Below are 144,179 nucleotides of genomic sequence, written 5' to 3'. Positions count from 1 at the left end.
AGAACAAAGTCAAATAAACTTGGGGCCACTACACACTTCTCTTGTCTGCTGTCACTCTTCTCACTGATGTCCACATATAACCACATTGGCCTACTGCTGGGAACACCTATTGTCCGGGGTGCGATTGCTTCCCAGTGCAGTACAGAAATCCATGTTATCACTCAGCAGAGAATGTACTTTGCCCATAACAAGTATTTAAGAACTAGCAAAAGGAAGTACTTTTTCACACAACACGTAATTACATTTTGGAACTCATTGCCACAGGATGTTGTTAAGGCCAAAAGCATAAATGGAGTCAAAGAAGAGACCAGACAAATTCATGGAGAAGGGGTCCACCAGTGGCTATTAAAATATGACGGTCCAGATGCTGCCTCTAGCTCAGGAAATCCCTAAGCCACTGATTGCCAAAAGCCAAGGAGAGAGGAATGGACATATAACAGCAAGATAAGGCTCAGTACTGGTGTGTCATTCTTTTGTCTGGATACTTAAAAAAAAAAAAAAAGAAAGAAAGAAATCAGTGTTATATGGCATACTGTCAGTCCTACCCACAAACTTTTGATCTCAAGGTAACCAAAAGTTAGCCCAATTTGGCAAAGAACTCATGAAGTTGGTGGAAATAGGAAGATCAACAGAAGACAGGTTTTTTTAATGCCTCAAAGTTGCAGCATCATCTCAGCTTTTATTAAATATCTACCCAAGACACAAGTATGTAGGAGATCTGACTGCATTGAAACTCTGTTCACAGAGCTATGTGCTATTATAATTTATAAATTTTGAATAACCCATTAAAGTAATTGCAATTGAGTGAAAACTGTAGTGAAGCATATAATGGATATCTACACTCAATGTAGATTTAAGGTCACATTAAAAAACCTAAATAATCCAAAACTCAGAGTCAATCCAGCTGCTGAAATGCAATCAATACATGCCATGAAATAAATAAAGGAGAAAAACTACCCTTAAAACCAATAAGAAACAAAGTTGTTTACATTTGATAGTCAAAATGTACATTTTGCATTACCGTTCATTTCTAGTCACGTGCCATAAAGTCACATCTGCACCAAATGTTCTACTCCCTCTCTTTGAACTCCTTTGAAATGTTTCCTTGGTCTTTTTAAAAGAGTGTAAAAATGGACTCAGACAACTAATTCAAGATCTGTTTTGTTTCTTGCCAAGATTTCCTTCCAGATTATTAAGAGGGCCTCAAAATTTAGCTAAACAAAATAATAGTGTTGGAAAAAAAATTAGTGATTCATTTGAAAAAAACATGTTTCTTGGCAAAAAAGAAAGGAAACTAATAGGAGACAAAGGCAATAACTGAAGTACTTCCTTATAGAAATAAGCATGCATATATGTCAACACTGATTTCTTATAGTCAGCACACATGATATGAAATTGTATTAACTCTTTGTGTGTTGTACCATATATATGGCAGACCACTACAGACAAAACCATTTGAAAAAGCCAATGCTGGTTCATGACTTAACCTTTTATCCAGCAAAAAATCTTCATGGCATTCCTCAGAGAGCTAGAGAGTCTATAAAGGATAGAAATAAAAATCTGTCTTGTTAGAAGTTATTGCCCATTGGGGAAACTCTAAACCTGAACACAAAGCATCAGTATAGAAAGACTACAATGCTTGGCCTGGAAACAAGCATGCCTATGGGATTGCTTTTTGGATTGAATCTGACTTCAGTACATTTATTTCTGAATCTGAAAATTTCTGGCCAGTAATAGTCCAAAACCACAATTTCATCTTTTAATATTACATCAAAAGTGTTTTGTATACCGCCCAACTTACAGTACCTTATAAATGGAAATAAATCAATGAGAAAGCCCTGAAGACCAAACTTATTACAAACGGCTCAACCCTGAAACGTTTGCTTGTAGTCTCACTGACTTAAACAAGGCAGTTCATATGTTTAAGTGCGAAGGCTCAGAACACCCTGGGGAAAATGAAGAGTGGATAATTGTTTCTAACATATCATTTACATGTTATGGGCTATTCTCAACTGACCACAGGGAAGTCTGCACTAATTCATGGCTTCAGACACAGAGAGGTGAGGAGTCTGGATACTAATGTGATATTCAGGGAATATGGAATGCTAAGACTTGCTTGAGATAATAAATTATTATTTTTTTAACAAAGTAATGAAAACTACATCTGCAATTGTCTACGTCAGACAACCAATTTGTCAATACAAAGGAAACTTTTTTCAGTGGAAATGCAATACTGAAACTATTTTAGGAAAATAACCATTCCAGTGCCTGGAGGGCTCAGTGATCGTATCACTACATGTGCAGAGGGCAGACAGCTGCAGTCTTGTGCCAGTACCAGCTCGCTCGCACTTCTACACTGACAAGCTTACATCCCTGTCTGACTCAGTTAGAAAGAAATATTTGAATAAACCTTATGTCTATTCACTCCTTAATATTCAGCAATGGCAGTACTTAGGGGAAACCACACATATGTCACCAAGATGAATATCTGCTAAAATAGTCCTGTATAATTTTACATTGATTTCAAAAGAATTTCTACTTAAAGTAAAAGCCCATCAATTTCCAGTTCTCCAACAATCATATCATTGCCTGATGTAAGCCCATTGGAGTCTACTGGAGTCTTTCCAACTGCTTTAATATGTCTGGGGATGAAATATATCAACTGAAGTGACTAGGTAGTAACACTAGGGCAGATTGCCTAGGACTCCAGATGAGCTTCCAGTCAGTTTCCCACAGCTATTCTCCCCAAAGAGCTCTCTGGTTAGGAAATCGCAACAGCTATACTCCACTGACTTTGGATACAGCAATAAGGCTGTAACTACTGTGTGTATACTGTGAGTTGAAGGCTTCCTTTTGATAAGTGCTTGAAGGATAGCAGCTTAGTTATTTTTCAGGGGCTTATGTTAAGTGTGCAGAGGAAGACATGGCAATAAAATATATAAGTCAAAAAGTAAACAAGTTTTATGTAATTCTGTTTCTCAAATAAGACATCTCTCTAAAATAAAGAAAAAGATTCTCATTCTTTTCACTAATACAAATGGTTCAATTCATTTGTCCTCACATAGGCATCTGGTGCCATCTGGGATATGCAGAAGTCATTGCGTAGTCTTGGAAGCAGAGGAGTATTGTTCCTCTTGGCATAAATAATGCATTTAAGATAATCAAATTCTGAATTACAAAGAACAAATGTCGGAGTAATGTTTAAGTAAGTAGCATTATCATAAATAGGTAATCTAATCATAAGTACCATTAATTTAATACTGACCTTCCTGAGACACATGCCGGAGAAAAACTGAAGGTACCAGCCACCTGTACCTTCCAGCGTATTAGTGCTGAACCTGAAAGATAATTTCAACAGAGGTGATTTTGTAAACTATGTTTTACAGTATAGACAACTTCTCTCATTGCTGGACTTACCTGGCCAAGTATTAAATTTTACCCAACTAGTCTCTGTGTTCACATAAAACAGCAGATCAGATAATGCCTTCAACAATTACAATACAATTTAATTTCACCCTCAGGAAATCTTCAGTTAATTACTGAGGACCCAGTTGAGGCAAAGTCATCTGAAGTACAGTTTGGGTATGAATATGTGAATAACAAGGGAAAGTCATCTCCACCAATAGCGAAGAAATATAAATTATGAAATTTTTCAGCCTGATGGGACTCCATACAAATATTCAAGCCTATATATACCCCTGCATGCATATGTAAATCTCTTTCAAAATTTGTCCTAAGATTAAATGCCATTGAATTTTAGGCTTCTAAATGTTTATGTCCCTCTTGTAAGGAAATAGTTATTTTCAATTACCATAACAGTTCATTTCAACTGTGCTTGCATTCTTTTTTTTTGTTTTCATCCCAAAGATTGACTTTAAATAAATATTATAGAATATTCATTGAAAACATTTATTAATTACAATCCCAAATACTCAAAATCCAATTATATATTTTCAGAGAAACAGACCTGTTATCCTCTCAATTTAAACTGAGGCAGCTTAGTATCACACAATGTAATCATTCTTGCAAAAGCCGCTGATCAACATTAATTTTACAAAATTACTAAATAAGTATTGTATCTACATCTGAGAAAACAATTTTTCACAGGCAACTTAAAAAGCAAACTGAGAGATAAAATTTGCATTTTAAAAAAATTATTGAGGAATTTCCATTGTCTTAAGTCTGTTTCTGAATTGAACTGTGCTAAGTCAAAGAAGCCTGATCTTGCAAACTGACTTAAACTGGCAAAGAAGGACTAAATTATCACTTAGCGCCTATACTACCTTCATGATCCTTTATGCGTTCTTTGGACCAGCTGATGTCTTCCCTCTAGACTAGCAGCATCCTTTAGTGTGTGCTGGCACCAGCTCCACAGATCCTTGTGCCTGCTCACATCAAGCCCTTCCATCTCACTTAAGCTAGGCATGTCATGGACTTTTACACAGACTACATTTTAGACTTCTGGGGTCTATTTGTTATTTCAGGAACTGTTTTCAGGCTGAGCTGAAAACCTCCAGTGAGAAGTCATTCAGCAACATACCCACAGGTGACAATATTGTGAACTTCTGCAATTGCACACCCTCCCTCAGATGTAGGCCTTCAGTTAAATTGTCTTTTGCTGGTCTGACCTCTCTAAGTGAGAAACATTTTAACATGCAAGAGGTAAACTATTCCAAATGTTGTGTGTGAGAGAACTACATGTTCCACTCCAAAATAGATCTCAGATGTTTTCTAACATGTGTGCTATATTATTTCTAGATAATGTAGGAGGATCGTGGAGAGATTCATACTGACAGGGTAGGTGTACAATACATATGTTTGCCCCTATAGGCACAGAACAATTTAAGATCACAGTGTGATCTTATTAGAACATCATCTCAGTTTGCCAGAAAACTATTATATTGCAATGGATCCCTGAACCTTGTTAATTTTACCATGTAGAATGGAAGAAAATTACTCATCTCACTCTTTGCTTCACGGAAATACGCAAAGCCAGCTAGTACTCTTAGTTAAGCTAAGCATTTTTTCTTTTTTGTTTTTCCATAAGCATATGCATTCATCAGCTTCAGATTCCAGTTACATAGATCCATTCAAATAGGATATAAAACTAGAAATAAAACTCATACAAATCCACCAACTTCTGGCTGAATCAAAGTAAGTTTTATATAAATATTGTCCCAAACTATAAATTATTCTAAGTTTTGAACCAAGTCCAGTTTCCAGAGTACTTAAGACTTGGCCCCAACTCGATGGAACATGACCAAGAATCACCAAAAGATTGGCAAAACCTAGGGAACCTGGCCTGAGAATATAACAAAAGCCAAAGCGCAGAGAGGTTCACATTGACAAGGTGTCAGTACATTTTAATGTCACCAAGACAGTGACTGCTCCCCCACATACTTGCTTTCTTTAACAGATTGCAACTTGTACACACCTGAAAAACATTAATGGAAAAGGATCACTGAATCTTATCATAAAATATAATGTTTAATCAAAACAGGGTAAAAGTATTCATGTGATAAAAATAGGGTTTGTTGCAGCTATGACTATTTTGGTTACGAATGAAAGTGCCATGTTTGGAAATACGAGAAAACACAGCACATCTGGGATCTGAGTTACTTCTCTGTGCACAGCACTTTTAATGGAAGTTCTGGTTCCATCAGTTCCCACAACTCCTTCTGCATGCACCTCTGAGTGACCGCAATGCCCAAAGCAGCTGCCTGCTGCAAATCCAATGACTCAGATGTCTTTGCGGTGTGACACAAAGCTGCCGGATGTAGAAAACTCATTTTCTGTAGGTGTGAATTTTGTTAATCAGGTACTTGCATTACTAACCCATTAATATCTAAGCAGGTCATGAAGACATAGTGTAGCTTTAATAGTGACTGGGTCAGATGATGTCTAGAATACCTAGCAATTAAATGGCACTTTTTAATTCTTAGATTAGAAAAAAATCATAGATAGGTACACTGATTTTAGACTGAAGAGGGGAAAGTAAAGGTGACAGAGTAATTCCAGATTGGAAATTTAACCTGAATCTCTGAATTTAATGTCATGTGCTAGTCACCCATCATGGTTATGGATATGTTGAGAAAAGTATATATATTAGCAGAGACTCACTTTAACATAGCCCAGTAGTCAGAAGGACTGGCTGGTCAGAAGTCCCACTAATTTGGAAAAGGAATTGAGTCACAGTCATTTTAGTGTGAATTATTACCATAAAGAGCATTATTACCTTCACTGTTCCATCATTATATATCCTTGCACATCTTTGAAGAAAGATATGAAGTCATTTTAATGCAAGAAGAGATGACATAGTCTCTTCAGTTTGGACAGAGATAGCAAAAGGGAGATGTGCCAGAGGTCCAACAAACCATGAAATATGTGGAGAAATTGAATAGTGCACTATTCACTGTTTTCCTAGAAAAATAATCAGGGAGTACTCAATTTATTTACTAGACAGCAAGTTTAAAACAAACAAAAGAAGTAATTTTTCACACATAATTAAATCTCATGCAAAATTAAATTGTGGAACTCATTATCACAGGATGTTGTGGAGGTCAAAAGTCCAAAAGGTCTAAAAGGCATTAAAAATTTCTCATGGAGAATAGATCTGTCAGAGGCCACATAGCATGATACTCCAGATGAGACCCACAGTTCAGGAAATGCTTACAACCACTGATGGCCATAAATGAAGAGCTCATTCCAGGGAAGCGAGCAGGTTAAGCATAGTCTATTTCTATAAATTTATATTAAGTTACTGGTCACTGCAAGGCACAAAATAACAGGAATGATGGACACATGATCTGATTCAGTATGGCATTACTTATGTTCTTTTCTGCTTGTTATTTATATGAAAGAAAATACTGAGTGATTGCCATTTTGACTTGGTAGAATATTAAAAATAAATCCAATTGGATAAAAGGCAATATGAGGTGCACAATGATGATCTGGTGCTCCCTGGAACACCATGACTAGAAGAGTGAAGAGTTCCAGTTTTCTTCTTCGTTACAGTTTTCCTATTGGTTTTCCTCAGAAGCAGCACATTTTAAATGACCTATGTATTTCTCTGCCTAATACCACATAATCAGCTTCCAAAAGTATTGTATGCATTTTTCAGTCTAGTAGTAAGGATGTGACAAGTTATCTATATCATTATGGATTGCATCATCCAAATAATTTTCTTTAAAAGCAAGTTTTCCTCAAAGATCCTGATGACACTTATGAAATACTGATGCATGTTGGAGAGTGCCAAAAAACTGAAGAAACAGACTTTGTTGCATATTACCATTATTCCAGGGAGTGTTTCAACTGCAAAGCAGTATATTTATAATTACATGTTTAAAAAGGACAGTATACGTGAACTTAGAGCACATCATGTTGAAGTCCAGCCCAAGGCTATAATAATGTATCTTAGTAAGCAAAGTTCCAGGTTTTCTTACCATGTTTACAGAAAGAAGTGCTGTATTTTAACATTAAGCAGAAAAGTTAGTTTCCATAGGCAATGGCCATAGCAACAAGTAACAAGATGCATTTTGGTAGCCAACACATGTGGTACTTCTATTAGCTCGGAGTTTTCAAACAAGAATCCCCAAAGATCGGCTGCGCACAGGAGCTGCTTAATTTTGTGTCAGCTACATGTACTTTTTTCCAACTCAGCAAACTGCAAATACTTTGGCTAGAAATTAGACGGTTCCTGGCAATTTTAAGTGCTTGGAAGAACATATGCTAAGTAACTTTCTAGTTTGTTTTGCCTTCAATGTATTTGAACAATTAAAGAAAAAAAAAAAAAAGAGGAATAATAGCAAATATTAGAATACATTACAAAATTATTTTCAGTGTAATAGCTAATAACCAATTCTGATGAGTAAGGTTATTTACAAGTTGTGAGTACTTCTATGACTCTAATGGTGTTCTGAGATCACCTTTTGATTTCAATAGACTTACAACATTGTCTTGCTCCTTCATGGTTATTTTGGAATAGTCTATGATGGAACTAGACTATGATGCAAATTCTTGCAAATTAGGTAGGATTCACTTTGGTTAATAATTAGAGGTATCAAAAGCAAATCAAAGCTTTCTGCTGCCATGTCACCAGGAAATAATTTTACTATTAGGATACCGGTTATTGCTTTGGACAACAATAGCTATTAGTTTCAGAAGTAGATCTGAGTATCCACTATATTTTCATTTGATGTCCTGATCTGACAACAGCAAAGCTAAAGTAGAAGGGAACTAACTACAGAATTCAGTGCAACCAAAAGCATAACTAGATCAACCAGTATCAAACATGAGCATGCTCCAAATAAGTTTGTACAAGGCCACAAAATATAGATGTTTGTAGCAGATCACATACCCCAAGGCTGTTTTGATGCACATTTTGTACAGGAATGCACAGCATGCATGGAACCATTCTAATTTATTTATTACTTGCCCAGAGCTAGGCTCAGTCTAGCCTTTCCTATTTTCCTCTTCTCTCCATTCTCTCAAGAATACCACACCTAGAAACTTCGATTTGTGTAAAAGAACTGTGCCCTCCAACAATGCAAAAGGTCAATAAAGGGAAGCTTTCCCAGTCTATCATCTCCATTACTTCTGCTTTGATTGGTGCAGTGGTGATGAGTGGTTTTATAACAATAACTCAGCTTTTCTGTTCCTACCCTTGTCAGTTGCTCCTGGGCATCTTTTTTGCTTTGGTTTCTGGTCCCTTCTACATCATGCTTTTAACATACCCAGTATTGCAGCCTCTTCATTAAATGACAGGAATCTATAAAGCATCTATAAAAATATACTTTTTGGGTACAGAAGATTAATAGGAAAGAATAGCTTCTGCCATCACATGAAATAGGAAGCATTGTCCACAACTAAAGGGCCCTAATAAAAATGCTGATCTTATGGATCAGCAACTTGATCTAGCTTCAAAGGTGGATTTAACATCAAACCTGGCCCTTCTTTGAGCAGAGACCAGATGACCTCCAGAGGTCCTTTCTAGTGTAAATTATTCTATGTTTCTCTATCCTGCAAAGAGATCCTGGCTACTAACATTCACCAAAAATCCCAAAGGAGAGATCCATTTATAATAACCACTTATTTGTATGCATTTCCATAATCACTATCTTGTAGGAACATACTCTAGAATCCAATAAGCATTCCCCTCTCTGTAATCACCTAAAGAAAACCATAGAAAAAAGGAAAGTGAAGAGGTAGCTGCAGAGGAGTTTCCTGTCACAGTTACAGAACAGGAAAATGAAGATCACAGTAATATGCAAGGACAAAAATGATGCATCCTCTATGTTTCATTGCAGACATCCCCTTGGCAGATCTTCCACTGCTTCTGTGAAAGCTGTGTGCAAACAGGAGTTCCAACAAACATAAGCATGTACTGATCAGGATTTTTTAAAGAGTGGGTCTTACATCTACTGAAAGTAGGTAGGAAAATAACATAAAAAATCCATTACAAGAGTTGCTGTTAGTAGACCCTCTCAAGAACAGCAGAAAAGCTTGAGAAGGAAGTAGGCAGACTGAAACATGAGAAATACATATTTGTCTGAAGCAGAAGGATATCTGGAAGCATGAAGGCTCTAGGTTATCTAGGGAATCTGAAGCAACTCTGCCAGGAGAGAATGTGGCTGCTCCTGGGGCAGAAAATGCTGCTTGCTTACCCCCAAAAGTCAAGGCCAATAACCGGTTGTTATCTTGCTAACTGGCAAGGAATCTACCCTACAGATTTAAAAAAGAATAAATAAATGCCCTAAGGACTCTGCTTCTTCTTTGTAGTAGTGCTTATACATTTCAAAGAGCAGTGCTTCTGGGACTCAGCACTGAGGAAGCTGGAAGAATGGATCTGCTGACTTGTGAAGTATCAGAAAGTGCCACTGCAAAGGGCCCCAAATCCACTACAGAAAAGCTGCCAGGCCTCATCTGAATCACAGAATACTCCACCACATTACTAACCCACATATGTACTGATGGTTCCTCTGGGACTAAAAGTGGTCAGATCAGAAATTACTAGAGCCAAAGGTTCAGATTATATTCTCCTCAATTCTTTTATAAGTATGAAAAAGCTAGACAACAACTGACCTCTTTGGATAATATGATGTATACACACACTTTCAGGGACAAAAGGACAAAATAAAAGCAGTTAGCAGAGGGGAGATATATATACTTTGGCTTCCTTCTCTGTGCTGCAGATAGACTGCTGCATAGAGATGGGACACCCAAAAAGAAAGGAAAGAAACTTTTTAGATATAGTCATCTGAAACTCTTGAAGAAATTCCAGTTGTTAAGGATTATTGATTAAGGTGGCATGAGAATCAGAAAAAACATAAAAGGTCACTTGTCAACTTGCTGAATACCTTACATGACTTCATCCTAAAGCAAAGAGTGCTAGCAAAATCTGGAAGCCTTCATATAATCAAAATTATGACCCAGTTGGAATAACAGATATTTACTGGATATAGCTTTCACGAAGATTTTACTTGTTCAGAACTAAAATATGGTAGGAAGGTCATTTAGGTGTTACCTGGAAATCATGGCTTGATACATATTCATGTAGGATTTAGGGTAGAGGGAAACAGTGACCACACTGCTGGTAAGGACAACAGTGGTTGTCCATAGATACCTAAAACAGTAACAAGAATCACAGAATCACAGAATCGTCTAGATTGGAAAAGACCTTGAAGATCATCCAGTCCAACCATTAACCTACCATTGACAGTTCCCAACTACACCATATCCCTCAGCGCTATGTCGATCCTACTCTTGAACACCTCCAGGGATGGGGACTCCACCACTGCCCTGGGCAGCCCATTCCAATGCCTAACAACCCGTTCTGTAAAGAAATGCTTCTTAATATCCAGTCTAAACCTTCCCTGGCACAACTTGAGGCCATTACCTCTTGTTCTGTCGCTTATTACTTGGTTAAAGAGACTCATCCCCAGCTCTCTGCAACCTCCTTTCAGGTAGCTGTAGAGGGCAATGAGGTCTCCCCTCAGCCTCCTCTTCTCCAGACTAAACAACCCCAGTTCCCTCAGCCGCTCCTCGTACGACATGTGCTCCAGACCCTTCACCAGCTTCGTTGCCCTTCTCTGGACACGCTCGAGTAATTCAATGTCCTTTTTGTAGTGAGGGGCCCAAAACTGAACACAGTAATCGAGGTGCGGCCTCACTAGTGCCGAGTACAGGGGCAAGATAACTTCCCTGTCCCTGCTGGCCACGCTATTTCTGATGCAAGCCAGGGTGCCATTGGCCTTCTTGGCCACCTGGGCACACTGCTGGCTCATGTTCAGAAAGTGGACAAAAGCTTTTGTGGGGGCAACCAGTATAAATAACCAGAGCAGAAAAGCTGGTCCTCTTGGGAGCTCTAAATTAGAAAGGGGAAATTAACACTTCTATACTAGTAAACTAATGACTTATTAACTTTCCCAGGCAAATGAGTTAGTGACTTCCCCAGACAGCAAGGTCAACCAGTATGGAGTTGGCTGTGTCTAATGTGATCAGCTCTCTTGGTGTCTAAAACATGGTGCCTACATGCACACGGCTTAGTGAGAAGGTCTCTGGAGTGTTTTCACTTCTGAACTGTACCTGGCAATTATCTGGGAGAAGATCAGTCATCATGCCACAGAGTTTTCCAACAATTCACTGACACAGAAACATTCACTGGCATTGCTTCACTTTCTAGTACAGATTCAGCCAGAGTGAAGGATTCATCTTGCCAGTTTTTAATATACCTCCAATGTAGATGCTACTCCCAACATAGTAATCCTTAGTATTCAGTAAAGAAAACCAGGCACTTTTAGAAAGGATGTAATCTAGCCTAATTTGGACATTTACTTTAAAATGAGAAAAAATCACAGCCTATTCCACTCTCCTGACTGTGGACTACAAGTTCAGATATAAATGTCTGCAATGTTTATGTCTACATATGGTCACATGAATTTCACACAGAGGAGAAGCAATCAAAGTGTAATGAGCAATTCTTGGATACAAAAGAGAATGACTGTTCTCTTATATTGGATTCCTAAAACAGGCAGAAGTGAGTCAGGATGAGAAGCTAGAAAACAATTCTTAGGGTGTCCATGAAATTATCAAGTTATCACTCATTGTATCAATTTCAGACTATTCCAATTTAGCAATGCCATTGAATTGCAGTCATGTTTTCTCTGACGTCTGTCAGTTGACTGTCTTCTGCAAACATCTTGTTTTTCTCCAGTGCCAAGTACAGAGCACACATAAAAATTTAGAAGAGCACCAGCTGTTTTAGAAGGGGAGGCTGGTTTCACCTCACTGATATGTCACCTTAAGAGTCAGCTACCAGAAACACTTTTTTGTTTGACTATAGCTCTCTGTACAGTTTTGTATCCACCTCACAGCCAACTATACTTCCTAATTTGTTCACGACAGTCCCATGGGGGGCAGACCAAAAGCCTACAAAAGACAAGTCGTATCATAAATGCTGTTTCCCTATTTCCATTAGACTACTTGCTCTTACAAGGAAGGATATTAATTTTCTTTGAGAAGACATTTTATTGACAAGCAATGATTTGCATTTTTATCAATTTACTATTTTCTCAACAAATAGGCCCCACTGAAAACTACTTTTCCTTCTATGTTAAATGTAATTTCTTTGCCTTTTGCCAGTTCTCAAGGATTCCCTAGCCTTCCATGAGTTTCCCAAGCACACAATGATTCAGAAATTGATTCATGTTTTTCCCTAAGTAAACTCCATAGTCTTGTATCATCCTATATTAATTTATCTAAATATTCACTAATGACCTTTCTCCTTTCCTGTCCCATATTCTTAACATTAATGATAATAAGAATTGTAATAAAACATTTTGGTTTAGCCAAATTTTCTACTAATCTAAGTTTTCCTTTTTGTCTCTTGATAATTTTAAGTCTATTTAAATCTTCATCTTTCTGATTCTACACCTGCACACTTATGCCTCACACATGCCCCATTTCAGAGCACAGAAATATGTCTGTTCCTGCTTTCAGTGGGATTTGTTTAGTTTTCCAGTCATTGAAGAATACTTTATATTTCTTGTATTCTACTATATTTCCCCTTTTCCTCTACATCAGAATATTATTAGGCGTATCTTCAAAGCACAGAGAAAACTTCTTATATTTAGAGATAAAATTGACATGTCTTAAATATATCATTTAAGCTATTTTATGCTGTACATTGAAATTCAGAAGAAATATGAAGGGTTTATTGTTCAAATATGTTCTCTGAGACACTCTCAATGCATTTGACTTGGATGATAACATTAATACTTTATAGTACATGTGGACTGTGTAACACAGAAGTCTCAAAGTACTCCATGGAGAAAATCTTGTTTACTATTGTCATGCTTTCAACAAGTTTGTATAACTTAAAGCATGGCTTTGGGAGGAAATAGAAAAAATATGAACTTTCAAGCAAAACAAGATATGACTACACGACTGCCAAAATCTAGGCAGAAAATCCATAAAGAAGTAACTATGGAGTTTCCTGAGTAATTAAGAGGACAAAAATCAAAATGCAGCTACAGAAAAACGTAACAAGCACAGTGTACACTCAGCATCTTTGTAGAATGGAAAAATCCCTCTCCCTTTCCCCCAGATCTCCTTCTACTTTAACTTTACTGAGGAGAACAATTAAACAGGAGGACTCACTAAAAAAAAAAAAAAAAAAAAAAAAATGACTAAAGAGGTTTGCAGGCATGATAGAGACATTTTAAACAGCAAGTTAGGAACTTAGCAAAAGAAAGAAAAAAGTATAAACAAATAGCAGAAAAGGAGAAAATAAAAATAATTAAAGTAAGAAAGCAGTTTAAATAACTAAATCAACATCTAACCAGAGGAAAATATTTAAATTGTAAATGTAAAACCAGAGCAAGGCAAACAAAAATCATCAATAGCAGATAAGGATGATCATTGGAATGTAGTATGTCTGATTTTTCAAAGCTTGTCAGTAAAATTCCTTGCTAAACTGAAGAAGAGAAACTATCATGCACTAAGAGAAAAAGTCTTCTAGGAAATTTGAAATTAGTTAAGACAGAAAGCTAGGCAGAAATAAACAAGCACTGAAATGGGAAGAATCTGCTCTCGGGTCTTTTTTCCTGCTCCACATTTTCAGAAGTTATGTGGAAAATGGAATAAATAATGAGTTCACAAATATTGCCAAGTTCACAGATGACACAGATGTACTCAGGATCATCAAATCTAAAACTGGCTGAATAGAGCAATAAAAAGTTTTCACTAGAAAGAGTTACCAGGCAATTAAATTGCCTGAAGATGAAAGTCATTATCCAGAAAGTGAAAAACTGTATGCAGGGGGGAAAAAACTCCTAAGGACAGATACAGAAATGTGCGTCTGAATTTCTTATTACTTCTCAAAGACCTCATAGTTATTTTGAATATATTTGTGAAAACATTAACTCAAAGCTCAGCCACAGTCAAAAGTCAAATATGATTTGGAATTACTAAAATAAACGAAGAAAACAGATTGAAAAACAGTAAACATAATATAGAAAATGTAAAACACTGCATCATGCCATGACATCATGCCTTTCAGGATATCATACAACTAGGAAAAGCTCAGGGAAGGAGGCAATGAGAATGACATGAAAAGACTCCTGTACAAAAGACCATTAAGTAAATTAGAACCTGAAAAAGAGATGAGGAAGGATGTAGTAGTGATCTACAAAATCATAAAGAGTATGGAAAAGTTGAGCAGTTTAACTCACAGATTGTAGAAAAGATAAGTTCAATGAGGAATCCATATCCTGTTTGGAGAAAATTTGGAAGCTAGATGAGGGAATGAAACAGCTGAGTGAGAAATCAGACACAAGTAAAACACTCTTTGCAGTTTACATCACAGAAATTATATGTTTCATTGTCATACATCTCTCGTTTCGCCAAAAAAAGAAGAAAAGAAAAAGAGGGGAAGAAAATAACCCTCTCCAACTACTAAACCCAACTGTTTTTCATTTCATGTAGATTCTGTCTCATAATTACATTATAAGTAATAATTAAGTATTTATCTATGTAATTTCTCAGCTAGGTTTTTGTGCTATGTTATTTAACAAAAATAAGGCTTTGGGCCTTCTGACTGCCTTTTTTAAATATCTCCCATTTATATACACCTATGCATTTTATTTGTTTGATTATAATGGATTTATCTGCCTTGTTGGCTTTTCCCTGCGACCCCCCCTTTTCCTTGATATCTTTTTTCTACAAAAGCTTTGTTTGATTTTTCAGGAATGAAAAAACATACCAGGTTGTGAACCAAAGGAAACATAACAATTTAATAGCCCTTCAGGATGAAATCGTAGGAGGAATTTTATAGGAGGACAATTATAAACCTCAGGGTGGAGGTTTTTGTCTTTTATGTGTATAACAATTTAGTTTATTTGGGCCCAGGACCAGGACTGCAGCTGGCCCAACCCACAAAACAACTAATTGAATGTTTCAGTCGAAACCTACAATCCTGAAATCACCCTTCCCCAGCCACTGCCTGGTGCAGAGACCAGACCAGCCTCAGCGCTGCCACACCTTCTCTTTTGAAGTTGATCTGGTGCCCGAATTCAAGTCCTATCTTCACCATACATGCATGGGCATACCAAGAAGAAGGTTTTGGTAAAAAAAGCCTTGCTGGCCCCACAGCAGGTTCTGTGCCTGGCCCAGCTACCTCCAAACATCTCAGGTGCACCTGGGGGGTTACCATGCTCTCAGAGTTCCCCACTCTGCCTCAGGAGTGGGGCAGAAACTCCCCCCCCCCTTGACTGCATGTGTTGTCAGTTCAAATTCTGGTCATCTGGGAGGGAGCATGAAAGTAGCGGACTCAGCCCAAAGGGCTCGGCAGGCTCCAGGATGCAGGGCAGTAGTGGCAGAGGACACACCAGGAGCCCTCTGACACCAGCAAAGCAGAGAAACTTGGCACATGGCTTATTTCTCATCCAGGCAGGATTCCTGGGCTAGGTTGTCCTGTGCAGAAATCCTGCCTTGACTCTCAGTCCAGGATCGCCACTGCAGCCAGGTCTGCCACTCACAATCTCCTTCAAAGTGCGGCAGCCCATCTACAAGAGGTCTGCAGCAGCATCCAGCATAGCCCAGGTGCTGGGGGAAACATCCAGAAAACAGAAAGAAGTTTCAACCCTCTTGGCTTGAAGACACTCAAGGTCCCAGCCAAAACACCAGCTTAAAGACTATGCCAGAGCACTGTCACTCCTTGTCTAGCTCATGCTACTCTGTAACCATTTGCACCAGGGTGGGAGCCCAACACCGTGGTGTGACTTTTAAGACATTTAACTGCAAGTACTGCAATCAGGTCTCTTTCAAAACCTGTTTCTGTAGGCAACGGGCATTCAAACATGTGTAAACTTCTCTGGGAGCAGGAGTAGGATATCCACTTTCCCACACACAACTTCTGGGTAGGTGCCCTGTAGCCTGAGGTGTACAGTAGTTCTCTTCCTCCAGTTCCTTGAAGCTCAATCAAACCCTTCAGTCTCGAGCAGGAATCAAATGCTCTCACCTATATTTTGGATGAGTGCTTTCAAAACTAGCCCACTTTATAGGAAAGGGAAATTACAATCATGTTGATATATATCAAGAGAAAATCTTCATGTGCCTACCTTCAGATGTGGCTAATGGGATAGATGCTTTGCTTCCCTCCTCAGCACTGAGAGAGATGCCTCCAGGGCAGAATCCAAGGCTGATCCCTTCCTAAACCTTTCCCTCTCAGCTCACTCTCAACAGCTATTTACTAGTTCAGGAAATCCAGGTACCTCACCAAGGGCTCTGAAGCCAGCTCTAGAGGCCACTGGCTATACTGGATCTGGCTCAATTCCCTTCCACCCCTAAAACCCCTTCATGTCAGCTCCCTGCGTGGTTATACACACTCGCAGAGTGGTGTGGTGAGTGAGTCCAGAGAATCTGGATTCTATGATTTGGATGCGATCTTGTGTTAAATGAGCTTTCAAACGAGAAAGATATTGCAGAGAGAACTTGGTCATGTATATTAGCACAGAATATATACTTTTTAGAGCTGAATAAACACTGCTGAACTGCTCAGAAATGCTTGCACTTTAATGAGCTGAATCTGTTTTCTCTTCTGAATGAAATCAACACTTAGATAAAGTACAAACACAGGATACTGTCTGACTTCTGTGCAGGACTGAACTTCAATCATCTTAAACAGTTTGAGAGGTTAATTTCAGTACAAAGTACATAATTTGCTGAATATTCACAAAGAGGTGAACTTTTAATAGAGTTGAAGCTGAGCTACTCATTCACTACCTTAAGCACAGTAAAGAGGAGACAGAGGTGAAGTCCACCTCATCAAATATCATTTTCAGGCAATGTGTACAAGTGCTCCTCATGGTACCAAAGTCTCTTGAATTATATTTTGTCTGAATGTATTTTTAAACAGAATATCATGGTTTAGATCATGAAGGAATTTCCCCCACAATCAGATAGATCATGACCACTTCTGGGAGAAGGGGAAGGAACTCGTTTCTCTCTATTGCATGGAAAATTGCTCACTAAGCTATTCCTAGCTTTCTCTAGGAATGTCATCAAACAACTTTGCAGCTCCTTCAGACATCTAAATCGCTGACACTTTTTCTTATCCATACCAATTTTTTTGCTATGAATATTGTCCTGCAACATTAAGCCTAAGGCAGAGTGAGAAAGTAAAAAAGATGGCATTAAAAGATAGTACTGATAGCTGCATTGGGATGTTTTCCTTTGTTTTAGAAATGTTGTAGGAACGCAAATTCACTCCTTTAGTTTCAAGTAACTTGTCAAAGGCAGATGTCAATAATCTATGAACAAAATTCTTCACAAAGCGTCAAAACCTACTGTTTCTGACCTTTTTGATTCTTAGTTCTATCATACAGGGTGTTTTCTTTAAAAATTAGTACATAAATATGGCAAGAAGTAAAAGGTGGTTAAAGGTTGAGTCATTCCTAAAATTATTTGCCTCTTTTGTATTCTTTCATTTCAATACTTATTTCAGAAACCTTGTCTGAAGCCCACTGAAGCCTGATGAATTTGTAGCTTTCTTCAACACTGAAATCCTGTTACTGAGCACCATGTTCACTAGGAGTATGACAGTGACTGCTCTTTCCTCAGAAAAGATTGAATAACTTTGTCCTAGTTGTTTCAAAGCAAAATTTGAAAAAAATAAATTAAAAAAAAAAAACCACAGTAAAAGTTTACATTAACACTTAATATACAAATATATGAGATCAGCTCCTCATATTCTAGGTCACAACTATTATCTCTGTAAAAGATGGAAGCATTTGAAAATGATTTTTTCAATTCTAGAATTATTTAGTTTTCTGTTACCGATCTGAGTGATCTCTATATTGACCAGAAGTTCATGGGTTTATGTTTGTTGGTTGTTTAGGGCTTTTTTTTTTTTTCCTTTAGAAAAGGACCTGGGACTTAGCTACGCTATCTAAATTGATATTTTGAAAGAAAAATATATTTTCATGCAAAATGTGATGTTTCAGTTATATCTGTAACTAAATATTTTCATGTAAGAAAGGCCTATATATGGATAGAATATAATTTATTAGTGAAGACCACATGATAATTTTATCCCAGCACAGAAGTTTGGAAGTTTGACAAAGCTGTTATTAAACACTGCTTCCTACGTACAACTCTTGGCAATATTTTTCCACTATTTAGAAGGCCACAAATAAGTAAAACACTTACACGTCTAGTTTGAAGCCCACAACTACTTCCAGGTCTAATAGCCCCAAGGACTTTACTCAACTACTTGCATGTACATATGTGGTTCACCAATTCAGTGATCTGATGGATGAGCAATAACAAAAATAAGGAAATGAAGTAATTTCTGAGGGCTCACATATCTGATAGCTCAGTGACAGACCTTGTTCCAGCCTCTCACACAGCTGCACACTGGCCAATATCCAGGTATCTGCAAGCCAACAATATACCACATACATATAGACATTGTATGCCAGCAAGTGAATTGAACCTCAGGTGGATCCTGGACTATATGGCTTTCTGAAGCTAAATAGATGTGAAAGACCTCCTGGAGGTCAAGCTGGTGCACCCCACACACACAAGAATTGCAAAACAAGTTAAGACTGACAAAGAAGACAGATCAGCTGACCCCACTTTTAACACAGATGTAAAGGTAGAGAAATCCTTCATTTGGCTTAGAATTTCTCCCACAGTCTTAAGGCAAATGACTCCAGAAAGACCCTGAAGAACTGGGGCAGGGGGCAAGTGGAGAAAATGTCCCCTTGTTATTATACATACAAGGAAAATGAGCAGATGAGGTTGTCTGAAATCAATGTGCCGAAGTGCACAAGCATGTGTCTTTCTTCTGATGATCCAGCATGGAAAATGAGATTGCTGACCATCAGGGATATTCTGGAACACCTCCCATAACCATAAAGGAATTCCCATTAGTATACTTGCTATAAAAATGAATTTCCATTTGTCAACAACCAGTGCACAGGGCTCTCAGGGCACTTTAACAGATGACAATTTGTTTAAACATTTGTTTTAAGCATTTAGATAGAGGAACATTTTGTTATGTATATATATGTTTCTGCAGAATCCAAATATTTTTACTGGAAACTGAAATTTCACTTCTTCCAAACACAGTATTTCTCTACTTGGCATATGGGTACAACAGATGGAGTAAATATGAGAAATTGCGACAACACTGAGAAAAGGTTCTTTTCAATTTTGAAGAGCTTGGAACTGATGTTAAGATCTTCCTGCTTTACTTCCTTGAAGTCAATGGTACGTAATACCATTAATGCATACACTGCATAATTATGCAAGGAATAAATGTTCGTATTATCTTCACTGATGTATAACAGAGCACTCTCCAGACATAGTAAAAGTTTCTCCTTCCCAGGCATTTCAATATTAGAATTAACTACTGAGATTGACCTATAGAGTTCTTTAACCTGGGATCTCCACTCAGGTGATCCATCATTCCCATGGTAATAATCTCTCTTTTTGAGTAGCTTGATATAGTGACTTTTTAATTTGAGGACAAGAAAAGAAACAACCACCCCACTATCTCTCAGATAACCCACAGTATCTGAAAGGCATCTGCATTATCAGAAATGACAGCATTTTAGGACCTAATTCCTAAAGATTTGTTTAAAAGCAGTAGAACTTAGGTATAGAATTGCATGGGAAAATTTTTAATTTCACAGAGATGTAATATTTCAAAAACAAATTGTTTCATTTTCAGGTTGAAGTTAAGAGTTTACAAATTGAAAGCACCAGCCTTTGCCTACTGCAGCCTCATCAGTACTCCAGGAACTGGCACGGAGAAGCAGAGAAGACCTTGCATCAACTGAATATCATCATCAATTTCAACAACCCACATGGGAACTCAGTTCCCACACAGCTGAGAGTGGCTGGGTCTCTCTCTTTCTCTCTCTCTCTCTCTCACACACACAGAGGAACAATACCATTCTTCAACTGCTGAAGACCTTTCCATTCAGTTTCCATTTTGACAAGAGAGTTTATTTGAACAAACAAAGAAAAACCTTTCATTTGAAAATATTTGCCTACCTCTGCTCAGGAGTTTACTTTGGTACAGCTCAGTTAACAAATATTAGTAGAAGAAATGAAACAAAATGTACAAGTTCTGGAGAAAACCAGTAGAAGTATTTGTATACATAACCACAGGATTTACTCAAAGAGCTCAGGACTTACTCAAAGAGCTACGAGGAATTAGTAGGATCATGACATACACTCCTGGGTTTGTTCCAGGCATTTGTGGATCCACAAGCAGTGTTCATCACAAGAACAGTTATACATGAGGTGCTGGCAGCTGCCATAGGCTCTTCTGCCTAACAGAGGCAAAGCTATTGTCATTCTCCACTTGCTTTCCATTGCAGTTCACCTGTGGTCAGATTATAGCCACCTGCTTGTACAGTGACATTGTCCTTTGATGTAAGTATTTCTTTTTCCTCCCTACTGTTTACCTCATCTTATCTATAGAGGGCAACTACAGCTCTTTGCGCCATCTGTTTTGTTACACTAGATAGGCAAGCCAAAGTCTTTAGATTTGAAGTGATAAACACACTGTTGGATGTTGTATATATTGCAATCCATTAAATTGCACCTAGTTCTATCTCTAACCAGCTCTAACTTGCTTAATAAAAGAAACACCCAGCCTCAAATGTTAAGTAGTAAAGGAGGGGATACACAGTAAGGGTTTTGAGTTGTGTTTGCTCTATGCACAATGTAGGAAACTGAGTTCAAACAGGCAAGAAGTTTATTCCTGAGAGTAACTATTTTTACTATCCAATTCTTCCAGCTCTGGTAACAGCTGCAAAGTAGAAAAGAACTCCCAGAAAGGTGAAGATTTCCCCTGTTGATATCTCAAAGCTCCTTCCCACCACACAGCTAAAGATCCCCTACAACACTGGATATATGAGTCCTTCTGCTAGCAGATCTGTTCAGCATCCGCCACCTCGTCCAAGCAGTCCTCTCCTTCTCACACGACTCAGCAAGCAGATGAGTCACAGGGAGAACGATCACATAGTGGTAATGGTAACGCAACTCTCAACAGCCAGGCTACAGCCTGTGCATCTTCCAGTAACTCACTTTATACCTCAGGACCCAAGGAAATACTTGGCTTTTGTACCTCCTATCTACAGGACCATTGTAAGCACAGCAGAAGAGACTGAGGTAGAAGGAAGATGTGGATGAAGACACACAGACAGTGTGACACAAGGAAGGCAGAAATATAATTTTAAAAAAAAAAAAGAAAATGAAAGTGAGATTAAAAAAAAAGTAATTTGCAGATAGAGGAAAAAACCAGAAGAAATATCTATCACATGAAAGAAATGAAAGAATATATTGTAGGATCTTGTGAATGGACAAGTTACACGTATGCCAAAGTAGATAGGCCATGGGTGTGACCTGGGGGAGGAGAGCAGAAAGAAAGAGAGAGAAAGCCAATAAAAATAATGAAACTTCTATGGATTACGCTTTGCAGGAGATCACCACACAGATATCATCTAGCCTTTAAATTGTAAAATACAAAAAAATCCCAACCCAAAATTCAGACTGTATCTCCATTTTCTTAGACTTCACACTGTAACAGTATTAACTGGATTAAATTTATCATTTCAGTAGAATTTGCCTCTCTCATTTTAACATTGTCCCTACTGACTTCTACTCTGCTTAAAAGCTATGAGTTAATCTCTGAAAGAGATGATCTAGGTAGCAGTTCTCTTTTATCACATCAATGCTTCTTCTCTAATCATATTCCTATGCCACATGTAACTAGGACAGGAGACGAGAAGTCTTTAGTTATTTTTTTCCAGTTGACTTTGGTCAGCAGGACATACATTTCTACACCAGGTATTTTGCTCCTGGCTAGATGGCTGCACAGCACTCCCACATATACAGAGCCTACTGTTCCAGCTACACATATATCTATAAAATACATATATATATACAGAGGCAGAAAGATAGTCACCATTTATTGGCTGTTATCCATTTTTCAGTTGGTCTACAAGGTCAACTAGTTTGCTAACAATTCAGGTGAAAACTAACTCTTCCACAAAGAGAACACTTGTTGAGGGCAAACCTGTCATAAGCCAAATATGCATCAAAACTCTCCACATATAGCCTTGTCACAGAGCCATTCTTTGTTGTCAAAAACGTTTAACATCACAAAATGCTTAGTTGATACCTATTTTCCAGTTTACTGCTTTCTCCTTTTTTCCATTATGGCTGGGAACTTAGTTCAGCTACATTACCTTCAGCAGCAACAGCCCTCAGACTGTTGGAAAGTAAGGGCTCCAGCTCATGACAGACAGGAGCTGGACTCTCACCCCTAGGAGTCACCAGAACATTCACAGACATCACACTTCCTTAACAAGCATAGCTCCAAGTTACTTCTTGTCAGCTGATCACCAAGTATACATTAAATATTGGCTCATTTACTCTTCATCCAGCTTTTAATAAATTATGCTACAGTGGTAAGGGTTATGCTATCAACTTTTCAACCAGTAAAACTTATCATAATGGTTCACTAGTGAGTTACTATTGAAGTATTATTCCAAGGTTTCTCAAGCTTTTGGCAGTATGCATGTAATGCAAAGGCATCCTTAAGGCAATGACGTAATTGTGAGGAAATATGATATTAATCTACTTCTATGTCAAGCTTTATAAAATTTACTTTCTCATGGCAGATCCTGCCTGAGTTTATCCACCAAGCAAGTGAGTTTTCCTATTTATTACTGACTACCTGTTAAAGGAGCATTGATAGTAACATTTAATAGCTATTTAATTTGTCCGTTGGTACTTTGTGGGTATTGCCAGTAGCTGTCTGTGTATCAGCTCAGAGGTGTATACATATATCAATCAGCCTGTTGGTATATGGCAGGCACCTCCAACAAACACTAGTGTACACAAAAGGTTGGATTTATAATTTAGCAGCGATCTATTTACAGTGAATACTGTAAATGAATACTGAACTCTGTGTTTCTGCTAGCTTGAGTAGGAATGAACTACCCTTGAGAAAGCTGCTGGCTGCTGTAACAGATGCTCTGGTGCAGGGGCAAAAAAGAAAGTAGAGGGGATTTTATGAATGTCAGTTCAGCCCCTTCCTCGTGAAAGCAAACTAACTCAGTTCCCCGGCCCAGATGGCTTTGGATATTCAGTACAAGATTTATGTGACCAGAACACGCAAAGCCAGATTCTTTTTCTTCAGTTCTAGGTTTGGGGTTTTCTTCTAAGCAGCATTGTAAAAGGACTTACTGTGTGTACAAAAAATCTCTTTAAACTTTCATAACACAAACACTGTTAAGTACTAGTATTTGCTTGCCAATTTCCAGAGCAGAAGTTAGATAATATCAGGGTGGGACAGTTGTTATGATCTCTTGGATTCTCATCCAGAACTTTGGTCCCAGCTGCCAGAGATTCCTGGTGCTCAGCACTGACACATTCATCTTGAACTTTCACCTCTGGGAGGTCTGTCACTTCATATCAGGGGGGGGTGTTACACCCACAGTGTACTGTCTTGTAATTTTTTTTGAGGACAAGGAGAAGCACAATTCATTCAAAACATATTATATTAGAATGAAGAAATAAAGTGAATGACCTTTTCCTTCTCATTCATTTGCTATCCAGGCCACCGTACTGTTTAAGCCAGTTTTTCCTTCAGGCTCTCTCTTGTCTACATTAAAGCATTCACTCCCACATCAATAAGAGCTTCACATACCTTGAAGAATCATGCCCCAGTTAGAAGAGAGCTTTTTTTTTTTTTTTTCTTTCATCTCTCAGGTAACATATTTTTCAACAGCTCAAGAAAGTTATTTCTTTGAAACACTGTTTCTAGGCATTATTGCCTTTTTTACATTATATTTAACATGTGATTAATATGTGTCACAGAGATACCATGAATTTTTTTCATGCGTTAAAAAAGGAAAAACTGAAAATAACAAATGGAACACTCTCTGGAGTTTAAGGGGTTCCAACATGAGAAAGATACTTTTTGCAGACAATATGGACATATGATGATGTAACAGTCACATGGCTAAATCTTCTGATGAATTCTCACCTACCTTTTCCTTAAGTGGAATAATACTATGTACTTTTATCAGTGACAAGAGGAAACTTGTCAAAAAGTGTCAGAAAATACATACAGAGCACTTAAATAGTTCTTTAAGCCTATGGCAGACAACCAAGGAGTCTCCAACCTGCCAATATACCTTCTGGAGAGCTAGCCAAGTGGCCAGACACCACTTCTGGAAAAACATCTAACGGTTGCATCTTTTGCCAAGAAAGGAAAGAATAACACAGAATAATACAATATATTGAAACATCACCAGAATATTTCTTTGTTACCAAAAAGCACTTTATGCAAATATAGTAAATACTGGGAGGGGGAAGATGTTTGTAAAGAAAAAACAGGAATCACATAGCAATGATTTCCCCATTGTAAAAATGGTCTTAGATTCTCTAGCATATATAGATGATGTCCTCTATGAGGAAATCTTACTTATGCAAGAAGAAAATAACCCACAAATATTTTTTATATTAATTCAAGTTTTAAACATTTCAGTAGCATCCCAGAAGACAATAGTTCTTAAAATGTTTTTCTGTCTCTGCTGAATATGCATTAGTAAGACGTATTTTGATTCATCAGCTATGTTTTCCACCTACAGGAAAATATTACAGTCTCTTTTCACAGGGATTTGATTCAATCTGTGTGAACTATAATGACAGATCCCGACAGCGTTGCACTGCCAGGACAATCAGATGCACTGATAAGGAATTTCACTTTAATGCACCTTGAGTTTTCTGACAAATGAGATTCTCTAGTTCTGAAAGATGCAGAGCTAACAATTCTCAGCTCCTCTCTAAGAGGCCAACAAACCTTGAAATATACTGGCTACACCTGAAGCTGACAATGACATCTTGGCTCTGAACCAGTAGCAGGACTGTGATAGTTCAGTTCTTACATGAAGACTAGATTTTATTCTTTTAGTTTTTCATTTTTCATTGGAAGACTATGATATCTTTCAGTTAAACAAATGAAGAACTGGAAACTATATATACACACACATACTGTATATACACATAAATATATATTCACAAAATAAATCTGCACATGTGGAAACCATCTGTGACATCTGGTCTTTTACTAAATTCTATATGTATATATAGAGACATCACTCCATATGTATTTACTACAAACTTCCCTAAGAAGATCATGATTCTCGGAGGTGCAAATTGATGAGCTCCATATACCACTAAGCCTTCATTAAGAAATTCAGTTCCTTCAGTAATACTTTGCAATTCTGCATCTTTACGTCCAACTACCTGCCTCAGTATCTAACAGGCAATAGTAATCAATGACCATAGTAAAGTGATAAATTTTAAATCCATTTTACACAGAGATCTTGTTAGTTGAAACTGCATTCAAAATTTAGCGTAGTGAATGGTGGTTCCTCTACTGACACCAACAGGCACTAGACCAACCAGGAAGTATATTTTTTTAACGCAAGGTCACACAGCAAGGTGCTACTAAAAAAAGTCCAGAAATTCTTTTTGCATCTTACCCTCTGCTTAAGAATTAGCCCAAGATCCAGTTTTAAAGACTATCATCAGGAGAGTAAGTAAATGTCAGTTAACAGAGTTTCTCGTAACTGTTTCCAGGCAATATCTGGTAGTTAGACGGTGACATGTTTCACAGTGGGTTTTTTTATTCACAGCTTCTGATTGCAGATCAACACCCGCAATAACCTCATATAGTTTGCATGAATAGTAAATGAGAACATCTTTCCTGAGGATCATTAAAATGATAATACTCAAGTTTATACCATTTGTTTAACTTCTTACTTTAGAAATAGTTGAAGATCTGGGAAAAGTACTCATCTTCTCGGTTAAGTACTCATATTCTTGGTTATCCAATCAAAATATGATCTTGAACACACCTACATTTACTGTATAATCTCACTGTATCACATGAAGTCAGAAAATTAAATTATTGTGAATTCAGCTAAATTCTGGCTTGACAAAATCTTGTAAGGAGCAATAATCTAAATCACAGGTTCCTAGGCTACAACATATGCATTTCAGTGGGATGAAAGACACTTGCTAATAGTTTCTGGTTATTTAATCATATAAAACTAGGTTTTCAAAGTGTTTCTTTATTTAAATAAGCTACATTATTATTAGCTTTCAAAGAGGCACCTGCACAGGTGAGATGGTGAGCACTTCCTCTGGAAAATAACAATTTGTCAAATCGATTTTTGTAGAATTATGACAGGTTCACAGACTAATTCAGAGCAAAATACCAAAGATATAGCAGTACTGAAGCTCAAAGCATCCAAACAGCTCAGCAGTTAAGGCAATCAAATAGATTCAGCTTCAAATCTCTTCCTTTTGTGGATCAAGGGTCTGAAGTTTGTTTTACATTCAGTGAAGTCTCTTAATTATTTAGTTTTCAGTCTTTCTTGCTATATTATTACACAAAGTGGAATAGATTCAACATGAGATTTTGCTTTAAAGCTGTAACAAAGACATGCACTAGATGAGATTGTATTCTTTGAGCTAGGCCAGACTGAGCCACCTTAGATACCAGAAGGAGTAGAGGAAAATTAAAGTCTCTCTTTTATTTGCATAGACAAAAAAAAATAAAATAAAGACAAATGTTTCTTAGCTGCCTCCCAAGATGAGAACCAGAAGACCAACCACCTCAAGTGTACGTATACCAAGGCAGCCTGGGGAACAAACAGGAGGAACTGGAGTTCCGTGCCCAGTCAGGAAGTTATTATATCATAGGAATAACTGAAACATGGTGGGACAACTCACATGACTGGAGGATCACAATGGATGGCTATAGGCTCTTTCGTAAAGACAGGCATGGAAGAACAGGAGGAGGAGTTGTGCTCTATGTTAAAGAGAACCTGAATGTATAGAAGTCAGCTATGTCAATTGTGGAAGCCCTGTCAAATGCTCTTGGGTCAAGATCGGAGAGATCATCTCCAAGGGGGACCTTACAGAGGGCGTCTGCTACTGACCTCCAAACCAAGACGATAAGGCCAATGAAGAAGTATTTGGGTCACTTAAGCAAGCTTCGGGTCAACAGAATCTGGTTCTTATGGGTGACTTCAACTACCCAGACATTTGTTGGAAGAACAATACAGCAGCTCACATGTCATCCATCAAGTTCCTGGAATGCGTGGAGGACCACTTCCTCATACAAATATCAGATGTGCCAACCAGGAATGAGGCACTGCTGGACTTGCTACTTGCAGACCAAGAAAACCTGATTTGTAGTATCTCACTTGGTGACAGCCTTGGCTGCAGCGATCACAGTATCATGGAGTTAGGGATCCTGCTGAGCACACTGAAGGTTAGTACTAAGATAAAGCTTTTAGATTTTAGAAGAGCAAACTTCAGCTTGGTCAGAGCTCAGTTGGGAGGGATTCCGTGGGAAGCTTCCATGGAAGATAAAGGAGCTAGCAAGTGCTGGGAGTTTTTCTAGAATGCTTTCCTAGAAGCACAGAAACAGTTCATCCCCTTTAAAGGTGGCTTAACTGCAAGCTTCTGAGTCTGCTCAAATCCAAAAGAGAAGCATATCAGAGATGGAAAAATGGACAAATACCTGTTAAGAACTACAAGGGCATTGCCAGGGCACGCGGAGATGAAATTACAAAAGTAAAAGCTCAGCTTGAATAGAAACTGGCCAGAGGTGTCAAAAAACTACAGGAAAAGGTTCTTCAGGTACGTAAACAACAAGCAGAAATAAAAGGAACTGGCCTGCTGTTAAACAGGAGAGGTGAATTAGTCACCAACAATGCTGAAAAGGCAGAGGTTCTCGACTTTTTCTTTACCTGTCTTTATCACCACTTTTGGGCCCCAGGCCTTGGGAACAAAAATCCAGGTCAATGCAAACACAGATCCCCTGTCAGTGAAGGAAGAATTGGTATGCGAACTGTTACAGGATCTTGACTCCTACAAATCAATGGGCCCTGACATTATTCACCCGAGGGTGTTCAGAGAGCTGGCTGACATCATTGTGAGGGCACTCTCCATAATCTTTGAGAAGTTGTGGAGATCAGGGACATCCCAGAAGACTGGAAGAAGGTTAATGTCACTGCCATCTACCAGAAGGACTTAAAGGAGGATCCAGGAAATTATAGGCCCATCAGTCTTACTTCAGTCCCTGGAAAAGACATGGAACAAATCCTCCTGGGGGTTATCACAAGTCAAATGAAGCATGTGATTGGGAAAAGCCAGCACAGATTCACCAAGGTCAAATAGAGGGAAAAGATCTGGGTAATACTAGTTCATCAGAGAAGACCTACGTGACACTTGTATAATATCTAAGAATTAAGAAAAATGAGAAGCTGTACAGAGCTACATACTTTGATTAAGTATCAACATCACTGAGGTATGACTGAGGTTCCTTACCTAGAATTATGGACATATTTCTAGAATGACACATTCCCCCTCAAAAAAGCGAAGCAGAGAATTACAAGGATGAACAGGGAGTGGAAAGCCTTTCAAACAGGTGGAAAATAAAAGGTTTGCTTGCCTAACCTACCAGACAAAAGGCTGTCAGGGAACATCAGTTTTCTAAAAGATGCCAAAAGAAAGGAAATAACTCAAGGTAAAGACATTATCGTAAGAATGAAGGTATATAAAATGGCCAATAGATGCAGACTGAAAATTACATATAGATGCTCAGTCATTCAGAAACAACCCTCCAATAGGACTAATGGGGTGACAAAACCACCACTACTTTTAAAATTGAAGCTTGATATATGTGTGAATTTGATCATAACCTAAATCATAACCTAAGTTACCAGACTGGCTAATAAATCAAGACTTTTTTCCTGTCAAATGCACTACATTAAAATTTTTATTCCTCTTGATAAAATTGAAATGTTTGGATATAGGATGAAATGTTTGGCCTAAATGAATGCAAAAAAAAAGTGAAAGATTAAAAAATTTCCAACTTTTCCACCATGTTTCTGATGTGGAAGAAGTATGTATGTTATTTTAAATTATAATGAAAACACGTACTGTGATTTTCTACAAGTAAGGAATTCTGGTTTTCTGTTTGTATTTGCTGCAGTCAGAGTGCTTTCTGACTTGCTCTTTTTTTTTTGGTTTGCTTCCTCCCAGGCTCATCAGTCACACCACCATACATCTTATTTGAAAAGGTGTCTTAAATGTGGATTTAAATTAGCATGCAGTGTGGACAGCTCGGAAAGTTTCTACAAACATGATGGGATCCTTATTCCTTCCCAACCTAGCAACATGTTTCACTTACAGGTCTCAAAAAATAAACAGTGTGAGACTGAATGCAACAAAATAAGAAGTTTCTAGATTCTTTCTTCCACAAATTCAATCAATGCTTGTTCACATGAGCAAAGCCCTACAGCATGTACCGAGGAACACATTTGGGGAGAAAACTTCACACAGAGCTTTATTTCTCAGGTCCATACCAGTATCTTTCAAGAATCATTCGGAGGTTTTCAGACTAGGTTTTATGAGATGCTAATAACTGCACTCTGCTAACCAAGGCTGTGGTTTGGCTAAGCTACCCACTGCAAGCCCCCTTCTGCAGGCCGCAGCTCTGGGCAGGCAGCAGCCCCTGGGCACAGTGCAGCTGGCTGCACTGGCACTCCCTGCCCCGCAGGCAGCAGGAGCCCAACAGAAAGGTGCTGATCCCAGGCATGGTGCTTTCTCCAGAGGAAATGAAAGGATACTGGGGAAAAAGAGCACAGCTGCAAGGTGGAACTATCCCTCCATATATTACAGGCATCGCTCTTTTCTGCGACATAGGCAACTCTTGCAATCGCTTATCAAATCACCACCAGTTCTTTACAAAATTTTATTTTACCTTGAATGTCAAGCATATTACCAAACTCTGATAGTAGGACAACAGAAAAAAACCACATTAGAAGAAGCCACTTATAAAGCATTGGTTAAGTTCAATACAAGACTCTGCCTTAATTTAAGAAACAGATTTTAAATTCTCAGGAACTGAGCCTTTGCTCTTTATGTAAAAGCAAGCAGTACACCTCATTAGCAAAGCATACAATGAAAATTACACATAGCTTGCTTAAAATGCAAAAGGAAACAGCATAACAAACATTGCAGCTAGTCAGCCAGCAGTTAGACCTTTCTCCTTGTAAACCTGCTTCTTCAATTTGGCAAATGCAGTCCTTGAGGAGAAACAGCAAAGGGTATATAACTTAATTATGCAGAACTGTTACACTGGGGTTGTGCAAACATTTTAATTTTTATTTTTGTCAAATCATAGCTACAAGCAAGCTATACCAGTTTTTCACTCTTTTTTTATTTTTTAATGCTGTTTTCATATAAGTTGAATCACCCACATGGAACCTTTTGACTTTTTGTTGCCGACATACCATCTTCAGTAAAACCTTGGCCTTTCTTGAGCCAGGAGTTCTACCCTTGTATTTCACCTTAATTTTTAGCAAAGAGTTGCATGGCAAATTAGGTGATATTACTTCCATAATAAGTCCAGATATTTCTTTTCATTTATAAAAATCTGATATATGCTTTTGCTCACAGAACACTTGGAGCTATGACATATGAAATGTACACAAGCCAATGAGATTCACACACATATGAAGTCAAAGCCAGACACATTCTTTCAAAATCAAATACTGTATATGTCGGCTGCACGTGAAAACTTTCACAGTAATTTATACCTGACCAATACCATTTAAGGCCTAATCCTGCTCCCACTGGCATCTCCAGCAATTTTGCAAAGGAATTCAGTGGTAACAGGAGTATGTTAGGACACTTAAATACTAAATATCAAATATTATTATTAATTGTTTTCCTGTTAAAACTGATGATTTCTTTAAAAACACTTGAGATTCAATCAATGCAAGTTATACAAAAATTGTTGGAGTTTCTTTTCTAAAGGAATGTATAACCTTTGGGTTTATAATGCCAGAGGTACTTTTGTTCCTGCTTATGGGATTATTGCTGGTCGCCTTCCTGAGACTTGAAAGACCATAAAAGACAAGCACCATACCTATTTCTCTAAATTATTGTATCACAAATTAATAATTTGGTCCCTTTCTAAATGGATCTCTCCCCACAATTACACTAAAACATAGTGATGGGTCACAAATTCCAGGGGGTCCAACTGGTCCTGGCATTCCTGGAGTGCCACGATCTCCATCTTTACCGGGCTGCCCACGCTCTCCAGGACGTCCTTCCTTACTCATACCTGGCGGACCTTCAGGACCTTAACGATACACATGCAATGAACAAATACATTACAGAGTATTTTTATTAAAATGAAAACAAGAGCAAGTATCGATCCCTGCTCTTTGGTGAGTACACAGATAACGAAAACTTCATTTTCAGAAAAAGACACTTCTTGTCACAAACTGCTTGTATGTTTATACAAACAATATGATACCTTATTAAGATTTTTTTTTTTAAAGCAGGTGGAAAACACTTTAAATAGAAATAGCTTTTAAACGGAAATATAAAAATCCACTTTAGAACACTGTTATACTTTATCATATAATCTGGAACCACCACGGCATGAATCAGAGTCCTATTTCTATTCATTTCTCTGGTTTTGGATCAGGACCTAATATCTCTTCCAAATGCTCAACTTTGCATTTTGCATGAATACACTGCTGTTAGGAAGAACGTTTTCCTTCACTAAGCAATGTCACATGATTATATCAGGGCTCAGTTTTCAGATAGTGGCTGACTTCAGAAGCCATCTATCAAGAAACAGCAGTCTCAGGAACCAATCTCTGCAAGACCTGTCTTATATTAAATAATGTATTATATGACAATTTAAAAGGCATGCAAGAGACAGACATTAGCCATAAAACATATATGGTACTTAAGATGTGTAAAAACTATTGAAGTTTTGCAAATTATATCAAAATTTTTTCTGAATTACTTTTTTTTAAAAAGTTATTAGCATGTACTGAATCTGCACAGCTGAACCATCCCTCACCTGGAGGTCCTGGGGGGCCTTGGATCCCAGGAACCCCAATTCCTTGATTGCCTTTTGCGCCATTTTTTCCTGGCAGTCCTGTGAAATAGCAAACACATGTATATCTTTGCATACTAAGAATATTTTCATCCAATGAATTAGGAAGTCAGCATTTGATAATACTTATTGCATAAAAAATGCAATAGTTCAAAATCAAATAATGGCATGTAAAATAAGCATTTCCTTGTAACCCACACAGTATGACTGGTTTTTAAATTATCATAATTTCTACTGAATTAAGAGCTGATGTAGCACCTGTTAAGCAGACAGACACTATGAGTTGAGGGAATGGATAATGGGCAATTTAGAAATTTGCCATCATTGCCTTTCCATTGGCAAAGTTTTTAAGAAGTTATATGAAGGAAGTGTAAGGAATTCACCACAGCCTCTGTGGAATACAGAATACATAGACGATCTTCCACAACATATGGCAGAATTAAATCTCCACCAAAGAAATACTGAGAGGGGCAAAATATGTGCTCTCTTACACTAGTACAACCCAATAACTTCAGTTTCTTCATAGAAACATATACCTATTTTTCCAACTCTTTATGGAAGAGCCAGAACTGTTAAGTGTCAGCTCCAGAGGAAAACTGGACATTCTCCTGTTGCAGATGAAATTATAAAAGCACTACAGACAAATCATTACTACATCCAAAATTAATCTGATGTGCTAGGTGACAGTTAGTAAGTTACAAAGAATGTAAATATTTACCAACCATTTGTCTTGGCTACCCTTGGCACATTACTAGTTAGGTCTATTTCATACAGCTTTCCTGATTATTTTATTTTTATGCTATAGGAAACAGAGGCACTGGCTGGGACCAGTTACAAAATTATGGACTTCACCCTGTCTCTTGGTCTAGTTCCAGACTATGTATTCATACTTTAAGTTAAAGTCTGCAAATACATCACAGAAATTAGCTGGAATGCTAGGACAGATGAGTTACCTGAAAGCCTAAACCCTAGCTTGCCTAAAAAGAAACCAGAATGTTTAAGAAAAGCATAAAGAAGTAAAAATCCTTATGAAATAAAAAGAAAAAAAGGAGAAATCTCTGGGAAATCAGAGGGAGAATAAAGGTTGTCGCATGCCACAAATCAGCCTATAAGGTAGCAGATAGTAAATAGCCAGTGAATAAATACTGTTCTTTAAAATAGCAGAAACAGAAGTTTGGAAGAAACCAGAAAACATGGAAATACATCGAAATCCATGTCTAAGCATATTTGATCTAAAAAAAAAAAAATCCAAATGCAGTTAAAAACATTGACTTGAGACTAACAACTCTCTAAAAAGGTCAGAACAAAGCTTGACTATAGTAGAACTGAACACTAGCTATCTTGTTGTGTTCTTGTACTTTCTCTTCTTCTGACATGCGTTATTCATAAGCAGTGAAACATTCACATTGCACAGTGTCCTCAGTTACACTTTGTGATACCAACCCAGCTACTCCCTTACTCCACCCAGTGCTAACTCCATTCAAAACTGGAAGCAGAAAACGAAGTCATAAAGGCCATTAGCACTGTGACACATGCACACCATACCTCTTGTCCCACGAGCTCCAGGGCGACCCGGGATGCCCGTCAGCCCTGGAATGCCATCATTTCCCGGTAAACCAGGAAACCCTCTCGGGCCTTCAGGGCCTCTTGGACCTGGTGGTCCTGGAAGTCCTGGAGAAGCGCTTTGGGATTGACAGTGGTTACAGTTTTGTAGCCTTCCACTCTGGAGGATGGCAGGCAACTGGGCTGGGAGAATTCAAACAAAGAATTGCTTAGAGTGTTGTAACAATAAAATATAAAAGTATTGCCCCCTAGCCACTAATACAAAACCAGTTTCCTCTCTTTAGAGAATATGATACCTTTAGGAAACAAGATGGTAAAGTATGGAAAGTATATTTACATACCTGTAGGAAAACAAGTGATAAATCAGCAATATCTATTTTGCTTTCAAGAAAGCCTATTTATCAGGAAACTTCTTAGCACTTTAAACAAGGAAAAGACAGTAAACAGGCTTTCAAACTTACTTCTCAGTACATCTGAACACACCTCTCGAATAAATTCTTCTGAAAATTCTCGTGCCTAAATTGAACAGAGTACGGTTAAAAAAACCGAGAACGTCCATTTGTTCGCAGTTTTTAAGGCACCCAAAATGACAAGTTTGAGGTCCTATACATACAGGTTTTCCATCTGATCCAGGTGGTCCTGGGGGTCCTCTATCTCCCGGCTGACCTCTGAGACCAGGAGGTCCAACCAAACCCTGGATACCAGATTCTCCTTTTTGTCCACTGATGCCTCGAATGCCTGGATCTCCTTTCTCACCTTTCTGGAATGAAAACCCACAAAAAGCCAACTGTATCTTCACAGACCATTTGGAAGCTAGGTAGCACCAAGCAAACATGTTCTGAGAAAATCTTCATTGATGTTCTTCATAAAATGAATAAAAGTTGTCACTGAAAATTAACTTGACACTGAGATCTATTTTACTAAAATATACTGAAGTTTTCAGATTCTTTAGTATCTGTTTCAGATACAATTATTTATCAAATATGACTAGAAACAAATTACCTTTTTTTTTAAAAAAACTTTAAGGACCCGTTTTACTTACTAATTAATATAAAATAAAATAGTCTTCCTTATTAACATACGGAAGGAAAGGCTTTATTCACTTTTTCATTAGAACTAGATAATTTGTTACAGTACATTAAAATCTTTAGAACGCTGGAAAAATTAGAAGTGAAATTCTGGCATCACTGAAGTTCTTGGCAAGCTTACTATAAAAATCAAGAGTTTTATCCTACGTCTGTAGTGTATAAGACAAAGGAAAAAAATAGTTAAATTTCAGTTAGGGTTTTTTTGGGGTTTTTTTTCTGACATCACTTATTCTCCATATGATTGATAACAACTGTAGTCCATTTGCTTCATTGGAAAAGGTTAAAATAATACTGGAAAATATGTGGATATGTCTTCATCAAAGCAATGGTTCTTCTATGTATGGAATTACCTACTGTAACAGTTCACATGGAACTCTTTCCCTATGATGGAGCCAACAAAACATCAGTGCAACATAATTTGGTACGTGCTCAAGATTAAAGTTAGTATACTATATTTGCTCCCTGATGAGTTTTTTCCTTCCATTTTTGCACAGCTTTTGCATACTGTTATCAGTTGCTTCAAAATTTTCTTTTGCCCTTTCCAACCATTTTAGATGGAATTATGGAAACAAGGCAGTAGGATTACTATTTATGACAAAACTTATTGGAGCACATAAGGCAAGTTTAAGCAGCATTCAGGCATACAGTCCTCATAGACTTACACTGAATTTTAAATTATGGTATTTATATTGTTTTGTATCATTCTATATAGTACTTATCAAATTTTTTTACATCAGAAAACTTCAAAGCTTTCTGGCTTGGTCTAAATTAGTAACAATGCCCAGAGTTCTCCACATGAATTATTACAGGGTAGCAAGCTTCAAATTCAGTACTGGATTAATAGTTTTATGCAGAGAGCTAGTCACTAAATAAGGCAGATAGTCTTTCATCTTAAAAAAACAGAGAAATGAGACAAAATGTGAGAGATGTCAGCCAAGTGCCTAAGAGTCCTGCTGGAAAGATGGTCTACCAGTAAGATGCCATACATGAACTGAACAGCAGTCCATACCTTATTCCCACTACAAAAATTATACACTAAATCAGAACTGACTTTTTCTAAGGTTGTAATTGTATTTTATTTTCTTGATACTGTCAACTTGAATGCTGTAGTCATAGAGAATTGATACTCTTAGCTACACCATATAGATTTGTACTTGTTCATTTCTATTACATAATTACAAATGTTTTTTTAATTTAACAGAGTCAGCAAGCTCAGAGATAAACATATGGAGCATATGTTGCTGCCTGTGGCTATACTAGAAGCTATATGTGCAGGAATCTGAAAATTATGCTGTTCTTGTAGCTAGAAGTTACTTAATTTTGATTACTTTTATAGCTATGGACTATGTTTACATAAAAGACATCTGACTTGCAAGTTGATTTATTTTAAAGGAGCTAGAAAGCATTAAGAACCAGTGAAATATTGGGAAAATGGCATCTATTATAGGCAAACATTACAGGCAAGAAGCCAGTACAAAACCACCAGGACAAAACATTGGAAGCATCAGCACAACTGCCTGCAGAACTTGCCAAAAAGCAAATGAAACTGCTGAGGGAACATTTTCTGCAGTATATCTTGGTCTTGTAATGCTCAGCCACATCCCATGTGTGGCCTTGTTTGTTGACCCTTGCTATTGGCAAAGAAAATTAAAAAAAAAAAAAAAAAAAAAAGGAAAAGAGCTCAATAAGCACTAAGAATTCCAGACTGCAGAAACTTTTTATAGAGGAGTCGGAGTCTAACAAAAAGCAACATATTTTATAAAAATAGAAAATAAACTCATTTTATAGGTCTGATAAGTAATAACAACTACATCATTATATCTTAGTGTATAGTAAGAATATTTTTTAAAGGATTTTTCAGAAGAAATGTATTATTACCATGATTTACAATATTTAAAGAGGCTAGTTCAATAGTATACAAGGAATCTTTTACCAATTTTAGCAGTGATTTAGCAAAACACCTATAAGCCAAACTGTAATTTAAAGTATTTTATGGAACCACATCAGCATATAGGGCAATTTATATGTTTAAATGCATAAAATTATTTAATTATCAGAATTGAGCTTCCAGTTAATATGTCCAGTTACTGATATGCAACAATGCTTTAAGGAAAAAGGGTTGAACAAAGATATCTCTAACTAAAGGTGAAGGAGAATTATATCAATGGGACAGTGTGTACCCTGATTTCACCAAATATTGGAATAAATAAAACATAACTAACAAAGTTGGTCTTTTAAATATCCATTTTTAAACAACATGCAATACAAAGATTAAAAGGTCTGGCCATAAATATATCTCTACATTAGCCAAACACAAGGACAAAAAAAAAAATTGCTGGGACTTCTAAAAATATTCTGGAGAGCAACAAATGCAGTTTCTGACAGACCAAGAGAAGTCTGAGCAGGCTTCCCCTTACGCCCCTCAAGTTTCAGGCTGAGCTGAATTAGTTCTGTATAAGCTTACTAGTAGAGAGAAAGAATTCTGCCCTGCATTTTCTGATTCAGTCTCAAAGACAGAATTCTCTAAAAAAAAACCCTTTGTAAAGGCTTCGCCATATTCCTTTTCATTAGCTTTGAAAAAAAGAAATCTCACTAGTGAAGGTTAAAACAGACAAGACAAATAGTTTAGCTGTGGAAGTCTTTACCACAGACTTTTATAGAAGCTGAAAATACAGTATATCAGCACAGTTTAATAGGAATTAGGCAAATTCAAGATTGATATTAAATTCAATGGTCTTGATCTCTAGCTTAAATGCCCCTGATTTGTTGACTGCCAAAAAGAGTGAAGGTATACAAGGTGAAGGAACTTTGTGTATGGTGCCCCTTATTTTTGTATCCTGCCCTGCTGTTATTTGCTGCTGCTGAATAATATGGATCATTTTGATCAAGTATTCTGTATTCTTTTATGAACACTTTTTTTTCTTTAATAATTTGCTTTCTTCAACTAGCTCCTACACAGTTTTGTTTGTTTGTTTGTTTAATTCTCTTAATGTATATACCTGGCTTCAATTATTTTTTTAATCTTTCATTTCATTAAATATATATTCCACTATGTCTCTTTTTAACTAATACTTCTTTCTGTCTCTGATATTTCTCAACTCATTTCTCTTCTGTTACTTATAGAGATGTGAGTATGGAAGTAAGACTGTAAACATGCATTTTACAGATCACACAACTTGCAGAAACAAATGGAATAATTTTGTAATACTATATTTGTAATTACAAAATACTTACCTCTCCTTGTTCTCCACTCAATCCTTCTACTCCCTTTAGGAATTAATATGAAAAAAAAAAGAATTAAAAAAGCAAGATGAGCCAAATTACTTGGAAAGAAAAAAAACTTTGTGTTCTAATAGAAGGAAACTCCTGATTCTACCTGTTTAACACCGTCTTACTAGACAGAAATCAAGTTCAGAGTCTTTGAAATATAAACTCAGTTTGTAAGCAAGCCAGACTTTGCATGCTGGCAAAAGGTTTTGGTGTCATTTCTGCCAAGTAGTTCAAGGGTGTTATTGATCATTAAATTCCGTGACAATGTGGCAGTTCAATGCAGGCTTTTTCACTTTTCTCATATACTCCTATGAACAAAGGAATCTGTATTGTAACTTTGAGAAGTCCTGGAGGCTTCACAAACCTTGGAAGGACTTAACACTGTCTACCAGAAGTATTTGAGTGACTGATTTTTTGGTTGCTGACCAAACTAGATAAGCATGGGAAACAACTTTAGATCAAGCCTTTATTATTTTTTCAGCCTTCTCCTAAAAAAAAAAAAAAAAAAAAAGCAAACAACAGCAATTCAGTTGCATCATTCTATGTGAAAAAAAAAATTGTTTTCTTTCACTATCACTTTGCTTTATCTTATGATCAAAATAATAAATACATGAAAAATTTGTCCATTATTTGCAAAGGAAAAAACCAGAAAGTTTAATTTGCAAAATGTTAGAGTAGGACATTACATTTGGTTAAAATCAATGATTGACCTTTTAGTTTAAACTATTTCTTTCCAAAACTATCTGCTCAACTTTACTACTGACTCCTGTCAACCTACATATTGCTGAGAGGGAAAAAATGTCTAACATACAATCTAGATCTCCTGTCCATGCTCCACTGGAATCAGCTCCTTCTGGCTAGACAGACAGCTGTATTGATGTCGTAATTCTGAAAAAAGCAACTGTGACTTCCTTCCAAGTCTAGTTTCAGATATGTACCTCTAACAAATACTTCTCTGTTTAGACACGACATAGATTATGAAGTTAACAATTATTTATAAATACTAACAGTTATTTTCTGTGGTATAACAAGATAGCCAACTATGACACAATCAAAATACATTGGCCCCGAGTTAAAGAGAAACAACTGGATCTCACTGATTTGCAGCTGAAACAGGAAACATCTGTAATTTATGAGCACAGAAGATGTCAGTAATGACTCCCAGTACTCCTAGGAAGTAATGAACTACACGAAAGTGTAGCATAGTACGTGCAAAATCTTAATATCTGAAGCATCATTCTTACAACCTTTACACAAAAGCCACTTTGTGCTGTTACCTGCATTTTATATTATTTATAACAGTGTCATGAAAATTTTCCATAATTAAGGATTTAATAAAATAATCCAGAAAAATGTACTTCCAGTCTGTTTCTCAAGATTTAATATCCCAGAACCACAGAAACATGTAGGTTGGAAGGGACCTCCATGGGTTCAACTTCCTTTTCAGAACAGATACAGCTAGAGCAGGCTGCTCAACGCCCTGTCCAGACAGGCTTTGCCACATTCTCTGTGAGCAGCCTGCTCCAGTGTTTGACCACCCTCAAAGCAAAATGCTTTTCCCATGTATCAAGTTGGTATTTGTGTCCATTTTCCACTGTGCACAGCCAAGAAAAGTGTGGCTCCATCTTCTCTATATGTGTTGTATTTGTTACTTTAAAACACTAAGGTTGTTTAAGAGGCAATTTATATAACTATGTAATCATGTTATACATAAATATATTTCACCTGATGCAAAGAACTATCCATGTTGATTGAAGTAATCTTAAGAAACAAATATGAATCATAGGTCTCTTGAACTAGGATCGCTATTTTAACAGTACCTGTAAGCCTGGATTTCCTTGTCTTCCTTTTTCTCCTTTCAGTCCCTTCAGAAAAGCACATTTTCTTAAAATATATATTTATCTGAGAGACAATTAAAGTATCAAAAATAACACAGAGAAGTAAACCCTAAAATCTCATCCTAAACCAGGCCCAATCAATCTGAAAAGTTACTCTTCAAGAGGTTAGAGCAGAAACTGTGCAGAAGGATATAGTTTCTACTCTGAATAGAGAGGAGCCAAGTTAGGATCTGAGTAATGACATGATGCTCTTCTTTTTCTTGTAGGTATTTCCATAACTTTTAGATAACAAGAAGGAAAATCCCACTTGCTATAATACAGTAGGCAGGCAGAGGCCAGGTGGCGATACTTTGACTATGAGCGATTATGTGATCCCACCGTGCCCGGGGCAGGCAGGGACAGAACCCGTCCTGGGGCACTGCTGGGTCATGTCCCAGCCCCCTGCAGCAGCAGCACAACCCGCATCCCTGAGCCCGCACCATTGCTAGGACCACACAGCTCTGCACCAAATGACAATAGCCTGCTCAGCCTCAGAAACGCAGCTGGGAATTCCTACTGGGCATACTGGGAAGTTTTCCTTGAAGATTTAGGGTTCACTGCTGCTGTTCTTCAAGCAAACCTTCTGTGGAGCTTAATCTTAAGAAAAGCTCCTGAATTAACACCTAAGACTTGTATTGATAGTGTTGCCAGATGATTTCAGTAGAAATAAAGTTGATATACCTGGATACCACTTTCACCTTGGTTTCCTTTGTCCCCCTGTAAAATATTAGAAGAAAAGTCTCCACTGTACCATGATTCATCTCAAAGACATGTAGTCTGTGTTTTAACACAGTAAATACAAGAGAAGGATCTAATAGCTTTTATTTATACTGAATAAAAACAAATCACTTTATCCCCATGTACACAAACACTGAGAAAAGTACAGAAAGTTACACTAAAGAGGGGAATTTGTCATAGAAAGAACTATCAAAAAGAAAAATGGATACTCATATACCAAGTTAAAATTTAAAAATACAACACAATGAGGTGGCAAATCCAGCAGGACTTTATCCACTCAGTGTATGGGAGTGGAGAGGATGCAGGCAGGGAGGGGGGCAGTATTTCTGACGGGTTAAATTTCATCTGAATGCTAACCAGTAAGTATGCTTGCCTTTACCCACAGAGAACAGAGTATAAATAATTTCTGTAACACTTACTATAAACCCACTGAATGCAGAAGTTATACACGACACACCAAAGAAAAAAATATTTTAATCAGAAAAAAATTTATTTTTAAATTTACTCAAAACTGTGTAAGGACTAAGTTCCACTTCCACCCACTCCTTTTGAGCTTCATCGAAATGTTTATAGTAGATAAACATTAGTGGGGTGATTGGCAATCAGACAGTGCAAATGGTACTTAAAAGGCAGGTATCAAGGTTTATCAAGTTGTCTGAACATCACCTAGTTGACACCGGACAGAAACAGGCATCTCTTGAAAACCATTCATGCCAATTAACAAGAGAGGTATAAAATATGTACCACCAGAACATGCATATCTCTCTTCATTGACTGAAAAGGAAACTTAAAGTTATGGGAGATGGCTCCTGCCCTAACTCTGACCTCTTAAATCAGTATGATTCTGTTTAAATGGTCATGAATCAAAATGTTGGGCTGAGAACATAGCAACTCATAAAACAAGACAGATCTGTGGGGGAGGTACAAAACTGCATTTAATAAAGAAAAGAATTAGGTTGGAGATTTTTGGATCCATTTTGCCAGTCTTCTTGAAAGAGCCAAACATGTGTGTGTTTGGTTGTTTTTTGAGAAAGAGAATGTTTAGTTAAACACTGAACAGTAGTAAAGAGGAGATTTTGGCCATGGCAAATATTTTCCTGATTGAAAATCCCAGAACATAAGAGGGTATTTATGCCAGCTGTATTTGGTTGTATTGTACTTGAATGTAAAATATTTGGTTTGGTTTCAAGTTTTAAAATAAGCTATAGCTGAAAGGCTTCACTGTCAGATGCCCAAATTGCACCTTTTTTCCTGAATAATTCAAGAGTTTGTCATACTTATGACTTGTAACTCCAGTTAACCAGCGATATATATTCTGACTTGCATCTTTATATGAAATGAATAACGGCTTTTGCAAGGGCATCTTCAGTTTAAAATTTGGAGAGGTTCCATAAATTTAACAAAAATCTCCCTTCTTAAAATCAGTATTATTGTCTTGGTACATGTATCTTACATGATCTTAGATACCGAAACTGAATATATGGTGATAATGAAACTAACTGAACTATTGTTAAGACACTGACTTAAGTCACTCTTCCACTGGACTTCAGTACATTTTGAAAGACTTAAGCCAGGAAATCTTTGTCCTTATGTGCTCTGGAAATCACTGCTTTGAAACTGGTCAGAAGACTAATTTTTGTACATCTTGTCTTGGAAAATGGAACTCAGGTTCCATTATCTCATTTAGCTGAGAAAACCTCATCTAAATTTGGATCATTCTCTAGCCTTCACTGACCTGGGACTTGATTCAGCTGTCTAAACATAGGCATTTAAGATGCTCTAGGCAACCCAAGGCACTCCCATGTGTGTCTACTGACATACGAAATAGTCTAGCATACCTAAGACATCCATACATGGCTGTCATATATGACACTGGACATACAGGAAACCTGTGCCCTTCGGGAGCAGAAGCTGAAGTCTAGTGGAATACCTCTGCACTGGATTTTCATAAAACGTTAAATATAACACCACCCTTTTAACTTACTGCTTCTTTACCCTCAAATCTTTCTTTCCATAGTGAAGTACCTGATTCAACCCTATTTCTGTAATGCCCTTATATGAAGGGCTTCATCCTTCACAAGGTAGTCCTCTACATTGCTGGTAATACCACATTTCATTAATACCTATGTCATAGCATTTTAGGTTGACAGTTTCTCCATTTTGGCCATTCACTCCTCCCTATGAAAAATGACTGTTTTTCTAAAGAATGGAACTTCCAAATTATAGCAACTATTCTCTAATAATAATGATGCATTTAGAAAAAGGATTTCCTTTAATAATGATCACTTATAAGAAAAGCACTTACAATAAAAGATGCAATTAAGATAAAACTGGAAAAAATACTTACCTTTATACCCTGGGTACCAGGAATGCCCGGGTAGCCTGGTTCACCTGGAGCACCTGGTACTCCTAGTTCTCCCTAAGTAATACAATAGCTCTGTGTCAGTGATGTGCTTTGTGTAAAAACATATATTGCATGTTTTCTCAAGGTCACATGATAAGCTTTGGCTACAGTATTTTGAAATTTTGTAACTGAGGACGGTTGAAATGTCTGGAAAATTTCTGAGGGGATGTTGAATACAGAGAAGCCACAAAAGGACTCTTAATCACAGTCTTCCAGCATCTCTATTTTTTAATTGCCTTTTAATACAGTTGATGTTGATTTTTCATAATTATACAAATAAAACTATCTGAAGTAATGGCAGTGTTTGCAGGTTTGAACTTCAAGAACAGCTGACTTACATTGCCTAAAATCTAGTATAAAATTAGTAAGGATAAGCCATCAAATGGATTCTGATGCAATTTTAAGTTAACTACTGTTTTATTTTGAAACAAATTGCCTTGTAACTAATCATGGAAAATCAGTAAATCATGGAAAAGTAAATCAATCCCTTGTTTAACTAGAATACTTCCAGATTCATATTTACCTTGGCTCCTGATGATCCTGGTTTTCCCTGTATTCCAGGTTCGCCTTTATCACCCTATACAACAATGTAAGAGTGTGGCTGATACATCAGTATGTTTCATCCCATGTGGTATGACTAGCAAACATAAACAGACACTGCTGGGAAATTGGCTCTTAAAAACAGACACAGGTAGTGACTGGAAGGCTAGAGTTCTGTTCCCTTACAAGAAACCTGAAGTTTCAACTTCCTCTCAGGAAAGATGAGCTACTGATGACAAAATGTGATCTGCCAGACTCTGCTCACCTGTCCTTGCCCCACCTGCTGCATTTTCCTTGCCCAGTCATACCATGTCTATGTGTACTGACTTCACATTTCCACCATCTTATTTAATAAAACTCTGAGAATCCTCAGACCTGTCTGAGCCAAAATATTTATTTATGTTTTGGTTTTTACTGTAGCCTATGAAATTAGGCATATATTCACTACAAGGATTTTAATTAAAATCTAAGAATTATTGATTATTTCATGATGCTCTTCTGTAAGCACGAGCTTATTAAGAATGATTCTGTAAGAATCAGCTTGTATTCTGAATGAGCGATAAATATACAAAAGCAATTTTTACAAATGAAAATAAAGCTAATTAACTTTTTGTCATTTCATAGGTATTCAATCTTCTTGACCATAGCAAACACTGACCACTTTAAAAAATGTTACCTTCAGTATACAATTTTAAATAAGTACATATGTACTACTGGATATAAAATGACGTATGGGTAGAAATGGAGCTAAATGTAAGTACGAAGTTCAGGGAAGGGATTCTATATTCTTAAATATTCTCTAGGACATACAATTCAGTGCTTACTGGCCAAAACTCATCCTGGATTAAATTAAAAGGTTACACTAACAGATCTGGATTTACAGTATCTATTTTAGTTTCTGAGAGCATGGGTCAAATTAATTCTTGCTGTAGCTGCAGTGCAATCAATAAAGTTACATCTGAAATAAATTTGGCTCCTTGGGTGGAAAAAGCAGCATGTAATGTTATTTAACACAATTAAAATATAAATAAATGTAACATGGGCAGAAAGTTCTGATGTATATACTGAGAATTATCTGGCTCCCAGCATTGCAGAACATTTTCCAGAACTGCGAAGCTGCAACAAAGTCTCATGACCATTTCTGTAATTGCTCCAAACCTCATGGGATGACAGGCACCATTTACTGAGCTATATTAAGCTCTCTTGAGACTGAACTATCATATAAGGTAATATAGGGAACATCATACAGCTACTCATCAATATTCAATGTACCAAAAAATTAGCTGCAAAATCCTGGCATTTTGTCATCTATAAAGCAGTCATTTATCAAAGTCACAAGCAAACTAACACAAACACTTACCTTAGGCCCAGGAGCTCCAGGTAGACCAAATGAGCCTTCTGGTCCCATCAAACCCTATTTATTTGTGAAAAAGGAAGAGACATTTCTGTACTCTGTAGAGGAATAATGGCTTCAGTATAGTGTATTAGTAGTATTAGTATTATACTTCTATAAACAGGACAGGAAATATAATGTCCTTCAACATACTACTATACAGGCTGTAGCTCTGATAGAGCTCAGTGGATTATTTAGACCTTCTATGGCCTTAGGAACGGCTACTGTGCAATGGAAAAAAACATGCAGGAAAAAAGCACAGAGGTGTTATGAAATACTCCTGAGAGAAAAAATTCTGCAACTCAAAACCCCATCTGTATGATCTAATCTTTAACATATCTTTAACATGTCCTTAGCTATAATTCAAAGTGCCACAAGAGTTTCTAGTTTCCATTTAGGGTTCCCAGAAGCAGCAAAAGTGCATGTGGCATTTTGTAATTCTCTGCCTTCTTTCTGACTGTGTGTCCCTCAAAGGCTGCCATGCCTTGACTCCTTTTGCAAACTTTGTGGAGATTTAGGGAGCAGTTAACTTTGGGACCACACCTTTGCATCTTCTGCAGTATCTTCAGTATTGAACTGTTCATTCAAGAACCCAGTAGCTTCTGCCATCTCAGATCATGACACTTCAGCACATGTACAAAGCCAGAACATTGCCAAAACAGTCCCTTGGACTCCTCTCATAAAGAGGAGTTCGTAAAGGCATGTTTAGTTGTCTTTGTTCCATACATAAGAGCTAAAGGGAGTTAAACCATCAAATGGCTGGCTTTCTTAATTTCTGTTTAAAGCTACTCTCAAGCATATATTAGAAAATAAATATTCTTAAAAATTGTACTTTCCAGGAAGGAATTCCCATTTATAGTATTTTCCACATCTGGTATTAATGTATGTCTTTCTCACCACTTCATCTCACTTCACTTTGACTCTAGAACTGCATGCGTCAATAAAAACAATATATTATTGTTCTATTTGGACTTACATATATACTCTGAAATACGATCTGCTGTAAGAGCATACTTAAGACACAGCATAAAATAATAATATAGAAAGTCAAACAATTAAATAAGGCCTGGAAATCTAACCTGTCAGAGATTAATTTTTATCAATGATTCTAACTGATACTATTTTCAAAACCTACTGTTATTATTGTTATTTAATCTTTGTTTTCATATAGATAAAAACAACTACCTTTCATTTAGTACTAAAAGTAAGGAACTATTCAGTTCCATGACATTATCTCAGACCTGCTTCAAAAGTTACATGTGATCAAAAATAAAAGTATGTCTACAGTAATTTGTTACACTGATTGTAACTCAGTTTTGCCAAAAAAAAAATATTAACTTTCTTTGCTAAAACTAAAAAGGATGGCTTTGTTTTTACAAATACAAGAGAAAATTCAGAATATTTGGAACAAGAAGTAATTCTTTGTAGCCAGGGTTTTCAGTATTTCATCAATTTTCTGGTGTTTCACCTGTGCTTTACTGTTAACTGAGGCAGTACGGATTAACTCAGGTTTCTTTCCTGCTCTGCTGTAAGAAAGTACTGGTCATCAAAACTTTCCATTAATAAACACAGCAACCTGCTCTTTAGGCCACATACACAGGTCTGTGAATACAAATAAATGGTATTAATCACAAGACTAAAACTTAAGCAACTTTGCTGCCAATTTTCCTCAGTATCAGACTTTTCCCATTCAGTCAACTGCACATGAAAATTCTTCTATTATACTTCAATTTCTCTAAAATAACTAATAATATATCAAATAATTTAAAACACTTTCCTGAACTTTGAAGATTAGATCTGCTTGTTCTTACCTACATAGAAAATCAGTAATCTTATTAAAGATGATACAGTTAATCTAGTGTAATCTATTGTTTTGTAAATAAAGGTGTACTATACCCTATGTAATTTCTTTCATAGTTTTGGAATAGAAATTACCAATTCCTCTCCAGCTGGAGTGAAGTTTCTGAGGTCTGCTTCCACCCATAACCTAAGAGACAGTGTATTCCCATTAACCATTTGCTTATGGTCTATATACAGCACCAGCTTTGTTACAGCAAGCGTAAGAAAATATTCATTTGGTTTTGGAACCTAACCTTGATTATATTAAGACTGTCTTAATTCACATGCACATTAGGCCTGCTTCTTCACTTTTCTTCTTTTTATTTACACAGCAAAGTAAGGTTTTATTAATTTTCATTTCACTGTAAGGCTTAATTCAATTTGGTTGTTTTAAATCAAATTTCATGTTACGTACTGACATCCTTACTTATGAAATACAGCTCTCTTCATTGTGTGTATTTTTTTTGTACTCCTTGAAAGCTACCTTCCTTTTCCAAAAAACTTTGTGAAATTATTATTTTCTTCTCAGATTTGTGTTCTGTGCTCATTACTAACGTGTTAATCAGTAGAGAAAAGTAAGCACAAGTTTAGGGACTGATACTGGAAAGAGATGAGAAATGAGACTGGGGGATTTCCGTCTCCTTTCACATTGCCACCTCAGTGTAGCCCTGTGTTTCAAGTTATGTAACACACTGAGAGCCTACCCAATACCAGCTCCACACTAGACCACTTCCAGTTTATGCCCACACCAGTCCTTGGATTACAGAAGTGGTAAATGTTCATCACAAATGTCCTTCATTCATTTATCTTATACAAAGTGGAAATACTATGTGTACAGAATATACAGAATAGCTTTTTTTTTTTTTTCAATCAGATGTGTGTACATATCCACATTGACCTGCAAACATATACTGGAGAAGGCAAATCAGAAAATATGTTTAGTGTAACTAAAGGTCAGGCATACATCTGCAGGAAAGGGAGAAATAAAACCCAGTTGTCCTGGATTCCTTTCTTGCACTTTCATTACTAGGCCATATTTAACGTATTTCATTAAAAAAATTACAGGAAGACAACTACATGAAATCGGTATACTGCAAGAAGAAAAGTTTCAGATGCAACATAGGAAAAGCTTGAGAACATAATCTGAAAACTTTGTCATGTAAAATTAAAAGAGAAGAGCAGGTCCTGAATAAAAATAACGAATAATTCAAGGACATAAAATGTATCATTACTCCCCCATTTTCCAGAACGAACACTATTTATGTGGCAGACAAATTAATAAATTACTGATGTTGGCAATGTAATAGGGATAGTTATTACTGAAGAAGAACTTGTTACTGAGGAATTTTCCCAAGGTATTAATAGACCATCCACAAGCTTTCCATCTGTTTTTTCTGGAACAAACATATTCAGTGTGACTAATACAAGGAAAATCCCACTATCTTTTCTGGTTGAAATTCCCTAATGCCATATAATGTATTCAAATATCCCATGCATCAATTTCCTACTTATTTTATCAGGTGACAAAAGATACATTATATGAGTTGACAGGAAACATGAATAAATTAATTTCAAGTGTATCAAGAACCAGATGTTATTTATCTAAATAAAATTTGAGCAAAACATGGTAGGTGAATTACTTGAATAAATACGTACACTTTGAAATCCCACAAGGCTTTATTATAGCTGATGATACAGCCTTCCCTCCGGCATTTTGTTCAACTTTGCTCAGACAGAAATGGAGAAAAAAATTTCCAGCAATAGGCAATAAAAATGCTTAGTGGCACAGGTGAGAGACCAAATGTGCATGTGTTAACTAAGAGTAGGGACATGTGAACTCCAGTTCAGGCAATGTTTCGTCTGAATTTGATCTCAACAACTGCAACAACTGGTTGTCAAGGAAATTTATTCTTTCCAGAGAAGATCTTTAGGTGGCTGAAAAAGTCCTTTAAGTTTATGAAAAGAAAATTAACCAGTGTACTCACTTTATATAAAAGGGCTTCTGACAGCTGTAATGTAGTGGTCATGCCTGTGGTAGAGTCAGGAAAGGAAGAGGTGCTGGGTGGATGCAGAGTAGCTGTATATTGTGCAGGAAATTCTGAATGTATTGGGTGACAGAGTAGCTCAGAATTTGTAAAACCCAAACCAGGTTTCAATCTTTCTCTCCAACCAGGACTGCATTGGTTTTAATTGATCATATATTTTAGTAAGGAACTGTGAGCATGGAAAAAGAAGTGAGCTCTTCAGTACATTTACAGACATTCATATGCCTATATATAATCTCTGTTATCTGGAAACCAGAGACAAGTTTTTTTTAAAACTAGCATTATTCAGAGAGCAAGTTCAGGGCTCTCTCCTTTGTCTGTGGTTATCTATAGAGATATAAGAGAAAACACAAACCACATCCTTAGTTCTTCTGAATTTTCTTTGATGAAAAACTATAAAACACAGTGAAAAATTAAGAAAAGGAATAGGAAAGAAGATGAGATCTGTGGACTGTATATTTTTGAGAAGTCTATTTACCGTTTAACAACCTCCTCAGCTTCTTGAAGTGATAATCACATTTGGATTCCACACGACTAAGCAGTACTCAGCACAATCATAGCATGCTAAAGTAAAGATTTAGGACTCCTTTGTGGAATCAATGATTTCATCATCATTCTGAAAAATGCACAATCAAAACCAAAAGACCACCTCAAAAATGGTGAAGTTTACTCATGATGGGATAGATGTACGCTACTGGACAGACACACAGCAAGCCTTGATTTACAGGGTGCGTGAGCATTCCTCCCTTTGAAGGTCTAAACAACCTGATAGATTACAAATGAATTCTAGCACCTGATTTAAGTGCAATTCAGATGCAAGATCAAATAGAAACTTGGGAAGGGTCTGCAAATATATTCTCTCTGAAAAGTAAAGTTAGACTACTATTCAGCCTTAAGCACCTTATTCACCTTCTGACTGGAGAGAAAAGGCAACCTTCACAGAAAAATAGAGAACAAATGGCCAGTGAAAAACAAGTCTTCCCACAATGGACATGACATTCTATTAAATCAGATGCTCTCGCCAAATAATCCCATATAAAATGACAAAATCCCAATAAAATTGGGGCAGAAAAAAATACAGACATGCTTTCAGGGAGAGGGCAGTGGGAGTTACAGATACTGAAAGGACTTGAACTGATGTACATAATCAAAACTTCAACACCAAGATATAATAAAAAATAGCAAGGATAGAGAGGATTCAGATTTAGATAAGCCTTAGACCAAGTACATGTTCCACTTAGGTAGGTGTATATTGCTCTTATTACCAGGAGTAACTGGAGAAGAACAGGCTCTTTCTAGAAATAAAGAATCATCAAGCATCCACATGTGTTGTAACTGGAGTATACAGTCTTTTCTAAATCCTTTATTGTCAGATCTTCTGGGTGTGAGAAGAGCATGGGACACCTTATCACCAAGTTCAGAAATCCACAAACTCAAACTGTTTTAGCTGTCCAGATGTAGGCAAAATCTGGTAAACTGCATCTGACTTATCTTTTGATGATCCTTAAACAGCCATGGAAAAGCCATAAAGCATTATCTCTCTCTGTGACTTCAACTCCGGAAGTGTAGAACTCTAAAGGAAAGCAGACTGTATTTCCAGTTGAAAGCAAAAGAGACAAAATTTTTGAAAACACCATTCATTAAAATAACATCAGGAATAAAATATCCACTCCTGATTCAATATTCTGAAGTGAATGACAATGTCTGACATCATGTTCAAGACCCATATGTGACTCAGATATCTGAGAAAATAAATGCAGTATCTTCCCAGAAAAGAAGAAAAACCCTTTCATTACTTTGCTTAGGGATGGAAACAATCATATTTTCAGTCACTATTTGCTTACAGTGAGCCCTTAACTTGGGCTCCCCATAAACAAACTCCTCCTAAAGCTCCAAATTCCAATACGTCAATGTGTATTTTCTTTTTCTCTGGAGAAAAAAGACTCCTGGTTTTGGGTACCCTTTCTGCCTTAGGAGGGAAACACGCACCAGTAACAATCTGGACAGAGAAGTGCCGTACCCCGAGGAACATTCCAGCACTAGTATATAAATGACCCTTAGGCTAGCAGGTACCATCATACTCAGATGGTTAGTTTGGCATGCAGAAACACGTAGTTACACAAGACTGCACGTACCAAGATGATCAGAAACACGTGTTGCTAACGTCCACCCAAACAAGGATTCTCTTTAGAATGGGTAATGATGCAGCAGGGTAAGCTCCAAATAATTTTGATATCAGGTCTGCCCTTATGTACTGTAGAATACGGTAACTTTAACTAGGATTTTAGAGATTTAGCAAGAAAGACAGAGGATCAAAAGGTCTACACTGAGATCCTTGGCATTCTCTTTCTTCAAGGCTCCTGTCACCCACCAAAATGAGGCCCAAGCTACCACAACAACCTGGGTAAACACCACTGAAATCACTGAGAACAGAAAAGTCCCTGAAAAGATTATTCCTGTCCTGCAATGAAAGGTAGATACTGACAGTAAGATGGCCTTAGCAGTGTGACAGTAGGCATCCTGATGACTGAGTAATGAACATCAAGCCCCTTTTAGAGAGCCACTGACTATCCTGCATTTGACCTTGCAGATATAAGTATTGATTTCTTTAAGTTCAGAATAAGTCCTCTCCCTTTCTTCTACCTTTCACACTACAAAGTGGCATCTGAAACTCCTTTGTCTTTTGGAACAGGTGGAATGGATGTCAAGAGGAAGTTCATTACTGATGAAGCATTTTCATAGGGAAAGACCTTGAAAACAGATGGGGTAGATAAATTGAGAAACAGACAAATTATGAAACTGAATAACACAATCTGTTAACTATTGCCAAAATCCAAGAACCTATAGCAATGTTCTCTCACCTGTTGCCAAAATATCAAGAAGCTTAATGTAATGGCAAGGGCAGCAGAGAGAACAGTTACAACTTTCACCCACAATTTCCACACTTCAAATATGCTGCTGGGCTAAAAACTTACATTTGCCATAGCCTTGTCTTTTGCTGCTGATAGTAAGAATATTGAGACTTCTAACCATAGCTTCCCTATTTTGGAATAAAATGCACAGTGCCTTTTGTACCTACAACACAGGCATCACCATCTAAGACTCGCACTTTTCTTCCATTTCATGAATGCCATCTGCTTATTTCTAATGATTTTTCTGAGGCTCTATCCAGAGCTTTCCTTTTTTGCTGCTATTCAAATCCCTCAGCTTTGTTCAGATAATTTAATTTACTACTTCCTTTTACCCTTTCATTTCAGGCAGAATTAATTATCAAGAGAATTATTGCTCTGAGATTAATATTTGTAAGTGTTTGTATGTTAGTCTCATATTTATCAAAGCAACGCTGTCAAAGCATTTATAAGAATCTGATACTTCAGATATTGGAAAACTGATCACTATTGTTATCAAAATCAAAATCACAGACAGAGTTGGACTTGGTGATTATTTATCTTCAAATGCTAAAAAAATTAAGCAGTATCTTACAGTTTCCCATGTAATCATATTTATCCCAGTAATAACACTACAGAAATGCTGAAATTTCCCAATTAAATATTTTCACTGAACTGCTTTCTTGGCTTCCTGAGAAACTGAAGTTTCTTCTATTTGGACTGGGCACGGACAAGCCCCTTACATGCACACCATACAGTGAATCTCAAAATGAGGCAACAAGGCAAGAAAAAAGCAAGCAATCTTCTTGTCACACATTAAAACATTTGTATATGCCATTCAGCTACAGATCAAGAAGTGTTATCTAATTTTTTCCCTGACAAGTGTAACTAAACCTGTAGCCTGAACACAACTACATAAAATCTCTTATACTACCATATGACTATATACATTAAGAATAAACAACAAATTTCTTAGAAGGTTAAAACTTTTTAGTCATTTAGTGCCCCACTGTCTATAGAGATAACAGCATCAGTCTTAATTCTGCACTTAATCCTCTACAGTATTTACTTCATTCTAGCAGTAATAGTCTATATTGATCTGCTTGAGGTTGAATATAGGGTAAAACATAGGTTCTTTAACTAAATAAAAAGTCACAGTAAACATTCATGTTGCTAAGCCATGTATCTCTCAGGAAAGTCAGACGCATTTTAGTCAGTAAAGAAGATAAAATATATCAGCAAAGAAGATCAAATATCTCAAGCATAAAATGAAAACTGCAAAAAGACATGTTAACAGTGCAGATGATTAATAATGGAACCGTGTAAACATTGTTGAACTTCTCAATAGAAAAGATAATTATTTTTTAAGGCAGCATATGTTCAACGAATGATGAAATTCATACTAATTAATGAAAATTCTCAAACTAGTTTTAAGACACTGTCCCTTTTGCCTTTAAACTTTCCTTTTTTAAAGTCTATATATACTTGCATCAACTTTCAGAACAATTATTTTACTACTGTGATTTCTAAAGGATTATAAAGAACACAGACTCAGACAGTAACAAAGACATGGTAAGCTGGACTGTACAAAAAGAACTAATTATTTCCAGTTTCCTACATTCCAAAATAAAAATCTCTCTTTAAGCAGTTTGGGAACTCAGTGATCTCAGCTATTCTCACAGTCTTTGTCAAAAGAGCACTATCACAAAAGCATCCTGAAATTAATCTTCAGAAACCCACTGCACTCTATGACAATATTTAAGTTAATCTTAACTTTCAAAATAAATTTACTTGAGTACTTTCAAAGTTAATTCAAAGTTAATTCAGAAAGTAAATTCAGATTAATGTGTTTTCCGGATTTGTTTATCAAATGTACGGTCAGGAAATCATCAATTTTAAAAGAAAACTGGGTTTATAATATTTTGGGGGGGATTCAGACATTAGACTTAGTCTGATCATATTTGCCAACCTGAAAATGCTAGATTGCTACTGTATTTGCCATTGTTTTTTTGCTTATTACAAGTAGAGAATGACAGCATCAGAATTATTTGTTCATAATAACACTATTTTGCAAACTTACAGTATCCCCTGGTGACCCTTTTGCTCCTGGTTGACCTGGTGGTCCAATTTCACCCTGTATTTTTTACATAAAGATAAGAATTCTGTGATTAATGTATGTATAGTTAACAAATTTTTAAAATATTCTTTAATTATACATACCTATTTAGTTAGGATTATTTCTCAAAGTATTATGAAATTAACTTTGTTACTTTTAAATTAGTCATTCCTTCTGGAATAGCTGAAATAAAACCTAATGGGAGATTTTCAAACATGCCACAAAGAATTTGGAGCATGTCTCCATTCATTTGCAGCATGATTTGATGACCTAAATCCCCACTATGAAAATGCTCCTCTGAGCAGACTGAACGCTTACTTTGGAATGGGTATATATATGCACAGGTTTTAACTGTGTTTTGAACTGTTAATAATACCTTTTGTCCTTTTGCTCCTTGATTTCCAGGGATTCCAGGAATTCCCTGAGGGAGAAAAAGAAAACCTTTTAACGATATGGAATAGTTTCTCCAAAAGATAATATATAACACCCCCCCCCCCCCCGTCCTCATACATTTAACATCTGCCATACGATTGGGGTTCAAAATATGGGCAGGAAATATAAAATTTAAAAAACCACATAAGAGAAAAGAGCTTCAGATGGAAACATTCAAACTATTTCATCTGGGGATGCAGTGAAACACTAATGTCCAGTCACTCCCCAGTGTTTTTGTGCCAGTAGTCCATGTCTGGTGCTGGGCAGGCTCACATGCTCCCAGTTGCCCACCAAGGGCTGCAATGCTTTATTGAAAACCCTGACTGACACAGGGAAAGAAAACACTTTTCAGTATCCATAAGATTTCCCACATAAGATAGAGCAAAAGTCCTGGTCAATAGGACCACGAGTATGACAAATCCTATTTTCCTACCTAAAATACAGTGATTGTAACAGAACACAAGAGATAGCTATAACTATATTTGATGTATGCTAGCTTCTACCTCCATAAATACTTGAAGATATCTGTCATTTCCTCAGCATCATTGCTCATTTAACTCTACAGTATATCTCACAGTTTTCTTACAGTGATCATGTAATTGAACATAATTCAGTTGTAAAACAGAACTCCATATATACTTAAAACTGTAGTCTACCTTCAGTTAATCTGTTTTTTCTCTCAAGTAAAACTATTCCAATTTATTGGACAGACACTGTTCTTATTTGTACCATCATTAATCTCCAGCAACAATCTGGCTTACAGACTTTACATTTTAATCTAATATTAAAATTAATATGCTGCAGTGAAAACCAGAGGACTGTTCTAGACACCACCAAAACAAATGCATTCTGTGGGAAAAAAATTAACATGAATGTAACAACCAGGAATAACCTGATAGTTTCCATATGGATTACATCTGTACAATGTTGGCTTGGAAAAGATAGTTCCATTGTTTTGCAGTTTACACCCAGCTTCTAGTTAATAATGACCCCATCAAGCAGAAACAGTTCATTGGTCAATGGCACATGAGTTAACAATGACATCCTGAGCATTTTACAGGTCATCAAAATTCCAATGTACCTATCATTAAAAGAAGAGATCAAAGAATATAATAAAAAGAACTGGAAAACAATGTCTCATTCTGAGACTTCTACTCACATTGTGTAACATAACTCTTCTTGCTAAACTTTTGTCTAAAACCATCTTAGATCTTTTGCACAAAGAAAGAGATGAGAAATAGGGCATATTTATCATCACATTTAGGAACTTCCAGACCCATCCATGAGTTCTCAGTATAATTATTAAACAGCTAATTTCTGTAGCTGTAAAATATAAAAATAAATATCTGTACCTGTAATACAAAACAGAACTTCATATATGCTGAAAAAAACCTCCCACTAGGCAGCAAACTTCTCATACTGAAAGGATGTACCAAAGCTTTTAATGGCTACATTTCGATGTTATTTGCAAGGCTGAGGGAAGATGGTTCCACATACTTATGCAACACAGCAAATGGTTTACCATTATACAAGCTCACCTAAGAGAAGAAACACAGTGTCCCACTAAGCTGTGTTGAACTTTCTTGGCTAAAAGAAATTGCTGATACAAGAAATTTAACTTTATATCAGTGGCAAAGAAGGATAAAACTCAAAGAACAATTGTAAAACTAAGTCATATTTCTTTCTTTCCCCCCCCTTTTTTTTTTCCTCTGATTGACTCTGCACTACTGAAGTACATGGAACTTAGGCTCTTATTTCAGTGGGAGCTGGTCCAGACCCTTAAATTCTCTTATGGCTCATTGACATTCACTCAGCTAAGAATGAATCTACACTTATGCTAATGTAAGTGAATCCCACAGTACATGGGGTGGAGATTTTCAGTTATTCTCCACATGTCAGTTGGCACAAAAGAAGGAGAATGAGGTGGCTAATTTGGTCACAAAGAATGAGTTTTTCCCACCAGAGTTACTTTTCTGTATAGCTTCCATGGTTCAGTAATTGCAAAGACTAATTTCTGTAGTATCAGCTCCAGGATTAAATTTAGTTTCCTTCTCATTATCTATTCCCAATCTATTACTTCCTTTTACATGGATAATCTCTGGTTATGCCAATTAGAATTATTTGCACTTTCCCAGAAGACAAGGTTAAAAAGCAGTTTAGATATCCTGAGTTTCTCCCCTAACTTAGAGTTCAAAAGCCAAACCAAGCTTTGGAAACGTGTCTTGTCCCTAAACAGATTTCATATGCAGTACAAACCCTCAGAATCTGAGCACTGTTTTGTCCACCATGACTAATAAGGCATTTTTAATAGGAAGTAGTACTTAATAGGGTGACATAACACTAACTAAACTATCATAGAAACCTTACTCTAATTATCAAAAAATGTATTCTTTAAAGCATGAGGCAAAGCAACTAGTTTTACTCCATTTGTAAGATAAAATGTAATTTTTGTCAAGAGTATATTGTAACTAAAATTATCACAAATGCCTGTGTTCAATCAAAACTTAATATGAAACAGATTCATCATGCAATTTTCCTGCCACTAAGGGAAACACAATGTTTGGAACTACTACAAATGGGAAAACTGCCACCCACTGGGAGTAACGGAATCAATGCTATGGAATAATTCATGAATCATTGGCCTACGGAAAAAAATTGCCTTTGGGGATGTCCTTTGCAAAGCTATCAAGCAACATTTTGCTCATATGAAATAAGAAAAAGGGGCTGTAATTCTCGATAGTCTTTTCTTTGTCTTTCCAGAAAACTTCACTTTAAATGGTTTGTTTATCGTATATGCAGTCATAATACCAATAAAACATAGCATTACGTTTCTAGCCAGAACAGCTAAAAATCAAAGCATCTACTGCACTTTAGTGATTTCTGCCCTTATATGAGTCGGACCATCTTACACCTCTGAATGAGTTAATTTGTTCCCCTTCATGTTTTACATCAAATTTCATGTAAGGTTTATTCAAAGTTTCTTCATACTTAAAAATGAAGTTTTATTGCAAGCCCTACTACTGCCTTAGTTCTTTCAGCATCACCAATCTTTCTCAATTACCTTCATTTCATTGGAATGCTCTCCTCCTTTCTCTGAAATTTCCCTTTAAATGGGAAGTCTTCCCTTACCCCATAAAAGTCTGTAATATTATTCATTATTTTGGCCTTAATCAGCAAGTACTATAATCACATGAAATTTAACACCAACAAGGTAGCCTTGTAAACCTAATACATTGGTTTAAAAAGGTATCTATTCTAAAGATTCTCAACTGCACTTTTATCACATCCTGCTGATTTTTTGCCTAAAAAATAATGTGAACATCAGTCTGGCAGCTAACCAAGATTTTTTATTGATTGAGACACTGCTGTCTTTACCCTTTATTCAGCCTCCTTTGCCTGTTTAATCATTTATCTTCCGCCCTGTGTTACCTATGTGTACCTGGAGAGGCTTTGCAGCGTAGCTCCAGGATCTAAATTGACACTTGAATGCCATGTAGGCAACTGAAATTGTCTCCAGTGTCATTGAAGGTGCTGTGGGATAGCTGATCTACCCTCTGAAAAAGATGCCAGTCTGCTCTAAGAACTGTGTCATACATGGCAGATGTTGCAGATGCCCTCATACATCTCAAACGGCTCTCGGTGCCAGTGCCTAAGTGACCAAACCCCACACACCTTGATGTCTCATTCTCTGGAGCAAAAATTCTCTTTTTTTTTCTTTTCTTTGCTTGTTTGTATATGCGTGGTGTGATAGGTCTTTATAGGCTCAGATAGCAAAAGTTTCTGACAATGTCTTCACATTGGCTAGGAATCACAAGACCTATAAGTATAAATTAGGATAACCAAAGGTAAGAGGAGCTATGGGTATGCTTTATTTGCAAGAAATAACAGTGCTTAGCCATGGGTCTCATAGCAGTTTTCCTCAGCTGCAGCCCCCACACCTTGAACTTCAGAACACCCAAAAAAATGAATTTGTTTCTATTGTGATGATGAGCTTCAATGATGACATTTATACAATTCTGTATAAATATTCTATTTTACCCCTATTTTTTAGCAATTTAAATAAATCTTCCATTCTTTGATAACATCTGGCAGATACAATGGATTTAACTGTAAAAGGAACAATCTTTATTGTAGTTTTCATTAATCATGAGGTGTCTATTTTTGTTTTTTCAAGCTAGTATTATGGATATCTCCCTCATACTTAACTTTATGCTTGTGAACAGCAGAAGAAACCATGTACAAAACCTTTTTCCAGAACAAAACAAAAACTATTTTATTCCTAAAATGAGTATTTATTAGCCTACTCTATCCTTTATTTTCTGCTATTGTCTTTAATATTCCCCATCTCTTCAGCAGCTGGTAGGACTTCCTTCTTCAGTACTGGCTGATAGCCCTATTATGGGAAGTAGGAGTTTCTAGACTACAGAAAACATACCCATTATTGTAAAATTCTACCTCTGGAAGATGCAAAATTATACAGTATTTCCAAAAGCTTCTGTTATGAGCAAACTGCCTTGCAGTAAATTCCCCAAGAAGATGGAGACAACATTAGTACAATTAACTTATTATTTTTTATTTTCTTACGGTAGGTATACAAAACTGTACTCTTTCAACATACTGAATTAAACAGGCTCTTCACTGAAGAGCCACTTCATCTGGACTTATTTTGTAATGTGTCAAATTTGATAAATACTGTGTAGGACAAACCACTATGGAACAGTTTTTCAAATGATCCATTCTCCCTTCAACATCAAGACAAAAATACTTGAAATAATATAATTTTTCTCTATTAAAATTGATCATGATTTTTAAAGTTATGATAAAACAATACTTCCTGTTTAAACAGTGAGACCTTCTGAAAAAATGAAGAAGTAGTAAAATGTAAGGTAAGCATAGACCTTTTATTTCAGAGGCCACTATTTGGGGGAAAAAAATTTACTAACTTCTCTACTACTAGTGTTGAATATTGGTAAATATTATGATTTATGGCTTAAAATAGTATCTGCTTTCATATTTTACTTTTTTATGAGGATGGTCAGTGAGGTTATTTTGCTGTGACTCTACCTTGTTTAAATTACATAAATTTTAAAAAAGAGATCCACTGAGTAACATTTAGAAACTTTTGTTAAAAGATGGTCACATTCTAGGCTGTTGTCCATTTACACAACAAAAATTCAAACTCTATCCCTAATGATCATTCATTTTTCAGGCAGTAACACAAGCCTCACAAAAGACACTGAGAAACTTTAATCAGAGTTTCAGTCTTAAAAAGTCAATTGGCTTTTTAAGAAGATTTCCAGAATGGTGCTAATTTTGACCCTACTCTTTATTCAGCAGGGTAACTGTCAATCAGGGTCAGCTGAAGGATCAGGTTTAAATAAGCTAAAAGTCATGACTACTGATAAAAAGATGTTTTTTCTAGTGTATATGAGTTCTCTGAATTATGTTTCAATCAAATGGCTCCTTCCACTCTGAAAAATCTGTGATTCTGATTCTGGGAAGATTCACAAAATATATCTGTCTACATAGATGTTCCCATGATCCCTTTAAACACCTGAAAAATATGACTGTTTATGTATTACTGATCCTTACTTGAAAAAGCATACTTGATGACACATGAGAGATTTACTGGAGGTATGTAAAAAAGTACAAGTCAAACCATAATTTGGATAAAACTGCAACAGTCAAGATACTTTTTTAAAGATTAGAGCAAATCCTTGATAATCCTAATAGAATGAAAGACACGAACCCAATTTAGACAACGGATAAAACCTTCTACCGGGGAACGTAGCAAAATATATGTAAAAGAAATTCAATGAAGCTGCATCTGCTACTACTGAGTAGTTGGAATTAATGACAAAGAAAAATGGGCTAAATACAAAGAAGCATTCCCACAGACATAATGAGCATCCACTGGACTAGCATAGCAGCTTTAAATTAAATGCAGGAAAGGAAAAACATTACCAAGATCTTTGCAGTTATAAGACCAGAGTTTGCAAACACTTTTTTTGGCAAATCAGTTATTAAAAATAAACCACACATATGTTAAATGTGGAACACAGTGACCCCTGTTGCATTGCCAACAACACAGACCTTGGAAAACTGTAATTTGAAAGCTGGAAATACTAATAGAAAATGAATAGTGTGTATATCCTGTCACAGGCAGAAACTGGCGTCACTGTTCCTTGTAGATACCCTTCAAAATAGTATCAGACTTGTCAAATCTTTGTGGATTCAAAGGTGGCCAGACAAAACCCGAGCCCCAGTCCTGTTAGATGACACTGCGATGCCCTCCCTCTGCCTGCAATGCCAGGCACCAGCCTTACAGACTGTGCAAACCAACATCCAACCTGTCTAAAAAGTTTACACTGACTTCTAACAGCTAACAAACTGACCCAGGTTTGACACTTACATGTAAACACACTGATATTCAAGCAGTTACATGCCTTCAAAATATTTTAAAATTTCTCGACTACTTAAATTATGGACAAAAGCTTGTGATGGGTCACCCAATTTGAGCACCCTGCACACATAAGAGAGGGCAGGCTGAGGACAGCAGAGCCACCTCGAAGAGCACTGACTGCTGCTCTGCTCCTTGCACCCAACATGCCCATCTGTCTGACACTACAAGAATTGCAGTTCTGTTCACAAGGTCACACTGATGTGGAAGAATGCAATTTTCAGACATCCCCCTTTCCTGTAGTAAGAAGCCACTCAGTTAAATTAGCAGTGAGTAGGTTTAACAACAAATCATGCATTTTTTCCATATGGTGCATACTGTGAAACTTGTCACAGGATGTAGCAAATGAAAACAGTAAAACCATGTTCCAAAAAGGACTGTAAAATTACCAGAAAATTGGTCCATTGCTGGCTATTAAGTAGGATGGGCCAGCATGCATTTTTGTCTAAGGAAGTCCCAAAAGCTCTGAGAGACAGAATCTGGCAGTAAATGACAGGTGAAAAAATAATTTTCTACATACTCCTATCCATTGTCAGAGAAAAAGTTCTGTGATAATTCCTTTTCTCTGAGTCTGCTTGGCAGTTCTTACTGTTTTTAAGAAATAGCTAAGAAAAATTGGTGTAGAGACTGGGATCAAACTCTTCCAGAGCACAAAGAAGGAAAATCACATCATGACCCTCACAGCAATCACTAAGACTAAATTTAATTACTAAAATAAAAATTATTTTTTTCAGTAAGAGTCAAAGGTTCTTTCTTAAATGGGTTAATATTTCTATAGTACATTTATCTATTCTTGGTCTCAGTGTATCCAATAACCTTGGTTTTGCTGGTCCTGTAGCAATTTTTCCATATTGGTCCAATATGAGTAAAATGTGTCAAAATCCTAAAGTCAATTTTTTTTAAGCTTGACCTAAGAGTAGGATCCCATAAAAGCACTGCGTTCCTTGTATTTCATTAGCCCAGAGTACTATTTGATTCATGATATTTAATCCTCTTAGAACAATGTCTAATCACAAACATATAATATTTTTCAATTACCTATATGAAAAGAAACAAATGCTGGTCATAACATACTTCCAATACAACAACATGTGGTACAAATGAAAAATTATGTATTTTTATCATGGGGGGTTTTTTTCAGTTTGGGAAGGAGAGGTTTTATACCATCATGGTATTTTAATTTTAGCAGAAACATTAATTAAACCTTACAAATGGATTTAAATTCACTTTGAATAAAGACTGTTCAGTTTTTGTTTCATATGGATGGGAAGCCAGCCTGTATTCTGTAGCTTCAAATCACTGTAATTTTAATACGTAGATAATAAAAATGAATACACTAACTGCACCAAATTTCCCCAAATTTGCTAGCACTGCATCTACCTGAGTGCCAGAGACTTGAGTATCAACTTCTCAATTTCAGGCTTAAAGCCCTTTGTGGACAGGGACTGTCTTCATCGCTTCCTGAATACCAGTGAACCAACTGATCTCAGTTACAAAACTATCTTTATCACCTTCTTTAGAGCAAGAATACTGAGTATAAGCAATACTAACATCTGATGAAAATATTTTTAAGGCTCACAAATACTGCACATCTCCCTTACTTAAGTTCACTGTATCTTTTCCTCTTTCTACACTATCTGTAGAAAGTATGTGACAATATATCTTGAACAATTGGCATGATCATAACTGAGCACACTGCACAAGAATAATGCAATGCTATTGATCATGAAGGACACATGAAAGAAGCATAACAAGAAACTAGTTACTTTGACAGCCCAGCTACCACTTGAACGTAAAAATAACAAAGCAGCACTGTTTTGTTTGCTTGTTTTTCTCTTCCACATTTTCTGGAAGGGTTCAATTCAACTAACTTTAACTAATCTAAAAATCTAAACTGTCTAAGCCAGTTAAAAGAAACAGGCAACTTCAGAAGAAAATGACCCCTTCTATTTGAGACAAGTATTTCATGATGGGATGAATAATCCTGCACAGATATTAGTTTCATATCAGAGAAGAACTGTAACACAGAGATGGACTAACTACATCTACTTGACTATATGAGGTGAAATGAAAACAATTCTGGATAATTATCAGAGTATAGACTGTAGATTAGCTGCTCATATGCAGAACTCAGAGCCCTGAAGGAGTTACAGCTAGATTGCTTCATATCACAACCCTGACCACAGTTCCTGAGGAGGCTTTTCTGAGGACATAGGTACAGCAAATATTTTCTCTGGCTTGTCCTATATGTTGAAGAATGATGACTAGCAAGAAAACTGGCTACCCTGTTACTACCCTGTTGAAGTTGGGTCAGAAGGAAAGTCAAACACCCTTTTGTAATCCTTTTTCTACTTGTTAAGTAACTCACCATAAACATGTTGAGAAGCACAGAATAGAACAGTAATGTTTAAGTGAATTCAACTGAAATAATACATATTCATGGCTGCTACATTCTGTCATCTTCATTCACAGCCTACTGCCTTTGTTTGTTTCTAAGTCTAGCAATGAGCTGAGGGAAGATTCTCTTTGGTCTTCAGAGTCAGTGGAAACTCCAGCAGAAATTTACCTAAGCTGTAAATTAAAATGCTAATTCCTACTGTTCATAGTATATTAGGAAAGGAAGATAGAAATATTCAGGGGATGTGTTAAAGGCATTCAGATGTCTCTTCTTTCGACTATTCTCTACCATGAACATTAACAGAGACATAATTCGTATCAAGAGGTCACTTTCCCTGGAAACCTGAAACACCACATCCCTTTACTCTACGGAGCAACATTTGAATGTATCTAGGAATTTGTCCTTGAGCCATACTATTAAAATTCAAATCACACTTTATATCGTTATGTCAAAATGCAGTGATACAAACCAGTGCCTAAAAATGAAATATGAAATTGCACACACAAACAGAAATTGCATTGTGAAGCATTAGCTCCTATAGTATTGCCCATGACTACATGGAATTACTAATGTACAGCTTAAAAATCTTCGTCTGAATTTTGCATTTATACACCATAAACAGGGAAAAAAAAACCTATACACACTCTGCTTTTATTCACCATAAATGATAATCTTAGAGCTAGAACTTTATTGTCTGACAAATATTTAAAGATTCAAAACATTTCCATCTTGTAGCACATGTTAAAACAATGGCAGAAAAATCCAGATCTATCTTGATTTTCCATAGCTTACTTCTGAGACCTGACAAAATGAAAGACCACAGTAAGCACAGTGATTAGTGACTTGCCACTTAGGACAGGCACATATTAATTACATATTCATGCATTTCACAGTGTAACATACATGACACTTTTTGCATGATATAGCTGCTAAGCGATAATCTTGAACACAATTTCTGTGAATTACAGATGAAAGCAATGCAAAAATTACAGTCTCATAATCTGGTGAACTAAATGACTATGTTCTATGCCTTGTATTTTTGCATAAAATCTACTGGATAAATGACCATTTATTATTGCTAAAAATATTTTTAATTCTACTAGTATAGATACTAGAAACTGAGGTATTTTATATCCTACCTCTGTAATATGTGTGAGAGTGGAAAATCAGCATAGACAAATACACAAATAATATCTTGCATATTACTTACTTGTAACTCCTCTGCCACAATCCAAAAATGGGAAGTTTACACCACAGGTTGTCAAATATTTTCTCCTTTACAAAAGAACTTTTTTTCATTTTTTGCTCTTTCTTCCCAATAAACTGCAAAAATGTTACTTCAATGATTTAAAATAATTTTTCATATCATATTCTGATTAAAAGGTGATGCATATATGCCTAAATCAGGCCAAAACCATGTGATGATACTGTCACCCAATAGGGACTGTTGGGTACTTTGGCTGTCAGAAGTTCATTCAAATTCATAAGTATTTCACTATGCATTTATTTATTTTGCTGATCCTAGGCATAGGCATAATGTTTCTGCTGAAGAATATACAAAAAACATTTTGTTGAAGATGTGCTATCTATATTACTGAAGGATTTGACAGTGTCTTAAAGTGTTGAAAACTGGGAGTTAAGAAGAAAATTGTAAGGCAAGAATAATGGAGAGATGTTGCTGTTTCAAGATTAATCAGCACATGTGAAACATTGTTTACTGGAAGTATGAACACCAACTTTCCTGGCACTAAAATGGCAGACATCAGCCCAATACACAACATATACCAGTCCAAACATTCTCTTCAAGCATCTCCTACCTCAGAAAAGCCTTTGTTGAATGTATGAAATTAGCACACAAGTTCAGGAATGCCCTAAGCATTATTATTGACATCAGGTGGATCAAAAAAAAAACGCAAATGAGTCCTTTTCTAAATATCACATGTCAAATGAAATGAATATTAATCACTTAAGGCATACCTATTTTATACCAGTTTTACTATATAACTTTCAAGATCTTTAGTGGTTATTCTCTTCTTAGCAGGGTGAATTAACTCATTATGCCTGGGAAGTATTAGACCAGATCAAATTAGATTAAACACTTAAGCAAACACATAATTTAGTAAACTTGCAGGGAAAGTAAAGAATGATTAAAGAAATTCTAAACTTGCTAAATCAGATCAGCTACTCAGACAGAGCCAAACTGGATTCATACACACTCACACAGAGATTATATAGTTTTAATTCTTTAATCTTAGCCAATCCAGCAACCAATTACATTTTTAATTGAGATTTGGGAGTAAAGAAATTTCTGATGAAGAATACAGAATCAATTTACAGTTGTGTGGATTTGTCCATTCAACTCCTCAAAAATCTCCACTTGATCAAGTCCAGTAATTTTTTAGAATGTCTTCTTTTCAGTCCCAGTAGTAGTACATTAGTTAATAAACTTGAAATGTATCTGTACATCATTTGCTCAAAATAATAGAACAACTTATCAGAAATGCTTTTGAATGATGATCAGTTATATTAAACTTTTTCCCACTTAAAAATACATTAAAAGTCAAATTGTATAGCTATAATGTTCAAATACTGATAAACCATCTCTATAGAAAGGCTCACTGCAATATTAATACTAAGAAAATCTAGTTTCTTTCACTCAGAAAAAAAGGCAGTGATATTTGTAAGCACGTGCCTATTTTGGTCTCTGCAACTGATGTGGAGGTCCCCAGTCTCCTAAACGCACAAACATTTAAACGGGCAAACATTTATATGTATTTTTGAGTGATATTACCACGAGAAGGGATATCTGATGTGTGCTGTATACATGCATACTGTCAAGCTGATTCATTCTTAGTTTCATAGCAGATCTCTAGACTATATCTTAGCCAAGCTGAGAACATGACAGCTGAAGGCTGAAGCTGCAGTATGAGGTGAATATGATCATTCCCTCAGTGGGAAAAACCACAGGTGGAACAGTGTGTGTCACAGCTCTTACTCTACAGATAGTATAAGCTTATGCCAAAGCACTTCATCTGGAAATTAAAGCTCACTTTCTAGTACAGTTAACTAATAAGTATATTATCAAGATTAAAGTCTCTACATGAAAATTTCCAATAAATGCCCAAAATTATTTTAATGCATAGAAGAAATTACACTCTTCAGAAGAATTTGTGGGTTTGTGTATAAAGTGGAGTAATTCATTGGAATCACCTGTGGAATACAAATAAATAAGCACTACCACTAATTTTGTGCTTAGAAGATAGTTACTGCACTCTAGCAAAGTTGCACCTTCAAGTGTTTGCTGCAGGACAATTCTGTCAGAATCACACTGTTTTAATAGATTTTTTAATTTATACAAGATTAACAAATTATTAAGAAACATTTTAAAAAACAACAAGCATCTGTTTATTGTAATACAGCTCAGCAAGTCAGTAGCAAGATTTTTAATTGGTATAGTATATTGATCAGAGGTATTTCTATCTCTATATTTACAAACCAGCTGCAGTGGAAGAGGAATGCTGATATGTAATTTCTATCAGCACATGAATTAGTAAGAAAAGTGTCAGCATAGCCATAAAAAGATCACTACAGCATACAAGCATAAAACAGACTACTCTGAGTACTGTTTACAACTATTTATAGCACATACCATTCATGTCCATAATAGGCTTACAACTACAGCTGCTTTCATGTTTCCTTACATCTTTTAAGAAATTGCCTTTGTTAACATTGCCTCTATAAAATAGTCTTAAAGAAATGGCAGCAAGGTATGACACCTTTTCTCCACTTGATTCTCCAAAATTATTAAATTTTATATGATACTAACAAAAAAAAAAAAAAAAGAATACTTTCCTAAGTCTCTGTAGACAAAAGAAAAAAGATACTATATAATTATAGAAAATTAATATAATTAATGTAATTACATAGTGTGTGAAGACAGAAATTTAAGAATTAGAAATCATGAGGAACAGACAGACAGTGAGAATTAGATGGGAGAGAACTGTTAGTTTTATAACTTAGAAAAGCAGGCATTATTTTCTAAGTTGCATTAGGTCAGTGGGTCCAAGTTTATTACAGTATTTATTGTGGTCCCAGTCCAGACTGAATTGAACGGGAATCTTTCCATTGACTTCAATACGCTTTGGATCAGCAACTATGCTGTCATGTCTTATATCTTTTTGTCAATTGGGAATAACCGAATAGTTGCAGCCTAGTCTGCCTGAAGTTCCAGAAGTCTTTAATTACCTGTTTCTGTACAGCATCATTCTCATATTTATCTTCTTAATAGCAATTAACTCTGATGAAAATGCAGTATGGACTGAATTTAGTTAAAATAATTTGTCGGTCAGAATGAAGAAGATAACCTAGGCTGCAAATAAAGTCTGTTAAAAAGGTATACACCTAAAGTGGACCTAAAAGTTATAATAGACAGGAAAACCTGCACTGAAGTCTAAAAAATGTCATTGAGCTTACAGCAAGCACTGTGCAATTAAAGAACAATTACTGAAAGTACTGTGCTGTCAAAGCTGTCATCTCCCTCTTCCTCAAATGGGAGAAAGTCTAACAACATCTGTTATAGTACCTCCAGCAATCAGAAAGTCATCAGCAAGACTGCCCTGTCTACTCCAATAATTCAGAAATTAGAAGTAATAAAAAAACAATCACTAAAAAACTAATTCAACTAACCAAATCTACTTGTAAAGAAATAACAGTGTATAGCATATGTCTACCGAAGTCTTACTGCATCAGCTGTTTATGTAGAAAAAAACACCCCACCTGAATACCCATTTCACTTTATACATAAATGTATTTATAGGTCAAAGTCAGAATTTTCAACAAAGAAATAAGGTATTCTTTTGAAACCCACAAGACATCATTTGCAGAGCAAATACTAGTCCTTACTTCCCTTATGACTGTAATGCTGACACCTCTGAAAAGCAGGCCATCAGTGTTCAGAGTTCAGCTGTTACTATCAAAGCATCTCAGACTAGTGGAAAAGCATGAATATTAGATTTGAAGCTAAGAATTTTGATAGACTCAGACCGACCAGTTTGCTGAGTCTCCTGATCACTTTTCTCCTAAAGACTGTAAGGAAATAATTTCTTCTAAATATATTACCTATAAAGAGAGTGCTATTTTATAGCAGTGTGTGCTTTAAGGCAAGATAAAACTTGAATAAGTATTTAGTACGCTATGAAACATTTTCACAAGTATTAAATCCACACAACACATGAGTTTTTGAGCACTGGAAATACAACAGGATTTTTATGCTTTCATCTACTGAGAGATTGAAAATAGAAATACAACAATAATCAGACTAGATGTATTAAAAAGTAAACTAAGTAATGGTTTCAGAAAGATATTTTTCACATTAGGTATACTATAGGGTTTTTGGATTTGTTTCTAATTGAAGTATTTCATAACTCAGTATATAAATGCAGATATAAAATATAAATCTTGAGTAAACAGCATCTTATTAACTATAACTGGTACAAATCAACATAACATCAACATAAAGTGCATCAAGCAAAACATATCATTGTGATCACTGAAAAAGATATTTGCATGTACGTGTGGTGTATTTCACTTCCACTTATCTCAAGCAGTGGTCATCATCTGTTTCAGTTAACACTAACACACTGTGCTGCTCCTTCTGTTTGTGAAATAGGAAGATAGGACTGACCTAACTTAACCAAGTTAAATGTACAGAAATGTTAAAATTACTTTCTGATTCTGCTGTAGACTTGAAGAACTTGAACACCTTAAAATTTGCATATCTCATCTAACTATATTAGACAATCTTATAAAAGATGTTCCCATTTACAAACCATTCATTCATTTCACATTTTTCACTCAAATATGGTAGTTGTGGTGTTATATTTCTCTCCTCAGTGATTCTCATGAGAATATGTACACGGCTAGAGGCATAAAAGGGTAAACTAAAGTGAAAGAAAATTTTGTTGCAGCAGGTAAATATAGGCAAAATACCATTTTTTCAGAATTTCCTCCATTCTCAAAATATTTGCTCATTTATATATGTTTATGAAATGACAGCTAGTGATATAATACATGTAAAACTGTACTGAAAAAGCTGAAAGTTCATTAGCATCAGCTACATTTACATTTTAATAAGTAAATATAATTATTTCCTATATTATTATTATGGTTGGCTGCCAGGCATTTGTTCCAAGAACAGGATCTCTAAGGAACACTGTCAGTATACAGATAACTAGCTCTGTGTTTTGTGTCTGTTTTTTTCATAGTTTTCTATGTAAAGAAAGTCAAGAGAGGCAACACTGAACACAAGGCTATTTAACAAGCCGTGTTGTCTCAAGGTGCTGCACTCTAAGCAAATTTGTTCACAGGGAAGAGTTCTGGGAACCTGCACAATAAGGGAGAGGGGGGATTATTACATGTACATGGCACACAGAAGAGAAAAACGCCAAAAAAATATTTCGTTCTGCATACTACCATGTAACTAAGTCAGGAACCTTCTTTCCTTGGTTCCCGTTTCTATTAATCTCAGCATGGCTATAGATGAAGTAGAATTACATGAACTTTAGGTTTGCTTTCCAAATATACAGGCTATATGGTTATACCAGTTTCTATGTTGGATTTTAAAGATTTCTGCTTTATGAAGAAAAATACAGCAACTTCTCTTGGAGATTTCTATATCCTTAGTGTATCTTGAACACATTTCAAAAAGAATTCTGCTACCATACCCCAGCATAAAATACACATTTTTCAGAGACTGCATTGATCTAGATCTGGCATTCCTGATGTAGTTGTAAGAGATCAACAGACTAATCAGGAGTACAGGTATAACAGAGGGAGTCAGGTCAGAAGCTGAAAGCCACGTTATGCTGCTACCGCTGGCACAAATGGGGCCACATCTGAGGTCTTGTGATGTGACCTAAATATTAAGGGCAAACTCTACCATTTTAAGTGTTTACAGCTGTATTTCTGAAAAATATGATTTCTGGAGAGTAAACATGAGCAGTTGCAAATGTTCAGACATATTACTTGTGGCAGGACAGCATATGCTAGGCCTAGAAGAGTGCTATGAATGTCCTGCCAGCTTCACCCACAAGCACTTACTTCAGAGTTCCCATCTGCATGACTGTAAACACAAGGAGAAGTCAAACATAGCTTCCACTGAAACCGAACTCTGACAAAACTCTACCTATGTTAAAAAGGACAGCCAGGCTGAAATTAAGGTCAAATAAATGTTGATTTATTCTATCCTTTAGACAGTTGGCCCCTCAAAAAAATGTATTTATCAAAACAGCCTGTCATCACTAAGATAGAAGACTAGCCATTAAACTATTCAAGTGACAGATGGCCTATTTTTGTCATCAGTAAAATCAGCTTGATTAATAGTTTTACTAAATGCTGTCTAAATTCTTCTGTCCATACTGTCAAATGTTACTCTTACACAGGGTGGGTAAGATTGGGCTGGCCTGGCTAACTTAAGTTCCAAATAGTACTGCTGAGGGAAAACAACCACATCACTTGGAATTTTTTACTTAGCTTTACAACCTACTTTTTCTTGTTTGTAAATTTGGGGATTAATAAGAGTAATAATATACCAGAAAGTATGTTGTCCAAAAAATAACCACACCTCTCAGAGGCTGGAGGCAATGGGAGTTCAGTTCAGCTGTGCTCCCCATCCTAGACCACTGCCTCTTGGATGCTGTCTCAAGATGCATCCATTTTGCAACTGTGCTCTTTTTATTTGTTAAAGCAAGAGAGATTTTAAGATGCCTATTTTTAAAAAGACCAACTTTATTGGGTTTGCGTGGCAAGGTTTGGGGGGGGGGAGGGGAGGGCTACAGGGGTGGTTTCTGTGAGAAGCTGATAGAAGTTTCCCCCATGTCGGATACAGCCAGTGTCAGCCGGCTCCAAGACGGACCCCCCACTGGCGAAGGCGGAGCCCATCAGCAATGGTGGTAGAGTCTCTGGGATAACATATTTAAGAAGGAGAAAAAGTTGCTGTGCAAGTGCAAAGTGAAGGGCAACAGCAGCTGAATGATAGGACTGAGAATATGTGAGAGCAACAACTCTCCAAGGTCAGTGAAGAAGGAGGGGGAGGAGGTGCTGCAGGCACCGGAGCAGAGATTCCCCTGCAGCCCGTGGTGCAGACCATGGTGAGGCAGCTGTGCCCCTGCACCCATGGAGGTTAACGGTGGCGCAGATCTCCACCTGCAGCCCATGGAGGACCCCACGCTGGAGCAGGCAGATGCCCAAAGGAGGCTGTGACCCCGTGGGAAGCCCACGCTGGAGCAGGTTCCTGGCAGGACTTGTGGAACCATGGAGAGAGGAGCCCATGTTGGAGCAGGTTTTCTGGCAGGACTTGTGACCTGTGGGGGACCCACACTGGAGCAGTCTGTTCCTGAAGGACTGCACCCTGTGGGAGGGACCCACGCTGGAGCAGTTCATGAACTGTAGCCTGTGGGAAGGACTCAAGTTGGAGAAGTTTGTGGAGGACTATCTCCTGTGGGAGGGACCCCACCCTGGAGCAGGGGAAGAGTGTGAGCAGTCCTGTCCCTGAGGAGGAAGGAGCAGCAGAGACAACAGGTGATGAACTGACCAAAACCCCCATTCCCTGTCCCCTTGCACCACTTCAGGGGGGGAGATAGAGAAAAATGGGAGTGAAGTTAAGCCCAGGAAGAAGGAAGGGGTTGGAGCAAGGTGTTTTTAAGATTTGGTTTTATTTCTTATTATCCTACTCTGATTTGACTGGTAATAAATTACATCAATTTTTCCCCAAGTTGAGTCTGTTTTACCCGTGATGGTAATTGGTGACTGACCTCTCCCTGCCCTTATCTCGACTCATGAGCCTTCCGTTATATTATCTCTCCTCTGTCCAGCTGAGGAGGGGAGTGATACAGCGGCTTTGGTGGGCACCTGGAGTCCAGTCAAGGTCAACCCACTACACCAACTTAACAAATTAGGCCATGTTTAACTCTAATGTGGCTGAATGGAAGAAATAGACTGTCTGAATGTATGTTTGTGTTGGTGGGGTATCCATGCAACCTACTGAGCTGTCCCAGGGCCACAGATGCATCTGGGTGTTTAACAATATGGTGTCATACAGTTTCAACAGTATCATCCAAGGCCTCTCTTGAGCTTAGGCAGAGGCTATCACAGGGAAGGCACAGCAAAGATCAGTCCCTCTCTCCTACATCAATGCCCTAACTAATAGGGTATCCCACCAGAGAAGATCACACTGAATTGCACAGAAGAGGAGCAGAGAGGAGGCGCTTACACGTTATACATCAAATAGACATTGGAGGAACAACAGAAACAACAGAAGCAGTAAATTGCACAAGACATCCCTCACAGCCCCCACAATCCAGTTCCCTTTCCATCAGATGAAAGCCTCTACTTGAATAGGGGAGCCTACATATCCCATGGCTGAGGATAGCTTTCATTTTGCACAGCCCAAGCACACACTTTTATCACAAAGCTGCTGCACAGAAATGCCCTTTGCTCCGCCTTCAGGCTCTAAATAGATGGGAGCACCATGTTTGCACATGCAGTCTGGTGCTACACCAGCAAGAGAGGCAGATGAGCAGTTATGACTAGGTGTCTTACATTTCCTACTGGTTACCTTGAGGCAATTTCCTGGTCAGCATGTAGACTTTCTGCTCTTCAGAAGAATGTCCACTGATTATAAATGAAGCATATAGTGTAATCTGGCTTGCTCTGTTAGGATTATGTAAATCTTTTGTAGTTGATATATCAGAAGTCTTCCCCTATATTATTTTATGGTGATTTTAAAAGACTTAGTGATTTTAATGTCTTAAATCTGCCACTTAATTTCTCTTTAAAACAAAAGTATGGGACTTAAGTGGTAAGTTTACACTGATGTTTAAAATGTTATATTGTGAAGCATTTATATTAATTTTAAACCAAAATACATTTCTTTAGTAGATATAGGCCAGATGTAACCAAAGGTATCAGATCAGAAAGAGAGCTGTTAAAGTATTAAAAACTTAGTTTTCCCTAGGTCAGAAATACCTTCTCCTTCCTATTTTTTAGATTAATTTAAAAAAAAAAAAATCACAATGACTAACTAACATTTTTTCTAAAAATTAAAAAAGAGACAAAACAAGGCTAGGGACAATAACAGAAGTCTTGTTATTATCTCAACCCATTTGTTATGGCGTACTAACTAACAATATATCAAAACATCTTCATTTCTATTTTATGGTTTTTAATTAACATTCACTTTCCATCTTTCTTATGTATGAAGATGCCATAGATTGTAAAAGGTTAATACATCTCACAGTTATTTGGGGCAGAAAGAGGAAAAAATAAAGCCAAGTGAGGAATTATGTGTGTTCTTCACTTAAGCCAGCCAAGTGGGAAGAAAGTCTCCTGGGAATGATTGCCCAGTGTTTGGCACTCTACTCAGTGTTCTATGAGGTTTTGGTGAATATATAAAAACTTTAAATGAAAGAGCTTGAGAATTTTTCAGCTGGGGGTATTATTTCCACCTCCTAGTTATCAAAACTCTATCAGATTTAAGTACCATGTAACACATACATCCTTTTGTTACATTCAATACCACAAAAATTTCTGAATGTATAAAGCTGTATCTCCTTATCTTACAATTCAAAATGTAATTCAGAATGTAATTCATCTGGAAGGCAGTGTTCCACCAACTGAGCTCCATTCACTGCTCTTGGCCTACTGAAGAAATACGGATCATTTGAAGAAGCTGGCTCTTGGCAGTCAAAGCTTTCAGCTATTTCTACAGATATGTTGGCTCCTCTGCTTCAAGCAAAGTCTGCTGGCCTTAAAGAGCCAAACAAGGAAACAAGGAGAACAAAGCCTAGCTATCACATATAAAGAGGAGGAAAAATGAGCTGCACTGAGGAGTTGCCCAAACACCAGTAGAGGAACAATGTCTCCAGAAACGAGAAAAACAAAAATGCAGCAGCACGGTCCCCAGAAGAAAGAAGAACAGAGATACAGGTAACATGGACAGTGTAACAACATGCAAAGAAGTAAATGACCAATAAAACTGGACAAAGGAGAGGGGGGAGGTAGACAGTGAAAAAATAAACTTCAAGTGTGCATTTAACAACTATATGAAAGAAGATATACCGTGTTGCAGAAATGACACTTAACACGCAGAATCCTTCCTTGTGTAAGAAACTATCAATATCTAACCATACCATCCTATCAATAGGAAAGAGGTCAATAATGAAACAATTTTATAACATATATACATATAAGTATACAACTGCAATATAGTTAATAATCTTTTCTTTTAAGGCATCTTTGACTTTAAAGGCTTGTTTATTTTTTTTGCTAAATCCAGATTTAAAGATGAACACCAGAAAATGAAAAAGCACTTTTACAAAAACTGACATATCAACCAATTTAAATCAACATGGATGAAACATGAAGTATAACACCCATTAACTAAAAAAAACCCAACAAAACAAACAAATCGCTACATAAGGACATGTCAGCAATTTAATGACTTACAGGCTCTCCCCGATGACCTTCTAGGCCTGGAGATCCAGGCTGTCCGACTTCTCCCTTTAAAATAAAAAAGACTGTTAAATACAGTATTAAAAAAAAACCCCTTCCTTTGCATAATAAAAATAATTATTTCAAATAGTAAGTTATTATTTTTAATATAAGTAAAATGTAAAACCAACACACATGGTCAAGGCTTCATCAAACAAAATCTCTTAAAAACACAGTAGGAAGTGTTGTCAATCCGATATTCCCTCATGCTGCATCCAACAGACAGCTGTCAAGCAGTTTGAAAAAAGAGATGAGTGACAATTGTCTTTTGAATCAGAACAGCAATTACTGGTTGAAGAAGCACATAAAACTTTAATAAATTGCTATTGTCCAATTGTTAGTACAACTCATAGCCTGAAAAATATTTCAAAGCACTCCAGAATATAGCAGTACCAGATATGATCAAATCTTTATATCCTTACTCAAAATATATATAATACCAAAAATATGTTGAGAATTTAAAGAATAATTCCAGAAATAAAAGCACTTAAAACAAATGCAAAGATCAATTCATATATAAAAAATAATCTGGTAATAATTAATTTAAGATTACAAAAACTGGACTTGAAGTAACAATGGGTAGCATCTGGGTTTCAAGCCATGCGTTTTTTCCACATTCTTTCCCAGAATGAATATTGTAAGAAAACAGGAAAGCTCCAGCAGAAATTTCCTTCAAAGACAGCCTGTTTGTTACTGCTCTGAATTTGATTACAGACCCAGAATGAAGCAACGTTTTATAGCAAGCAGATGTTGAAGTCAAGCTGACAAAATGTTTGAATGAAGAATATGGCTTCTGTTAACTATTATAGTATAAAATGAATTAAAACTACTGAGTATGTCATATTTTTGTACTACAATAATTAAGAAAATAGTCAAGAAAGTGTCTTTCAGTTTAAATGTACACAGGTTCACACAACTAAGATACTGATTTATCTGTATATTGTTTACAAGCATAAAACCAGATCAAAATACTCTGCAAATTCATGCTTTATCAACATAATACTTCACTCTGAAGAGACACCAGTGACAGCTAAAATTTTATGTTGAACAACTGTGACTATTACTTGTCCATGTTATCAAATACTGGAGAAGAAAAAATCTAGTATCTAATTTTTTTTTTTTTACTTTCTATAGTACCAGAGAAGGAATTTCTCCACCAACTTAGCAGAGATATCTCTGTGTATATATATCGGTATACAGAAAATAAGGCTGGATTCATTTGAGATAAATTCATGGGTTAACTAAACTCCTATCACAGCCAACAGAAGTCAAGACAATTGATGGAGGCTTGATTCAACTGACCAGCCACCAGGAGCTCAATTTCATTGCCCACACACAGACATTTGATCGTATGTGACATACCCAAGGGTGTCTTGTCTGGGTCCCTATTCCCACTCCAGAAAGGCACTGGCTTTCCATAGGACTTATGTCATATTTGTCAGCATCCTTAGGATGCTTTGGACACTAATGCATCTCAAATGCACCAGACACTTTTATGTAGACAACTAAACTGGTACCTACAAGTCTGTCTTCTTTGAGGTGACTTTCTCCAGACTCCACTGGCATTACTGGTTAGACCTCCATTGACTTTAATGGCAACATAGGCAGCTACAATGTCCATAGACACAAACTTAGCTGAGTGTTTTAAGAATGTCTGTTAAATTGTCTTTGCCTGACATATTTCCAAGTGTCAGAGACACATGCTTTTGTAGATATATATATTAATAATGACAATTTGTATCAAGGGGATCACAGGTATCAATGGGATTAGATCAAAATTAAATGAATGTAGGAGTATTTAAAACTAAACCAAGTAACAAATAAAGAAAAAGTCCTTCAGTATCAGAAATAATCTGCTGTTGGTTGCTGAAGTTAATTTCACAAAAATGAGGAGTAAGAAAATATTTTTTTCCATAATTAACAATTACAACTTCTTTTACTAATGTATTTTAAGGGTGTAAACTTAGGGGCAGTTAAAAAAAAAGCAGAACAGCAATTTGACATAAAATAAAGTCATTCCATTACCTTTTAGCTCAGTCTCATTAGGCTTTCCAAAGAGAACAAATAAAATAGGAAATACTGAGTTTACCTAGCATAAAAGTTAGATTTTAAACATACTTTTTAAAGGCTGTTATTTTAGATGTGTTCTCTTAATAAATTTTGAATTGCAGGATGCTTAGTTACACATTGAAGTTGTGCAATTTTTAGAATAACAGTGGCTGTAGTGTTGTATGTAAGTGATAACTCCCCCCTTTAACTTCAAATTAAGACGCCTACGTGTGTTTTTCTACCTGAAGAGGTCTAGAGATACGTTAGTGATCTAAAATCCCATTACAGTGACAGTGAACAGGGGCTTGTTTCAGTTACCTAATCACAAATGCCTGGTGCTACCTGAGGTCCTCTAGAGCAGCCACAGCTTCCACATCGGGCTGGCAGGTACCACCTACAGAAGACCGGTGTCCTTCTGAAATGGCACTTACAGGTCACCTGGGGTACCCCAAACCAGCAAATAGGACTGGAAACTTATAAGTGATCTCACAAAAGTTATAGCAGTTAACACTCAGCAGCTGAATGACTTTAGAGCCTCCATTTATTATATTTATGAAGAGCTTGATTCAGTTGTCAACACATAGACATGTAGAGCCATTTCCTGTTGCAAATAAAGGTGAAAATTTTTTCACTATGAAGACAGTCAAGGATGGAACAAGCTGCCCTATTGTGCAGTCTCCATCCTTGCAGGTTATCAAGACGCAGCTGAGCAACCTGGTATGGATTTCATTCTGTCCCATTTGTGAGCAGGAGGATGGTCCAGGAGATACCCCAAAGTCCCCTCCAGCCTGAGTGAGCCTGGGATTCTGCTGGATCCACCTTCTTGGCAGCTGCTGCCTGGAGGGGTTTAGGTCTCTCACAGGCCTCGTGCCATACCTCCCTGCTTCAGCAAATGTCACACATATGCCATGGTAGCCCCAACTGCTCTAGACAAGCATGGTCACAAAATGGAAGAAAGACCCAGATCTTCACCTACAGTAACAGGACTTTAGACATATCCACTTAAAAGTACACTTGCATTTTTGGACATTGAAGGAACGTTAATCTTGAGCAGCCCTCAAGCACTTCATTATTAAGAAAAATATTACAGGAACAAAACTGCTGTTAAAAAGCTTCTTTACATCAATTCAACTGAACATTTACGTCACATATGAATAAAAAATTTTTCCTGTGAACTTAAAACTGATACTGCTAAAGTCCATCTTTTCACAAATTAGAACAGTGCAAACAACTGGGTATACAAAACAGCCAGTGAGCTCACAGACTGCAATTCATTATAGAAATAACAGATTTTGTTGCCTTTTTTACAGTTGACAGATACTTAGTCCACTTGAAAAACTGTTCTAAATTAAATATAAAGTGCACTGCACAGTAAAGAGAATACAAAAATAAACATGAATCCAATACTGAAGGTGTTTTCCCCTAACTTTCATCCAGCTCTCTTCAAAAGCAGTAATAATAATTAGATTACTTCCTTCTTAATTGTACACAACAGGTATCTTCTGCAGCATATGCTTGTATATAAATTTCATTAACAGATTCACAGAGTTAGAGAAACACAAACAGGCTAAGGGAGATGAAGTATAAACAATCTCTGATGATCACTTATACACTCTTAATAAAAGCTTTGCTGCTGCTCACAAACTGAGATCAATGAAGTCTGCCCATTGACTGCAGTAAACTTTTAGCATTTCCCAGTAACACATATTTTTAAAATTTCCAGTTATTCTCCACAGAATAAACTGGGTATATTTAGACTAACAGCAATGCTATTGAAGACTTTGGCAAGATGTGAACATACATTTGTACATACCTTGAAACCAGGACTTCCTGGTAATCCATCTTTCCCACTTCTGCCAGGGTCTCCCTGTAGCAACAGTTAACAGTCATCAGTAGGTGAATTAACAAGCACAAGTTAAAGTAAAGGCAAATTGTCTTCACAAAACTTACTGATCGCCCAGGCATTCCTGGAAACCCTGTATCACCTTTCTCTCCTTTTGAACCCTGAGAAATACAGCAAAGGAAAAGTAGTGCTCAATGTTTATGCTGCAAATTCAGTATATTTAACATACAATTCACATATGTTATTTCTTATTTTGAACATGTATGGAAGATTTGTTTCTTTCTTAACACAGGTAGTGGTCAATTAAAACTACTCCCTGTTACAGAAATGTAAATATGCTCTGAAATATAGGAATGTGAACACAGACTGTCTTTCAAATTGCTTTAAACTCTAGACCAGTAAATACATGAAGAAAATATAAGGACAGGTGAAAATGTAACTGTTTAAGATTGAATGACCAAAATATGATCTCTGAAATATAAATATTTACATAAAAGCACACCCTGTTTTATATAAATTACAGATTAAAACAATATCTCTCTTCCAGGCAGCTATCAGTCTCACTCCATTTGTGTGCTCCTCTCCTCACTCCCCTTACTCTTCTCCCTCTCTCCCATTCGTTTATATGGTTCATGTACGTTTCTATGTATTAAAAAGCACAGACTACTTTCTAAATAATTCTTACACATACCCTATATTAAAGGCATAGACATATTTGCAAAAAATACATTTACAAGCATTTTGTGTTATGTTAAAATGAATTATGTCACTCCATTAACAGAAGGATGAAGAGAGTTCTCAAAATACCCAAATAAGCAGAGCATGAGTTTAATATTACTAGACATAAATATATGCAAGAACTTCAGTGGAAATGTTTCTGAGTTAGGACTGCAGAATTAAATTCTCTGGGAATACACCTACTGAAAAAACATAAATGATATTGTACCGGGTGCAGGTGCCCTTGCGCGGGCAGCGTGGGCTGCAGGGCAGTCTCTGTGAGGAGCAGCCGGGGCTGCCCCGTGCCGGATACAGCCGGTTCCAGCCGGCTCCAACCCACCCACCGCAGGGCACGGCTGAGCCCCCCGGCCAAGGGGGTGGTGCCTTGGAGGAAATATATTTAAAAATGGGTAAAAACATGACACAGGCAAAGTAAGGAGTGAGAGGAAAAGTGAGAAACCATTCTGCTGACACCAAGGTCAGTGAAGAAGGAGGGGAGGAGGTGCTCCAGGCACCACAGCAAAAATTCTCCTGCAGCCTGTGGAGTGGACCACGGTGGAGCTGTGGTAGCCAAGCTGCAGCCCATGGAGACCCCATGCAGGAGCAGGTTTATTCTGAAGGACTGCAGCCTGTGGGATGGACCCACGCTGGAGCAGGGTAGAAGTGTGAGGAGGAAGGAGAGCAGAGAGGAGCTGTTGTGGACTGACCACCCCACACTGCTCCCCATTCCCCATCCCATGAAGGAGTGAAGTTGAGCCTGGGAAAAAGCAGGGTGGGGGGAAGGTGTTTTACTTTTTGTCTTCATTTCTCACTATCCAAACCTATTTTAGTTGTCAATAAATTAAATTAATTTTCCCCATGTCTAGTCTGTTTTGCCCATGATAGTAATTGGTAGGTGATCTCCCTGTTCTTTTCTGGACCCAATAGCTTCTCCATCTTATTTTTTTCCCCCGTACTGTTGAGGAGGGGGAATGAGAGTGGCTGGGGGGTATCAGGCAGCCAGCCAAGCTCACCCCACCACAGATACCAATAACATTTTGCTTTATTTTATGATTATAAATTTACTTGCCTTTTTTCCATATATTCCTGGCACTCCTTGATCTCCTTTAGGACCCCTTTCTCCCTAAACAAAATGTGTGTGAATAAGTTAATTTTTAAAATAGAAGTCATTATATATAGATATATACACAAAGCATACATGTATAGCAGAGATAAAATAAAGCCAGCAAAGAGCTCCAATATAAAAAAATATGCTCAAGACAATAAATGCAAATCCTGAATTTTCCAAGCTTTCCTAGGAAAGAAGCCCAGAATGTCTGACAGTGCTGGTGAGACAATCCACAGCTCACAGGCTTAATGCTTCTATTTTCAATGGAAGGCACTTTGAGCTTCTGGTTGCTTCAATACAGGTAGGTACCTCAGTGAAAATTCAACTCTTTGAAAAGTGCTGCACTCTTCTGAAGACCTTATTTGAAAAGTTTAAGACACAAATTTTGAAAAACTAAGAAGTAAATTCAGTTGAGTATTAACACAGAAGAGCAAAAGACACGGTTGATCAAGTTTTGGGGAACGTACATGTGAAATAACCTCATTGGGTTAGACCAGAACTATCCTTCAAAATGCTGTCACTCAAATGACTTCAAGAAAATTATATAATTAATTTTTACATAATTTTTTTGACACATTATTTGTGATGAAGAAGGGTTTAAGTAGTAGTAAAATCAAAGTTTGAAGCAATTACTATAGAATGCCATAGAAGAGAACAAAAATGAAAAAACCAGGCGGTTTCCATTGCTTCATATGTATGTAATGAAGTCCCATGGCATGTACCTTCCTTCAGTTTCAGCATTATAGCTATTCATTTTATGTTGTTCATCAAATGCACTGATATAATATTGTATATAAACGTATTTTTCCTTTAAACTACAGAGCAAGCTGAAACACATGAATATTGAAACAAGAAATACATCATTTCAACCTTTGGTGCTGGCATCCCATGTAATCCAGGAAAACCAGGTAGTCCACGGTCACCCTAAAAGAGCAAACATATTTTAAATCTTTATACTGAAAATAGTAGTAATATACTATAATAACATTCATATTCTCAATGATCAACAAATAGTGGAAAGACACTTTATATCACCGTATCAACTACATAACATTGGTATGATGACTGGTTAGAGTGTGTTGTTTAAACAAGATTCAATATATAAAAGAAAAAAATTAAACAATCACTAATTTTTTTAGAATAAATTTTACTGCCATCTCTCAATAAGGCTTATGGAGGTTCAAAAGTAGCAATTTAGCTTTAACAAGAAGAAAAAAGCTTTCAAAAAGAGCTTTGAAAATCTCTGTAGGAGCTATGATAATTCTACCATCCATTCCTCATTCCTGAAGAATAAGGAAATTCCCTAAATCTGGGATAGCTTTGCTCCTGTCTCTTACTGAAAACATCAAAGACCTACTGACCTTATCAAATTTCTCACCTGCTTACTCTGGATGACTGAATTATTAAAAAATAAGGTATTAAGTATTTTCTCTAAAAAATAAACAAAACGAAACCAAAATACACTGATAAAACAACTTTGGCACTTTTACAAACGAGTTGTCATTTCAGTGGAAGAACGAACCCACTTTGGTAAAAGCAGTTGGCAATTGAAAGCAGAAGCTAAAACATCAGTTAATTTTATTGTCCTCACAGGTGTCAGACACCAGGAATTCCAAATCTTTTGCCATTGGTACTGAAGATATTTATCTGAAAAATTGTCTGTAAACTCCCTTGAGCAATTCCAACAAGAGGCTAAACTATAACTTGGCACTACCTGACTTGAAATGTTAAAAACAAGCTTAGTTGCGTGTTTTAGTAGACAGGATCTACTTCACTCGGGACAAAGAGCCAATCATCAACTCATTTTTGGACAATCACAATGTTTTCTCTCTGTTAATATCTAACTTTATATTGAGCAATGTATTTCAATGTTTAATACATTTCAGTCATAAAGGAGGAACAGTAAATTATGCTCAGGAAGTTACTTTATATAATATTTCAAGTTCTAAGACAAAGGGTAAAAGAAAACATGTCTCTAGCACTTATCAAAACCATTCATGTCTAAGCAGATTTGAAGACTGTCACATATTCACAGAAGATAGGAACACGACTGCAGGAATGATAGCTTGTGGGTTAATCTATCAAAATATCTCTCAAGTAAGTTTTGAAAACAGGCAATGGAATGGAGCTCAAAAAATCAGCAAAGCTTATAAAATAAACACTCCATGTATCCATCGCTTCTTAATGAAAAAGAACAGAGCCTCGATTTCTGCTCAGAAGTGGTAATTCAATTATTGGATAAACTAAAACCCTTGGCAATGGAAACAGTTTTAAATTAGTTGCTACAGAAACTTTACAAGTAATGGGATGAAATTAAGGGATGAAAATTTGGGCTGAATCATCAGGAAAAAAATTCTAATGGCAAGACCTATTTTACAATGGAAGAAGTTTGCTAAAACGGTGGTGGAAGCCCTACTTCTTGGCACATTTTCAACAAGGCTGGACTGAGCGTTAGGAAATATTCTATCTGTCACAATCCTGCACTGCCAGGAGAATAGAGTTTTTCATCATCAGTATCTTATTTTCTGCACATGGCCCGATACTGACTGATCAATTAGATTAACATCTAACATCAGTCAGATTAATATGCCTAAAGCTCAGAACACAGAAGTACATTTTTCAGCTTTAACCATGCATTTGAGAATTCTGATGAACAGTGATGAATATAAGGACCTGCTTTTAACACTGGAAATTTCAGAAGAAAGTAGTTTTACAGTAAAATCTGTTTGGAAAAAAAGTGTTTGTTTTACAAAAAAGGCTTTGAAGTTTTAATAAACAAAAAACAAAATACGTTTTTATTACAATGAACTCAGAACTTTTCTAAACATAGGGCAAAACTGTGAGAGAAGGATGGACACAGATATTTACATATCAATGAGACTTGCCAATAGCCAATGGCATATACGGGAGATACAGATTCAAGCTTATCCTGATTACCAGAAGGGAGTTATATATAAGCTTTCACATCTGTCTGCAGCTCCAAGCTACTGGCTACACCTCAGCTAGAATTTTTCTGCAAAAAGCTTTGGTTTCAATTAGTCAGTGCCTTCAGACAAGTGCCATCCAAAAATTCCTACCTAGCTCATCTGGATGCTCACTTAAAGAGAAAAAGGATGAAAAGAGACAGAAAGTGACCATCCTGACAGATGTCTGTATCCTGCTTCCAGGTATCCATATCTAGATAGGCTTTCTAAATATGAATTATTCAGTGCAATAAAGGTGTCACTGGCAGTGCTAAACCCTATATAAACTTTATTAAATAAAGCAGACCAGATTCAGAATTGAAAGAACATTCTCAATTTAGGACTCTCATTCCTTATTACCTTTTTAGTAAACAATTCTCACCAAAGCCTCATGTGAAAATATTGATATTATTAACCGTACAACCAAAAATGATAGATGGTAGGAGTAAAATCTTTTTATCTATTACTTTTTTTTTTTTTTCTTTTTTTACCTTAGTCCCATCTTTCCCTGGTTCTCCCTTGATACCTGGTAAGCCACGTGGTCCCTAAGAGAGAAAAATTGAAAACCAGCTCAAATACTAATACAGTCTGATACAGAATGGGACACAGAAATGTAATACAACATGACCCAGGGACTAATGTGTCAACTAGCTGGTCACAACATTTTGGTAACTGGATACAAAAGCAGAAGCAAGCATGAAATGTACCCAGCATGTATGAATATGGCACACTATCATAACCCATGACTAGGAAACACCAAAACAATTCTTGGCTCTAACCAAGGACCACCCCAGGAAAAAAGGACGTCACACAGCCTGTACTAGTCCAGAGATGTCCCCTTCCTTTCAAACGTCTGTCAGACAACCTTCACACATGTCATGTTGCAGGCTCACTCTCGGCCGCTCTCAGATACTTAATTCAACAAATTAGTAAGTCCTCGACTATCCAGACACATTGGATCATGGCACAAATAAAATACAGCACTGCTTTCCAACAACTGTCCCAGTAAGGGCTACTAAATTAATACAATGAAGAAATAAAAAGAATTTTCCTGGGCTTTATCGGAAACCTTCTTTTGGACATGTGAATTGTGGGTAATCAATCACCATGACAAGGCTTCAGATCACTGTTAATGATTCTTAGAAAAATGGAAGGAAATACTGTTTGGCTTCTGGATCAGGATGAAAATGTCTAAGTCCCAGCTGAGCCCTGCTCCTACAGGCCTTACCCAGCAATGATCAGATTTGCAGCCTAATTGTTAGCCCACTTACAAACCCCAAAACCATGCGAGTTCCCAAGCAATTCACCCAAGGATGGCTCCTGAGTTCATGACATCCCTTGAGCCCTTTTCATTCCCCTCACCTCAACTCTCAGTCACAAACAATGGATATTGGGAGAGATTTGGCAGGATTTGTCCCAGATTTTCAAATTCTAGGAATGAAACAGAAACTTACTTGAACCCCTGGAGTTCCTGGGATACCTGGCATTCCTGCTGATCCCTGATATCCCTAAGGAAAAGCGACCAAGACTTGTGACTTTTCATAAGTTACATTAACAAATTTCCAAACACCTATTTAATGAAAAAATAATCCTCCTGGTTACTAGAGAACTGTTCTCACAACGTTTTAGGTCACAAATTTTAGTAATTGCTATCAAAATCATACATTTGAGATTTAGATTTCAGCTTGCAGAAGCTTTCATCTCTGCATCTGAAGTTTGCAGCCTCCACGCTTTATGCTAAAATCCATTATTTTAAAATTGTAACATGAGAATGTAACAAATACATTGTTTTATTCCCCATTGGGGGGAAAAAAAAAAAAAAAGAACAAATTAACCCACATATGTAGACACTTCTTTTCTCTCTCTCTCTCTCAAGAAAAATAGCTGAAAAATGCCAGGACTTTTTATTTGCAGGTACATGAATAAGCTTTAACAAACAAGGTATGTTCTAATACATTATGCAGCTAGTTTTATAACATCTCTAAATAACAAAAATTCCATTCTCAATACTAAGCACTTAGCTATGAACTTGAAGGTACATAACAGGCTATGCAAGTAAGAAAATAATTTGGATGGCTAGGACTATGAAAAGAAGGACTAAATAATTCATGAGTCGAAAAGAGAATTTCAGGAATGCTTTACTAGAAATGAATATATTGGCAGAACAAGGGAACCTTTACAGAACCCAAAATATATGCCTGAGGTGTTTTGGTAGATTGGATTCAATGAGTACAGCAAAGATGGCCTGTTTTTATGCAAGATTAACAAGTGCTTTAGAAGAATCCTTTAATAGAGGCAAGTAACTGAAGAATAGGAATTTTACCTAGCTCCATTAAAAACATGTCATTCCAATGGACAAAATGAGCTACAAAGAGGTTTTGTGGGTTTTTTTAGCAAACATATAAAACAATAAGAGAAACTGTCCTATACAACTCTGAGGCTATTTGGCTCAGAGCTTTCAAGAGGCAGCCCAAACTAAATTTAAATCCCATAAAATTGACTATCCAATTTCAAATACCCAGAATTTGATCTTGCTTTGAACTGTAAGAAATAATAATCCTATCTCTAAATGAGTTTCGGTCTTAAAAACTTAGCACAAAATTTAATGGGAGGATTTCCACGCTGGTAAAAAGGAGCTACTAGAACCTTTTCAATACAAGGAAGGCAATGTGTATGGCTGATTTCTTTAAATCAGTCAAAGCTTCCTGGGAATAATAAACAGAGTTAAATTATTTGCTGGGTCAGATACAAGAGAGTACTTGCTGTGCCCTCTTCCCAAAAGACATTTGAGCAGATGCCCAGTGAGCCAGCCGGTAATGTTTAGTATAGAAATAAACAGAATTCTAGGTCTCTGTCATACATGGATCCTTTATCAAGCATTTCACTGTTAGTGCTCAAGGCAATTCTAGCAAGACCAGCTTTAACTGTAAATGGTGTAGCATTCCCATATTGCTTATAGGCCTCCCGGGTAGCTGAAACAATTCACCAAGCCAAAAAATGCCTTTAAAAATTTATTCCTTTATTTCTTATCCAAAAAAAGCCAAAAAGTTTGTATGACTTCCTGTAGGATACAATTTTATATAAATAAAACTTTATTTTACATTTTAGATTCTGAAATGCAATTTCCCTTCCTCCTCCTTCTAACTGAGCAGGGGAAGAATTAGAGGAGGACAATTTCCTGGCTGAACTGAATTTCAAAATTCACAAGATGAATGGAGGAGGCAGAAGAGTTTTCAGGTTACAAAACTGCATGTTTAGCTCAGTGCTAGATCCTGTAATGCGATTCAAAGCAAATCAACCACATTGTCAGTGTGTTTGTTTAATGGAAAGCTGGAACAGAGAAGATTCAAAAGGAAATTCACAGGAAGTCACAAAAATCAGAATCACTCGTACAAAAAACTTAGCAATTGTTTGGACAAGTTAAAAACGCCTATAAATTACAAAAACTCGCTTTCATAAAAACTGAGCAAAGACAAAAAATGTCTTTGTACTACTATTCTTTTTGCACTACAGATCATCGATCTATATGCTAATGCCTACAGGTTTTTTTGCACTAAAGTCAGCTCAAGATCTTTTTCCTTAATCTCAAAGCCCTCAGTAGGAGTATGTATGTAACACATATATATGCTCCAAGAACAGCTGTGCCATAGCTGACATTTTATGTAAAAGGGACAGAAGTAAAAATTCCCCTTTCAACTGACACAGATGAGTTCAGGACTGAAGGTTCACTTTCAAATAAGGTGAAAGCACTAAATTTGCCACCAAAAAGAATTTTTATTTGGACTTGTCTCATGACCAAATTTTTATTTGGTCTTCTCTTGTGAACTTCTCAGAAGACACACAAATGGTGTGAAAAGTATTACAGCTAACCCTGAATTTGGTCCTCAGTTTTGAATCCAGTTGCCTAAACATTGGCAGCTCCTGCCTTTTGAGATTTTGTAGACACCCACCCAGTGTTAGAAGATAGTGGCACAAAATATTTGGTAGGCATTCAACCTTTTGAAGCAGTGGTGTGGGCAAGACAAAATACCTTACAGCATTAAGACTCCCACACTTCTTGGAGTATATTAGTTAAATATCTGTTGACTAATATGGAAACTTAGACACCCAGTGTCTCTGTACACATATAAACACTAAATGTAGGTGTTTTAAACTACAGTGTTTTATCAATGTTGTCACTCAGCACTACTCCACAGCACTTTGTTTATATTTTCATTGATTATTTTACATCAGTGCAACTGAAATCAGGATTATACAAAACCTCCCTCTCAATCTGTTGTGGGTGGGAATAGTACTGATAAATTTCTAGTGCCAGAAAATCTGTAAAGGCAAAGTGATAAACAACAAGATACTGAGACGCTTAGTTTTGTACCAGATGGCTAGGTATTTTAAAAAATCACAGATAAAATGTAACTTTTGAATTTAAAGAAAATGGCAATAATTTACAAATAATTCTAACAGAAAAAGTTGAACAGACTTCTTAGGCCAAAGAACTTACATAAAGGACACAGACAAATTAGCAATACTGTCATCATCAGTGAATTAAAAGCCTTGCTGGAAAATGAAAGTTAGTTACCTGTAAGGGAAAAAATTGAGCAAGAAGGACATATGACAATTATTAATTCCAAAGAACTTTTGGGTGTAATAGCAGAGTAAACCTCAGAAGTGTATCTTCAATGCAGTTGCATGCCTTAAGGACAGAAGTTCAGACAGCATTCATAGGTGTATCACATCAGACAAATATAAATTTTTTAAAAAAACAGAGGATGTACTGATAAGTCAATGACAACTGCCACTGCACACTTCCTTACTGAAAAGCTTTTGGAGCCACCGAACAACATAAATGACAAAGGCATGGCAACAGGACCACTTAGGAAAGAGAAGGGAGAAGTAAACAAGCTCAATTTGGCTAGGAAACAACCAAGGGTCAACAGTAATGGTCTAAAGATATTTCAGGACTGTAAACACTAAGTAAACAGAACTATTTAGGGTGATGTAGCTAAGCATAATGGAATTCAACTGCGAAAGAAAAATTTAACTTGGTGTTAGGAAAACATCCTGACAGCGAGGTCTTCTCTTGTGGAAGTCACTTGTGGAAGTTCTTTAGCACATTTAAAACACCATTACCTAAAGCATTAGAAGATAAGTTTTTAAACCCTCTTCATAAAATACATTACATCGTAAAGGACAGAAATTCTTATAGCTATTCAGACGCATATCCATGCCCACACTCAAATTTGCAGTCATGCTATAACCTTCTCCCTCACTGGCAATATCAGTAATTAAAATACTGTGAGGCAACAGAAATGTCAGAAAGTACCTGATGTATTTGAATTAAGTGTTTTAGCCTTTGCCTAAGTTGTTGTTTATCATTTAATGTTTTTGCCTCAGGTCCTTCCTCCTCCTCCTTTTTTCCCATCCTGCCCCCTAACAACCTTCTCTAACACCTCACTATGCCTGTACTCATCTGCCTACTGTTTCTCTTTATCCTGCCCCTTTAGACATGTGCATCAGTCAGGTGGTCCTTTCCAGCAGGTCTCTTTGGAGCCTGTGCCTTACTCCTTTCTCTGGGACTTTCTTAAGCAGTGGGAACTCAGGAGCTCAGAACAAGTGTCATTTCCTCTTCCCTCCCTCTGTTAAATAGCATGGCCCCATAGAAGGACTCCTCGTGGCATCTGCTTCTGCAGGCTACAAGAACTGTCTCTGCAGTGAAGCCCCTCTGTCTACACATATCCAAACATGAAAATGAAGAGCAGATCCAGCATTAGATCACAAAGGTAATTAAATGCAGCTTTTACCCTCCACCATAAATTTGGGGGTGACTCCTGACCAAATATTTGTAATCACGTCAACATTATTATGGGAAAAGTACAGAAAAGAGTTTTCATTGTCTTCTCTGTTGCCTTTTTTGTGCTTTGTTTTGTTTTGGCCTGTTTAATTCTTTCTCTATTTGATTACACTTCCTTCCATTGGCTACTCCATCATCTGCCAAGGCTTTCATAGCTCAGAGCCACTAGCAGTATATTTTGCCTCAACATGATGTTCTGGGCTCAAATACCACAGAGGAAAAAAAAATCCATCAAGGTTATTAAATAAAAGGTCATAAATCCAGCTTAAAAAGTTCCCGAGCTTCAGTCATCTGGGAGATGGGACGATGTACCAAGGGAGTGTATCTTCCTGCTCACTGCTTAGATTGTTCACCCTCATCATCTGCCCTTGGCCACTGCTGAAGACAGTCATAGGGTCTTTTGTCTGAAATGTACAGCTGTATGCAACACAAGTCAGCATCAGGCATCTCCCTGATTTCAAAGCAGTAGGTCTCAGTGAAGCCATGACATGACCGTATTAGTCAGAATGGAGCAAACATACTTCCTCGAAGAATAACAAGGCCACAGTGTTGCCGAGGCATATGTATTTTTCTGGAATTGAGAGCAGCATTTTACAGCTGAATTATCAACTATATCTGTGAAAGTTTCTTGAGAAAATTAGCTGCAGAGTTTATATCAATTTAAATCCCCAGGCAAACCATCCAATAGCACAGGTAATGCTATGTATACATGAAACTATTACCCATTTTTCTTCCAAAAGTACTGTTGATATAGCTGGCCATTGCCATTATACTAAGTTCATCATAAAAGAGTCGGCCTTCAGTTGGTCACCAAATATTATTAAACTCAAGGTAGTACAGCTGTAATAATGTTCTACAGTTTGAAAAAAAAATACTGGAATGATCAGAAATTACTTATTATGCAAGGCTTTGATGCCTTATGAACTCTGTATCTGAGTATATCAGTAAAGTCAGTCTCACCAGATTATTTTAAAACTGCTTATTACTTGTGGACACTGTAAAGACAAGGCAAATGTTTCCAAACTTTCATGAATGAAACTAGATGGAATACTGGAAAATTGTCCAGATTTGCCAGCTGCGTGGTTCAAAGTTCAAAATTGACAAATGACTGCATTTTTTTCATTTTTTTCAGCAGACCGATAACCTATCACCTCTATTAACCACAGGTGATCACTACATAGACTCTGTTCATTTATTGTTCCCCTTGAGTTTTTCCCCAGTATGTATAAAGTATCCTTTAGAATAAAAAATGGCTTTGTGATCGCACAGTCAGGCTGCTGAGCATTCTCAGGGCCAGCAACCACTCCAGCTGCTTCTTTCTGATGAATAATGCCCATTAAAATGAGTTTCAGTTCAGATTTAAATACTAATTTTACTATTGTGCTTATTTACTGGTGCTATTTCTCCTGACAAGACCATTTAGTCATTTCAGGTCCCAAATTACATTTCTGATTGAAAAAAAATGTAATTTCATTACTTATTCTGCTTCTCACTTTTGTGCTTTTCTCCAGTTACTTCAACTGATCTCTTCTGTATGTATCAAGAGTATGGAAAATAAACAGAGGTGGCAATTAAAGGGAAAAAACAAAGAACATATAAACAAAACTATTTAAAAAAATATTAAAGAATGACTGAAAATGAGTCATGTTTATGTTCGTTTCCCCAAATATTACAGCAAACAATTTTACTGGGTAACACAAAGTGAACAACAATTTTCTGGTAATATCGAAGATATTCATGGTAATCGTTTTGAATTTTCCTGGACTAAAACTAACTTTAGGTACTACAACAATCTAGCCAGCCCACAAACAATAAATTAAATTTTCTTTGATTTTTTACTTTAAAAATCAGTTACATACAGTAACATATATGCATGCTTAAAACCTTTCTCAGAGGAACAAACATTTTGTTGACCAGCTATACCATTCCAAGAAAATGAATACCAGATAGGCAAACTGGAATAACATTAGAGAAGAACATAAAAATGTGTTTGGGAACAGAAAAGACTGACTTTCCAGGAAAAGCTTTTCATGCAAAAGCCATTTGTTTAAACAACCCTGACTACACAACTACCTGTAAGCCTACTGTCCTTATCTCAGTTAAGAGATTGCTTTTCAGAGTTCCCCAGGGGATTCAGCTAAAAAGATTCATATGAGCAAAGTTATCTCAAAAGAAAGAAAATCACTGACAGCACAGAAAACGCGCAAGTCGTATTAGCAAATAAATAAGTAAAACAGAAAGCAAAAGACAGAGGAATCTGTTTCCTGCACAGTGTATCTAAAGGGTCTCCCATCATTCATGGCTAAAAGCTAGCCTGGAAAGTACTCAAGAATCTACTGTAAGGAACAGTAATGTACTGGCCAGAGCTGCAGATGATCTAATAGGCTTGCAATTATGTCCTTACAAAGAACAAGTGCAAAAAGCTACAGCTGATATTTAAAAAAAAAAAAAAAAAAAAAAGGAATCAGTTAATAAAGCTATAGGATTTAACTGTAAGCACTTCAAATAACATATAAACTTCAGTTCAGCAAAATGGTAAAATCTGTCCTTTACGGACACTTTCTGATTCTCTTCCAATCGTCTGAGATACTTTTGTTAACCTTTTTTATGCTCAGAGAATGCCCATCTATGCACATTATGACTCATTCACAGGAAAAAAACCAAAACTGCCAGGTTACAAAGTTACAGAAAGACTACAGTATCAATTTATTTCTCCTTCATGATTCACACTGTTGTAAATTGCAGTGCTTATGGGAAGATATATAGCATTGAAGTGGAAATCTGTTAATAAAAGTATGAAAAAGTCATAACAAACTGTTTCAAAAACAATGCTGTTGCAGATGACTGGACACTTCAGAAATAAAGTCTTAATCTATTTTTCAAAAGAGAGAATGGAAACTGACAGTTCCCTACCAATATCCAGTCTATTCCGGCTTCACTAAAGCTAGTACAGTATCACTTTATTTTTCAAAATATCAGAGTTAGCTGGATTAAAGACAGCTCTGCTACACTTATCCATATTGCAAGTCTAATTCTAGCAATTGGCATGGTCAAACTGTGATGGACACCTTCTCCCATGCAGCTCTGGGTTGAGACAGTTTGTACACCTGTCTTTGTATAGAAGAACAGGACTGATCTTCAGAAGCTTAAGCACCATCAATAATCAACTGAAAAGTTATTCTGATTAGATCACACTTCCCCAGCTCAGATTCCACCCATTCCTATTTTAAAACCTGTATTTTCATGATTGTATCGAACCAAAATGTAGTATTTTATAGTACTAACAATTTCAATTCAGATTGTTTTGTCTATTTCAAGTTCCAAGAACCTTTGAAGATAATAGCTATTAAAAGCTGTTTAAGACAAAAACAAAAGTAGAAAAATGTTTTTATATCACAGGAAAAATTAGGATCTTTGCTTGTGGAACTACTGACAAATTTATGTACTCACTGCTCTCCTGGGCCATTAGGGCTACTATGGCCAGGTATCAAGTCCCATATTTTAAAACAGAGAAATTTTCAATTTTTAGAAACAGTTGCATTTCTTGTTTTCAGTGCCTATTTTTTTTCCTATCAAACTAACTCTGCCTCCAGAAGGAATCACCACAGTTAAATGAACCAGCTGCTATCCCTGAGAAAAGGCCAACATGTAACTAAGCAACAAAATAGGAGAAATGTGAACATTTTATAATGTGTAGCATGGAGCTTTCTCTTTTTAACTGGTAATATTTATTATCCTTACAGCATACACACTTCCAAGGACTTTCAAGCTCACTGTTTCCATCTTTAGCTGACACAGAAATGAAACGGGTTACTAGTATTAAAAATTCTTAACAAAAATAGAATGTTAGATGTTTTTATGCAGACATCAAAGTTGGTGGGTAGTGCCTTTTTAGTAGGAATAACATCCTAGAGGTACCAAAATTGATAAGCAAGGGCAGATTTGGAAAAGATTTGTGATTGCTTATAATATCCTCATGAACCCACAGGACAGAAAATCTGCTAAAAGAGTGAAGTTGAAAGGTGCAATCCAATCCTATGTTGTGCTTCTGTGAAGTTTCTCAAGTTTGTCAAGTGTGGACCAAAATGGCCCAAAATAAGTTGCAACTCTCAACCAAACCCATAGACTATTAGTTCCTCAGTCCATAATCCAATGTTTCTTTCATAAATGATTTCGTCTTCTCCTCACTCTCCATTTATATTTTCTAACGTTTTGGGACATCTTCTTGTATGTATAGTCTCAACAGTATTTGGGACTCCTCCCTAATCGTATTTTCAAGACATGATACTTACCTTCTCTTCTCCTTCACCGTGGAGATTTCAAAATAACACTACAATATAAGGACTCAACCATAAAATTTAGTCTTCACAATAAGAATGAAAAGCTACAATGAATTAACGATTTCTAGTACGTGCATGCACTTTCCTTTTCCTGCTTTTGGTATCCAAGCAGAGAAATTATCCTCTTTCCAGAAGCAAATTATTTTTAATGCTCCCAACTATCTTTTACTTTTCCTTTTTCTTTTTTTTTTTAAAAAAATCTAAATAAAATAGCTTTTATTACTAAAATAGTAAGCAACATCAGAGGCCACATTCTTGGAAAAGAAACATAGGTGGTCAAGTCTTCCAGCTTTTGCTTGCCTTCTTTTAACACACCAGAGGCACATGCACACCACCACTTCGGTGATAAAGAGACTGTAGGCTGTTAATAAAACCTTACTCAACAGAGAAGCTTGGTTGTCAATATCATACAGGCTTCCAATTAGATTCAGAAATCTAATATATTTTTTAATGAAACCTTAGGCTATTTTTATATATTTATTTGATTTTATTAGAATTTTATTACACTAAAAAATGTTATCCATGAATACTAGATGATCCATTGTCAAATCTGTCACTTTTATTTTAGGGACATATGTTATTCATCTACTTTCTTCCAGTCTTTGCCATCCATACTAACGGAATGCCAGCTTGAAAAGTAAAATCTAGGGTAAGAGAAATATACAGGTATTTTTAGGATGTATGTTTTAACATATAATGTTTAGAAGTGCAAAATATCTGTATTTTTAACATTATATATGCATATCTACATATTTTGATGGACTACTTGAGGCAGCCTAGAAAGAAATTAAATGAATCAAGCTTAAACATGAGAAGCAATCCCTAAAACAAAATACACAGGATTTTAGCTGCCTTAAAGTGCTTTCTAATGCAAACATTCTTGAGTAGTAAAGATTGAAGGTCAGAAGGTGGTAACTGCTGCAAACTGATGCAAAGGCCAACAGGAGCACCCATAGCCTGTTCTCTGCTTTACGACAGTGCCTACATAACTCATGCTATCATATTTACAATAGTTAAGCTGAAACAAAAATACTATTATTAACATATTCATAGAATTGTTACATTCAGATAGCACTTAAGTGACATTCACAGTTTCAAAGAACAGAGACAAAATAATCTAAATTTGAAAACCTGATATCAACGGTACATGTTTTTTTCTCCTGTTAGCTTTGCATTTACAATGTATGACTAAGTTTTTAGTACTCACAGGCTTACCATCTGGACCAGGCTGACCAGGATAACCATGATTCCCGGGCTGCCCAGGGTCACCCTATAGAGAAGCAATATGTTAACACACAAAAGATGTGAAAGAGCATTTTAAAATTAGTCCTAATACATTCCACAAAACAGTGGCTGCAAGCCCAGATACCTGCTATTGAGGAGCAATTCCTACAGCAAAAAAGAACTGGTCTTGTAACACCCTCCCGTGGGAAAATTCTCCCTAACTTCTTGTGCCAGACTTGGAGAAGTGAGCCCATGCTCAGTTACAGTACAAGTTTGGCCCATCATCTCAAATGCTTTCAAGCTTTTTAACATCTTAATCAATAGAAATAAAAACACTTTTTAGCAAATAGATGAAAAAAACTTTATTAAAACCTTGCTAATTTAGTAGTGCTACTCTGAATAAAACTCTCACCTGTTTTCGCTGAGTCTACTTCTTAAAGCAAAAGCACTGGAAAGGCAGGAGCCAGGATTAAAACCGGGTAAATACTAAACTCTCCACACACTTATGGCTGTCTAAAAAGTATAATTCTTTTAGATTTCTTCTTCTAAGGTCTTTGCAATTATTTTTATAATCTCTGTTATGACCATGGTAAAGGAAAACAAAAGTCATTCCCCCGGCTTCATGTTTATGGTAAGAAAGGAAGAAGTTAACTTCTTACTCAATATATCCTCGTAGTATTTTAAAGTTCTCTGTTTATTTTACTAAAGGATTGATTTGAGCCCAGCAAAATCCAGTAAGACTTATCTATAAATCATTTTACTTCTACAGGAGAGTTAAGCAGGCACCACTTTCTTCATCCTGAACCATCAACAGACCTGCGGGACAGTTACAACTGCAGAATTGTTATAAACAAGGAGGACATTAGGAGGGAAATAGGAAACTAGCTTTCAATGTGACTGAAAAAACATCTTTTCACATATAAACCACAGAAATGTAATGCAGCACTAAATGAGAAAGGATACAGAATAATGTCTCTTTAGAAAAGCGTAACTGACAGTTATAATTTTTTTAATTAATAATAGTTATCCAGAATTATTATTGTCCAAATTAAGAAGTCCAGGTTTGAGATTTGAGTGAAAATAAAATTGCTTTCAAATATGCTATCTAAACAAATGAAATTTTATGCCTTTTACTTGAAAAGGTTAAAATATCAGTTACTTGTTATTTTTAAATTGTTTTAATTAAATTCATTGTACTCCATTAATATCACAAACACACAAATTAAGTTTAAATTTATATGGTTCCAAAGTCCAGTATTCAAAACTTAAGAAATGCTATAACTAAAATAACCTATACAATCTTAAATTGGCTTCCTTTTTCTACAGTCTTTTGTGTTAGGCACCATCTTGTCCCCTGTATTATTGAGCTTTCACGAAACAAATATTATACTGCAGTGCAACTGAAAGATTGCACATGAAACAGGGATCTAAATAAAATTGTATAGGCTACCCTAATTCTGACATTTCATACTCCTTCATACTTCACAGGATGTGGCTTTCAATTTTTTTTTAAATGATAAATACTTCTTCTCTCTCTTTTGTCTGATATGCTAAAGAGAAAAAAAAAAAGGTAAAACACTGCAAAAATTCTTACATGAAATAATAATGATCTCCATCTTGTGGATTCCAATTCCCTGATTAGAAACCCTTACCACTGTAGCAAAGAGCCCTTTGACTTGAAGCACCTGCAGCTGACTGCTGAGTCCTTATATAACGAGTAGAATTTTTTTAATCATTTGCTTAATGTAAGACAAGAGGTTTGGGGTTTTCTTATCTGACCTTATAAGGCAAGCTAGTAATTCTGGAAGCACTGCTTAGCACAGTTATTGAGAAAGTTGGTACAGTAAAATACTAGAGATTTGAGTTTGCCATGTTAAACAAGTGAGACTCAAGTCTGGTTCTCATTTTAATCCTTCACCAACACTGAAGGGAGTTCATCAGAACAGCTAATGTAGAACTCTCCCAGTAAGTATCTAGTCCATTCTTTAACAAAGAAGGCAAAAAAACTCTCTCCATGAGAAGACTTTTATTAGCAAACCATTTCATTCTCAAACAATTCACAGTGCAAGATCATTTGCTGAAGAGTAGCAAGGAAACACAATTTTACATCCACAGGCATTTTCCTTAATTAGTAAAAGATATATTTGTGTTATTATGAGCTATGGCACCAAAACCTGGGCTTGAGGATCCTAATCACTATATTCATGCACTGGAAACCAGAACTAGGAGAACCTGTCCCCTACTTTTTTAAGCTGTCTGACTATGGCTGGCCAACTTAAGATTTGGGGGAAAAAAAAAAAAAAAGAAAGAAGAAAGTTGTGTACACTCAATAAGTCAGAATGGAAACTTACTTTGGGGCCTGGAGGTCCTTGTTTTCCTGGTGGGCATATGCAGGGGGCAGGCGTTGAGCCTACATCACTAGGACCATTCATGCACTACCAAGAGTGAAACCAGCCATCAATACACATGCCAAAAGCATTCAACAAATGTATCCTAACGTTATACAAAACTGATTTTCCTTAGGTTGCATCAGTCCTGGCTTTCACTCCGCTTTTCAGCTGGAACTTCTGCTTACCTGAATATTGCCCTCCAATTACTTCGCGTGCATGAATTTATCATTTTACCCAGAAGAAAAATAAATAAAAATTAAGTACCAATACTGGGCTGATATCTGAAACTGTTTGCTTTTCCACAAATATTGTGTCATATAGTTTGATAATTTTAAATTTGACAACATGTAAAACTCTTCCCCTAAACTAACTGATATTCATCATTTGAAGTGTGATCAATTATCAAATATAACTATTTAAGTTTGTAAAAAGAATCTAGTAAATATTATGTATAGCATAATGACCACAACTGATGTGCATACTATCATGTGTAGAAAGCCTGAAAAGAACATAAAGACCAAGTCTCCTACCTCCCGTGCATGTGTCCCAACTACAAAGCTACTTGAGGGAAGGTGGGGCATGGCTGTTAGCACCAACTCCTACAAGTCACTAGTCCTGGCCCCCAGGGTGCCCAGCCTCCAAAGACCATTAGGTGACCTCCTCCAAACTATGCTCCCTATACAAACAGCAGTAAACACTAAACCCTGGCAGATCACATCACCCTCTAGAATTTTTGGGGGGTTTTTTTAGGTATTTACTTCTCACCATTGAGACCACATGATACCCCAGTGTTTTACCAAGGCAGGCAAGAGGAATGATACTAGATCAAATCTATTTGCCCAAGGTCAGCCACACAAAATTTAGGTGCATCTGTACTAAATCTATATGCTAAAGTTAGATTCAGTGGATTCTTTTTCACCCACAAAGTTCTTAGAGATATGGGAAAGCAAAAATTTAAGAATCCAAGACACAAAAAACCAGATTTTGTATTTATTATCCAAAACACTTTCTATAACATTTTACTCATATTTCCTAAAGTAATGCAGACTTTTTACAATGTTCTATGAATGGAATTCTTTCTCAGGGTCAAATGATTGATCAAAACACAAATCCACATTTCCGTTGCAATGGTACCAAGTGGAGTTATGAAGATGGTTAGGGAAGCTATCATATTAAGCCTTCAAACAAGCTCCCATTCAGGGAGCTGCCATTAGCATGATGCAGGTAACAGCTACCTGACTGTGTATATTCCCATTCACTTTGCAACAGCATCCAGCCCTGCAAATAAGAGCAATTGAATTGAACCAGGGGAAAATATCAAGCCATTTATCCTAACAAACATGGGTTTCTTTAGAAAACATAATTTGTCTACTGACTAGAGCACAAATTATGGAAATCCAGCATTTTTAAGCTTAGCAAACCTCTATCCATTTTTCAAAACAAAGTGTACATTCCCTAGAATAATAAGTCAAATACTACCTTAAACTGAGTTTGAGCAGTTTAGGATTGAGCCTACCTCTCCGTTCTGAAACAAGAAGAAACACAGTTTAAGAGTACAGCAATATTTGTAATAAACAAAATCCATTCACTTGTAAACACTACCAAAATCAATCATAAATTTAGGGCTGTAACTGTCAAGGAATTATAACTGAAAAATTTAGACTTTCTCAGACTTACGTGCAGCCGCTATCAATGCATATGAATTTCATTTCATTTAAGGGTCTTTCAACAGGAGCTACCAGTAGCAATTTTTAAAACGCAATGACAAAACAGAAATTAATACTGAACTGTGTAAAAATTTACACACTAGAAGTTTAGATTTGGGTCAAACCTTTTGCCAGGAGTAACCTCTCATCAAAAAAATCCTCTGCTTATTCATTCATGTCAGAGAATGTACCAAAATATTCCTAAAATCTCTGATCTCTGTCTGAATCCAGTATCTGGGAAAACATACAGCAGCACAGAGGCAAGGCTGGCTTTTTCTCACTTTCCTGTGTGACTGCATTAGACTCTGCTATCAACTGAATTGAGTTTTCCAGTATCTGCAACACCACAGAACAATCCATCCCCAAATATTTCAGCATATCAACCATGAATTTGTCTGTCTTAATGGTTTAGTAGCAACCATGTACAGGAGTTTTCTAATGCACACAGTCACCACAGACTTCATACACATTCTGTGGAGAGAGACAGCTTCTTCTGTATTCTTTTCATCTTAGGCAACCTCTAGAGAAGGTTACCTTTCTCCACGGATCATAGAGAGAGCTTAAAATTACTATGCAGCTAGGTATCTCTGGGAAAGGGGATGAATTCAAGCTGTAAATAGTACATACAGCCTCTGCTTAGTTCAAGAGCTCTGATGACACAACCACACTGACAGAATACAACCACAAACCACATATTCTTCCTCGGAGATCATCCAACATTTTTTATTTTCTGAAAGAGTCCAGAATTTCATGGATAAAGTCCAAATTTAATTTACAAAAACAGCAAGTGAAACTAAACTGGCAAAAAGCAATCTTTTTGCTTGGACTTCTTGCCAAATCACAGAGAATGCAAGATATGATGGACTTCTTAGTGTTTGCTTTCTTGATGCAAAAATTTTTTTCATTTGTTTACTTTTCATATCCTACTTCTATTTTTTAAAGAGCAAAAAGATATGTGGTGCAGTTAAACAGCCAAATACTAAATTTACTTGAGGATTTAAAGCTAACTTTACAAAAGTGTTCCTGAACCCATTAGTTCTTGACACACATAGTCAGATTTCAGAACAGCTAATAATCCAGCCACCTACTCGCTGCTTAAATGAAAGCTGTGATTGCAATAGACACGCTGGCCCCAAACAAGTAGAAGAAAAACAGACTAGCTGGGGGTCTGTGCAAGTCTGACAAAAATAAAATATCTGGATGTTGAAGATTCACAGGTTCTATTTTCAAACTGGCAAAATGGTCCTAATACTAAACCACATCACTACATGAAGAATATGGGTTTACACAGTAAGACACTGGTGTTTGATTATCTTTTAGTTCAGTTTGTTTTAGACACCAAACACAGGAGGACATTTTGAAGGAAACTGTATGTATAAAACGATCTCTTGCTTATATTTTGAGATGGCAGCTGAATACTTTTGAAAATCTGGCTCCAACTGTGTGTCATGAATGGTTTCCAAATTTGTTTACATGTGTTTTACATTTCATTGTATAATTAACTGTAAGTAAGAGGGCAAAGGGTGGGTCAAAGGATCCCCATAAGCTTCCTAATAGTGTACATGAATCATAAAATCCTGAACAGCATTTTATTTTTGTCTTATCCATAACCTCATGAAATCTTGGCAACATATCAGTTAATGGGATATTTAACAGAGACATCAGTATAGATACTTCTGATAGGAAAAGGTGATTTAAAAATACAGGTTTGTTGGTTATGCACAAGAATTTCAGAGATTATCTGACAAGATCTTATCACCTGACAAGAAGTATATCAGACAAGAAGTATATGACCTAGCAAGGAGTATATCAGAGAAAAAAAGTAATATTTAAAGTATTTTACACTGCCGTAACCTAGAAGTTTTACTAATTTATAATGTTTAAAATCTTAAATTGTAACAGAAGATTCTGAGATTCTTCTATACTGCTGTCAAATTTCCACCATCAAGTATCTAAACAAAAAAAACTTTTAAAATACTTTTGTGCAAAAATAAGGTTGAAAAAAGATAAGTTTTGTGTCACTTGATATTGTACAGGTAACAAGCATTTGTTTGCACCAGCTGAATCAATGTAGTATTATTTATTTTAAGAATTCATTGAGTCAGCTTTAAACAGTGATTTGTAAAATATGTCAAGTAGTCCTCAAAAGTTCATCTACCATACTCACAAATCCTGGGATCTCACAGACTGTTTCTCGATTATTTTGCTCTGGGTCACAGTAGATTCGCAGTTTTTGTATATCAAACTATAATTCAAAACATAAAAGACCTTCTTTAGAGAAAGTGTTAACAGTCTGACACTAAGTTAGTTTATACTTTTCTGAAATTATATAATCCACAAGCTTAAAAAATGAAAAAAATATTAAAAAGCAAGAGAAACTGGAAGTGTGTCCATTAGAGTTAAAAATGAATTAAAGATGTAGAAACATTTTTAGTCAGGCTACTCACAATGATTAATACATTCAACCAATTAAACACTCTGTAATGGAATTATTTAAAGAAAAATAATCAATCCAAGATTTTCTTTTCCAAAATAGTAGAAATCACCACCCCTAATTCTTGACAATAAATCCAAACACGCACAGCACGAATTACACCGGCTGCCAATATCACTGGGAAACAAGTTACAACAGCACAGGCAAAACCAACCTTTTCCTTTTAACCTTAAGAGTCACGGGAAGACGTTTCTACACTGACCTGTCTCTACTAGATATAAGATTAGTAAGGTTTGGTAAAGCATCAGAAGGCATCCGTGACACTTCAAAGAATTTGGTTTAGAGTTTAGCTGTATAACATAAAGCTTTAAAAAGCAACCAATAAAAACACTGGCACCAGGTAAGCAAAAGTTTGTGCCATTCTGCTCTGTCGCTATACCCCAGAAAAATGAAACCACTGAAATCAGTTTTTCTAGCATAAACTATCACGACTGCAAAGAGAAAAAGGCCCTGTTATACTTATTTGAAATCACAGACTATAAATTGGACTAGCAGAGGAAGGAAGCACAGAAAATGGAGTCTGTTAATACCATGCCTAGTAATATGTGTTTTCAAATTTAAAATGTCTTCAACTCACAACACTTAAGTATGTACACAAGTTTATCATCGCTCTACTGGAAAGCACTTCAGCCAGTAAGATACTAATCAAATCGAGAACACTTGCAAAATATCACTAGGAAACATCTGAATCAGAACACAGAAAGAGAATGAAAATTCACCAAAGAATCTCTGAAGAAGATTCTTGTATCCAACTCAAATTGATTTCTTTCTTAAAGGATTTCAAAATACCTTTTCACTGAAAGGTGGTATGCAGATTCATTAAAATATTTCTCTATAATCATCGTTTAAATAGAAATATGCTGGAAAAGTTTGACTGTTAATGCTTTGCAAAATGCATCACAGTCTGAGAAAATGGAGAAAAGAAATATCATTTTAGATTATAGAGATCATCCGCAAATACAAAATTGCTACCTGAGGCAGATTTTCTCCTTTTTTTCTAGCCCACTATCAGAAGAGGATCTTGTACAATTCAACATTCCTAAAACGTTTTCATTTTTATTTTAGATAACATCTTGCTACTAACATTCTTTTACTCAGAAACCGCATTACTGAGAATCTAAAATTTATAAAGTCCCATTTCTACAGCGATTTAGAGGAAAAAAACAGACACAAAAACAACAAATCAACCAACCCTCTAATCCTAGAATGCACAAAACTATAAAAATGGGATAATACTGCACTGACAGAGAAAATGCATGAGACGATTGATTACAATTCTGAAATCTCTACTTTCCTTGCAATAAGTGCTTGAAGCCCTATCAGAAATCTGTGACAAACATTCAGTAGTTTTCACAAAGGGGTACTTTAGTGTACGGACAATGTTACCACGAGAAATGCTGAGTCACACACAGTGCATCATCCAAGTTTCCATATACACTTTTAGAATATAATAATAGAACTGAAGCTTGGCTACAAATACACAAAATTCAGGAGTAACTGAGTAAAGACATCTGAAGATGATGCAAAACACATTAATATATTTTAATAGGAGCAGTAAGGATCATGAAATTAGCGTACAAAAAAAGCATAGCTTTCAAAATAACTAGAAGTAACATCTACTTATGTAATTCAGTATTTCATACAATGCTTTGGCTTGGAAGGGACCTTAAAGATCATCTAGTTCCAACTCCCCTGCCATGGGCAGGGACACCTTCCACTAGATCAGGTTGCTCAAAGCCCCGTCCAACCTGGCCTTGAACACTGCCAGGAAGGGGGCATCCACCACTCTTCTGGGCAACCTGTTCCTGTGTCTCACCACACTCACAGTAAATAATTTCTTCCTTGTATCTAATCTGAATCTACCCTATTTCAGTTTAAAACCGTTACCCCTTGTCCTGTCACTACACTCCCTGATAGAGTTCCTCCCCATCTTTCCTGTAGGCCCCCTTTAATTACTGGAAGGCCACTATAAGGTCTCCCTGGAGCCTTCTCTTCTCCAGGTTGAACAACCCCAATTCTCTCAGTCTGTCCTCATAGGGGAGGTGCTCCAGCCCCCTGATCATTTTCATGGCCTCCTCTAGACTCACTCGAGCAGGTCCATGTCCTTTTTATGTTGGGGACCCCACAGCTGGACACAGTACTCCAGGTGGGGTCTCACAAGAGTGGAGTAGAGGGGGAGTATCACCTCCCTCGACCTGCTGGCCACACTTCTCTTGGTGCAGCCCAGGATACGTTTGGCTTTCTGGGCTGCGAGTGCACATTACTGGCTCATAGTCAGTTTTCCATCCACCAACACTCCCAAGTCCTTCTCCACAGGGCTGCTCTCAATCCACTCATCGCCCAGCCTGTATTTGTGCTTGGGATTGCCCCAACCCATGTGCAGGACCTTGCACTTGGCCTTGTTGAACTTCATGAGGTTTGCACAGGACACCTCTCAAGCCTGTCAAGGTCCCTCTGGATGGCATCCCTTCCCTCCAGCATGTCGACTGCACAATTTCTTAGAACTGTTTCCATTACTATGTCTAATTAGGAATGTCATTACCAGATTGTTGTAATTATAATGAAACAATCTATTTAGCCAAGATCTAGCTAAGATCTGGAATACTGTCAACATAATAGTCTTCACCACTGGTTTACACAGCGTTTACTTACACAGCCTGAAGTTTTAACCAGCTTTTTGGCATCTGCAACGAACTGAAGGCAAAAGGACTTTAATGTTCCTCAGAACAGAGGAGAACCTTGGTACAGGGATTTTCAGGGGGGTTTTCCAGCACAGCAGAATCAAACAGTGGCAGTTTGAGTATCAAATATTTGCAGTATGACAGAAACGGAGTTGATACATCCTGTATTTTTGTGATAGCTAGTGATGAGAAATTTCATCAAAATTTTGTTTCTCTCCCTCTTTTACCAGCATAACCCATACACTGATGGAAGGAAATGATATACAAGTGTCAAACACAGAGGAAATCCCCTGCTTTGAGACACTGTTTCCCAAATTTGGGAGACCCCATTGCATCAAATTTGTGTTTCAGCAAAAATAAATGCCCCTTGAAGTCAGTGAGACCAACTAAGCACCCACCGCACAGGATCTATCAGTTGTGCTGAGTCCTCTTGACCATATATGTTCCCTCTTAACTATTAAAATTTTGAATATTAAATTTCAGCCTAGTGTAAATTAGAAGAGAAAGTTCAAGAAAACAGAAGGTGCCAATGCAATGATAACCTACAGTAGAATTTCTGAGTTATTGTGGTTTTAGCATATGCTTACCTGTACAGTTTCTTCCTTTCCAGAATACTTGCCTATTTGGGTTAGGCCACTGATGTAAATACCTAAAACAGGATGTAATGGCTTCATTTCAATTTCTTGGCCATCTATATACAAAGTTACAAAGTCTTCTGTTACTAAGAGACGAATTTGATGCCAGCCTTCATCAAACAATGTCTAAAAGTGAAGAAAACAGAATTGTTTAAAACAAAATGTCTTCAATTTAAACAACAATAAAACTGCACTTCAACACCTTACTGCTAATGCCAAGTAATATTATAACTGAGAAGACGATATTTGGTAATAATTAATCCCTATTTCAGAATTATTTTATAACTCACATAGATTTTTTTAGTCTGTGATCTTCAACACGATCAAACCTGTAGTTGTTAAAAATATGAAACCAGAGGCCTTTTTTTCAGCAGTGGCATAATGTCTCAAACACTTCAGATCTTAAATCATGGTGAAAATGAGTTGGTACCTGAAAGTCTTTCTACTGAACCTCTTATGAAAAAAAATCTTAAAGACGACATGATATTGGCAGAAAGAATCACAATATTGCAATAAATAAACCAAATATTACATTCATAATCTCACAAAACCTCAGGTTTCTAAAGCTTAAAATTTAGTTTAAACGAACAGCATAGTTTTACAAGTAATAGAAAATGAGAGATATCTTTAAAGAAGTATTTGTCTCACCTACCTTAGAAATTAAATTTAAGATAGGAACCTTCTTGAGCCTATCCATTAACTTCAAAAACAATCTAGCTCTTTAGCCTAGCCTAGATGATTATCTTTTATATATCTAAATTTAATAGAGATTAATTCCACACTAAATTGGTATACATAAAACTGAAACATACATCTTTCAGTATGTTATATATCTTTGTTACCTTTTGAAGATATAAACAAAAATTAAGTTTACTTCACTTAATAGTATACACCCTTAGATAGCACCTCTGTTTCTATTTTATTTTCATTTGTAGATTGGGTTTTAATTTGTTTACATTGGCTCTCATTACAAGATAAAATAAACAACAGATCGGAAAATATAACATATCCATTTTCCTGAGTAGAAGTGATAAATTATCATAAAAGTTTATTAAATAAAAAGGTTCATTAAAAGCATGGTGACATTTAGAGTATGTTTAGAGATATACAACTCTAAAAAGGGCATAAAATTATTGTTCTCCACAACAGCAATACAAGCATGGAGAAACACAAAAGAAAAAAAAGCAAAAGTCTTTTCATGGTGAAGTTTATGGATACCTGGGACTGCAGGAGTAAGATTGATCTGTCAACTGTAGTTGCCAGAAACAATTAAATACAAATTTTCAGATTGACTTGAAACTGAATTTTCTAACAGTTTCCAGTAAATCAAGTTTAACTGCTTCTTAAAAAAAAGGTAAAATTATTTCACCTACAAAGAACTGTAAAAAGGCAGAGGAAATCTGGAAAGAAAAAGTAAAATTCTCCATCCAATAACAGAAGAATAAAATACCTCTCCCTAGCAAAAGCTTAGTAGTTAAGACCTTCTCTTGGACAGGAGTTCCTCCTTCTCGGAGGATTTATATTTCAAATTCCTTCAGCCTGAACTGGAGTAAGAATTGAATGCAGGCCACCGCTTCCCAGAAAAGTTGAACCCACTTGACCATGAAGCGCTCCAGCAGTAAATCTTACCCACTCTTTGTCTGCTGAAGCATCCCTCTTTGTTCATTTAAATAACAGTCCCTGTGGTAGGAATGGGAATCTCTGGGTTGCGTACTCCTATACTGCTACAAAGGCAAGAGTAGAGACGTTCAATCTCCTCTCACCTACAACCAAGACAATCTTTCTTACAAGAATTGAATACTTCACTGGAAATTACGGAAAAAAAGTTGCAAGAAAACCTTCAGATTGGACTAGGAGACAATAAAATTGGTTTGCACAAAGAGGGGAATCCCTTCAGTGAGAAAAATAAGTAGGAATTTTTATTTAAGAGAGAACTAGACAAATCCAGATTGAACTCTTGTTTTGTAAACTGCTATTTACTCTTCTCAGGAAGAAAGTAACTTCAGCCATTATGTATTTTCAAGGAATTTAGACACTTAACAAAAACTCTAAAAATGGAATATTTTCATTCACATTTTCTAGTCTCTACATTCAAGGCAGAAAATACTTCCCAGCATATGAAAAAGTCTCTGTGATCTTCACAATTACCTGCTGGAAACTACTGAGTAGAAAGCACCTGCAAAGCATTTACAGTGATGATCACTGTGAACACTCTAGAAACACAGAGAAAGTACCCCCCATCTATTTTTAAATGCCTAAGCAGCCAAAAATAAGACCATGCATTTTTTAAAAACATAAAGAGCAAAGGAATAATGTGTACTTAAATGAGTATTCCTTACTCCTTACCTTTACATGAGGTGAAGCAAAAGTAATAACCTGTGTGCCATTTATTAAACTTGTTGTAGTGAATGATAACATTTTCTCTTCTCCATTAATAGTGACTGCTATCTGTGGTCTCTTATCCAGACTTAGAATTCTCCATAAATCCCATGTCTTTTTTACTTTAAATCTTTGAGTGGAAACAAACACATAGGATGGAGGCAGACCTTCTGGAAACACATTCCTAGATGGGGGGGCAGGGGGAGAATAAAAGACAGTACTTGAACTTTTGTATAAATCTTAAAATAAGTCTCTCTCACTTTAAGAAAAAAAAAACTTACTAAATTTAGAAGTGTATTTATAACTTTAAATACCTTGTCAATTCTGACAGGTCAACACGTGAAGTTACTTCATAAGCTTTTGCATTAGTGGTTGGTATCTGAATCCTCTTTTTAACCTTTTTCTTCACACCTAATCCTACAAGAATGTCAAATCCTTTTTCATCTCGAGCTGCCACTGGAATTCTTGTCGGACAAACAGATTCTGCAAAGTAATAAATGCAAGCATAGTTCACAATATAACTTAAAACTTTCAAAAAATAACCTCTCACCTACCTAATTTTTTTATAGCTGCCTTTTGAGAAGGGGATTGAGACTGCCAGTTAAGTGTAATATGAGAGAAGTGACATGCAGAATCCTCAGAGACATGAAGCAAGAATACTGAGATGTCGTATTTTACTGCAATTACATTCACAGACTATTTTGAATTATCACTAATCGTAGCTAAAAGGTATTAGATCTGACTAAAAAAAAAATTGAATTTAATTTCTAAAATTGCATGGTTTCAAAATGCTACAAAATTATACATGTTAGTTTCCACAATGCACTAACAATTTGGATTAATCCAGGCATCCCTCTCAACTATAAAATTGGGTTGAAAATGGGCAAAGGTAGAATTATCTGCAACTATTTTTTTCATCTTCTCTTGCTCAAAATGGACTCCGATCTATTTTGTCTTACACTGAAATCTGCTTGAAGCTATTCTCACTGGACAAATATTGTGTGATATATTTTCTGTGGAAATTAAAGTTAGCTGAATGTTATCTCCGTTTAATTGTCTTTACACATAAACAATACTAGGCAGTGGATCTAAGTTGTCTCAAAAAAAAAAGTGAGATAGAGTGAAATTTAATGCTAATGCCAACATTGTATAAGAGTAATAAATCAATTAAAAGAAAGCAAACAACTTATTGTTTTATTAAAATTATGCTAAACTATTTATAATAAATACATTTTCATCATTCATTTCCTATTGTTTCTTCAGAAAAGCATCAGTTCATAGAAAGGGAAGAGGCTAGAAATACATTCCAAAGAAGGGGTGGAGAGTTCTCTCATCTCCATCTGGACCAGCCATGGGCTGGAAAACTCATGCTTCAGTGCCAGGGAATTATCAGCTCAAAGGTCTAGACTGGCTTCTCTTTGTAATATGAGAAATGCTGCACAGCTTCTCTTTCTGACAAACCCAGAAGCTACCCCGTTCTGGTGGGGAGGCAGGATATACAAACGCTAAGAAAATTCAGGGGACATGCCACAGGTATTTGGGGCAGCAGCAAGAAGCCACGCACATTCCCCTTAGTTTTCTCTTCCTCCCCACAGCGAAGTGTCACCTGTCTCCCACATTAATAATATATGAAAAGTTATCTGTCCAGTTCTACAAGAAAGAATTACACGAACTCTGCCTACATTTTGGAAACTAAAATGTCTACCCTCTGAATGCTTAAAAAAAAAAAAAAGAAAAATACAAAGTCCAATACAACTTTCCTTCTCAAAACACAGATGCAGGATTTAAGTCAACATACTTTGATATTAAATTAGAGTAATAACACTTTATTTTTTCAGGTTTCTTCACTGTGCATTCTTATCATGGAAACACTTTCCAAACTCATTTATTTCAAAGCTGAATAATGGTCATATTGCCATTAATACAGATTACATACACTGACACGAAAACGAATGCAAGAATCTTTTTTCAGCTACAGTACTAGAAATTTGGTGTAAAATCAAAAAATAAATGCAGAAATAGGATTACTTTATGTCAGAGGGCCATTACACTGTATCAACACCCAAGTAACTATTCCAAACCAATATGAATTAAGCATGTGTAAAATTATACATTAGGAAACTATTCTTTCCAATGGCACATTGAAGAAATACATAAAAACATTCCCAGAAAGGTTAGTCATTATACAAGATGCAGAAGTCAGTGACAAAATTAAGAACTGTCTTCTATGGGAAACAGTGTTGTGTTTCCAGTCCATAGTACCAGTCACGGCAACTTTCCAGCCTATACTGAAATCTTGTTCCCTTTTAGTGTTTTGATATAGTTTTCAGATGCTTTATTTTTCCTTCCCGAAGCATGAAATAGCTTTTTGATGTTAAATCCCATTCTCTAGCACAAAGGAACTTTTCTCAGCGTCCTCCAGAAAAACCTGAGGTCTGCATTGAGTATTGTTTTTAAATGCATTCCTGACACACAATCTTTTCTAGATCTTTGCTAGAAAACAGTAATACTATAGGAACATTCGACTTTCAGCTAAAATATGAAATATTAAATATTCCTTAATATTTGGGGACTTTTTTAGCCATGTTGTCCTTTCTGTATGACAGGTTCAGCAGATTTTTTCATCCTGCCGTGCTCTAAAATGAACGCTAGAGTTCCCAAAAGACACAAGAGCCCTCCATCTGCAAGGCTGTTAATAATAGCACTACTTGCTACACAAACCACCAAACCTCAACCTCCTTTTTCCAGAAAGAAAATACTTCCCCTATACCCTTATATCTATGTTCAGATAATAATGAAGTTAAAAACGCCATAGAGTACAGGCTAGCATTTTTTTAGACATTAATACAAAGACAATCAAGAGAGAGTTCCAAAATTTTCAGGCAGTCTGATGTGGTTGATCACAGTCCAAACCATTGCTTCTTTGCCCTCATGGAACTTCCCCTCCCAGAGTCAAAGTGAATCTTAACAACATAAATAAAATAATCCACCATTCAGATATAAAATTTCCAGTTTACTAGTCTTTCATTTCACCTGCTAAAGACATTGCAGTTAGAAACGAAGCTGCCAGCTGGCTCTGATCGCTCTTTGAGAGAGTTATCTCAGTGCTAACATGAGGGAAGAGTGCAGTGTAAGAGAGTGGAAGTGTGGGTCACTTAAAGTAAAACAGTTAAGTACACTTTTGTGTATGTAGTCAACATTCACAGATTACTGCTGTAAAAATGTCAAATATCGCAGCTGAATTTTAAAGGATACTAGCTAATTCTGAAAGCAGAAAATCCATCTTGATGAAATATAATGTCACTTCTAAACTTTATTTAAGGAAAACATTGTGTTTATTTTGGGGAATTTCTTCCTGCATGAAGTTTTATTAAAGAATTTAGCTCCACTTAGCTGATTTAATTTTTGGACTGACCACCTTACTACATCAGTCACAAGGAATTATTATGATTTTCATAAGTGTATCAAGAAATAAACACCATCATCGTCAACGTAAGTATCACATTTTTTCAATGAAGTCCATAATCAAAATGAGAGCAAATGAAAACTGTTTTTCATTCTTACTAAGTACAGAGATATGGTACAACTGAAATATGACTTGCATCAATTCTTGGTAATAAAACATGTATAAAATAGCACTGATAAGTATTCACTGTATAACAGAGTCCTGAGTGATATATTTTAGAAGAAATTTGCTATCTTTTTTATATATATGGGAAAGCCATTGTTTTACAGTTATCAGAAAACTCAATGCAGTAATGCTGCTAGCATTCTAAAGCTAAAAAATCATTTTACAGTGTTGGTCTTGGCAAATTCTTCTATAAAATCCTTCTAAAAAAGATCATAACAGCTTGTTACTATCCCAGGCATTTTTGCCAAGAGTCTTTCTTCTGGATTTTTCAACACACGCTAGCAGAAGAACTCCTGTTTGTAATGATAGGTTATTTGTAATGATAGGTTATCCTCTTAACTGTCAAGAAGAAATGCTAGACTGTGGAAAAGTATCAGCCACACCTAGGAGAAGGATAAAGTAGGCCCTATATTCTCATCTTTATGAGAATTGCTCAAGTATTTTAGGGTTTTCAAACTTTATCAATGCAAAAAATGTGAGGCTTAGGGCAAAATGCTACATACTGAAATTAAACACACATTGTGTTAAACCACCGCATCTTTCCCAAATGTACCTCTTTCTTTAACAGAGAAGATAACATTTTGGGAGTGATTTCCACAAACAAGATCAAAATGAAAGATCATAGTAAAGATTATCAGGTGCCTTAGGTTACATTATTCATGCATTCTGCTTGTGAAATAAAGAAATATGGGTACAGAACTACATTCTGCACACCTAAAATATTTTATAATCAATTAATTACCTTCACAGAGTTTCTGCTTTATAACTTCTTTAATTCTTGATATTGCAATATAATCTTCAACATAAAATACGTAAGTTGATGAAGGCCTGTTGGCAATAGCTTTAAGTTCATCTTCCTCAATTTCTGAGCCAACACCAATAGCAAACAAAGTGATTTTGTTTTTCCTTGCTTCTGCTGCTACATCTTTGACTTCATCTTGGGACTTTCCATCAGTGAGAACAACTGCTATTTTTGTTAAAAATCTTGAAGATTTTGCAAAAAGATGGTCAAAGGCAAACTGAATAGCTCTTCCTGTTCTTGTATTTCCTCCCAAATAGTGTATGGACTCCATTTCCCTGATAAGGTTCTCAGTGGATTCATGAGTTCCGAGGGGAATTTCAAGTACAGGGTAGTCGCTGTACTGGACAACTCCAACTTGAATAAACTTTGGCCCTATGTCAAAATTTCTTGTAATATTGACAAGCCAGCTTTTGATTATTTCAAAGTTTTCTGGGCCAACACTGTAAGAGCCGTCTAAGATAAAAACTAAATCTGCCGGAGCAGTTCTGCAACCTAAAAAAAAAAAAAATATCAAATATTTTAATGAACTCTTCCACTTTCTTCTTCCACAGGAAATATTTTCCATATCAATTACTGTTTGTATTAGAATCTATATTGACAAATACTTTCCATTAAAAAAAAATATCAGCAGAGTTTATCAGAGAAAACAAGACTGTTTCTGTAAGCCACACAGATCCAACTTGGTATCTGAAAACCACACCATTTTCTGTTTTTTACATTATCACCAGAAACAACTATGAAAAATTCTGGAATCCAGTTCCTTAGCTGCCATTGGCATTTCATGCAATCAGCAGAGAGGAATACATTTTGTTTTTTTCCATATCTCTTTGCCTGCAGAGATGATAAACATAAAAGCTCATTTTTGTTTGCAAACCAAGCGCACTACAGAAGATGGCTATATTCTGAATATTCCAGAATTCAGCAGTAATATCCAGTCCTCTCACAAATACATTTCAATTTACTTCTGACACTGTTACATGGCACTTACAGAACTAGTTACTATAAAACCCTGATTCTTGGTTGAAAGTTGCTGGTAGCATATTCTATTTTTAGTAGAAGAAAAATGCTCAATGAACAAGCTCAACCTTCAGAATATAAAATCACATAAGCATTTAACAAATATAATGTAATTGCATGATGACTTCGGCATGGATTCAGCTCTCCTAGCTGTAGCCACTTATAAATGGTTTAAACTAAATTGCCAGCTACAGGCCATGAACTGACAGAAGCATTTCTATAGGACAGTCCTATCCATTTATATGCACATCCTGAGATGGAGGGAATAATTCTCTAGAGGAGAGAATCACCTTCCATTGACTGTGAAAGGAGCTTAGATAACTGATATATGAGGTGCCAAGGAGATGGCCAAAACCAGGAGAGATTATTTAGATCCTATGGCACATGGGGTCATACGGGTTGCTGTGCATTATTGTGCTTTCTGTTTTGTGAAAGGCTGCGGCTACACTATGGGAAGGAAAGCTCTGCCTTGTCCTGACATCTGCCTGCAAACACTTCTGGTCAGGTCAAGATTTAACCTTCCTTGAAAGCAAGTGATGACAGTCTGCAGTAGAGATGCTTTTGCAGTACCAGTAGTGGTGAAAAGACATTGGGAGAAGAAGCAAGGGGAGAGCAGAGTGCATCACTCTGTGGTCCAGGGATAAGAATCACAGTAATTTCAGCTGGAAGGGACTTTGGACATCATCGGACCCTGCAGAAAGCAGGCCCAGCTTAGAGCAGGTAAACCGAAAAAAATATATCTTTCTAGAGACCAAAAGGAATTTTATGGAGTTTGTTGTAAAATACTGAAAAATGCTGGACTGGGAGAAAAACTGGAGGAAAAGACCTACCCTGAAAATATCATCAGGGCCAGAGGAAAGTTTTCTACACTCTTTTTATTCAGCCACTTTTGTCTTTCAAAAAGCTACCTTGCTTTAACTTTTTTTTTTTCCCATAAACCAGATTTAGAGTATGAAACTTGGTTTGGTGGGGTTTCAGATGCTAATTTGAAGAATATGAAGAAAGCCTGTCCCAGAGCTGGGATTATCTCAGCTTCCTCTCACAGAACCTTTATTTTTCTTATTTAGTTTCTCACATAACATTAAGCTATTTAAAACATGACATCTGAAGAAATAAAAATATAAATACTCAAGACACAAGTTGAAATGAAGACTGGAGCTCTACAGTTCTATCTGCCCCCTTGGGCATTTCCAAGACACAAAGAGAAATCAAGATATTCCCTTCTTAAAGGAGAAATAAGATATTTAAGTTACTTATCACATATTATAGGATTTTCACCAGGAAAATTATACTGGAAAAAAATCACCATCAACAGAATTGTACATGTGGACCTGAAAATGGATACTATAAATTCAAGGCATGCTTTGAAGTTGCCCTTATCTGAAATATAAAAATTAAGACTTACTTGCTCTTGTTTCCCCATCTTCAGCTGAGATGTAATCATGAAGTAGCAGAATTAGTAGTATCTGAAAAAATGTTATGAGCTGTGCCATGTGTATTGTATTTTCAAAGTCTTGAGATTAAACTAGATGGGGAGGAAATGAAAATACCATATTATTATATTACGAAACAAATCCAAACTTCTGTGCTTTAAAACCTGTGCATGAGGAACAACTTTGAATTGAATCTACAAGCCCAGATGTAAGGCCAGCCTGCAATGGACCACAGACCCAAAAAGTAAGCTCAAAATTGAGATTCTAAACTCCACAACGCTCACCAGTCTTTCTGTGGAAGCTGTTTTCACCAAGGCACTTCTGCTAGGTACTTACATGAGTAGGTTATAGTCCCAGTGCCAGTCACACTTGTCCAACCACTATCCACTCTGCAGACATTATCCAAAGACTTGAAAGCTACTGCTCCAAAATATGGCACGTGTTTATGTATCAGGTACTGGTGGGGGGACGCTACTTCAGTTTCAACCCACACATCTGGCTACCTCAGGGAGTCTGGGACACTTCTCACTCCTTTACCCCTGGGCTGAGACTGCCACCAGGAATCAGGATCTCAGCGAGCCTCAGCCCTCTCACAGCAGACCCATGTCCTGCAGACTGTGTACCAAAACATCCAAGGTTACATAAGTTATTTCCACCTTCAACTTTTGATTTTTTCCTCTGTTTATGTCTCCTTTGTAATCATGGTCTCTGAATCATATCCCCAAAAAAGTCCTGAGGCAAACACAACTTTGGTCTCATGTTGCTGTCACACATATATTATTGGACAAATTTACTTAAATTGTCATATTTATTACTCATGCCTATTGCAAAAAAAACAGAATCATAATGGGAAAAGATACATTTTTGGAGTACTGTACTAGACATCCATACATTTCATGACTCTGAAAAAGAAAAAAGTATACTGAATCTCTTTTGTATTCTGTCTTCTCATACTCCAATGCAAAATGCAATCTTTCTAACTACATTTTTATCCTCCACTACAAAACATGAACACCCTGACAGAAAAAGGGAGGATTAAGTGCTGGTCTGAGTAAGTGCATGCACTGGTGACAGAACTGGCATGAGATGCCCAGAAGGGCTGTGGAATCTCCACCCTTGGAGATAGTCAAAAGCCTTCTGGACATGGTCCTGGGTAACTGGTTTGGACCAGATGACCTTCAGAGGTCCCCTTCAACCTCAACAATTCTGTGACCCTTTGATTTCTACTAAACTATGTGAAGGGGTACTTGTTCATGTAAGCAGAGATTTGGGCGATCAAATGTCATGAATATAACAAAGGACAGAATTTTATAATAACTATCTTTACATATTTTAACAGAAACGTTTTTCCTCATTATTTGGTTTGTATTCAGAACAACATTGTCTTTGTATGGCTCAGTAATTGGCCAACCAACCTATTGCTTTTAAATTTTCCCATATTTATTGGAAGATCTCTAAACCGTGAAAAAAAAAAAAAAGCAGCTAAATTCATGAAAAATTTTTAGTAGCATTTCAGGGCCAATTCATCGCACTACCCTTCAGTGTCACTAATTTAAGTATTTTACATCTAGCCAGAAGACGACATATACCTCTTCTCTCTACAGGCTTTGCTTTGTCAGTCATGTTAGTCTTTTGTCTATTACACGGTAGTTTATCAGTAACATTCTTGCAGTTTTTTTCAGCCCCTTTCCTAGAATTTAGATGCCTTCCTTGAATAAGGCCAAGACTCCTTCCCTTTTCATATCTTTTTCTTCTAGTCATAAACCTTTACTTATGCCCGCACCAAAATGATCTACACACTCACCTAAAAGGTCAAATATAAATTAAAATATTTATTACACAACAAAACTAAAAGTCAATGTATGGGGGGGGGCGGGGGGGGGGGGGGGATGAAAACTGTGTGTATTTGTCCTTTTTATATTGCTAATCTTTCATTTTGAACTCTGCAGGGTAGACAAGGTGTCCACCACATACCAGTAATAAGATACTGGCAGATGTTCTGAAACTTCTGTAGTGCTGGAAAATACTCTTCTCCAAAAATACACCAAAACTACTGCAAGTGCCTCTTAGGAGAAAAAATAGGTAAACAGCAATAAGTAACTATTTTCTTTTGCAAGACTAGTCAAGGAAGTAAACTGACAAGAATGCTATATAATCACTGTAACATATTGAGCAGTCATCAAGCAGCCAGTAAGCTGTTACCTGCAACAAGATTCTACAGCAATTAAATGCAGACCTTTCTCTCTAAAGATGTATATACCTCACATGATGTTTTTAGGAAAATTATATGGGAAAAAGATTACAGAGTTGTGGGGGCAAGACAATAGTAAGTAGAGAAGTAGTAATTTCAATGTCAGGTTCATTTCTGGTAGATTCATGAGCTGTGTTTGCCAAATAGAAGACGTGCCACAAAATCAGTAGGTTGACTTACTCTGGCTTTTCAGTCAGCTGCTTTGCTTTTTCCACTGCTTATAAAGCACTCATTCCATTAAGACAAAAAAAAAATTATCTCCACAAACAACCTCAAGAAATGCACAAAAGCCAATTTCCAGGAAATGCTACTCCTATCTAATATAAACCCCCCAAATTAATAATGCAAAAGCATAATTATTATGTTATTAAATATCACCTTCAGATTACAGATAATTGCAAGGTAACACCACACTTTGTTATTCATATTACCTTGAGTAAGAATGGGTGAGAAACCACATGAAGCACTTTGGGGTCTATGGGATAGGACATAAGATGCACTGTTCCAGCAAGGCTACACAAATACTAGGATGCCAACTTCATTTAAATAGATTAAGTGGCAGTTTCTTGTCCCAGTTATTTGAAAACGGATCTGTTTAAACTATGAAATTAAGTGTCTAAGTAATAGGCATGTAATATGTGAGGAAATCTTACCATAGTAGAAGTGGACAATTTACACTGATTATTTCAGACTTGATGGTTTGCAAGATTCATAATCTCAAAACCACTTTCAGCCTTTTCTGTGGCAAGTGTTTACTGAAGGGTAAAACACATCTCTCACGAGGCCAAATTGAGCAATACCAAAGAAGAACATATGAAATTAAATCTATGTGGGAATCTGAACAGCAGGTAACCAAAGAAGGACAACTTCATTCTTTGAGAACATCAGAAAAATGTCAGCCTACAACTGAAAAAAAAGACAGACCACTGTACAGAGAGTTTATATATATATATATCAAAAAAACACAATGCTGGCCCCAACAAATTATAAAATCCTATATATTCCTCCCACCAACAACCCAAAAATAAAAAGGTCCAAAAAATTGATAAGGAATAGTTGTGAAAAAGATAACTGAGAAAAATATCACAACAGTACATTAACTGATTTTTGGTGTTTGTCATTTCTGTGGTTGTCTAAACGGTTATTTATGTAAAACCCATAGAATTTACGTAAAAGGAAAATAAAACCCAAGCAACTTAGTGAATTCACTGCATCAGTCTTCACTAAAAAAGGTACAGGAACTACTACTATTAATATTGCACCTTTTTTTGAAAATAAAACAGCACACTAAATCTACAAAATTATTTTAACACACTCCCTGCAGCACAAACTTGTATGTGCTCCGTGCCATAAGCGCAGGCACTTCAGGTCAGGCAGGGACACCAGGATCCTGCTCGCTGGCACAGCTCTCCTTTCACGAACCCCTGCAGAAGACATTAATGCCTTCCTTAAACTGCACAGCTCCCTTTCATCTCTGCTCATCCTTCCACAAACATTTACCCACTGGTACCTCCAGGGATGAACCCCCCAGATCAACAGCAAGGAGAAAAGCTGCAGTGAAGAGGAAGATGCTCAGAGCTGGCTGGGTGGGAAGGGGAGAGCAGGGGGCTGCAAGGAAGCCCTGTGCCCCCAAGGGAGGAGGTGCTCCACAGAAACACCAATACCTCACCATGGGAGAGGTACATGTGAAAGCAGCATTTACTGCCTGTCCTGGAGTATGGAGAGTGTCAGGGAGCCTGGTTTAGGAGCAGAGGGAAAAGATCATGTCAAAACCACTGCAAATAGGAGATGAAGGGTGTTAGAGGGGAACTAGAAGTAAGGAAAGGAAAATTCATGGGGATATGCTGTGGTGTGCTCCACTCACACACCCAGCAGAAATGTGCTGTCCTCTGAATTTTGCAGTTGTGTTCTTCTTTCATTCATTTGCATTCATCTCATTCGTGTATATGTTTTAAACAACAGGCAAAAATGAATGGCACACCCCTTGTATGACCCTGCTGGTCAGCTCTCATCAAGTTGTCTTAAAACTCTGCAAAACAGGAGTCCCAAAAGAAAAAAAGGTAGAACAACAAAGAAAAAATGTTTCCAAGTTCCTCCTGGCCCCAGCCCTACCTACACAAACAGAGAGAATGCTGTTCACTGTGCAGCCCTGGCCTCACATGAGGGGCATATCCAAACTCTCTCTCAGTCCACTGGTAAAAGAAATAATACTGGGAATACCTTCACAAGCTATCAGGCATCAGCGTGGGGGAGCACAAGAGGGATTTACAGGTCAGGAATCATGTATGTCTCACTTCTCACAGTGAAGAATTTCCATTCTTCACTAGTGAATGCTACAGCAGCCTTCAATGTACATCTTTAATCTTGAAAGACATTAAAGTAATGAACCTATCACATCAGAGCAATATTTCTTTTGGTAAAAACCATGCTCCAACTTATATTTCTTTAAAAGAATCAGTAAAATAACTGGAAAAACAAGATTATCTGATTTGCAGAATCAAATTGTATTCCCTCAATGGATCAATTTTTCCATCTATTTGTGAGAGTCCTCCTGTATTTCATTTACAACAAAGCCTGAAAAATATGAGATACTGAACTTGAGAACTTCATTGTAAGTATAAAGTCAAATAACTGTTTAGTAGGCCAAAATGGACTTATTAATAGCAACCAAAATTAAAAGGATAAACCCAAGACTTAAGCAACCACCCAATGAGGATTCCAGGAATTATCCAGTGTTCAATTTATTTGAAATAATAATAATAGCACTGCACTTTAAACAGTCAAAAGAGGTGCCAAACCAACAAGTCCAGAGACCAAATTCTGTGTCTTGTCAACACAGTAATTATAGTACAGGCAGCAGAAGTGTACTTGAAATTACTTACAGAAAATACTTGCCCAAGTGCCTTATTGCTACCATGGAGAGGCCAGCATTAATATCAGCCCAGGACCACTGACATTGCCAAAAGTCAAAATTCATCACTGCTGACCATGTTCTTCCTATCTTCAGGTTTTTAAAAAGAAACAGAGAAAGTTGTCTCTATGGTGGTCCATGGAACTGTTCACTGCTTTCTTCTCTGCCCTTGAGAGCTCTGCTGGCTGCTATGAGAAGTCAGGGTCCTCGTGCCAAACTTCTGCTGCTGGAGCTGTAGCAGCTGGGTCAAATTGTGCAGGGAAGTGCTAAGGGATGGTAAATCTCTCCCAGCACTGCACAGGCAGAGGGACACAGGATTCACGCTTGCTCCTTATTTCCTCTCCATCTGCAAACGGTAGCCAGGACTCAATGATCCTTACAGGTCCCTTCCAACTCAAGATATTCTATGATTCTATGATATTATGCTAAGCTATGTGAAAAACAAACAAAAAAAAAACCATAAAGGAATATTTTAAATACAACTTTTAGCCCCTGTCTTTTTCCAAATTATCTGTTGTGATTAGTTTGTAGTTTACCAAACATAACCAGGAAAACACATTTACCAAACTGCTTTCCCGCATCTCAGTTATACCAAATCTCTTTTAGTATATGGAGGCTCATGGAAGAGAAATCCATACAGGGTTACTAAATAAGTACACAGATGTTGCATCCAGCTCAAGTAAAGGGTTGCAGACTTGAGAGAGTATTAGTGGAGAAATAGCGTATGCGTTACTGTATTTTTCAAGGCATCCCCCATGGTTATTTCATTTTTCCACCTTAAATGGGACAGCGCACTGCACCCAGAGGCTTTGTAATTCTGGTGATGCACAGGGTGGCAGGCTCAAGCCTCTGGCTATCTCCCAGCTTCACAAAACTATTTAAATTAAAGCCACCAGGGCTATCAGATATTAACCGAGACAGGATACTGGGTTGGGTAGACCTTCAGTGTGACTCATTATGGCCACTTTTCTGGTCTTCACTGTATGCTTTTTATCTTTTTTTTTTAATATGCACTTTGATAGCAAATGGGATGTTTAGAGTGAGTGGAAACAGTCCCCTGAGGTAAAATGGTCTATCTTGCACAGAGGGATCCCAAACAGGTTGTGTAAAGGCCTCTACTCTGAGCCCCTGAAATGAGGGGTTGCAGAGTCACCACATATTTTTTAGTATCTTTGAGACTCGCATCAAGACTCAGGCAAGTTTCTGTGCATCCCAGAGTAAACAAAAGCTAAAACCATAGCAGTGCTACTAAGCATCAGGCCCTTGAAAAATGGCTCACAGTGCAGCAGTATAAGACCCTGCTCACCAAAGCAGAGTTAGCAGAGTATTACTTCTGTCTTCACCAAGGACAGGAGAGGAAGAGTAAAGCTTGGCTGCATCAGCCCATGCCCTGTGAGTGCATGGTCAGAGACAGATAAATTACAGCCTCCCCAATGCACATTCAGTTTTTGTCACGTACAGGAGGAAAACTCAGTGAAGTTTGAGAACTGGTGACATATTGACTCATCTACATGCTGTGTCATTTTAGGCAGCTTTAACCAATCGGATTGTTCCTGCAACATATTTCTTGCTTTCTTCTGGGTGCTGAAATTTTGCTGTGGAGCAGCATTTGCACAAACAGGGCCACCGAACACCTCCGACTGGGATGGAAATTGAACTCGGGTTTCCTACACAGTGGATATGTGGTATGGCCATCACTGAAACCAATAGCCTCTACTCGATTTTTGAATGAATTCAAGGCTGTCAGTGTGTTAGAGATGGCAAAGGCGTGCCACTCCCAGAACAGCTTTGCTACACAGAAGTGCACAGAGGTTCAGATGGCAGCATCTGCATGCACACACAGCAGAAGAATTTCACATCCAAATTAAGTTTTCAGCAGGAAAAGTAGGTGCCTAAGCAGGTTAGGCAGTATTTCCACTTTGTTTTTAAGATGCATAAAAGCAGCACTTTCTGTATCTTCAAAGGCGGTTTACTGATGCAGTCTTTCCATATCCAGCTTCCCAGTGCCCAGATAAGTATATCATTTTACTCTTCCCAGGAAAATGCTCTGAAGAAACTTTCCATTTAGAGCAATTTGGAATCTTCCAGAATCAAAAATATTTGCTCTTCAGTGCAGTTTTGTCACTATTCAAACTGGGGAATGGAGAGAGAGAGAGGTATTTTCTTTCTCTGAAAACCCTGGCTTCTCTGCTGCATGAAGATTTCTTGCTGAAGAACTACAATGAAGAAATATACTGAAAGAAGGAGTTCCTTGCTTCACTTCTTCCCACTACTAGTTACTGTCTAAGGAGGAAGACAGGAAGGGTATGATTTTAACCTTTTCCAGCATTCCAAGAAAATAACCAGACTAAGGGTTATATATATTATCTCACCTTCCAAGTATAAATTAACACTTCTCTCATATTCCATCATTGTATAAACATCTCAATTCAAATAGAGATCATTAGGTTTGGTCTACAAAGGAACAAATATTAAAACATTACAACAACAATGTTTGAAAAGACATTCTTTGCATTTACAAGACTTATGCAATACTACAGAAACTGTACAGCAAGAGAAAAGCAACCCTGAAAATCCTGACTTAAATGCAGCAAATAATGTGGAAATGCAATGCAATATGGCATCGCCTTCTTTTTACACTTGTTTTCTCTGTTTTCAAAATTAATGGGTTTTACAAATAAAATATTAGGGCAATTCACATTTAACTACTTATTCCTAACTCTACCTTATACTATCAGTCCTAAACATTCAAAGTCTATGAGGTTACTCCGAATCAGTTACTTTTATCAAGTAATACATCTGAATATGTATTGATTTTCATTTGGATTTCAGTCCCACCCTGCATTCATGTTTTCCACACATTGTTCTTAATTTACCTTTCTTGGTGGGCACAACTGATGGGGTTATTATACTTGAGAACATTTAAAAGAGAAACAGCATGTCCTGGGAAGGGTGAGCCTGTGAAGGAATCATTAATTCAGGCTTGGTTTACACACACGTATATGCACATAAATGTAAGAACATATATAAATAGATAAAATTCCTACAGTGATACCATTTCTTTCTATTTCTATGTTGGAATGACCTATTCTGGCATAATTACATTCATATCAGGAGTGTTCTACAACATTAAATACATGATTACAGAGTAGTTCAGATGAGCTTTTATTAAGAGAAGTCAAGAAAGAAAATTATGTGTTTAAGTTACATTGTTAAAAAAAACCAAAACACTCACAATACGTAAGTACTAGCACAATGAAATGTAGTTGTAAAATGGTTCCATTCTGGCTAAGCAGTGTCTGTACTTAGTTTATGTAATATATAGCTATACAAAGTACACGGTTAGAGTACACAGAGATATTTCAGCTCCTAACTCTGAAATCAAGCAGAAAGCATTGCCTTTGGCTAATGGAGCTTTTGCCTGGGCCTTCCCTCCCATTCCCACCACCTTTGCTGTCTTTCTTTTCACAACCGTGGCAAGGGTAAGAGCCACAGCTTTGTTTCTCCTCCTTCTAAAAATCTAAAAGTCTAGACAACAGACAGACTAAAGAACAGAGATCTCCAAACAGTGCTGGAGAAACACATGAAAGAAGTGAGGAGAAATGCAGGCAAGGACCTATTGCAGCTGAGTAAGTGAGCTGCAGCAATGGTAGCTGTGCAGTGCCAATGGCAAAGTGACCTGGGTTAGCAGAAGGTGAATGTCCAAGTGCCTGCAGAAAATGAATGATTACTGGAGACCTCAGAGAAACAGCAGCATCACATCTCATCTGCATTTTCAGAAATCAATCTTAACTGACTCTGCATGTACCTCTGTGGTCCCTTAAGTATGCCCAGTGTGCTCTGTTCCTGCTGCTCAAACATTATTTTGGATTTGTCCCACAAAGCTCAGTAAAGGCACTAACAACTACTTCAAGTTTATGTTTGATATTTCATTCATTTGTGACACAGCCACAATTTAAATCTCTCATTAAAAATGGTTGACTTCACAATCAAAAGAGCATTGCCCAAACTACTGACAAAGCAAACCACTTCAATCTTCACTCCAAAAGACATTTTAGGGATAGGTAAGAAAAAACCCCAATGGACTGGTAGTTTAAATGAAACTATTCTGCAACATGATGACAATTTCTACTATTAGAGTATTCAATATAAACAAACCAATAGGAATTAGTACTACATGATAAGATTACACTCCATATTTATAGCTTTGATATATATAATATAAAGGAGCAGAGAGGATTAAAGAAATTATATTTTCAGCAGATTTCAGAAAGAAGGCTTTGTATCAACTCTATAAAGGCTTTATACAAACTTCGAAGCTGTACATCAAAGACCAAAGTAAGCAGTTGATACATATTGTAACCCAAGCAAGAAGATACGTATTTCTGAAAAGCAAAGAATCCTCTTAAGTGGGATGGGCTGACTGTTTATTTTTCATATGATTCAGTAAAGCACAGCAAACCCACAGACTCCTCCAGTCTACAGCAGAGTAAGTTTATATTCAAGCTCCAACATCTGAAGTCACAGAAAGCTTGTATTTTAAATCCAATTTATTCTGGCACTTTGCGCTTTGTTGGATTTATTCCCACTCCAAGAGAATGCTGTGCCAGGTGCCAGCAATTAGTTATAATGGGTTAAAGAAAAAGGAGGGTTACCGCAGCATTTGAGCTGCTGGACTGATACACAACTGATTGGAATACAGTATAGGATGGGCAATTTATGTAAGCAACCACAGTTGGCAGCTCAGCATTCTGGCTGCAACAAATGAATTTGAGGTCTCCCTGGAAACCATGATTTCATCCCGTCTGTGAAAAACCCATGCTGTTATTTCTCTTTTTATCAAGCAACTTGAGATTCCACAGAATTTTCCCTCCTTGGACAGACCCAAGGAAAACAAAACAGCTAATCAATAGGATCAAATCTGACACTTGAATTGTACAGTTGAAATTAACCTAGCATACAATACTAGGATTCTGCATTAGAAACATTTGAAGCTACTCCTACAGAAAATCCAAAAGTGCAAATTTTGAGTGCACACGTGTATATGTATCTGTGTTACCAAACAGGGAAACAGAAAACAATTTAATACAAATGACTACCTGGAACAACGGTTTGGGAGACCATTTTGTCTGAGCTAAGGCATGTACAGTTCAATTGGGCCAGTGACAACTGTTGGTAAACAGAAGCAAAACAGTCATTGGGGCACATAATGCAATAACTGGAAATTATATATAATAATTATATATCATTACATATAATTATACATAATTTAGCCATGAAACCACTATGGAAATTGTCTGAGAGAAAGGTGCAACAATTTCTAACAACAAATGTTGCTAGAAAGAGGCATAAAGGCAACAGAAAACCAGAACCAATCCAATTAAGAACTAATGCAATTTAAAGACTATGTTAGGATCATGCCTAGTTGACCACAGATACACAGAATTGCTCATCCATTACTGCTGTGGTCTCAAAATCCTCAGAGAAGCAAGCCAGCCGGGGATTCAGAAACATTGTCAGTGCTACCAAATTCAGCTAGGTCCTGATATGTCTGATATGTCAGATACACATTTCTGCCAATAGCTCCTCACTCCTTTCCTTTCCCCTAACATTTATTTTCTTTCCATCTTTTTATTTTTGTTCTCCACTTTTGAAAAAGGAAGGGTAGGGTTGGCTTAGCTAAGATGTTATTTGCAATGTAATTACTGCAACATTTGCTGTGAAAAGAAGAGAGCAGCAGTAAGAAACACACAACAGGTGATTTGAAATGTTTGCTATGTGAAGGAAAGGATAAGTGTATGGGATCTGTTTGCCTCCTGCAAGTAAGGGCCAGCATCAGGAATAGAAGTTACATTTTCTGTCTTCCTATCTTTTTCTTCTATTCTTTTGCCTTGTTTATCCCTTAAACAGGTCTGGAGCATGCCACCAGCATCAAGAACAACAGATCAGGTCCATTAGTGTTACGCATTGTCTTTTTTCATAAATTATACTTAATGCTCTTCTCAATGTTAAGTACGGTCAAATGCTGGAGGGGATAAGAATGATGACACAGACCCCTGCTTTAGCTGAAGGTTTCAAAACTATATCTGAAAGCTTAATCCTTTCCAATTCCTTTAACTGTCATCCCTTTTTCCCTCATTTCCAGAAACATTCAATAAAAGGCAAAACAGATTTTTTTTTTTTTTTTTTAATAAAAATAGCAATCCATAGCCATGGGAAAAGCTGGTTAAACTCTCCATTCAAGGTTCAAAACTTGATTTTTTAGTTTTACGCTGTAGAATGAATGGGTGTTTATTCCATTTAACTTAGTACAACAGCCTTTAGACTACATATAAATGTATCATGAAGTAGACTGGCCTTTAAAACATTTGATTATATGTTAGCAATTTGACAATGATACATAAACTCACTGACATCAAATCAAGAAAAATTATATGAGGTAGACAAAAAAGAATTTTAGGGTTTCCAATTCTACATTTTTTAAATGACAGGGTTTTATTACTTTTGTTTTTACTGAAAATATTGACAAGTCATTCAAAGGAGGCTGTGATTACTGAAATAAAGGAAATAGTAGAAATTCTAGAGGAATTTAGGATCTGAACTATTGAAAACTTTGAAAGAACTCCAGTTGTCTTCAGTGGAGCTAAATCTGACCCTTAATATTTTAAACAGCTTTTTGAAGGAAGAAAACAAAAATTTAGCACATTCATGCTCAAAGGGGAAAACATAAACATTTGCTGTTTCAAGTACATCCAAAATTTGGTACTTTGAGAAACACTCACAGTTCCAGATCCCAAGCAAACCTTAAAACCATGCAAAATTTACACGCTTAGCTGCTTTTGACCTGCAAGAAAACTAAAGATATTTCAGCCAGTATTCAAGCTCACTTTCTTCACAATGTGACAACTCTTACAGCCTGCTACATGAAGACAATTATTTTTAATACATTTATACAGTATATAACTCCTTCCTGGTCCCTACCATATGTTTTTTCCTTCAGTTCCCCAAGCAACTAAGGACACAGTAGCTGCAGAACTGAGTGTCTAATGAACAGACAAATCACACCAAGAAGGTTTTGCAAAGGTGCAGGAAAAGGCCTGGGCCATCCAGCACTACACAACCCATGTGTCTGGGTATTCCCTCCCCAGAAAATTCCTGTGTTATTCCTCTGCTTTCAGTTTTATTTCACACAGGTAAATAGCATTAAGAAAAAATATGAAGTAAGCCAGCAGATACCATACAAACCTCACCCTGGATGTTGTAAATCACTTTCTGACATAGGAAAGATACCAGTATTTCCCAATCCCTCAGACAAGCATCTGAACAAGGAGCTGTTTTAAGTTGTACATGAAAGTACACACATTTAGAACAGAAATGCCATTTCAACATCCATACAGTTAAGTGAAAGTTCATCCGCTTTTCCAAAACCATTATGTGTGATCATGGGAAGAGAAAGGATTATCCATGATATTTTTGTCATCTAGTTTGATCCCTGTATGCATAAGCTATAGATTGTTTACAAGAAACTGGATTAAACTGCATTTTTAAGAAAAATATCTAATCCTGATTTAATGACTCAAATGCATCCCTCCTCTCCCCAGTCTCCTTAATCTTTCCCACTGTTTAATCAGCTGACTTTAAAGAAACTGCATCTTATTTCAAAGATTAATTTGTCTGAATTTCCAGCCACTAATTCTGCCTATAACTTTCTCAGCAAAACTGAAAGGTTCCCCAACTCCTTTCTATCTAGATGTACACCCCTGTCCAAGCCACCACTCAGTGCTGTCCTTCATAAACTAAACAACTTGACCCTATTAAGATTCATGTTCCTATACTTGTTTTCCAAATGCCGCCTTCTTTTTGTCATTTTCCTTTGAACTCTATTTTTGACATAATGATTTGAGGTGTGGATATAGAACAGGGCACAACATTTTAGCATTCCTGTTTCTACTCAAAAGCCTTGTACTTCTGTAGTGGGTTGACCCTGGCTGGATGCCAGGTGCCCACCAAAGCTGTTCTATCACTCCCCTTCTCAGCTGGACAGGGGAGAGACAATGTAATGAAATACTCGTAGGCCGAGATAAGGACAGGGAGAGATCACTCACAAATTACTGTCATGGGCAAAACCAACTCAACTTGGGGAAATTAATTTATTACCAATCAAAATCAGAGTTGAATACTGAGAAAATCAAAACTAAATCTTAAAATACCCTCTCTCCATCCCCTGCTTATTCCCAGGCTTAACCTTACTCCCAATTTTCTCTACCTCCTCCCCGCCAGCGGTGCAGGGGGACAGGGAATGGGGGTTTTGGTCAGTTCATCACACGTTGTCTCTGCCACTCCTTCCTCCTTAGGGGCAGGACTCCTCACACTCTTCCCCTGCTCCAACGTGGGGTCCCTCCCCCAGGAGACAGTCCTCTACGAACTTCTCCAACATGGGTCCTTCCAATGGGCTGCGGTTCTTCATGAACTGCTCCAGCATGGGAATGAGAATAGGGAAGCTGCATTCAGGTCTGGCCAATATTGTTCTGGGGCAGTGGGAGTCAGGAATAAAATCAGGGTCTCTTCCTCTCTCCACCATACCCAACCTCCCTGTCTAAATGCAGAGAAAGCCACAAGGAGATCTCAGTGCAGTCTGCAAGTACCTAGAGGGAAGGTGTAGAAGAGATGGAGGCAGACTCTTCCAACAGCCATACAGTGGAAGGATGAGGGGAAATGGGCACAAGTGGGAAGAGAGGAAATGACAACTCAATGTATGGGAAACATTTTCTACCAGGAAGATGGCTAGACACTAGAAGAGGTTGCAAAATCTCTATCTTCGTGGTTATTCAAACGCGGACTGAAGAAGACCCTAGCCAGCCTATGCTAACTGGGTCTGCTTTGAGCAGAGGTACCTTCCAATCTCCATGTTTCTGTATCTCTGCAGTTCCTTTCCAGTACCTTCCTCACTCTTCAGAGTACAATTTCCGGGCCACTTGCCCTCAAGGTGTACGGCCCCCATCCCTCAGGCACCCTTCTCTAAACTGTTTGCTTTTCTGAGCTACTTTGTTGCAGAACAGGGCCTATGAAGGTAAGAGCAGAGTGTGATGAAGGACAAGAGGAAGAGGTGGGACAGGGTGAGGAAAGGAGGCCCAGGCAGCCCTGAACTCTTGCTGTGCTCAAGGGCAGACTGGGGCTTCAGAGGCAGTCACTGCTACCCCTCATATCTTGACCTCTCCTCTTGCCAACAAGACTGGCAGACAGCTGAGGAACCAGGAGAAAAAGCTTGCGTATTCAGAGTACACCCAGCAGCTACTCCGTATCTCCCCCCATCACATGCACAGAATATGCAGCCATATTCCTGCATGTGAGATGGCTACCAAATATCTTTCAGTTTGAAGATAAAATAGTATTTTTTTTATTATGACACCTCAGAGGTGCTTAAGAAGAAACTAATCTTGTGGTCAAAGGCAATAGGAGCCTTTGTAGCAGACATCCACCATCTCTTCAGCTTTCAACTTTCAAAGTGGGCTTTTATTGCCTGAGATTCTTTAACAAGTGTTGGCTTTCCCCCTCTCACGAGTAACTCCAGCTCTTCTCTTTTGTTGTTTAGGTGTCAGTGTTTGTATTAACATGTTAAAAATGTTCCCTACATGTCTTTGTGTGCTTGAATTTTCACAAGTGATACTTTATAGTTGGATACATAGCTCTGTATCATAACTGCCTAGCTACCACATTCTTGGTTTATGATGAGCCATACCCTCAGTGATGCTGGGGAGTGATTCTTCTACTACTAAGCTAGCAGAACCATAAGTACCATCTCATCTTTCCTATGAAAAAGTCCCTGAACCCTGTAATACAGCTATAGCCATTTACCTCCAATATCTTTGCTTTTCTTTTCTCTCACTCCAGACAATCTGTGCTATTGGCCACTTGTTTAACCTTCAGTAATCAGGATCTAATAGTACAATAGGAGTACAACTCCAAATCTCCAGGATACCATGAGGAGAACTACCCTCAAGTCTGAGAGGTGTTTGTTTTTACAATTACAACAGTCAAGGCCACGCAATTTGTTATGCATTCAGAAATTCCCAGACATATCGATGTTCAAAACTGCAGAAAATTATTCCTCAGCCGTTGCAGAGAATTCCCTGCAAGCTGGCACTGCAAGGATGGAGTGGGGGTGGAAGGCAGCATCCTGTTTCATCTTGCCATGCAACAGCACATGGGAAGAAGGCAAATTCTTTCCTCCCACTCTATGTCTATGAAGAAATCTTCAACATATGGGTCAGAGTTATCTGGGCCCCGCAGATGAGATTTACTACCCTACTCAGCAGTGATACCAAGCAATCATAAGCACTCATCACCCACACACGTCTTGGGTTTCCACCAGGGAACCAGAAGAAATAAGGCACTTTTTTCCCCTTTTTTGAGCAATAATTAAATATTATTTAGCATAAAGACCATGCTACCTGAGACTACTCTGACAGATTGTATCTTTTACAATATTATAGCCCATATGGTAAAGAGCTGAAGACCTTCCCATTCTGCCTCCTTCATGCAATTCCACTCACAACTTTTCTGTTCAAGGGAGCAGAGCAAACAGTTCTGCCCTTTGTTTCTTTTTGACATTAAGGAGCCTAGAATTTGTTAATAATTCAGGAGTATCACATTTCTGAATCAGCCTTGACTTATATTAGCAACAGGTGAATTAAATAGCCACTAGAGGCTAGAGCAGTTCAGGCAACATTTTTTCTTTCAAAAGCACAGCTTAATTTTTCCAAAGCAGTTCCCGTATCTCAAAACATACAAAATATGTGCAACTTATTTTCCATAGAGTCCATTAAGAAATGTCTACTGTCACCAACACAGGTTGCAAAACAAATAAAACAACACGGCACACTTGCTAGGACCTACAATAAGTTGCTTACACTGTATATTGATGGCATCAGACAGGCCTGAACAAAGTCAGGTCACGCTTTCTTGAATAAACGGGTGTATAACTTACCTTTCAGAGAAATCCAATAAATTAAAAAAGCAGATTTTACATTGTCATAAATTTTAATACATGTTTTTCAAAAAAAAGTGAAAGGAATACAATATGTTATTATTCATGCCAGAAATTTGACATTTCTAAAGATGCCAGATGCATTTTCAGACCTATTCCAGAGTTATTCAAGTTGAGATAATTTAAATGTCAAACTGGTGCTCTTAGAAAAATGGGTAGATTTGGGATTTGTTTGCTTGCTTGTTTTAAAAAGATGAATTTATATAGGGAGAATTCTAATACATTCTGTGTTCCCAAGAACACAAAATCTTGAGCATCACTTACAGTGTTTCAGAGCAAACACTTACAGTGTTTCCAGGGTTTATTCTGGCACTTGAACCTAAAGATTATACAGCTGGACAAAAGCACTATGCATGCAGTCTTAGTGACTTCATATAAAGAAGGCTTGTGGAGATAAATTTATCTGTTAAATGTCAGTTCCAATTTGTATTGCTTATAGTAAATGAAAAGCCATGGTTTAAAAGCATTACTAGCATAGATTCTTCAGACCCTGGTGTTCTGCAGCCTCCCTTATGGAAGTGACCCTCTTTAATTATATCCAATCCTTAACCTTCTGTAAGCATCCCTAAGAGTCTGACCATTTATTACCAGAACAGTAAAGATGCTGAAGGTAATAAAAGCAGGTTTACATTTTTTGCTCTGGTTAATTTTCAAATACTTGGTGCAAAGTAGTTACTTATAAAATGAGGTTCTGCTAGTGCCTGTCATGGTACAAATCAAAACCTCAAGATTCATCAGAGTTCAGTGCCTGCATTTATGCTACAGAGCACCAACATAAAATCATTTGGTTTATATCTTCTCTCCATGATGCACAAGATTCATGTTCATTTCTATAGTGTCATTAGAAAATATCTATTAGCTTTTAAGTTGTGGCATTCATAAACTGTCAAAAATACAGTAAGCCAGGAGTGTGAACAACCATTAAACAAATACAGAACAAGATAAAGAAAAAAAAAGTTCTATACTCAACATATCCAACATAGAGCAATAAATAATGTTAGATAACATACACAAAAAGAGCTCAAAAGGGATCCAGATGAAGAGTTTCTAAACATATTCCATTTTGTATGATGTTCCCTGTCTAAGAAGTTTGCTTTAGTAGACTTAACATGAATTAAAAAAAGACAGGTTCAAAAATGCATTAAAGCTTTATTTCTATATTTCAGTCCTCTGCTAAGGTAAGAGGTAAGAACATGGTACGACTAATAGGTGTAGAAACCTCTGTACCAGAAGGCAACCTCCTGGTGGTGAAGCATAGTCTGGAGTCAGGCACAGCCTTTGCTGGGCATCTTGTCCATCGGTGCTACAGAGCATCACTGACTGAGTGTCAAAGACACACTCCTTCAGTTCTGCTCAGAGACATCTTGAACAAGAAAATCCTAAAGAAGCTATTGAGTGTGCTGTTGCTCAAAGCAATATGAACAATGCATTTGTGTGCTTTAATTTACACATACACATCTCACTTTGGTCCAGTGTAAACAACAAATGCTTCCTGAGTGATGTGGCTTGCTTTTGGAGGCCTAACATCCAAAACAAATCATAGATCTCTAGTGTTGGTGAACATCAGTTATGCTGCAAGGATCACTTTAGAAACTGAAAATGTGATACCTATATTTATGGCTCCCTGCAGTACTGGCAAAAAAGGGCTTAACACACACACCACCATCTATAGTTATTTATTCCTCACACTTCTCCTCTCCCATTCCACCTCCATCCAGAAGCTCACCGTTTAAACTTTTACCAGAAATGTAAGGTAAATTGTTCAAACTGCTTCAGATTGAGGAAGGAACTAAACCTTGGTCTTCTTTTCTGACTAATGCTCTAACCGCAGGACATAAAGAGTAGAAAATACTGATTTTCATGGAGCTTGTTCCAAAAACATGTCTTAAAAATTCCTGCTGGATCAGGATCCACAGATGAGATAAAGGAATTTCTACTGTGTAAACCTTCTAGGAATCAGGCTTGTTTTGGGTCCCTACTATGCCACACAGTTCTAGGCATGCCTAGCATCTACTGACAGAAATGCAGGTATAACGACTTCAGTTACCCCCAGGATTGAGTAGAAGCAAGAGTCTCTATGGCATTTAAATGTCAGATCTAGGCATCTAAAGTAGAAGTTACACACCAAAGTACTTAGTCCTTAGAGGAACAATACAATCAAGATTCATTTCTGTACCTGAGGGTAGCCCTTTCTAAGTAAACAAAAATGTACCAGTAATGCAGAACACAGATGCTCTGCAGTAGATTCTGTGCTTCGAAGCAGAGATGCAAAGCTTAATTTAGGTGCTGTTTGGTGAAGCTGCATTCCCAGAAATCCTGATTTCAGTGGTCTCTCCTTCTCAGGTTCATTATTCTGCTTCTTCTATGTTCCCATGTGTCCCATGGAACCCTGAAAATTAAGCTTTTTTACTGAGACTTGGCAAATATCATTCATTTAACTTCAGCTGCATCACTATGCACCTCAGTGTCTGCCCACAAGACCAGATTTTAGAAATTTGTAACCACTCACCCAAAGCACTTCGCTGGTTTCACTTCTATACAGATTTTGATGGTCCATTCATTAATGGTTCATTCATTAGCACAAGCCAATAGTAATATCACCTGGCCTGCACCAAGGTATATAGAATATTTTGTACAGAATTTAATACTAAAAGAGAGATGGACAAATTCCTTTGCAGTAAAGTTCAATGTGTTTTTATACAGCAAAGTATATTATAGTCTACATTCTATGCAGAAGTATAAAAAATATGTAAACTATAAAATAAAAATGTAAAATAAATATAGCATTTACCTTCAAGTTGTAAAACTAGCACCTGTGGGTTTAGACAAAACCAATCATTGTATAGACACAGTATCACTCCTTCAACTTAAAATGACTGGCTGCACTGCTGTGTTTTGTACTCAAAAAAAAAAAGTTCAAAATAAATTAATAGCAATCTCCATGGATCATAAAATCTGCACCTGGACATAATTTGTTGCATTCAGGCCTAAATAAACACATTATTGTCTGTACAAATGGGCCTCCAAATGAAACAAGTCAGAAAGTCATCAAAATAAGCAAGCATACACATTACATTGTATAACTTGAAACTTTAAATAACAGCTATTCTGTTTCCAGTTACAGAATGATACACCATGCTCTAACCTCCATCTAACATTGTTTTTCATATGAAAGAAATAACCACAATTCAAGAAGTACTCTTTGAAATTCTATTCCCCCAATTTTGATACTATATTTACAAAATACAAAACTACTGAATATTGAATACAATGAGAATACTGACTGAACACGTTCAGGCATATTTCACAGAAGCTATATTTGTCAGTGCAACAATGGCGGTATTTGCGGGTACACAATAGTTCTACAAGTGGCTTGTGAATTCTAGATACTCCACACAATAAGCTAACTAATTTCATATGTTTATTTACCACTTCAGAATGACTTTGTATAAAAATGTCATCTCCTTCAAAAAAAAAGCCTCATCAGGGGAATCTCTGGGGTATAGTATCAACATCCAAAGACACCATGTATAATATCATATACTGTCTCTTATTTAAACTGTAAGAAATTGATCCACAGTTTGACTAAAATGGATTTTCTTGCTTCTAAGCCTTAGTCCAAAATGTGTGACTACATTCTCTGTTCTAATATGGGCTGTATAATTCATGAGAATTCACAATCAATTTGCAAGTAACAGAATTTAGCTATATATTAGACATAATAACCAGCAACTATATCATAATCCATAAGTATCTTTAAAATCAAATGCTGTCATGTATGTTTTGGAATGAACTTGTTAAAGATGAACTCTATGTTTAGACACATGGTTATTGGTTCTCAGATAGTACTAAAGGTGAAAAGAGTACACACACACAGAAAAATCAATTCCTTTTCAGTCATAAAATATGCTTCCATGGCAATGAAAATAGATTTAAAATACTAACCAGTGAAAATGTACAAGTAAACAAGACTAGAAAATAACCACTTCAGGAAAAAGGTAGCAAAATGTCTACGTCACAAAAGAGAATAATAATTATCATAATAACTATGAATTTTTTCCATAGTATCAAATATTCTCTTCATCTTGGCCTACTCATCATCAGGAGAGAAAGACTGCTTCCTGTTTATTCAAACAAGAAAATAGGTTAATGATTTAAAGTGATTATATATTTACTTCAGGTGTGAATCATCCATGCCTGAGTTCTATTTTGGTGTTGGTGTAGCCGAGTTTTCAGGATGAAATCACGATATAACAGAATTTTCATATCACTTTGATTTCTGAGCAAGATTTCATTGCCTGCAGTTACCCAACTTTCCAAAGGCATCCTATAAATAATTCTGCAGGAGCAGAAGACCTATATTACCCCAGCTCTATTTAAAAATCAGATAGAGTGAATCAGGAAACTAATCCAAAGTTGCATGTGGTCAAGTGTTGAGCAGCAGAGAGAATCAGGTGCTCTGCAAAGAACTGAAACTTTTGCAAAGGAATGCTCTGTATTGGACAGCTCCAGGACAGTTTTGTTGAATGCCTTTTTCTTGCTACTGTCAGGTACCATCCAACCGTGAACTACTGATTACCTATAGTGAGTATTTAGCATAAGTAGGTATACTTATGCATACAAAAAGAAGAAATTCTCCTTTGCTAGAAACACCTTTTGGGAGGGCAGATACCTTATTTAAATACTGAACGGAAAAGAAAATAAGAGAGAAAATAAATGGAATGCCTTTACTCTTTAGGAAATAAAAAGCTTTTTTCTTGGTACTGCTTGGCTTCCTCGAAGACAACTATGTGCTTCTGAAAATTAGGTGCAGCTGTCCTCTCTTTTGAGCTCCTTAGTGAAATCCTCTGCATCCTGACTTCCCTCCCCTTTTTGGCAAAAGCTGTCAATATTCATTTCAGCTGAGTCATGAGCACGCCATGACCATGTGGGCCTCTTTGCACAGCAAATGGACTTAATCACAGGGGCATACAATTACATTCCTTTCTCCTCATTGCAAATTCATCAGGGAATAACAAACATAAAACTCCATTGTCTAGGACCTTCAAAAAAAAATTGCTGTTATTCATATTCAGCAAATCTTCCTCCCCTCCCCCACCCCTCATTCTTTTTCATGGCAATAAAAAGGCAAAAAACTCCTTTATCACATTATCTTCTATTATATTGCAAGAGTATATTTTTCACAGTTTAATATATTGCCAGCATTTAGATACATTTTACCATCAGTGATTTCTCATGATTTGTGCAATTCTTCACAGGACCCAAAGGATTCTCAATTTTACTTTTTTGAGATAAAAAGAGTCTCCTCCAGATCTCTTAGTTGACATTATTTCCCTGTTCTTCTTTCTCTCTCGACTTCCAGGCAGAGCTATTCAAAAAGCAATTTAATTTATTTGGTTGGTTTGCTTAGGGTTGCCATTTGATCCTCGTTTTCTCTAGAAGTGACAGAGTTTCTGAAGGACAAAAAGAACTTCTTTTCAGTAGGTGAGAGTTTCAGTTTCCTTTCAGTAAGATAATTAGGGGATTTGTCTCTGAAAATTCCCCTCAACATATTAACACCTTTTATATTTGCATTTCCACCTAAAGTTTCCCTTGGTTTAAGTTGCTATGAAGTAAAGGGCTCCACTCTTTACATAGTTCCAATGATCCTGGCTGTACTTTTCCACATTGTTCTATTTCAGGAGTTGACAGTGAATCTCATGGTGTATCTCAGAAGTTCTCACTTTTGCCTGCCCAGTCTGCTCCCTCCTAATGGAAACCTTTAAACAAAATGTGGTAACCAGGCAGATACCATTCCACTTGGGAAAGGAGGGCACACAGTTCCTTACCAAGGCACTGACATTCAGTTAGCCATATTCTGCCAGGAGTGATCTACTTTATCTTTTAGTCCTGCGCTACCAAGGCCAAGAAATTAAGAGCCGGAGACTCCGATATCCACCTCCCATAAACAATCAATCCTCCGATTAAATTCAAGTTCAGTATTATATAACTTTCCCCTGGGTTTTTGACTTGGGCGTATAATCTCAGAGAGACACTTCTCACAGAGTGCTTTTTTGTTTTAAAACATTTCCCACAGCTGAGAAAGGAATGAATTCACGACCCTAACAGTCCACCCGTGGTCCACTCCCACTTCTTCCATCTTCAAATCATATTCTTCCATCCACCCTTTAAGTTATTGCACAGATGCGCCTGCCTCCTCTTCTCTACATAGGACACTGCAGCTACGCTTACAGCATTTATTTTCTCCTCTGCCTTTTTATTTAACTGTGAATATTACTCTATCTTCTCTACTTGCAATGAGGAAAGCGGAAATAGTAGGAAACCAGGGTCAGATCCCAAGTGCAAGTAAGTAGGAACATGCTGATCTGGTCAAAGAGAGCTGCAATTAAAGGAAGAGACACTTAAACAGCTTTGCTTAGATCTCTGTCTAATGGAGTCTGTCTGGGTGAGAGCTTCAAGACAGCCACCCAGGAGATCCCAGGTGGTTAAAAGACTAAGAAAAAGAAACTATTACATTTGGGGAGACTGAAGGCAGTAGGTACTGTTCTAATTCCACCTATAATTTGAACTTTTAAGTGTCTGGTATCAGAAAAAGAACTAAAGTACCACTTCATACACCTTCTCTCAAACGTATGCATTACACTGATAATGTAGAAAGCTCATCATGGGACCGTGTGGTCCCTCCCTGACAGCTCCTCTGTTTGACAAAAGTCCACTTGCACACTTTAGTGAAGCAAGGGTTATACCACAAGATTTTAAACTGAGCTCAATAATCTTGTCTTTTAATAAATTGTACTGTTGATACAACTATGTAATGTTATCTTGACCTCTCCACATAAGACCCTGCAAACTGCTGTGGAATTAGGGAACTCATAAGGGGGTGAGAACTGGAATTACCTACTGAGACCAAAAGAAGCACAAGGTACTCTTGACAACAAAGACTTCCCAAGTGTCTCTTAAAGGCTGAGCCTATACATACTGCTGTTATACCAACTGCAGCACTCTTCTCTTGTGTCTTCAAATCACCTTAATTGGGCTCATTTTTATATGCTGCAACAGTTTGACTCAAAAACTTTTGGAAATCATTAACTCTACTTAATGAAGAAAGTACAGATTGTTATAAAATATTTTGGAAAATACAAGCTGGCATGCTTTAAAAAATGTTGGCTTAATCTCAAGCTAGAGCTCAGGGTTGGGTTTTTTTTTCCACTTTCTGTTCATGTAGGATATAAAACATGTTCTAACTTGTTGAACTCATCATCACCATGGCTCTGAAGTTTTACACAAAAGAAAGGGGAAAACAATTGACAGTTTGGATAATGCAAATAAATATTGTACATTTTATAAGTTGGACTAAATACAAAAAAATACAGAGCTTTGGGTAGAGCAAATGGTCTCTAAAACATACAAAAATGTTCTGAGCTAACCAAATATCAGTATTAATGTATACTCTTCATTCCTCAATTTTTCACTTTCGAAGTGAGACAACTCAATTTCTCCCTTTCAAAGACAGCTTGGAAAAAGTTGCTTTTCTAGCGTGTTCCAGATAAAATCTTTTTTAAAATCCTACAAGTTTTTTCACAGCAGCAAATATACAGTATGCTAGAGCCACTTCAGCCATGGATATGCCATGTCCAGACAGACACATTTAGAGCCCTCCCAGATAATCTTAACTGCCCAATTAAAACATACGAAAACCCAACAATCGCTTCTATGTTCAAGGTCTTTTACACCCACATACAAAGCTGCACACTTGTAAGCAAGTAGTCCACTTCTATCAGCAGATTTTACCTATGCCAAAGAAGATGGGGATGGCAGAGCTACATCCCAAACCATTGATAGCACCTCCTATTTGCACAGTACTTCTGTCACCGCCTCTGTGGACAGAGATGAGTGTGAGGCAGCAGCAGAACCTGCCATACTCCTCTGCTGTACATCTCTTTCATGTCACACAGGACTGCAAGAGAAGCAGTCAGAAGCTCTTCAAGGTCACTGAAGTGCTTTCTTCACCTCTGCACAGTCCCTTTCTTTTTCTTCATACCTCCATTTACCACCTTCCCAACAGCCAGAACATGCGACACCGAGACCCCAGCCCTCTTCCCAAAGCCTGGGCAGAAGCGGAGAGTTGGCAGGGACCAATGAAGAGGCAAACGAAAACTGTGAGCTTGAGCAAAAATGGATGGCTGTAGAGGTGGCAAGAGGCACCCACAACAAGGGACAGTGGAGAAAACAACGAGGAGAACTGGTCTGGATGAAAAGTGTGAGGGAGTAAGACAGATCCTGCTGCCACAAAGCTCCCCCAAACCCTCCCTGTCCTAAAAATTCCCTGAGCCTACCTCATACCTCTGTCCCTGTGTCAGTTCCCAGAAGACCCCTGCCCCTAGTCCCACAGCCAAAGGCAGGTAGCCCTTACAGGCACTTCTCAACCCCTCCTGCGTCAGATGACCTGTAATTGATCCCAGCCCCTCCTTGTCTTTCTGTCATGATCTCCAGAACCTGCTCATTTTGCCACATCAGTATTTATTTCTGTCTACACTGCTAAGAAGCATCCAGCCTCTCTTTGCTACTAGTTCAGTGTCTCACGTCTCAAACCAGAGCTTCAGAGCGAGCTACTGGAACTAATCATGAGAGAGAGAAAAATCTTGGAATATAAAGGTCTGAATTATGAAGAAACCTTAAAGTACTAATATACAAGGCGGAAATTTAGATTTCCTATGTGCTAATGCAGTATTCTTAACAGGCTTACTTTGAACTGACAGAGAATTCAAGGAAAAATGTAAATCTCTCACTGGCATGAATGATAGTTTTATTTTTCACCACATCAAGTTCAATCTTCCCTGCAATTTTTGCATGCTCTTAGTTCTAGAGAATGTGTCTCATTCCAGTGCCTGTGTGTTTTACTTAGTGCAGCTATTAACTTCTCACATTTAAATCCTGTTTTATTACAGCATAAAACACACCGATAAAAAGATCAATTACTCAATCCAACATTGAAACAATATAAATCACACAAAATTCCAAAAGGTTGACATGTATTTACTTTGTACTCTTACTTCCATTCATAATATTATTCAGTATGATCAACACTGCTCATCTCCCTGGTTTCTATCTGCTGTTAATCATGAATAGTGTGCCTGACATCTACCCTGGAAAGCTAAATCAATCAGCGCTGCTTTAAAACAATGTCTGTGCAGATTAATGGTAACTTAGAAAAGTTACCATTTTGTAAGCCTCACAGTACTCCAGTACCATAGAAACAAGAGAGAGGAACAAAGCCTCTCAAGCCATTTTATCTATGCCCCCACATGTCCAAGTTTTCTTCTACCATATATTGTTTTTTTCCACAGCCAGTCCAGTTCTAAGTGAAGCAACACAGAAGTCTTGCAGGGCTCAGACTATTTTTATGGGCAAAAGCAGGAAAAAAATGCCTAGCCTTGATTATTTTTTTTTTTTATTTAACAAAGCAGTATGTATTGCCATGGTGTAGAAACCTCCTTAACAATTTTCTGTTTACTCCTAAATTTTACTCCAGACTAGTAGAGTTGACTACTCACAAGCAGACCCTGTCTGATGGAGACATCTCCAATGCAAAGATCTGTGAATGGTCGCTGCTGGTGCTCAAAGGACTAGGATGCACAGGGGGCATCAAACCCACACTCCTACATGCTCCAGCACAGGCAAGCCAAGGACGTGCTGCAAAAGGACGGGTGCTGAACCACACATGTCTGTATTGCAAAAAACTCTTCTAGAAACCTTGCTGGTTTGTGTAATTGAGGGAGATAAACTCTCCGGCAATCTCCCTGTGACTGTCACCCTGGGACAGATGCCAAAGTTCACCTTCCAGTCTCTGTAGGCTCACCTTTCCTAAAGCCCACCTCTTTGGATTACTTCAGATACCCGACTACTGTGCTAATGGGTAGATTTCACAAATTTTCAACACAAAATTTGGATCAGTGAAGCTCTGAAATGTGTCAGGGCCCTCACAGCACTAACAGGCCTTTACTCGCCTCTTCCCACAGCCCAGGACCCCATTTCAGCCCCCCTGGGTCTGTCAGCCCCTGCCCCAGCGACGCCGCAGCAGGGCCCGTCTCCAGCTCCCCACAGCCCTGCCCAGCCTGGCCGTTGGCCCTGCTGAGCTGGGCCCACCCGCAAGCCCATGTCCCAGCCTGGCTCAGCTCAACACTGTCCCCAGGGAGGTGCCCGATGCCATGGGCTGCCTGGTGCACCCCAGCTACTCTGCTCCTGGCTGGCAGTGGGATGGGCCCTGGCTGCCAGGCCCTGCCCTGCCCCTCTTCCATGAGGAGCCCCTGCTGCGGTGCCCTGACAAAACACATCCTTTCAGATTATTCAGAGAAACTCTGACAGCACGCAGGGCAACAAACTCACATCAGAAAAATTAAACACAAGATAATGCACTTTATAAGGTGCATCTTGGTCTCTTCAAGCACTCTAGACTACATGTGGGTGTGATGGGAAGCAAGGGAAGCAGCTGAGGGGGAAGCAGCAGAAGATGCTGCATGAACAGCACGTCTTCAGTGGGGTTACTGGGCTCAGCTCTGGTCATGCCAGCTCAAAGAAGAGAAAAAAGGCAGAAACAAAGACATCTTAATAATACAGATTACTAAGAGCATTAAAAAAGACCTCTCTTACAAAGAGACTCTGGAAAGATTGAATCAGCTTTATTCAATGCCTGTCTAAAGTAGTAAGGGCAGAACATCAGGACACAAAGTAATAACAAATAACCTGGAAAGAAAGGTTAGGCCTTGTCTGTTCCCACTCTTATAAAACAGGGATGTTCAAAAACCTTAAGTGATCCTTTTTTGGACTGTGAAGCTAATTTCACAACCAGTCGCTGGAAGCAAAGAATGTGGTAGAATTTTAAAATAATTAGTATGTAAATTGATAATAGCAACACAAAGAATAACACAATAAAAGAATAAAACTTGAGCAAAGCAGCAAAAAACTTTAGGTAATGGAGGTAAGGGAAGAAAAACACCAAGTCTCATTCCAGTCACCTAGTTCTGTAAGTAGTTGGGCTAATAACTGGACTGGGCAAAAAACTTGTTTAATGCAGTAGGACAAACTACACTTTCGAAAGAATGTTTAAGAACTGAATTATAATCCAAGTAATTTTAAATATGATGATCATAGCCAAGATAGAGATAAATTAAACCAAAGTAGTTTTGCCTCATGGACTGCCTGAGACACACCTGTATTACTGAGGACCTGAAGGGAGCAATGTGATCCAGTTTATAGAACTGTACTTTGAAACTAAACTCCAATCTCCTATCATTTACCAATAAGTCAATTTACTGGTTGTGATGGTGCCAAACCAAGACGTGATGTCTCACCACTGCTCTTAGACTTCAACTGTAAATGCAGTTTGAGCAGAAGCAAGAATCACAAAATCTGGTATAAAAGTTAGGCATGTGAGTGAAATATTACAAATGGATTACTGAGCCGTGTTTACCTTACAAAGCTGCTTCTTTAATATGCATGATCATCACAAAGAGTGGGAGTTCACAGGCTGGCCTCCTGGTAGCCTCTGCTACCCCCAGAGCCTGTAAGGGACCTGGAGTAGTCATGTAGTGTCTCCCCAACAGGAAGGCATGGTCATACTTGCCTTAAGCATTGCTGGTAAATGTTTGTTAGATCTGAACTTAAAAAGCTCCAGTGAAGTAGATTCCACACCCTACCTGGACAGTTCAGTGCTCAATTAGCTGTACAATTAGACAGGAGTTTCCCTAGCATTTAACCTAATCTCTCCTGCTGCAGTTCAGCATGCTGATTCTTGTTACATCTCCACTGGATGTGGAGAACAGTTCGTTTCCCGCCACTCTGCAGCAACCAATTTCACAGTTGAAGATTGTTATCACATCTCTCATCAGTCTTTGCTTTCCTAGACTATAGCATTCCAGTTCTTTCATTATTTTCTCGTAGGCTATTTTTTCTAGATCCCTGATCACCTTTGCTACTCCTCTCTTGACTAACTGGTAAGACTGCTGGAACTGTGGTGTCCAAAATCCCAGATGGTACTGATACCAGACACGGACCCCAAAGTCACAAGTACCAGGATATGCCATCATACATCTCCTGTTATGCATCCCTGAATGACATTTGTCTTGATTTTGCACATCTTTAATATGCTGTATCCTATCAAAGTCTTCATGCTGAAAACTAAATTTCCTAAGGTATACTTAGCACAGTTCTTCAAATAAGTATTTTGTGCTCATTCTGTAGTTCAGTATTATGTATTTGAATATGTATTTGAAAGATATATAATATGCACCCCCCACAATCAATAAGGTTTGGGGAAAACTTCCAAGTAAGTTTACTAAGTCTAATAAACCCACAAGGCTTTCTCAGGTGCCTGAAAGCTGGAAGACTTTCAGAATCAACCAGGTTTTCCAGTTTGTGAAATCCTTGAATCGGAGACCAGATGCTTTCAGCACAGTAAGTACCACGTATATCTAGGCATTACACAACTGAATAGTAGTAATCAGAAGTGGCCCACAGAGCAGATGTTTCTTTCCAGGTATGGAAACAAATATAACTGCAGTTATTACAAACGCTTCTCCTTTACTTATTATTGTAAAGTCTGAACTTCCATGCCACAGACTATGAAAGAAGTTCAGACACAAAGTCTGTTTCTGCTCGTTTCACCAGTGGTGCGAGAATAAAGCCAATTGCTGGTGGCACAGAAGGATATAGTGTGATGTAAATTATTTCATCTCATGCCAATAAACTAAGGAAGAGTTTCAAGCTCGTACAACCTGCCCGCACGCACTGCAAGCACATCGCAAAAAACCCACATCGGTGCCACCGTCCACTTTCTGCTCCTGTTAAACAGGAGGCACAACTGTCCTTATTTCAGCCCCTCGGCTCCCTGGCGCCCACCGTCCCCACGCCCGGGCTCCGGCGAGGGCCGAGCGGCTGTGGGGCGGGGGCCGAGCGGCTGTGGGGCGGGGGCCGAGGCCGCCCCGATGGCTGCACCTGCCTGCCCCTCCCGTCCCGTCCCGCTCGGTGCCGTCCCTTCCCTTCCCGGCCCGGCCCCGTCCTGTGCCCCCGGCCCGGCCGCCCCTCCAGCCGCGCCCCCCCGAGCGAGGGGAGCCCCGCAAGGGTGAAGCGCCCCGGGGAGCTCTCGCCTCTCCCCCCGCCGCCCCCGGAGAGTCCCCGCTGACCTGCCGGCGGCCGCACGCCCTCCCTCCGCCAGCCGCGCTGCCCCCCTGCCACAGGCTCTGCTGGCTGCGGCGCGGCTCTGCCCCACGCCAGCTCGGCGGCGGCGGCGGCGGCGGCCCCGGCCCCGCGCCGGCAGCCGGAGCCCGCCCCGCCGGCGGCACCGCCCCCGCCGCCTCCCCCCGCCCGGCCCGCGGCCGGCCGCCGCCCTGCCCTGCCCGCGGGCCAGCGCCAGAGCCCCGCCGAGCCCGCCGCTGGGCTGTTGCCGCCTGTGCACCCCCGCCCCCCGAAGGGCATGTCCCCCGCCACCCCAGCCGGTCCCCGGTAAGGGGTCGGGCAGGCTTTCCCCGGTCTGGGAAGGCATCCCGAACCCCGGGCTGCGTCTGGGATTAGCAAATTGTTTGATACA

General features: G+C 37.3%; 1 protein-coding gene across 1 annotated transcript; it reads right to left on the bottom strand.

The window, feature by feature from the left end:
* Positions 1-30,348: 30,348 nt before the first annotated feature.
* Positions 30,349-143,831, bottom strand: COL21A1 (collagen type XXI alpha 1 chain). The gene is made up of 29 exons (XM_074820787.1): positions 143,776-143,831; positions 114,358-114,477; positions 111,876-112,427; positions 107,817-107,985; positions 107,470-107,686; positions 105,076-105,249; positions 101,472-101,558; positions 97,569-97,652; positions 95,201-95,263; positions 85,260-85,313; positions 84,297-84,350; positions 81,713-81,766; positions 80,804-80,857; positions 79,125-79,178; positions 78,988-79,041; positions 75,081-75,134; positions 54,665-54,709; positions 54,253-54,306; positions 45,368-45,421; positions 43,991-44,044; positions 43,411-43,482; positions 41,007-41,042; positions 40,269-40,313; positions 38,413-38,445; positions 34,704-34,850; positions 34,552-34,606; positions 34,073-34,273; positions 32,492-32,569; positions 30,349-31,756 (listed from the first exon to the last, which is right to left on the bottom strand). The coding sequence occupies exons 2-29, from the start codon at positions 114,443-114,445 to the stop codon at positions 31,569-31,571; spliced, it is 2,874 nt and encodes a 957-aa protein (XP_074676888.1). The 5' UTR covers positions 114,446-114,477; positions 143,776-143,831; the 3' UTR covers positions 30,349-31,568.
* Between the last annotated feature and the right edge of the window lie 348 nt (positions 143,832-144,179).

This window comes from Strix aluco, chromosome 3 (genome assembly GCF_031877795.1).
Source record: "Strix aluco isolate bStrAlu1 chromosome 3, bStrAlu1.hap1, whole genome shotgun sequence".
In the NCBI taxonomy this organism is placed as follows: Eukaryota; Metazoa; Chordata; class Aves; order Strigiformes; family Strigidae; genus Strix; species Strix aluco.
This window is presented reverse-complemented; position numbering and strand designations above follow the sequence as displayed.

Bases quoted from the DNA above. Each gene is read 5' to 3' on its own strand.
- COL21A1 (XM_074820787.1), bottom strand. From the start codon at position 114,445: ATGGCACAGCTCATAACATTTTTTCAGATACTACTAATTCTGCTACTT. The intron at 107,687-107,816 runs GTATTTAAAGTT...CCCCCCATCTAG, and splicing joins GACCTGTCAGAATTGACAAG to GAATGTGTTTCCAGAAGGTC. The intron at 84,351-85,259 runs GTAAGTTTCTGT...TTTCTCTCTTAG, and splicing joins CAGGAACTCCAGGGGTTCAA to GGACCACGTGGCTTACCAGG.